Genomic DNA, 105,955 nt, shown 5'->3' on the forward strand with positions numbered 1-105,955 from the left:
TGCCACCTCCTCCTTAAAGATTTTCCTGCAGCTCTTAAGTCACATTCATAGCTCACAAATAATTATTCTCATGTGTTGTAGTTGTGACAAGATAGTTGGAATGTTCTACTCTTTTCTCTGAGTTTCATCTGTTAACAGGAGACCTAGGGACACTTACCTGCGACAGTCGGACAAGTACTTATAGATATCTTCAGTGCAAATCTGTAATTTCCAAAATACTAGTTCTTCAAGCATATGGTGAACCCAATCTAACTGCTTAAAAGAACACTTCTCAAATACTATCATATTATATTCATGTTTGTTTAAAAGATGAAAAATTGAGAGTACAGTGGGTGTCTGGGCATGGGTTTACCTATCTCACAAACCAAGGCATTAATTTCTTGATTTTAAAAAAAGGAAGCTATATTCACATTTCCAATTAATTATATCCTAAATATCTCCATGTACGTCCCATAAGCAGACATATTTTGTTTTCAACGCCTGTGAAACTGAACGTCCGAAGGGAATGATTACAGACATACTTGCGACCAAAACCCACAGGAAAAAATCAAAAGCACACTCCCAGTGCTGCTGCTTACTTGGGACGCCATTGGGCCTGAATTCACGCTTTTGGGAGCCTCAGTTCTCTCATCCGTACAATGGAGAGAACACGCGACAATATTTACTTCCCAGGAGTTGTGAAAGATTTTCTTTCCGACGAACTGCGGGCGGTTTGCCTCCTAGGACCGAAGGGAGGCGCTTCTCCTCCCGCGACACTTTTTGGTGCTCGAGGAGGGGCGACCAGTTCTTGGCCGGGTACGCTCGCCCTGGTAGGACGCCAGGCAAAGACAGCCTGGGCCGCAGGTTTGACGTGCAGCCTGAGTGCCGTCAGCAAGAGCGCGCCAAGTGTGTACACACCGTGCAAAACACGCTGAGCGTACGTGCAGCCGCGCGTGCGGGGTGGTGGGAGTGCGCTCCGATTGATAGCATAGTGAAGGTGCAGGGCGTACGATAGAAAAGCGACAGCTGACAAGGCCGAGGGAGACCGAGGCCCGGAGTGCGAGAGAGACCAGAGAGAGGCGGCGACGCGTCCTGCCGCCTGGCACCCAGGGCTGGCGCCCGTTGCGCCACTGGCCGACCGGCCCCTGCAGCGCCCCACGTGGCGGCCGGCGAGGTCGCAGTCAGTAGAGCCCATTTGCTCCGCCTCCGCGCCGCACGGCTGCCCTCCGCAGCTTCCCCGCCCGGCTCTCCCCCGACCCTCCTCCCTTCCCCCTCCCGGATCGCGATGGACGCGGCCTCCCCCCGCCGCCGCCTCCGGCAGCACCGCGCGGGCCTCTGAGCTGTAGGGCCGGAGGAGCCGCGTGCCGGGGACGGGACGTGCGCTGGCTGCCGCTGGTCTGGGGAACCTCTCGCTTCCCCGTCACCAGGTCCCCGCGGAGGAAGGGGAGGGACGAGGAGCGGCTTTTCCTGTGCCGCTTGCCCGGCTCGACCTGCGCGGCCTGCGGCTTCCTGGGAACTCTAGGGCCGCGGCCGGGCCTGGCTCTGCCCGCGGCCTGCTTGGAACTGGACCGGAGTGGTTTGAGAGGACAGGCCCGGGTAAGAGCTTGACGGAAGGGGAGGCGGGGACTCCCTGGGCGGTCGGAACGGCCCTGGTGCCGGGATGAGGGATGCCCGGCGGCGGGCTGGGAGCGAGACCCCGGCCCCTGGTAAGGTCGGCGGCACTGCTGTTGACTTACCCTCTTAGCCCCTTTGTTTCCCTGCCTTGGCTCTGCCCGGGGCGGGACCGGGCTTGTCCCAGCCGGAACCTACGGCAGCCCCCCCCCGCCCCCCGCCCCTTGTCCTTGAGAAGGTTTCGCCGCCCGGCGGGGCCAGGGACATCTCCCCGGGCCTCGGAGTTCCGGGCGCCGCTCCCGGGAGACCCATCGCCGAGCCCGCCTCGGTGGCCTCCTCTAGGGTAGAGAGGCTTGCTGCTCCTCCTCCAAAACTTCCCCCTCCTTTTCGACACAGGTAGCTAACTTAGCCGGGTTTGGTGCCAGGAAACCGGAGCGCGGTGCCTGCGCCTCTCGGCGCGGGGTCGAGTGGGCCCAGGGTGTTGGGTCACCCCTGCTGACGGCCGCCGTTGGGTGCCCACTGGAACCTGCCGCTGGATTTATACACCTGCACCTGGGTTGCAGGGGACCCAAAGCTGTCTCTCCTTCACGGCACTTACGAGCTTTTGTAATGACTTGCCTGTTGTGGTTGCTTTTCCTTTGCTGCTGTTGTTTTTAACCAACTGCCCATTCTATGGGACAGGGAAAGAGGACCATAGATTAGCCTATATTCTGATCCGTAATGTGTTAGTCCATTGTACTTACTTTTAGCATTTCTTTTAAAACTTTTAAAAACAGTTGCCAAAACAGCCAAAATTCCTAATCAAGTTTTTATTCCTAGATAGATCTTGTGTCTATCATTTGTATTTAGATATGGTAAGAATAGCAGTAAGTAAATCGAGACGTCGGCAGAATTTATGAAATTGGAGGTAATTTTAAAATAGAAACTTAATTTGGAGAGGGATTAGATCAAAATTCTTAGTCTCCTTAAAATACTGATTCTCATCCTTATCCGAAGATCAGTTTTGGGTCGAGGAGGGGGAAAGACGTTTGCTGGGGAAAAAAAAACAAACTCATAGTAAGGTGTTGTTTGCCTTTTGGCACAGACATTAGTGATAGCAGTACTGGGATAGGAAGCTTATTTAACTGTCTTTGACAAAGACGGCTCAGGTTTCCAGTTAAGCAGCAACCTAATCAGCTTATATTCTTGTTCAAAACTGGTTTTTATTTAGTGTGATATATGAAGTTAAACCGAGGAATAAGGAAAGTTGAAAAACTGCATTAAGCTCTCTATCCACACACACTTACGAGTCTTTTCTAATTCCAGGAGGACACCACGAAAATTTGGCTCTGGCCCATGTAAAAGAAAAAAAAAAATTTAAACCCACCCTGATCATTTCTGGACATTTAGAGGAATTTTTGCTTTTACTTTTTTAATTTAAGCAAAGAGCCTTTAAAAAAAAAAAGCAAAAACCATGGCAGATGTGGATCCAGATACATTGCTGGAATGGCTGCAGATGGGACAGGGAGATGAAAGGGACATGCAACTAATAGCCCTTGAACAGCTATGCATGCTGCTTTTGATGTCTGACAACGTGGATCGTTGTTTTGAAACGTAAGTACATCCCTTCATCATCTTCCTTTGGAGTTGCTGTAGTGACATCTACATGACATGTTTTCAGCCATTTCCTGGTTTTAGCTTCTGTAGAATTTTCTTCAGTGAGTTTTAAAACTATCTTTTAAAAAGTTTCTGCAGTTTTGCATTTGTATTTTTCTGAGAAATAAAAATTGGTAGGTGAACTAACTCCAGTAATGATAGTTATGACACAAATACATGTTTGTTGAATGAATAGGAATTAGTAGGGAATACTAATTTTAACCTTGTGTGTGATTGATCCATTTTCAGAATATTTTATGAACTGGGAAATACAAATACTTCTTTAAGGTTGGTTATTTCTGTATCAAAAAATTGACCTGAAATTAACAAAAGAATACAAACTATAATGAATATGTTTCCAGTTGCCCTTCATTGGTATTAATTCATGACACTATCTTTGTTAAAGCAAATGATTGGTTTGTAAATTTCGGTTTGGAGCGGGTATAAATTAGACCTTACCCATATAACATACTTTTTGGAATAGTAGAAGCAAACTTTGAGGTTTGTAGATTTTAAACAGTTTCATTCAGAGGTTATGTAGAATTTGCAAAAATGTAAAGGAACTAGATTGGTCATTAATGCCATGTGTTTCCACTTATATGCTTGCCTAATTAGATTAACTGTTTTGAATGCCAAACACACTGGATTTTTTGCTGTTTATTTTATATTTATATTTACAATTTTGAATTCCAATGATAAGTGAAAACTCAGATGCCTCTGTATTTGTTTTGATGCTATTTTGAAGTAATTGTTAGGAAATATTCCAGATGTTGACATAAAATTTGGTATAATCTTAATTTCTTTGAGTTGGGAATAAAGACTATAACTAAATTGACAAAAGTATTTTTAACCATCTTCATTTTTGAATGAGTAATTAAGGTGAATTAATAAATGAATTATTAATAATTCTTAGTTGTAAATCCCATTGAAATGGTATTATTACAGTAAAAATCCTTATGAACAAAGTTTCCAAATTACAGTTTGTTAGTGATCCATTTATTTCAGCTAGTTATTGTTATTGACAGACTTTCAGAACCTAATTTAGCTTGTCTGTTAATACTTATTTTGCAGTGTTTGTAGAAAAGTGAAATAGATTTTTGGGTATTCATAGATTTCATTAGAGGGTTTTCATTAACCTGAGAATTGCTTTTGGTATTTTAAAAATTAAGTCATACATACCAGTCAAATCAACTATGATATCTTTTATTAAATACTAGCATTTGGTAGAGGTATTTGTAATGACATTTTTACATAGTCTTATTAAAACAATTTTATAGGAGGAGTTCCCACTGTGGCTCAGTGGGTTAATGACCTGATGTTGTCTCTGTGAGGATATGGGTTCAATCCCTGGTCTTGAACAGTGGGCTAAAGATCCAGCATTGCTGCAGGCTGCAGTGTAGATCACAAATGCTGCTTGTATTTGGTGTTGCAGTGGCTCTGGTGTAGGCTGCAGCTATAGCTCCCATTGGACCTCTAGCCTCGGAACTTCCATATGCTGCAGGTGGGACTGTAAAAAAAAAAATTTTTTTAAGGAAAATTTTGAAATGGAGTTCCCATTGTGGCTCAGCAATAATGAACCCGACTAATATCCATTAGGACATTGTTCGATCCCTGGCCTCACTCGGTGGGTTAAGGATCCAGCATTGCCATGAGCTGTGGTGCAGGTCCTAGACATGGCTTGGATCCTGAGCTATGGCTGTGGTCTAGGCCAGCATTTGCAGCTCTGATTCGACTTCTAGCCTGGGAACTTCCATGTGCCGCAGGCACGGCCTTAAAAAGACAAAATAATAGTAATAATAAAAATAAAATGTAAAACTCAATTATGTAAAATCCTACCATCCTAACATAATTGTTACTCTTTTCATTTTCCCTTCTAGGCTTTATTAATATTTGGTATAATGTAGCTGAAATTAAAGTCAAGATGCAATTTATATTTTTTATTTACTAAGTATAGATACAAGAGATTTTCAAGTTGGACTGGTTAGCCCTATTTCATTTAACATACCATTAAGTTGTCTATCAAAAATAGACATTTGTGGAGTTCCTGTAGTGGCTCAGCAGGTTGCAAATCCAACTAGTATCCATGAGGACATAGGTTTGATCCCTGGCCCTGCTCCGTGGCTTAAGGATCTGGCATGTCCACAAGCTGTGGCATAGGCAGGCAGCTACAGCTCTGAAGTGACCCCTAGCCTGGGAACTTCCATATGCTGTGGATGTGGCCCTGAAAAGCAAAAAAAAAAAAAAAAAAAGACATTTGAGAGTTCCCTGGTGGTCTAGTGGATTAAGGATCAACTGTTGTCACTGCTGTAGCTTGGGTGACTGATGTGGCTTGGGTTCGATCCCTGGCCTGGGAACTTGTACATGCTGCAGGTATAGCCAAAAACAAACAAAAAAACGGCATTTGGTTAAATTTGAGACAGTCTTTTTAAACTTTAGTTCGCTTTCTTCATTCTATAGCCAGATTTTTATTGTCACAAGGAAAACTGTCTTTGGTTCCTTTAAACAGGAGATGCAGTGTGGTGAGATGTAAAGAATAGGTTGTGTGTCGTCAGAGACTTGGGTTCAGATTTTTGGTTTGGTACATGAAGTTTAGCCTTTGAGAGCTTTACTTTCTTCCTTTGTAAAATGACAGTAGTGTCATTTCTGGTGGGCTCCTTGTGAGGATTAAAGGGAAGAAAGTATGTGAAAAGTGTGTTGAGTCAAGTGGGCTACCCACCAATGGAATTATTAAATGTCTAATTTTGAATTTTATTTTGGGACTTCATTTCATTAAACTGACGGATTGGGAGAGCTTTTAAAAATTCTTTGAAAAAGTCAACAAGTAAGATGGACATGTGCATGTTTTAAATATTAGTGAAAATCTCTTATTTAACTCAATTTCATAAGATACTAGCAAGTAGTCCTTATTTATGTCAGATAATGCAAAGTCTGCCTATGTGTTCAGATAGGTTTTTGCCTGATTAGCTTGAATTAGTAGTTGTATGTGTGTTTATTTAGGAAAAGCAGATGGTGTGGTACAAAAAATGGCCTTTGGAATGGGATAGACTTGAGTTTAGGTTTTCGTGAAGATTAAATGTGATGATAATACATGTGAGATGCCTTTTCATTTAACCTAATACTTCACATAGCTCTTTATTTTTTGTGCCAGTTCTGACAGGCTTTTCGAGGTGAAGAAATACACACTTTCTGTGAAGTTCTGATACTTCTTATTAATGCCTGAACTTAAAGTAATGCTCTAGAAAGTAAAATTTAAGTTGAAGGTTAGTTTTTGCTTTCATCTGTGATATGTTGTTGAGTTGAACTTTTAATATGAGTTATACATTTAATATGAGTTAAATTTAATAAATTATAAATGAGTAGTTTTACATTCACATCAAAATAGATGATCGTTGTACGTATTCTTTTTTTTTTTTTTTCTTTTTTATGGCTACACCCACAGCATATGGAAGTTCCCAGGCCAGGGAGTGAATCTGAGCAGTAGCTGCGGCAACGCAGGATCCTTTAATCCACTGCACCAGGCCAGAGATCAAACCACACTTCCAATCCAAGCTGCTGCAGTTGGATTCTTGACCCACTGTGCCACGGTGGAAACGCCTGTATTCTTTTTTGTTTTTCTTAACTTTTTTTTCATTTTTTAAAGCTTAATCGATGTATAGTTGACTTACAGTGTTGCGATAATTTCTGCTATACAACAAAGTGATTCAATTATACATGAACACATATCCATTCATTTTCAGATTCTTTCCTTATGTAGATAATCACAGAATTCCTGTACATATTATTATTATTATTATTATTTTTGCCTTTTCTAGGGCAGCTCCCGAGGCATATGGAGGTTCCCAGGCTAGGGGTCTTGTAGCCACCAGCCTACACCAGAGCCACAGCAACGCAGTATCTGAGCCGCGTCTGTGACCTACACCACAGCTCATGGCAATGCCAGATCCTTAATCCACTGAGCAAGGCCAGGGATTGAACCCACAACCTCATGATTCCTAGTCGGGTTCGTTAACCACTGCACCAAGATGGAAACGCCTCTGTACATATTCTTATAAGTAGATAAATCCTGGGGAGTTGTAGATCCTGCTACTAAGTCTTCAAGTAATATAATTTGAAAGTTAGATTAGGAAGAATCCAAGATCTTTCCAGAAGATTAGAAAATGGAAGCTTAGAGGTAGTACTTTTAGGTACCCGAAGGCTGTTATTTAAAAAATAATCATTTTACTTAATTCTGAGGACACAAAAGGATATACAGTAAAATGTAAGTCTCTCCCCTCCTACCTCCTGGCTAACCAATTCTCCTCTCCAGAGGCAGGCACCATTAATAATTTTCTTAGTGTATCCTCCCAGAGAGAGCTATTGCAAGCGAGAATGCCTTCATCAAGTCTGGATTCCAGTATTGTTGAACATAGTAGTAAAAACCTCTTATTGTATATTTACAGAAAAAGATAAATTTGTACAGCAGTGATAAGGCTTTTAACCTTTTAAATTGTCTTCCTCCTTTTTATTGTTAGTTGTTAAGATAGGATGATGACCAAAAACAGATACAGTCTCTGCTTTTGTGGTGCTTGTAGTATAATAGAGAAGACAGATATTAAATGATTATAGAAATAGGAATTCCCGTCGTGGTGCAGCAGAACCATATCCAACTAGGAACCATGAGGTTGCAGGTTCGATCCCTGGCCTTGCTAAGTGGGTTAAGGATCAGGCGTTGCCGTGAGCTGTGGTATAGGTTGGCAGCTGTAGCTCCGATTTGACCCCTAGCCCGGGAACCGCCATATGCCGAGGAACAGCCCTAAAAAGCAAAAAAAAAAAAAAAAAAAGATTATAGGAATAAAATTGTGGTTACAAACTATGGTAAGTGCCATGAAGGAAAAGTTTAAAGTGCTGTGACAGCATGTAGCAGGGACATGACCTGGGCGTAGGGGTGGCTTCCTTTGAGGAAGTGGTTTTTTTCCTATAGATATGAAGGATAAGTAAGAGTTCATGGGATGAAGTATGAGGAGTTGGGATAGAAGGTTGTTCAAAGGGAATGCAGCCTGTGAGGAGTTGTGAAGAATTGTGAAGAAGTGGGGTGAGCATGACATGACTGAGGAACTTGGAGAAAGGTAGCATGCCTAGGGCAAGGGAAGGTTGCTGGAGAGCTATATTAAGGTAGTGGTAAGATTAGAGAGTCTTGTGTATGCTTTTGGTTTTATCTTCAAAGCAATGGGAAGGCCTTGAAATGCTGTAAAAGAGTGAGTGATGTGATTAAACTTGTCTTTTAAAAATATTACTTTACCTGCTCTATGGAGAATAGATGGGTGGTGAGGACAAAAAGATTGAATGCTTGTAGACTTAAATTTAGGAGGTAAAATAAAACGTGAGTGTTTGGATATGAGAGTGAGAAAGATACCATGGATGACTCGGGTTACAGTGTTACAGTGGATGATGATGCCATTCAGTAAGAGAGAATATTGGAAGAGGATTGTGTTTTGCAAGGCTGAGTTCATGAGTTTGGATTTGCTTGGATTCTCTTTTCTGCTTTGCACTTACTGTGTTATGTTGTTTTGATTGAAATGTGTGGAAAAAAATTATCCTCCATAGATGCAGTTCGAACCGGGAAGGGGAAGGGATATTGTAATGATTTTTTTTTATGTAATTATGGGTATACTTTTATATCAAATCCCAACTGGGCAAGGAGTAGTTTCTTAAGGGTTAGTTATAATGTGAATTCTGAAATCTTATTGGCGAACTTGTATTCTTACTACACTAAAATTTATTGGTCTCTCTGGTACTTTGAGAGACTTTGGGTTTTTTTTTTTTGTTTTTTTTTAACTCACATTTAAGTTTGAAAAATCATACACTGGTCATGTGAAATATAGTGTTCTACTGAGTTTTACTGATATTCCTACTCTTAACATATGTCATTCTACAATATCACAAACTCACATTTGTTAATATGACTACTGATCACATCAGAAAAGTCTTTAAATATTGGGATGTTGTCAAGCTCATGGTGGCAGAAACAAGTTTTCTTAAGTTGAAATTTTTCCTTAAGGGAGTTCCCATTGTGACTCAGCGGAAACTAATCCAACTAGTATCCATGAGGACACAGGTTCACTCCGTGGCCTTGCTCAGTGGGTTAAGGATCTGGTGTTGCTGTTGCTGTGGCCAGTGGCTTCAGCTCCGATGACCCCTAGCCTGGGAACCTCCATATGCTGCAGGTGTGGTCCTAAAAAGAATGAGAAGAAAAAAAAAGAAATTTTTGCTTAAAAGCTTGAATGTTATCATTGGCAACAAATACTGCGAGTTGTTTTCCTTGAAGTAGAAGGCTTAACTTGGTTAATTTTTGAGAAAATGTTTGCTAGATATCCAAGTGTGAGTAGCCACAGTTTGTCTGAAGTTCTTTCAAGTAAAAATGATGTTGCATGAAAAAAGTAGCTAGTTCAGCTCTTCAGCAGTTATACAAGTACTTTTCCTTGATACAACTATCATTCTTAAGTATGCAGAAGTGCTTTACGCTTACTTCCCATTTCCTTAAGTAGAGCATTAAAAAGATATGTATTCAAAAGTTGAGATTTTGTAAAATAAATATTTTTTTTGCCTCATCAAGGTTATTTTGTAGTGAAACTGGCTCCCCCCACCCCCATGCTAGAGCTTGGCAGGGAAGAATGTGATTACTGGTGATACAGTTTAGTGCTGATTCCTTGATTCATGCTAAAGCACCAGCAGTTTTATCCATCAATGCTTTTGCATCACAGTGCACATGTCAATACAGGGAAGAAAGAGATTCAAGAAGAGAAAGGACATTTGTGTTGAATACTGGTGAGAGGTCAAGAAGGGTGAAGACTAAAATGTGTCCTTCAGATTTAGCAGTGTTCTCAAGGACATTGATCATAGTGAGAGCTGGGTAGAGTGGTTTGATGGGCAGATTTGAATGGGTTGAAGAGTAACATGAAGAATTGGAGACGGAGTGTGGAAAGCTTTTTTTTGAAGTTAGATTGGAATGAGAGTGTGGGGCTTTTTATTTTAAAGGTCAAAGATTTAGGAGAGATAATGGATAATCCTTAGTGTAAGGATTCTGAGAAATTGAAAGAGAATTGGCTATTGTCAAGAGCAGTGCTTTTTATTTTTTATTTTGGCTGCGCCTGTGGCATGTTGAAGTTCCTGGGCCAGGGATCAAACCCATGCGAGCTGCTGCAGTGACAATGCTATATCCTTAACCAGCTGTGCCACAAGGGAACTCCAAGAGAGCAGTGCTTTTTAGACTTTAATGTGCGTGATGTGAATCATCTTTTAGTTTATGCTTTGTGTGCTTGCTGACCATGTCATTAAATCTTTGAATTCCTCAGAGCCTAATACTGTTTTGCTCATCTTTCTCTCCTGCCTTCAACACCTAGCATGAAGGTATTCAGTAGCTATTTGTTGAATGAATTACAGTCAAGTTTGTGTGTGTATTTTATTTATTTATTTATTTATTTAAGTCAAGCCCCTAGCATGTGAAAGTTCCTGGCCAGGGATCAAACCTGCACCACAGCAGCAACTCCACCTGCTGCAGTGACAATACCAGATCCTTAACCCTCTGAGCCACAAGAGAACTCCCAAGTTTGTGTATTTCAAATGGGAGGAAAGCAAGTCTACATATTAGAATTTGACTTACTCCTTTTTTTTTGAGGATGAAGACTGTAGTTTTTTAAAAAGCTGTTATGCCAGGAGTTATTTTTATTTTTATTTTTCTAGAAGTTATTTTTAGTTAAGCAGTATAAACTGCTAAGTCTGGAAGCAGGCACAAATGGAATAAAAGATAAAATGGATCAAAGAATTTTATTTATCTTCAGAATGTCAAATTTATTAATCTTTTACATTTAAATTTTTTAGTTTTTTTTTAGTAAAGTATGCTCAATTTAGAGTCTATACTCAGTAATACCACCACTACTGATAACTTGCTTTAGTTAATAAATTAAACTTCTTTATATTGTAAACCCTCTGAAATCTTGGACCAAGTCCAAATGATATAATCTGAAAAAAGCATATGGTAGTAATAGTATAGAGACTATTCCAGTTCCCAAGGGAAATTCTTGTAAACTTATGAAACTTGTTCTTGTTTTAAGTTACTTAATCTCTACTTCCATTAGGGAAGGATTCTTTTGTCATTGCAGGTAGCGTTTTGGAAACTGTTGCTTAAATTGGATTCATCCGAAGATCCTTTTTTTTTTTTGACTGGGGCATGTGGAAGTTCCTGGGCCAGCTGTCTGACCCAAGCCATAACAGTAACCTGAGTCATAGCAGTGACCATGCCTAGTTCCTAACCCCTAGGCCATCAGGGAACTCTTGAAGATTCTTCTTAATATCATTTGTGTGGTTGACTAGTCTCACAGTAGTTCTGTATAGACTGACTCTGTAAATTGGTATTATAGTAGAGTACTGGGTTTAATATATAAAAATAATTAATAACTGTAAAGTAAGAGGTAAATATTTTGCAAGTTTAAAATTTTTAATAGCTCTTTAATTGCAATGCATCTAAACTTTTGTAGATGTATTCTTTTAGCACTATTCAGGGAGGACTGTGTTTGTTAAATGTATGCTATTTATTTTCTCTTAAATTTATTTAAATTACATATGGATTTTGGTAAATGCATGGAGTTGTGTAACCACCACCATACTTGAAATTCAGAATAGTTCCCTCATCCCCCAAAATTACTGATGAGTTTTTTCTTTGAAGTTAAACCCTCTCCCAACTCCAGTGCCTGGCAGCCAGTGGTCTTTTATCTGTTGCTATAGTCGTGCCTTTTCTAGAATGTTATGTAAATAGAATCATTATACTTTATTTTTTTTCCCCATTTTTTTAAAGTTTTATTGAAGTATGGTTGATTTCAAATAGTGGGTAAGCTTTTGAGTCTAGCTTCTTGGAGCATATTACCTTTGAGAGTCATCTAGGTTGGTATGTGTATAATGGTATTGTCCTTTTAATTGCTAAGTAATATTTCATTTTATGGATATACTATAGATGATTTATTGATTCACCTCTTGAAAGACATTTGGGTTTTTCTAATTTTGATAATTATGACCAAAATTGCTATAAACATTAGCATGCAGATTTCTGTGTAAGTTTGAGTTTTTATTTCTTCAGAAATTCTTTAAATCTGACAAGATAGAGAAATTGACAAACTGATTTTAAAATTTATATGGAAGTGCAAAGTATCTAGGTTAGCCAAAACATAAAGTATAAGGTTGGAGGACTAATACTAATGTATTTCAGTTCTTATACAGCTACGGTAGTCAAACAGTGTAGTATTAGTATAAAGGTAAATGAATCAATGAAATGGAACAGAGACTGACTCACACATACCTGGACAATTTATTTCAGCAAAGATTCAACGACAGTCAGTGGGAAAAGGATTTTTTTTTATGCTGCTGGAACAATTGGCTGTCCATATGCAAAAAATAAAAATACCTTTATCCATTCCCCACACCATATACAAAAACATATTCAAAAGGAGTCATAGACCTAAACATAAAACCAAAAGCTATTAAACCTGTAGAAGAAAACATAGGAGAAATTCTTTGTGACTCTAGGTTAAGCATATATTTGTAAATAAACACCGAAAGCACAGTCTGTGAAATGATAAATCGATATATTTGACAATTTTTACCACTAATTCAGTTTCTGTAATAGAGAACTGCTCAGGTTACTCTTAAGTGAATTGTAGTAGTATGTCTTCCAAGGAGCTGGTCTATTTAATATATATTAAAATTCATGGACATTGTGTTGTTTTAGTATTTCTTTCTTTCTCTTTTTTTTTTTTGGCCACACTTGCGGCCTGCAGAAGTCCTGGGCCAGGGATTGAACCTGTGCCATAGCAGCGACCCAAAGCCACAACAGTGACAGCACCAGATCCTTAATCATTAGGCCACCAGGGAACTCCAAGATTAAGTTTTCTTGATGAATCGACCCTTCAGTCATTATGTAATGTTCCTCTTTATCTCTGGTAGTTTTTCCTGTTAAAATATACTTACTTTTGGAGTTCCCGTCGTGGCGCAGTGGTTAACGAATCCGACTAGGAACCATGAGGTTGCGGGTTCGGTCCCTGCCCTTGCTCAGTGGGTTAAGGATCCAGCGTTGCCGTGAGCTGTGGTGTAGGTCGCAGATGCGGCTTGGATCCTGCGTTACTGTGGCTCTGGCGTAGGCTGGTGGCTACAGCTCCGATTCAACCCCTAGCCTGGGAATCTCCATATGCCACGGGAGCAGCCCAAGAAATAGCAACAACAACAACAACAACAGACAAAAAAGACAAAAGACAAAAAAAAAATACTTACTTTCATAAATGTAGCCAACCAAGCTTTTCTTTTGATAGTGTTTTTTGGTGTATCTGTTTAACATTGTTTTATTTTAACAAGTATGTATCATTATATATAGTGTGGGTTTCTTGTAGACAGTGTATAGTGTATGGTTGGCCTGTGCTTTTTAATTCAACCTGACAATCTGTTTTTACTTGATGAGTTTAGACCATTTATATTTAATGTAATTTTTGGTGTATTTACATTATGTGTGTAACATTTTTATTATTTGTGGGTTTTTTTGCTCCATTTCTTTGTTTCCTCTTTCTTAACTTTTGAATTACTTGAATATTTTTGTAGCATTTCATTTTAATTTACCTATTTTTTGGGGGGGGCTCTGTCTCTTTTATTTCAGTGGTTGCTCTAGGGATTAATTTAGAGATAAGAAGCCTTACAACCATGTAGATCTCTTTAACCTCTTTTCCCTTTATGTTATAGTTGTCATATGTAGTTAGTTTGCATATGTTGAAAATCTCAAGATAGTGTTTTAATTTTTGTTTTCAACAGTTTAATAGGAGAAAAATAATCTATTTGCCCAGATTTTTTTTTTTTTTTTTTGTCTTTGGTCTTTTTAGGACCGCACCCGTGGCATATGGAGGCTCCCAGGCTAGGGGTCAAATTAGAGCTACAGCTGCCAGCCTGCACCATAGCCACAGGAATGCCAGACCTGAGCCATGTCTGTGACCTACACCACAGCTCACAGCAACACCAGGTCCTTAACCCACTGAGCGAGGCCAGGGATCAAACCTGCATCCTCATGGATCCCAGTTGGGTTTGTTAACCACTGAGCCACAACAGGAAGTCCTATTTACCAGATATTTATCATTTCTGTTGTTCTTCTTTCATTCCTGAAGTTCCATTTTTTCCTCTGGTATCATTTTCTTTCATCTTTAAGAATTTCCTTTAGCATTTCTTGTAGTAGAAGTCTGTTGGTAATGAATTTAGTTTTTCTTCATCTGAGAATGTCTGCCTTCATGCTGTGAAGAGATTTTTGCTGGATATAGAATTCTGGAGTACCAGTTCTTTTCAGTATTTTAAAGACGTTGTTCCACAGTCTTCTGGCCTTTATGGTTTCTGATAAGAAATCTGTATTCATTCTAACCTTTGTTTCTTTGTGTTGTTTTTTCTTCTTGCTGCTTTCAAGATTTTTTTTTTCTTTAAACTTTGATTTTTTGCAGTTTGTCTATGATTTGTCTGCATGACTGGCTTTGAATTTGTCTTATTTGAAGACAAATCTGTATATCTTTCACTAAATGTGGGAAATTTCTTCTTCAGATCTATTTTTTGTACCATTTTTCTTTATCCTTATGGAATTCCAGTAACATGAACGTTACTTTTTGATATGTTTCCTCAGATCCCTAAAATTTTGTTCCCTTTTTCCCCCAATTTTTTTTTTTTCTGTGTTCTTTGGATTGGATAATTTTCACGATCTGTCTTCAGGTTTAGTGACTCTTTATCTGTCATCGTCATTCTTTTTTTATTTTTTGGGTCTTTGTCTTTTTAGGACCGCACCCGTGGCGTATGGAGGTTCCCAGGCTAGGGGTCTTATTGGAGCTACAGCTGCCAGCCTACGCCACAGCCACAGCAACGTCGTGTCTGAGCCGAGTCTGTGACGTACACCACAGCTCTCGGCAATGCTGGATCCTTAACCCATGGAGCGAGGCCAGGGATAGAACCTGCAACCTCATGCTTCCTAGTGGGATTTGTTTCTGCTGCATGACGATGGGAACTCCTGTCATCTTCATTCTTTTGATTCCATTCAGTGAAATGTTCTTTTCTCCGAAAATTATATTTTTCATTTCTAAAATTTTCATTTGGTTCCTTTTCATACTTTCTATCTTTCTGTTGAAGACTTCTTTCTTTTTGTTTGTTGATTTTCCCGTGGTGTTGGAAGTGCCCATGTTAAGGGTCGAATCAGAGCTTCAGCTGTGCCACAACCACACCAACACCAGCTCACAGCAATGCCTGATCCTTAACCCACTGAGCAGGGCCAGGAATCGATTCCACATCTTCATGGATAGTAGTCAGGTTTGTTACCGCTAAGCTGCAATGGAAATTCCCAAAGACTTCTGTTTCTAGTCATTTCAAGATTGTTTACATTCAAGAATGTTCATGGAGTATAGTTATAATAGCTGATTTAGATAATTTTAACATCCAGGTTGTCTCAGGCTTCTATCTTTTGACTCTTTTTTTTTTTTTTCTTGAATTGGATAGATCAGATTGTATTGATTTTTTGTTTGTTTGTTTCAGGTTGTTTTGGATTTTATTCTAGGCATTTGGAATATTATATTGTGACACTTTGGGTTTTATAAACATCCCCTGAAGAATGCTCATTTTGTTTTCTTTTGCATGCAGTCAACCTGGCTAAATTTAGACTACCAGTTCTGTCTTGCTGTCTGTGGGTGGTGATTCCAATGTCAGATTTCAAAGCCTTTGCTATGGTGTTAGGTCTTTTCTGTGCATGTGTCATTCAGAATTTAGTCTGGGACTTGGGTGGTGGATTATTTCATAGTGTGCTTGTCAAAGCCTTTGCTGCTCTTCTTTATCTTTGTCCTCCATACGTGCAGTTTGGAGGTGAGTTCAGGAATTGTGTCAGGGGATATTATTTTCTAGCTTTCTTTTCTCCGAGATTTCCCTCACATCATTCAGCTACCAGATGCCCTTTTTATTAGTGTCCTAGCTGGAAAGCTGGGGATCTCTTGAAGTTTTAACCATACCTCTTAACCTTTCCCCACCACCCGCCCATCATTCAACCCCATTGTGCTGTCATGTACTTTCTGAAACTGGGGCTGCCTTCAATGTGAAAGTGGTAAGAGAGAAAAGAGAAAAAAATGACATGATTCCTTTCATGCTGTTTTGATTAGAGGGGCTTCTTTTATAAGTTCCAGTTCTCCCAGGTTCTTAGTTGCTCCTGCCACCTCCACTGCATAGTGCTTGTGTCTCTGAGAGTTTAGTCTGGGATTTTAACCTGGGGCTGGCCTTGGGGCAAGACCAGGAGGAGAAAAAACCCACGAATTTCTCCCTACACCTTCTGGCTCACAGAAGCCCATTTCTCAGTCCTCTCAGTGTATCTCCCTGCAACATGGTGTTTGGACTTGGCCTATCCAGGCTTTAAAGCTGGAAAAGAAAGGAGGAAAGGAAAAAAGCCCTTGAAACCCACTTTCATTACAGGTCATTAAGTTTTGACGTCCTTCCCCGATCCACTGTTGTTGTCTAGCTTATTCCAGTTGACAAATTTTAAATTTATTTTGGGGAATTAAAAAATATGCTTGTTTCAAAAATTTGGAAAAGGCAGAAAAGTCTAGCAAATGGAAATTATCTATAATTGTATCACCTAGAAATAAGCCATTTTAACTTTTTGCTCTTGTTTCTTCTCTGCATATTTTTACACAATAAACACCATAATGGATATAATTTTTTCCTTTTCTTTATGTGTTTGTATCTAAGTTATTAGTAAATAAACAACCTGCACAGTCTATCATATGCATTTGTCATATACTTAAACCCTTATTATTAGATACATAGATTATATAACAGCATTTTTGTACATACATTTTTGCCTAATGATATTTTTTTGAACTGCTGACTTCAAAATTACATTTAAGAGGAAATCAAAGTTTCCTTATCTGTTTGAATTAATAATATTTAATTATTTTTAGGAGTTCCCATCGTAGTGCAGCAGAGACAAATCCGACTAGGAATTGTCAGGTTGCGGGTTCGATCCCTGGCCTCGCTCAGTGGGTTAAGGATCCAGCGTTGCCGTGAGCTGTGGTGTAGGTCGAAGATGCGGCCTGGATTTGGCATTGCTGTGGCTCTGGCATAGGCTGGCAGCTGTAGCTCCTATTAGACCCCTAACCTAGAAACCTCTATATGCCGTGGGTGCAGCCGTAAAAAGCAAAATAAATAAATAAATAAATTATTTTTAGAAATCTAGCAAAATATGCCCATATATAATTACCTTCTCACAACTGATTTCAAAATAGAACTCCTGTGGGTTGGGGACCTTTTGGTTTTTGACTGTTTTGAACTTTAGAGTTGATTGCAGGAGAATCTGAAGATAACGTTGTAAGTTTTTTTTTCTTTGAAGGAATGAATGAGTAGGTTAGTGAATTTTTATTTTCAACTTTTAAGAAAAATTGGAAGTTTTGAGTTTATTTGTTTTGTTTTTTAGGGGTTTTTTGGCTGTGTCTGTGGCATGTGGAAGTTCCTAAGTCAGGGATCAGACCTGTGCCATAGCAGCGACCATGCTGGATCCTTAACCCATTGTGTCACACGAGAACTCCCCAGAATTGAAGTTTTAAAATGATGTTAATATATACCCAAGTTGATTTTTTTTTTGTATTTACCTTAAGTACATGTTCACAGAGAAATAAAATAAAGTCTGTATTAGAAATGCAGAAGTAAAATATGAATGTTGAATTTATTTTGGGACTTATGACTTTTGCTATTCTAGTGAGAGACTTTATATATCCTGAAGTATTTGTGTGTATGTGTGTACATATACAACTTTAGATTATTTTTTGTTTTTTTGGTGGAGGTTTGAATATTCTCTTTAATTTTTAAAGCTTATAAAATTCTTTCATAGCCAGCCAAATTTTATGGAGTAAAGTTTAAAAATATTTGTAAATTTAACAAAAATTTAAAGGTAGTACCATTTTTTTGTTGCCTAGGATAGGAGAGGTAGGTACTCTTAAATGCTCCCGATATGATTATACATTGGTATAGCCTCTTTAGAAGTCAGTTTGAGGAGTTCCCGTCGTGGCGCAGTGGTTAACGAATCCGACTAGGAACCATGAGGTTGCGGGTTCGCTCCCTGGCCTTGCTCAGTGGGTTAACAATCCGGCGTTGCCGTGCGCTGTGGTGTAGGTTGCAGATGCGGCTCGGATCCTGCGTTGCTGTGGCTCTGGCATAGGCCGGTGGCTACAGCTCCGATTCAACCCCTAGCCTGGGAACCTCCATATGCCTCGGGAGCGGCCCAAGAAATAGCAACAACAACAACAACAAAAAAAGACAAAAGACAAAAAAAAAGTCATTTTGAATCTGTCATACTAAAAATGTACACACAGAAATACTTCTGAGACTCTTTCCTTCATAAATACTGGTACACATGTACAAAGATATACTTCTAATATTGTTCATTGCAGAACTAATTCAAACGGTAAAAAACTGGAAATCATCTAAATGGTTAACAATCTTTGACTATTCATTATATTGGATATTATGTAGACTTTAGGAAGATTGAACTAGACCTCTTTCTGTTAATGTGGAAAGGCTGTCACAACATATTAAGGAAATGAGCAAATTATAGGATAGTATTTATAGTGTAATCCTACTTGTAAATAACAAAAGCTGCACTGGAATCATCTGATGACTTGTTCTCTCACATGCCCTTGAATACTAACTTTTAGTTGGATTTGTTAGTTAGAACCCCTACTGGCCTTGCAGTGTGGCTACTTTGGCTTCCTCACAGCCTGGTGGTTGTGTTCTAAGAGCAAGAATCCAGTAGAATTGGCTTAGCACAAGAAGTCACAAAGCAGTCACTTTCACTGTAGTCATAAACCTCCTGGGGAACATAGACCTCCTCAGTGGTAAGAGTATCAAGGTCACATTATGAAAAAGAATATATGGGGAGTTCCCGTCGTGGTGCAGTGGTTAACGAATCCAACTAGGAACCATGAGGTTGCGGGTTTGGTCCCTGCCCTTGCTCAGTGGGTTAACGATCCGGCGTTGCCGTGAGCTGTGGTGTAGGTTGCAGACGCGGCTCGGATCCCGCGTTGCTGTGGCTCTGGCATAGGCCGGGGGCTACAGCTCTGATTCGACCCCTAGCCTGGGAACCTCCATATGCCGCGGGAGCGGCCCAAGAAATAGCAAAAAAAAAAAAAAAGAATATATGAATACGTGGGTTGGGAGATAATATGGATATATCATTGGAAAGTGAAATCTGCCATGTCATACAATTCTTCTAGCCTCCATCCTTTGCATATACTGTTGTTCTTACTTAGAAGACAGGCGTTTCCTTGGCAAACTTACATGGTTTTTTGAGCATCTTTTATATGCTAAGCACTGTATTTTATATACTTTATTCCAAATCCTTGCAGTAACTCTTCATGGCAGAGAATTACTCAAACTGCCTTTTTTTGTGAGGTCTTCCTTTCCCCAAATCCCCTGAGTTGACCTTTGCCTCTCAGAATTTTTTTAAAAATGAAATATTGTTGATGTACAATATTACATAAGTTACAGGTGTACAACATAGTGATTCACAATTTTTATTTTTATTTTGCTTTTTAGGGCCATGCCCGTGGCATGTGGAAGTTCCCAGGTTAGGGCTCGAATTGGAGCTATAGCTGCCAGCCTATTCCACAGCCACAGCAACACTGGATCTGAGCCCCGTCTGCGACCTACATCACAGCTCATGGCAATGCCAGATCACTGACTCACTCAGCGAGGCTAGGGATCGAACCCACATCCTCATGGATACTAGTTGGATTCATTTCTGCTGCGCCACATGGGAACTCCTGATTCACAATTTTTAAAGATTATGCTCAGTTTATAGTTATTATAAGATACTGGCTATGTTCCCTGTGTTGTACAATATATCCTTGTAGCTTATTTATATTATACATTGTAGTTTGTACCTCTAATCCCCTATCCCTATCTTGCTCCTTCCCCTTCCTTCTCCCCACTGGTAACTGCTAGTTTGTTCTCTGTATCAGTGAGTCTGTTTCTTTTTTGTTATATTCACTAGTTTATTTTATTTTTTAGATTCTGCATATACATGATATCATACAGTATTTGCCTTTGTCTGACATATTTCACTTAGCACAATACTCTCCAAGTCCATTCTGTTATTATAGATGGCAAAATTTCATTCTTTTTTAAAATTTTTTAATTTTTTTATTACTCAAATGAATTTATCACATCTATAGTTGTATAATGATCATCACAGTCCAATTTCACAGGATTTCCATCCCACAACCCAAGCACATCCCCCACCCCCCAAACTGTCTCCTCCAGAGACCTTAAGTTTTTCTATGTCTGTGAGTCAGCGTCTGTTCTGCAAAGAAGTTCAGTCTGTCCTTTTTTCAGATTCCACATGTCAGTGAAAGCATTTGATGTTGGTGTCTCATTGTATGGCTGACTTCACTTAGTGTGATAATTTCTACGTCTATCCATGTTGCTAAAAATGCTGCTATTTCGTTCCTTTTAATGGCTGAGTAATATTCCATTGTGTATATGTGCCACATCTTCTTGATCCACTCCTCTGTCGATGGACATTTAGGTTGTTTCCATGTCTTGGCTATTGCAAATAGTGCTGCAATGAACATCGGAGTACATGTGTCTTTGCGAGTCATGGTTTTCTCTGGATAGATGCCCAGGATTCAAATGGTAGTTCTATTTTGAGTTTTCTGAGGCATCTCCATACTGTTTTCCACAGTGGTTGCACCAATTTACAATCCCACCAACAGGGTACTAGGGTTCCTTTTTCTCCACACCCTCTCCAGCACTTATTGTTTGTAGACTTTTGGATGATGGCCATTCTGGCTGGTGTAAGATGGTACCTCATAGTGGTTTTGATTTGCATTTCTCTAATGATGAGTGATGTTGAACATCTTTTCATGTGTTTTTTGGCCATCTGTATGTCTTCTTTGGAGAACTGTCTGTTTAGATCTTCTGCCCATTTTTTGATGGGGTTGTTTGTTTTTTTGGTATGGAGCTGTAGAAAGTGTTTATAAATTATGGAGAGTAATCCCTTGTCAGTTGATTCAAAATTTCATTCTTTTTAATGGCTGAGTAGTATTCGTGTGTGTACCCGTGTACACACACACATCATGTGTTCTTTATCTACTTTTCTGTTGATAGATATTAAGCAGTTGTAAATAGCTGCTGTGAACATTGGGGCATGAGCATGTATCTTTTCAAATTAGTGTTTTTGTTTTATTTGCATATATACTTAAGAGTGAAAATTGCTGGGTTACATGGTAGTGCTGTTCTTAGTTTTTTGAGAAACCTTTGTGCCGTTTTCCAAAGTGGCTGCACCAATTTACAGTCCCACCAACAGTGCACAAGGGTTCCCTTTTCTCCACACCCTGTCAGCATTTGTTATTTGCGTTCTTTTTGATGAGAGCCATTCTGACAGCGATATCTCATTGTGGTTTTGATTTGTGTTTCTCTGATGATTAATGATTTCAAGCATCCTGTCATGTGCCTGTTGGCCATATAATGTTCTCTTTGGAAAAATATCTGTTTAGGTCCTCTGCCCATTTTTCAATCAGGTTGTTTGGTTTTTCTTATGTTGTATGAGCTGTTTAGGTATTTTGCATATTACCCCCCCCCCAATTTTTAAAGAACATACTTCTTTCTTTCAGGTTTTTATTATAACACTTATATTTATTTTTACCTAATTGCATTATATTCATCTCTATTAAACTGAATTCTTTGAGACCAGGATTATTTTCTTAGTTCATCTATTAAATATTAATATTTCTTAGTTCATCTATAGGTAACAAGTACTGAACTTGGTATTTGTAGGAAACAGAAATAGATAAGGTATAGACCCTGCTATCAAGTACTCATGTTTTCATGGATGAGATAGGTAAATAGGAAAATATAATACAGTTTGACAGATGCTTTTCACTGAGTGCTCTGAAACCATCCAAGAGGACATAATTGAGAATGGGTGGTGATGGAGGTCTAAGGCAGGCTTCCTAGAGGAAGTGCTTTCTAACATGAGTTGTCTTAACATTTTTTAAATTTAATTTTTAAAGTTGCCTTTAAAAAGGAATACAAGTGAAAAGGAGGAGAAGGGGTAAAAGTAGTCTTGCAGAGGGGACATGTGCAAGGACATGAAAGTCTAGTAAGAAAGTCTAGTTAGGAAGCTGTTGTAGTAATCCAGGTAAATGATGAGGGTTGAACTTCAAGGGAAGGGACAGATAGTAAGCAGATTTAGGACGTAGACCCATCAAGATCATGTATTGAATTTTGTATATATGATCAAGAGTTTGGAAGAATTTTATTGTTTTTCTAGAGGACTGGCTCGACGGAAGTTAGAAAATAAATAGTATGGTTTTTGGTAGGGAAACTTTGTTTAGTTTTGGGCAGGTTTTATTTGATGATTCCTGAAACATCTCTAGGTATGACAGATGAATGGAGGAGGCAGTTAGGTCTGTAATTCTGAGATTTAGGAGGGTAGTTTAGGCTAGATTCTAGACTTGGCATTTTGCTTTCTCTGGGAAATGAGAGATAAAAGTGAATTCACTTTGTTGTCTTGTGGACGGTGTGAGTCAGGGGAAGGAGGTGGGTGACCTTATAGAGTCTGGCCTAGGGTGAAGGCATGTGTGTAGAGGGGTTGAGGCATATTAGTGAGGGATTGGGCACAGGGTAGTGGAGAAGCAGATCAGTAAGGCACCTGATGAAGTTCTTTTTGTTTGGTTTCACTTTATATGAGCAAAATGTTCTTAATTTTTTGTTATCATTCTTTCAATAAATACAACTTGGAATGCCTTCCTATATGCAGAGAACCCTGCTGGGTGCTGAATGAAATACATCTCTACTCCTGAGGATCTTACAAACCTTTGGGAGAGAGTTACAAAGGACAACAAAAAAATTTAAGATAAATATACGTTGTCGAAGTAAATTAAGACAAAAAACAGGAGTCCTATTTTGGGTACTTAGGAAAGGTAACCCTGAAGCTGACAAGAAGGATGACAAAGAACCAACCATGAAAAAAGTTGGGGGAAAAGTTATTTTAGTACTTTAAACAAGAGTTTGAAGTTAGCTTAGATTAAATGCATAAAAGATGTGGAGAAAAGTGGACAGATTTAGGGTATATTTTAGATTGGGAAATTGGTGGAATTTAACAAATGAATTAGATGTGTGATATGAGGAAAATAAAGGGGAAAACTCAGGTTGATTCTCAGGTTTTTGCCTTTCTGGATGACTGTGACATATAAAAAACGCAGTGGGAGTTCCCCCCGTCTTGGCAAAGTGGAAATGAATCCAACTAGGAACCATGAGGTTGCAGGTTCGATCCCTGGCCCTGCTCAGTGGGTTAAGGATCTGGCATTGCTGTGAGCTGTGGCATAGGCTGACAGCAACAGCTCTGATTCAGCCCCTAGCCTGGGAACCTCCGTATGCCGTGGGTGTGGCCCTAAGAAGACAAAAGACAAAAAAATAAAATAAAAAAGGCAGTGATTTGAGCATGGAGGCATATATCAGGTGTTTTGTTTTGAACATACTAATTTTAATGAAGATAGTGATAGTGAGTTAGTAGGTCTAGGGTAGAGATAACATTCTGTGTTTTCATGGTGTAGATAAGATTGATAGCTATGGTGTATGAGCAAAGGAAATTTATAACTGAGGCTAGAGTGGAAAACCAAGAGAGTCACTAAGCCAAGAGAAAGTTGGAGAAAAGGTGTGAAATAGTCATTTCTTACTATGGAAGAAATGTCGAAGAATTATTGGACATTGTGCTTATTTAATGTTAATCACAGATTTATAATGAATTTTCTTGATTATGTAAATTTCTTAGTTAATTTTTGTTGACATGGATTTAGATCTAGGGAAAGTTCTGATTGTGATTGTAGCCCAGGAAAAAGGCAAGGAACTTGATAGTCTTACTCACAGAAGCTGGTTGTGTACTTGCTGAATAACCATGAAGCTCAAGTTGAATTTAAACACTGAATTGGGGAGTTCTCATTGTGGCACAGTGGAAATGAATCCGACAAGTGTCTGTGAGGTTGCAGTTTCAATCCCTGGTCTCGCTTAGTGGTTGGGGATCTGTTGTTGCTGTGAGCTATGGTGTAGGTCGTAGATACAGCTTGGGGCTTACGTTGCTGTGGCCGTGGCATTGGCCAGCGGCTGTAGCTCTGTTTTGGCTCCTAGCCTGGGAACTTGCATGTGCCTTGGGTGTGGCCCTTAAAAAAAAGCAAATAAATTAAAAAAAATTAAACACTTAATTGAAGTATCTGTCAAAAGAGTTTCTTTGGGAATCGTGCTAAGAAATTCCCTAACCAGATGAAATGTTAGTTTCTTTCTTTTTTTTCTTTTTTTTTTTTTTGCTTTGTAGGGCTGCACCTGCGGCATATGGAGGTTCCCAGGCTAGGGGTCAAATGGGAGCTGCAGCTGCTGGCCTACACCACAGCCATAGCAATGCAGGATCTGAGCTGCGTCTGCAGCCTACACCACAGCTTACAGCCATGCCAGATCCTTAACCCACTGAGCGAGGCCAGGGATCAAACCTGCAACCTTGTGGTTCCTAGTTGGACTTGTTTCTGCTGCGCCACGACGGGAACTCCTTGAAATGTTAGTTTCTTAAATGTCTATATCATGGTGACTATATTAAAGCAGAATATCCAGGAGAGTATGTTAAGAAACAACACTTGTTAGTGATTTGTTTTAGTTACCATATGAACTTTCGGGTGATATAACTATTGTTCTTTCAACTCTTCTGTACTTTTCAGGATTCATTGGTTCATATTAACATTTTTCCTTACCTTTTTGCTCAGTTTATAGTTAGTTTGTATTATTGAGATTTTTGTAAATTGCTTTGGTTCTAAACTGAAAAATTAGTGAATATTCCTAGAATACCTTCTAATGATTGAAAAAGCAACTCAAGAGCTTTTTTCTGTCCAATAGCCAAAAATTTTTTCTGTCCAATAGCCAAAAGTTACAATAGAAGTTTTGTCTCCTACCCTTAAAAGGTTTACAAACCAAGTTTTCGTTATACTTGACATAAAATAAGCTCTTAAGTATGTAAAATGTTTTTATTTTTCTCTTAGACATGAAATTGATCATAGTTAAAAGCTGAGGAGAACCTGTGTTTAGAACTTTCTGTGTTTTATTTAAACTGGCCCTTTAGGCATACTTTCAGGAGACATGTCACATTTTAGGGAACATAGTTATTCCCCAAATAAGCAAGTATCACATTTCCCCATGAAATAAAGTTATACTAAATATTTCTTTTAATTTTTTTTTTTTGTCTTTTTGCCATTTCTTGGGCCGCTCCCGCGGCATATGGAGGTTCCCAGGCTAGGGGTTGAATCGGAGCTGTAGCCGCCGACCTACGCCAGAGCCACAGCAACGAGGGATCCGAGCCGTGTCTGCAACTTACACCACAGCTCACGGCAACGCTGGATCCTTAACCCACTGAGCAAAGGCAGGGACCGAACCCGCAACCTCATGGTTCCTAGTTGGATTCGTTAACCACTGCGCCACGACGGGAACTCTCTTTTAATTTTGTTTGTTTGTTTGTTTGACCATGCCCACGGCATAAAGAAGTTCCTGGGCTAGGGATTGAACCCATGCCACAGCTGTAACCAAAGCTACAGCGGTGACAACAGTGGATCCTTAACCCACTGAACCACAAGGGAACTCTGGTAGATCCATTCTTGTCGTTTGGTCTGAAGACCGTGAACTTCAACATTTTATTCTTTTTTCAAAAGCTACTGTTTTCTAAGGAAAAAACATTACTTTTTAAAACTATGCCTAAGTTCCTGTCGTGGCTTAGCGGTTAAAGAATCTGACTGGCATCCATGAGGACGCAGTTTCGATCCCTGGCCCCCCTCAGTGGGTTAAGGATCCGGCATTGCTGTGAGCTGTGGTGTAGGTCGCAGACATGGCTCAGATCTTGTTTGGCTGTGGCTGTGGCTGTGGCCAGCAGTCATGAGTCCATTTCGACCCCTAGCCTGGGAACCTTCATATGCCTTGGTGTGGCCCTAAAAAGCTAAAAAAAAAAGACTATGTTGTTTCTCCCCAGTCCTAACACTTTTATAGTCGTATCTCTTCATTTATTATCTGTGTCAATGTAGAGAGCAGCGAAAATGCTTTAAGATTCTAATATGGTAGTGAGTCTGATCTTACCCGAGAACTCTGACTATCTCCCAAACCTAGTCTCTTTTTTTTTTGCTTTTTAGGGCCACACCCACGGCATATGGAGGTTCCCAGGCAAGGGGTCGAATTGGAGCTACAGCTGCCGGCCTACGCCACAGCAATGCAGGGTCCGAGTGGCCTCTGTAAACTACACAACAGCTCATGGCAACGCCAGATCCTTAACCCATTGAGTGAGGCCAGGGATCAAACCCACAACCTCATGGTTCCTAGTCGGAGTTGTTTCCGCTGCATCACGATGGGAACTCCTCCCATAACCTAGTCTTAAAGCATTTCCTCCTCAGAAAAATTACAAGTGACTATGTGACCTAGGTTGCCAGTGATGCTGGTTAATAAAAACCACTTTTTTTTTTTCTTTTTACAGCTATACCTGCAGCATATGGAAGTTCCCAGGCTAGGAGGTTGAATTGGAGCTGTAGCTGCAGGCTATGCCACAGCCACAGCCATGCCAGATCTGAGCCACATCTGCAGCCTATGCAGATCCTTAACCCTTTGAGTGAGGCCAGGGATCAAACCCACATCCTCACAGACACTGTCTGTTTTCTAACCCATTCAGCCACAAAGGGAACTCCAAAAAACCACCTGTGTTTAATCAGTGACTGGTCAGTCATTGAATGCAAGAGGTCTTCTAAAATTTTTTTTTTTTTTTTAATCTTTTTAGTGCCACAGATGTGGCATTTGTAAGTTCCCAGGCTAGGAGTCGAATCTGAGCTATAGCTGCCGGCCTAAGCCACAGCCACAGAAATGCCAGATCCAAGCTGCGTCTGCGACCTACACCTCAGCTCCTGGCATTGCTGGATAATTAACCCACTGAGCAAGGCCAGGGATCAAACCTGCATCCTCATGGAAACTTGTCGGATTCCTTTCCACTGTGCCACAACGGGACCCCTAAAATCTTTAATAGTATTTATGCTGCTAGACCCCTTAAATGACATCATCCAACCCACTAAAGGACAGAGTTACTTTGATGTTTTTACAGATATTTTTAAAAAGCTACTAAATATATGGACACATTTAAAATTGGAGGAAAAACAGTTCCACTTAAACATTGAGAGTACAGTCAGCCCTGTGTATACGTGTATCCTCCATATCCACATAATTTAATATAAGGGACATAAGTATCTGCAAGTTTTGGTATCCCTGAAACCTTTCTTCCTTGGATAGTAAAGGATGACTCTAATGCCTTTTGTGTTACATGTAGCCAATTTAAAGTTTAGTCCATGCTGAGAAAATAAAATACTTGATGTCATAAAACTGAGATTTCTACTAAATGTGATTTATGGTCTTTTATAATTTAAGTGTTGAGAAAATATTGATTAAAAAGGCAAACTGTGCTTTGAATAAAACTCTTGTGCAGGTTTCTATAGAAGGCATTAGCTATTCATAGGAAAAAGGGGGTACTAAAGTTAATTAGTTTATTAATATGGTGCCAAGATACTGAGCTAAATGTTTAATGTATATAATTTCATTTAATCTTCATAGCATCCATATAAAGTAGGTATTGATTAGATAGATCTTTGCTTTACAAATGAGGAAACAGGATCATAAAGATTATATAGTTCTGTTCTGCGTTTTGCCTCGGTCTGTTAAACCCCAGATCATCTCTTGTTCGCATAATATATGAATTGAGCAATGTCCCTGCATTCAAGAACTCAGTGTAAAAAAGGAAATAAAGTGAAACATTGAACTCTGTGTATACTGTTTTTATGAGGCTTTAGGAACACAAAAGTACCTCTTAACCATTTGGGGAGGTTAGGAAAGGTTTTACAGAGTTGATGTATGAGCTGAGTATTGAATAGGGATTTTTTTTTTTAACGTGGTTTCAAGTTAATGCTGCTACTTTAGATTGTTTACAACTTGCTATTTTCAGCAACGATGAAATTAGCATATGAGTATTAATGGAAGCAAAAGCAGTGTGAAAAATATTACCTAATGCACATGTAGAGATGGTGTTGAGCATGATGTATTACAGTTGTTTGTTTGTTTTTTTTCTTTTTTGGCTGCATCTGCAGTATGTGGAAGTTCCTGGGCCAGGGATTGAATCCGAGCCGGAACTGTGGCCTATGCCAAGCTGCATCAATGCTGAATCCTTAATGCACTGGGCCAGCAGCAGGAACTCCTGTGTTATAGCTTTTATTATCTGTTTTTTTGGTTATTTTTTTTATCTTAAGAATTGAGTAATCCTAGCTGTAATATGGTTTCTTTTACTACAGATGTCCTCCTCGCACTTTCTTACCAGCCCTCTGCAAGATTTTTCTTGATGAAAGTGCTCCAGACAACGTGTTAGAGGTGACCGCCCGTGCCATAACATACTACCTGGACGTATCTGCAGAATGCACCCGAAGGATTGTTGGGGTGGATGGAGCTATAAAAGCACTTTGCAATCGTTTGGTTGTGGTTGAACTTAACAACAGAACAAGCAGAGACTTAGCTGAACAATGTGTGAAGGTAAGTCTTGATTATTTATTTGTCCATTTGAAGATCACTTAGAGAATGAAAAATGTATTTTGCAAAAATAATAATAATAATAATAATATTCTTTCCATCATCAGTCTTACTTAATTGAGAGTGACTGAGAACAGTGAAAGTCACAATCCTTGTGGTACCAAAGGGGATCCTATGTTGCTTGGGAAAAGAAATCTTATCTTTGAAGGAAAATTGATAATGCTCTTCTGTGTTGCCTCAGTGCTCTTTGGTTCCTGGGTAGCCATTAACACTATGAGATAGGTTATTTCTGTTCTTTTTAAAAAAAGAATTATTTTTTTATTTTACAATTTTTATTTGGTTATTTCTGTTCTTATCCAGAATGATTTTGTATGTATATTATAACAACAGCAACCATGACAACTAACTGACCACTAGCACCAGGCATTATTCTAAACACTTTACATACATCAATTCAGTTAGTCTTCATGACAACTCTGTATGAGGTAGGTGCTGCTGATATCATCACTTCTGCTTTATAGGTGAAAAAAGTTCAAGTATACCAAGATTAAGTAACTTGCTCTGGGTGTATAAGTAATTAGTGGGAGAGAGCCAAGATTCAAAGATTAGGAATTTGAAGATTGGGAAATCTGGTTCTAGGACCTATGAATTTAAATTTTTCGCTATACTCTTTAGAGTTAGCTGTTTTGTTTTATTCCTGATGGTACTAATTATAAACTGTATGTAATTGTAAAAGCATCAGAACTGGTCAATAGTTTATTGGAACTATTTGGTGAAAACATTTGGATTTTATATGATTCTCTTATGATTTCTATTTTATTCTTTTTATGATTCTTGCTGCTCTAGAGCAGCAATTTCAAACTTTTTGTTCCAGGATCCCTTTGCAAGTCTTTTTTTTTTTTTTTTTTGGTCTTTTTGCCTTTTCTAGGATTGCTCCTGCGGCATATGGAGGTTCCCAGGCTAGGGTCTAATCGGAGCTGTAGCCACCAGTCTACACCAGAGCCACAGCAGCTCGGGATCCGAGCTGCGTCTGCGACCTACATCACAGCTCATGGCAACACCGGATCTTTAACCCACTGAGCAAGACCAGGGACCGAACCCGCAACCTCATGCATGGTTCCTAGTCGGATTCGTTAACCACTGTGCCACAAAGGGAACTCCACAAGTCTTATATTATTGAGGATCCCCCCAAAAGCCTTTGTTTATGTTGGCTATAACTATTTATATTTACCATATTAGATATTAAAACAATTTAAAAATATTTATTCATTTTTAACTGACTGTGTGTTAACATACATTTTTAATGATAGTAACTATTTCTTGAACAAAGAGAAAATTAGTGAGAAGAGTAACGTTCTTTAGCATTTTTGCAAGTCTACTTTGAAATGTCTGGCTTAATAGAAAACAGCTGGATCCTCATATCTGCTTCTGCTGCTATATCACACTTCATTATAACTTTTGGAAAACTTTACCTTACACTCCTGAGAGAACAAGAAAGAAAAAAATAATTACTATTTTAGTATTATTTTGAAAAAAGTTTTAACTTCAGGGATCCCTGAAAATGTCTTCTGCATGCTTTGAGAGTTGTTTTTGTAGGTATTAACGTCTTGACTTTCTGCCTCTGTGTTATAGATTTATTTCTGTCTGTGTCTGGCCTCCGAGGAAGAGAGATTCGTTTTTCTGTTTAGAGCTTTTCCGCCTCTTAATCTCTTGATCACACCACTTCATTTTTCTTCCTGGACTGGGATTTTACTGTATTGCTTTTATTCACTGACCTGTATTTTCAGACTCCTTCTTGCCTCTGAACACTTTGCTCTCCCTTTCTGTTTCCTTTGCAGATTATTCTTACTTTAATTCATTCCTCAATGGTAGTGTTTCCTAAGGATCTGTTTTTACCTTCTTTTTTTTTTTTTTTTTTTTTTGGTCTTTTTGTCATTTCTTGGACCGCTCCCGTGGCTAGGGGTCCAATCAGAGCCGTAGCCATCAGCCTACGCCAGAGCCATAGCAACGCAAGATCCGAGCTGCGTCTGCAACCTACACCACAGCTCACTGCAACGCCGGACCCTTAACCCACTGAGCAAGGTCCGGGCTTGAACCCGCAACCTCATGGTTCCTAGGTGGATTCGTTAACCACTGTGCCACGACGGGAACTCCTGTTTTTACCTTCTTAAATCTTTATAAACTTGGCCTTAGACAGTCTCAACTATAAGCATTAGTACAGACATATGTGCACATGCACATGCACACCCTTTCACTCTTTATCTCTGGAGTTGACCTTTCTCTTGAGTTCTGGAACTCCACATTCAAAGGCCTATTGGAATATTTAACTGGATTCTGAATTCATTATCTTTCATTACAAGTAATTGCCTATCTTGATAAATGGCATCAATTTGTACAGTTTACAACAGAAAGCTCTGCTTTATCCTTTAGTTCCTTCTTTCCACTCCATGTGTATAATTAATGATCAAGTCCTTGTCTAGTTTATTTCATTCTGTTTGTCCTTGCTGTTAGTGCCTTAGTTAAGCCCTCATTGTTTCATGAATATTAATGCTTGATTTTTGCATTTGCTTCTACACTCTTCTTATACTTTGTTTCCTGCAGTTATTAACTAGAAATTTAATTATATTATTTCCTTGCTTGCTTAAAACAGATTTCTTGCTTACAGAATAAAGTCTAAATTTCTGGTATGCCTGTAAGACTTAGGGACCCTGTTAACTCTTTAGTTCTACCTGAAAACATCAATATAATTTAGAAAATAAAAGTTGACTTTTAATGTCTTATTAGTTGTAGAGTATGAGGATGATGAATAAATGTAATAGCTGGCATTTATTGATTTTTTTTAATTTAGATTTTATTTTATTTTGTCTTTTCTAGGGCTGCACGCGTGGCATATGGGGGTTTCCAGGCTAGGGGTCTAATCGGAGCTGGAGCCACTGGCCTACGCCAGAAACACAGCAATGCAGGATCCGAGCCGCAACTGCAACCTACACCACAGCTCACGGCACCTATGGATCCTTAGCCCACTGAGCAAAGCCAGGGATCAAACCCAAAACCTGATGGCTCCTAGTCGGATTCGTTAACCACTGAGCTACAATGGGAACTATTGATTTTTTTTTTTTTTTAATTTTATTTTTATTTATTTATTTTATTTTATTTTGCCTTTTGTCTTTTTAGGGCCGCACCTGCGGCATATAGAGGTTCCCAGGCTAGGGGTTTAATTGGAGCTGTAGCTGCTGGCCTATGCCAGAGCCACAGCAACGCCAGATCCCAGCTTCGTCTGAGACCTATACCACAGCTCACGGCAACGCCGGATCCTTATCCCAAGGTGAGGGATTGAACCTGCAACTTCGTGGTTCCTAGTCGGATTCGTTTCTGCTGTGCCATGACGGGAACTCCTGATTTTTTTTTAAATGTCTAGGACCTTTACAAACTTTCGCTAAATTACTTGTAGTTCTTAGATTGCCATGTAGTTCTTACTTTACCATCTATTCCTATACTGTCCAATATGGTAGCTATATGACTATTAAACACTTCAAATTAAGATGTGTTGTAAGTATAAAATGTATTTTGAAGACTTAATTTTATTCACTTTGAAGACAATACATAAAAGAATGTAAAATATATCAATTTTTATATTGATCACATGTCGAAATAATGACACCAAGGATATATCGGGCTAAATAAAATATATTAAAGTTAGTTTCTAATATTTCATTTCACTTTTTAATTTTTTTTAGTGAAAGTTTATTCTTTTTTTTTTTTGCTCTTTTTTTTAGGGCCACACTTTCGACATGTGAAAGTTCCCAGGCTAGTGGTCAAATTGGAACTACAGCTGCTGGCCTACACCACAGCCATAGCAATGCCAGATCCAAGCTGCATCTTCAGTCTACACCACAGCTCGCAGCACCACCAGATCCTTAACCCACTGAGCCAGACTAGGGATCGAACCCGCGTCCTTATGGAGTTCATTAACTGCTGACCCACTAAGGGAACTCCTGTGAAAGTTTATTCTTAAATGTACAACAGGCTCCACATCAACACTTCATTCTAGCAGTCAGTGGCACCATAATATGACAGGGAATCCCCATGTTTAAAAAAGTGTGGAATTAAGGATCACCATTGCCTCAGGTACCAGGAATAGCTTTTTGACACATTTCTTAATTCCACCTGTAGCCTTACCCACAGCCTTTCACCTCCCTGAGTTTGTTCTGATTCTCTTTCTATTTCTACTTGAATGTCTTATTTTCCTTGTCTCTCTCCTTGGCTGTCTTCTTGGGCTGATTCAGGGACTTCTTGCTACCTTCATAGCCAGACATGGCACCTGCCACCCCTTTCTCAGACCCTGCCCTTTCTTTTTAAAATATGGCTGCTAGTAAATTTGATAGATACATTATGTTTTCCACCATTCTAGAAAATTAAAATTGGACTTACTATATCCTTTGTTAATTTTGTTTTACTCTTGTAGGTGTTAGAACTGATATGCACTCGTGAGTCAGGAGCGGTCTTTGAGGCTGGTGGTTTGAATTGTGTGCTTACCTTCATTCGTGACAGTGGACACCTGGTTCATAAAGATACCTTGCACTCTGCCATGGCTGTGGTATCAAGACTCTGTGGCAAAATGGAACCTCAAGATTCTTCTTTAGAAATTTGTGTAGAATCTCTGTCTAGTTTATTAAAACATGAAGATCATCAGGTAAAATTAATCACCGTTGTATACTTTGTTTTCAGAAAGTGATTTTATAGTGTCTGTGAGTTATAACTCTGATATACAGTTGACCCTTGAAACAACATGGGGGTTAGAGATACTGACTTTCTACGCAGTTGAAAATCACCCCTATCTGGGGTTCTGCATCTATGGGTTCAACTCACTTTAGATCATATAATTCTGTAGTGCCAATTTAGTGGTGGGTAGGGGGGAATCCACATATAAATAAGCTGACACAGGGCAAACTCATGTTGTTCAAGGGTTAACCTTAGTGTAGTTTGAACTTTTTGCTTGATAAGACAGTGATAATTCAGTCTTCTCATTCTCTCATTTATATATCTATATAGTAGTCTTTTTTTTCTTTCGACAATGAAACATTTTAAATTTATAAAAGTGATATATGGTTATTCTTAAAATTCAGATACTTTAGAAATACATCATTTTTAAAACTGCACTTAAACCCACTGTAATTTGTTGGGTCAGCACAGTTTTGTTGACTTAAAAAGGTAGTTCTCATTGAAGTAAAATAACAGTATTTAAAATTTTATATGTGTAAACGTTTGTTGAATTAGCATACTTTAGAAAATAAAACTTGAGTTCCCTTGTGGTGCTGCATTGTTAATACAGCAGTTCAGGTTGCTGCTATGGCGAGAATTCTTTCTCTGGCCTGGGAACTTATGCATGCCACAGGCACAGCCAAAAAAAAATTTAAAAAACAACAACAACTTGACTTTTAATGCCTTTTTACCATTTTTTAAAAATTATTTTTATTTTTCCTTTTTTGACCACTCTGCAAATATGGAGTTCCTGGACCAGGCATCGTGTCTGAGCTGTAGTTGCGACCTAAACTGCAGCTGCAGCAATGCCAGATCCTTAACCCGCTGTGCTGGGCTGGCGATCAAACCTGCATCCCAGTGCTCCTAGGACACCGCCAATCCTGTTGTTCTTGAGTGGGAACTCCCCCTTTTACCACTTAGATTTTAATTATTTTTCAGTTGATATTCATAGATTATCTTGGCAAAGTTGTACATAATAATAGTTAATGTTTACTGAGCTCTTAATATTCATCTTAGTTCTTTACATATCTTTTCTGAGCTCAGATAATGAATTAGGTACTTTTACTGTTCCCATTTTGCAGGTAAGGAAACTGACCTTGAACAGTTAAGTGACATTATCAGGTTATATAGTTAGCAGAATGTGGAAGCCAGGATTCAAATCTGGAGAGATTGTGCACTTCGTTACAAGTGCCTTTTTAAAAGTCTCAGTATTGAAATAAACAGTACTGGTCCCTTTTAGGTGAATTTTATCCATATGTATGTTCTCTACATAATTAGGTTTCAGATGGAGCTCTGCGATGTTTTGCATCACTAGCTGACCGATTTACCCGTCGTGGTGTTGACCCAGCTCCGTTAGCCAAGCATGGATTAACTGAGGAATTGTTATCTCGAATGGCTGCTGCTGGTGGTACTGTATCAGGGCCATCATCTGCTTGCAAACCAGGTCGCAGCACCACGGGAGCGCCTTCCACGGCTGCAGACTCCAAATTGAGTAACCAGGTGTCAACAATTGTGAGCCTGCTCTCAACACTTTGTAGAGGCTCTCCGGTAGTAACACATGTAAGGGTGTTTTTGAATCTTAGATATTTAATCTTTCAGAGGAAGTGCTTTTGTATAATGTGTATATATTAAAATTTTTTTTCCCGTTCTTTTTTTAGGATCTCCTGAGGTCGGAGCTTCCAGATTCAATTGAAAGTGCATTGCAGGGTGACGAAAGATGTGTGCTTGATACCATGCGTTTGGTTGACCTTCTCTTGGTGCTATTATTTGAAGGACGAAAGGCTTTGCCAAAGTCTAGTGCTGGATCCACAGGCAGAATCCCAGGACTCCGGAGATTGGATAGTTCTGGGGAGCGCTCACATCGGCAGCTTATAGACTGTATTCGAAGTAAAGATACTGATGCACTTATAGATGCAATTGACACAGGAGGTTGGAAAATATTTTTTAAAATATAAAAAGAAAACTGTGAGATAAGCAATTTCTAAGTTTCTAGGTTTTGGACAGTTTTTTTAAGCAGTTGTGCCAGATGACATAATGGCCAACCTCTTCCATATCCTCTCCTCTCCCCATATATATAAATTATAAGTCTGGTGCATAAGCCTCCTAAGTAAATGCTTAGTGAATGAGTAAATAAAATTTACCTGTTTTATTGCCAGAAGTTCATGCCAATTCTAAGGTTAATAAGTGCAGATTGAATTCAGGGCTTTATTTATTAATTTTTTATTTTCTCAAGATTAATGGAAAGTGACACAAGTGAATTACTGTAATATATAGTAAATTTTTTAAGACTGCTTCAGGAAGTGATTAGCAAATATAAGGATGCTTCTGGGTCATCAGACTTTTGTTTTCTTTTGATTTCATGTGTGGTTTGGTTTCTTCTCCACAGTTATGCCTTGAAGCAAATAGTACTCTTGAGTTTTATTATATCTTTAGTTTTTTTCTTTCTTATTTTATGTTTATTTTTAAGGCTTATAGCTTGTGAAGCCTCAGTGGTTTAAAATTTTAAAATACTTTTTCTTAGCAGAATTTATATTTGCTGATTATTTGCTGCTTTATGGTTTATTAAATGTTTAAAATTGGCTCTATATTTATTGATTACTGATAACATTATTGAAATGGTTCCCACTTTAGAAAAGTTCTTTATTATTTTATTGGCTTTTAAAATTTTTATTAATTTTTTTCGTTCAAACTTCCAGCCTTTGAAGTAAATTTTATGGATGATGTGGGTCAGACTCTATTAAACTGGGCCTCTGCTTTTGGAACTCAGGAAATGGTAAGCTAGTAATTAAAAACTAATGTTTTAAATCAAAGATGGAAATATTAATAAGGCAGCTTTATGATTCTTCATCATTTTACAGGTAGAATTTCTTTGTGAAAGAGGTGCTGATGTTAACAGGGGTCAGAGGTCATCTTCTTTACATTATGCTGCATGTTTTGGAAGACCTCAAGTAGCAAAGGTAAAATCTAGATTTTTAAATTATTAATATTTAACATTTACATGTCTCCAAATTAAAATAATGTAAAGTTTATTCTGATAAGCCATGCTTCCACACTATCTCCATTGGCTTCATTTTCACTTGTCTACTTTAGGTAAGAGGTCTTTGTTTATCTTTTGTTTCTTAATATAAGTACAAGCAAAAATAAATATGTGTGTTTATTTTCTCCTTATATAAAATGTGACATATACACTGAGCTATAGCTTGCTTTTTTCATTTAATAATTCACATTGAAGGAGTTCCTTGTTGATGCAGTGGGTTAAGTATCCAGCATGGCCACTGCTGTGGCATGGATTTAGTTCCTGTCCTGGGAAATAAGTCAGACAGAGAAAGACAAATACTGTATGATTTCACTTAGGTGAAGAATGTAAAAAACAAAACAAAGGAACAACATAAAACAGAAACAGGGAAAAAAACTTTCCAAAGTTCCTTGCTAATCTGAGTCAAAGCTATTATGATTCTCCTATAAACGGAATATTTGCTATTTTGATAAACAGAAATAATAGTAACATGTATAAAGTTATTCATTACCAAGAGTAAAAAATTGGGAAAAAACAAGTTTTCAGCAACAGGTGACTGGCTGAATAAACTTGCAATATATTCGCATAGCTGGCGTAGGCCGGCAGCTATAGCTCCGATTGGACCCCTAGCCTGGGAACTTGCATATGCCATGGTTCTGGCCCTAAAATACAATAAACGAAAAAAAAAAATTGGTGAACAGTGTGAATTAATACTTAAGACCTAAATGTGGTATTTCATTCGAGAAGAATTGATTTAACTTGGTACTTGGCAATGTATAGGAAATGATGATGATTATCACACCACAAACTGAATACCAGTACCTCTGTTAAAGCAAAGAAATTGAGAGTTCCCACTGTGGCTCAGCAGTAACAGTCCTGACTAGTATCCATGAGGATGCAGATTTGATCCCTGTTCTCACTCAGTGGGTTAAGGATCTGGTGGTGTTGCTGTGAGCTGTGGTGTAGGTTGCAGATGCAGCTCTGATCCCGCATAGCTGTGGCTGTGGCTGTGGCAGGCAGCTGCAGCTCTGATTTGACTCCAGCCTGGGATTTCCATATGCTGCACGTTCAGACCTGAAAAGCAAGAAATTAATAAGTAAAGAAATTGGGAAGAGGAGTTTGATGAAGGAGATGACAGGTTCAGATGTGAAAACATTTAATTGGGAGGTTTTTTTTTTTTTTTAACCATAACAGACTATTTTATTTTATGTATTTATTTATTTTATTTTATTTTTGTCTTTTCCAGGGCCGCACCAGCAGCATATGGAGTTCCCAGGCTAGGGGTCCGATCGGAGCTGTAGCCACCAGCCTATTCCAGAGCCACAGCAACGCCAGATCCGAGCCGCGTCTGCAACCTACACCACAGCTCACGGCAACGCCAGATCCTTAACACACTGAGCGAGGCCAGGGATCGAACCCTAAACCTCATGGTTCCTAGTCGGACTCCTTTCCACTATGCCACGATGGGAACTCCAGTAAATCACTTTTAAGGTGGTATGTGCAGAGGCAGAGATTTCAGTTGATACCTCTTTGATTTAAATAATTCTGTTAAGTCTGCAATCTAAAGTATATGGGTACGATCTAAAGGTTGCCGAATTGGATGTTTAAGAAGTAAGGTGATAATTGTTCTATCTAAATTAATGCCTTTCTTTTCTAGACTCTCTTAAGGCATGGTGCAAACCCAGATCTGAGAGATGAAGATGGGAAAACTCCATTAGATAAAGCTCGGGAAAGGGGCCATAGTGAAGTAGTAGCTATTCTTCAGTCTCCAGGTGAGTGGTAATATCTTTCCTTTTAAGCCATCTGACATTACTTTTCAGCTTCTGTTCCATAGAAGTAGCTTTCTGTAGACATGCTAACATTATATAAACAAACAGATGTATATATATACCTTTACCTTTGATAAACTTTTAATAATGTACTGTTTTGTTCTTTGAGACTGTGGCTACATAATTCCAGAATGACCAAATTAAAAGTTTAAAGAGTGTAGGAGTGTCATAAAGAGTAGTTGGTTATTGTGTAGATTAAGTACATTGACCCAGTTTTTAAGTTTTCACAGAGTAGATGAATGCTGAGCCTATGTGAAATATATTTTGGAACCAGAGTTCCTGTCATGGCTCAGCAGTTAATGAACCCAACTAGTATCCATGAGGACGCGGGTTCAGTGGGTTGCGGGTCTGGTGTTGCTGTGAGCTATGGTATAGATCGCAGACGCAGCTTGGATCCCGTGTTGCTGTGGCTGTGGTATAGGGCGGCAGCTACAGCTCTGATTCTGCCCCTAGCCTGGGAACCGACTGCAGCCCTAAAAAGATAAACATGTGTGTGTGTGTGTGTGTGTGTGTGTTTGGAACCAAGTGAGGTATCCAAAATTATCTCAAGTTGTGATTCAGCTCATTGGAGGTACTAATAATCTTTATATTTTTACAGATACCTTTGGTAGATACAATGTCCTAATTTGTTTGATTATTCTTAATTAGGATAATTATAGTTAGGCACATTTTAATATTTTTTCATTGAAAGAAAAATTTTTCAAGAAAATGTTTTATTAAGCAATATCTGTCCCTAGGTGATTGGATGTGTCCAGTTAATAAAGGAGATGATAAGAAAAAGAAAGATACAAACAAAGATGAAGAAGAATGTAATGAGCCAAAAGGAGATCCAGAAATGGCACCCATATACTTGAAAAGGTTACTGCCAGTATTTGCACAAACATTTCAGCAAACGATGCTGCCTTCGATAAGGTAGTTATTCATACTACTTGTATTTACTAGTTAAATTATGTCAATTATATAGTTTTATTTATCTCCCTTTTCCAGAAGGATGTGAGGTTATTTTAATATCAAAAAGTTATGGTAAGAATAAGAATTAGATTGGAAATTAGATTGGAGAGCTAAATCTTTCCATCTGAAGATCTGACCAAAGAGAAGGAGTTTTGAAAGTCAAGAAAACTAGCCTAGCACCATTTTAGTGGCTCTCTGAATATCAACTCTAGGGAAATTTTTATAAGTACAACAAATATTTATTGAGCTTTATGGAGACCTTTTTGATAGAGTTAGTGTAAGCTGGCCACTGGAGGATTTACCCAAAGAATTAAGACTTGGCCCTTGATTATTGTACCCTTGTAAGCTAATGAGGAAGACATAATAATACAGAGTGGAAGTGATATATTAGACATATATTCTCTGGATATATTAACAACTAATTGGTTGGGTAAATTGGAGATTTTATGCAGAAATGAGATTTAAATTGGTGTTTCTAGGCAGACAGGTCAGTGATCCACAGAGTATGCAAAGGTATGGAGGTCATTTCATCCTGGTGCAGATCCTGGTGGCGCTCCCTCTACAGTGTCCAAAGTCTGCCATTTCTGTCCATCTGTTGCTAATAGTCTGGTCCAAGGTCTGTAATTTGACTATGACTGAAGTTGTCTCTAAACTAGTCTTTCTCTCCTGTCCCTCTATAGTCTGTGCCTACGTATTAGGCTGCATTAATTTTGTTTTGTTTTTTTAATAAGACACAGTCCATTTATTTAGGTTACCATTTGAGTTGTGAAGTGTAAGTACATTTTTAAAATTTGTTTATTTATTTATTTTTGTCTTTTTAGGGCCACACCTATGGCATATGGAGGTTCCCAGGCTAGGGGTCTAATTGGAGCTGTAGCCCCAGCTTACGCCAGCAATTCGGGATCCAAGCCACGTGTGCGACCTATACCACAGTTCACGGCAACACCGGATCCTTAACCCACTGAACAACGCCAGGGATTGACCCTGCAACCTCATGGTTCCTAGTCAGATTCGTTAACCACTGAGCCACGATGGGTACTCCTTTTTTTTTTTTTTTTTATTGAGGATAAAAGTTGGTTTGGCTACAGCTGGAAAGTGTATTTCTTTCTTTCTTATTTTTTTATTTATTAAAATAGAGTTAATTTACAATGTTGTACCAGTTTCTGCTGTATAACAAAGTCACCCAATCATACATATGTATACATTCTTTTTCTCATTATCTTCCATTATGGTCTTTCCTGAGAGACTGGATATAGTTCCCTGTGCTATACAGTAGGACCTCATTGCTTATCCATTCTAAATGTAATAGTTTATATATCTACAAACCCCAAACTCCCAGTCCATCCCACTCCCTTCCCCCTCCCCTTGTCAACCTCCAGTCTTTTCTCTGACCTCATTTAATGCTAATGTCTAACCCCTTGCCCATTAAAATTACACTATGCTAGCCTTCTTTCTACTTTTGGAGCATTCCATGTACATTCTTAGCTTGGGGCTTTTGCACTTCACTTTGTTGGAAACTTTCTGTCCCAGGTCTTGTTGTTTGTTTGTTTTTAGGGCTGCACCCATGGCATGTGGAAGTTCCCAGGCTGGCGGTTGAGTCGGAGCTGCAGTGCCAGCCTACACCACAGCCGCAGCAGTGCCAGACCAGATTCAAGCAGCCTCTGTGATCTACACAGCTTATGGCAACACTGGAAATCTGACCCACTGATCGAGGCCAGGGATAGAACCTGCATCCTAATGAATACTAGTCAGATTCGTTTCTGCTGTGCCACAGCAGGAACTCCTGTTCCCAGGTCTTTTGAGTGGTTGGTTGCTTCATATCATTCAAGTTTCAGTTCAAATGCTACATCCATTGACATTTATCTGCCTAATTTAAATTTATCCCAGAACACTTTTCACATCAATCTGATGTTTTATTGTATCCATAGCATTTACACTATCTGAAATCTTGCTCTTTGAATTTTTTGTTTGTTTTATTGTCTGTCTCGGCTCTAAAGCCTCATGAGAGCTGGCCTTTTGTGCTGCTATATTCCTCCAAAGACAAGGAGGTATAGAATAGGGCTTGATGTTTAGTAGATCCTCGTAGATACTTACTGAGTGATTTAATGAGTGTATTTTGTTTGCTGTTGCAGGTATTTTGGTATCTGTGGAATATAGAATATGTTTGTATAGCTCAGTGAGTAAGGTTAAAAGCTGTAGACAAGAGCTTTTATGACCTTTCCAGCCCTTTCTGGTCTAGATAATAAGTGTGACCTCTACCTCACAGTTAAAGAAGGATTTTTAAAGACTTGTGAGGAAATTTGTCACAGTCATATTTGTAATTTATAGAGATCACTTTGGCAGCCTGGTGGAGAAACGGACTGGAGGAGGGCAAGAATTAAAACAAACTACTTAAAGGTTAATTGCCAGTGTGAAATTCAGACAGATGCTGTGAGACAGGATTGGTGGGAACAAATTCAGGAGGTTCAGAGCTGGGTGTATAGGGACTGAGGATCACGAGTTAGATGTGAGGAATGAAGGAAAGGAAGGGGTGAAGAATGACTGCCACAATTTTGGCTGAGTGATTAAACATATGATTTTGGTTATTTTAAGTTAAGGAGATCTTTAGAACATGGAGTTTTTGTAGCATTCAGGTGCCTTAAATACCAATATTATTAGTAGATATTAAAGTGAAAGCAGTCTCCTTTAAATAGGAGAGAAATGTCCGTCAAATAATTCACTGTGAACATTGTTTTTCGTCTTTCCCAAACTGCTCTAGAGGAGTACATGTTAGTGGGACCACTTTTTTTTGTTCAATTTTTTTTTAAGCAAAAGATTGGAATCATATTTAGAAGTGAATGAGTTCAATTTTGAACAAGATAATTTTGTCTGAAAATTCTAGATGACTGGGTGTCATGCCAATTAAAGAGTCTTGAGATATTATATTTGGAGTTAAAATTGCTTCATGATAAGGCCATCAGTATGCTATCATATAACAGAGTTCCATTAATGGATAGTTATTTTCTATAATTCTTTTAAATATTCAAAGATTGTCAAAACACAATTTTAGTTACATCATATTTGGTGCTACATTTTTTCAGGTTATAGCTAGCTGACACCATTAATTGTGGTGAGTAAGATAGCACGTCTTGGTTGAGACCTTGGCCTCTGGTGTTAGCTCAGAGTGAGTCCAGATGCAAGTGTTGTCATTTGTAGACAGGTAGCCATGGACAGGGTACCTAACCTCTTTATCTTAATTCATTTCTGAGATGGAGATAATTATACTTAATTCTCTTTAGGAATGAGAATAAAAATTACATGTGTTGTCTTCAGTATAGGGTCTGATATTTCAGAGGTATTTGAAAAGGATAGTTTATTAAAAATATTTTATTATACATAAGTTAAAACATATTCCTGGTGTTGAGTAATAGTATAATGAACCCTATCACATAGTCTCAGTAAGTTTTAACACATATCCCTATCTTAATTCATTTATACTTCCCCAACTGTAATATTTTGAGGTAAATCCAAGACTCACCTAATTTTATCCATGGTTTTTTTGTTTTTTTTTTTAACTATGTATCCATAAAAAATAGGGGTTCTGTGGCATGGGGCATATAGCCAATGTTTTATAATAACTTTAAATGGGGTATAATCTATAAAGTTTTTTTTTTTTTGTCTTTGTCTTTTTAGGGCTGCACCTGCGGCATATGGAGGTTCCCAGGCTAGGGGCTGAATTGGAGCTACAGCTGGCAGCCTGCGCCACAGCCACAGCAACATGGGATCCAAGCTGTGTCTCACCGCACAGCTCACGGCAGTGCTGGACCCACTGAGTAAGGCCAGGTGTCGAACCCACATCCTCATGGATACTAGTCAGATTTGTTACTGGTGTGTGTGTATGTATGTGTATTCACATAAGTGTTCCTAGTTCATAATGGCCCAGCATGATGGTGACGGCCAGATTGGTGGACAACACAGAAACATCCTTTTGCTGTTTAGTTGAAATAAATCACAATATAAAACTATTATTATACATAAATACTGATTTTTCAACCAGTTGTAAAGAGCCGTTAACAAAAACTAGAAGGAATTAATCCTTTTAGGGCAGCTTGCACTCCATCTGCTCACTATTTTCTGTAATGTACTTGAATTTGTAATAAAATACAGTTTAAAATGAAAGAATACAGGAGTTCCCATTGTGGCTCAGTGAGTTAAAAGCCTGACATAGTGTCCATGAGGGTGTAGGTTTGATCTCTGCCCTCACTCAGTAGATTGAGGATCCAGTGTTGTCACAGTCTGGGCATAGGTTACAGATGCGGCTCTCATCCCTCATTTCTGCGGTTGTGGTGTAGGCTGGCAGCTACATCTCTTATTAGACCCCTAGCCCTAAGAACTTCCATATGCTGCACATGTAGCTGTAAAAAAAGAAAGAAAGAATTCATAGTGTTAGGAAATTCACCTAGAGAGAGTTAAGAAATACATAAAGACTACATACTATAGAAATACAGCTGTGTCAGATGCCTGTCTTGGATTTCATTAGCGATTTTTGCTTCTCCATCCTTCCTGAGAAGTCACCTCAAGGGCAGTGATATCTATAGCTTGGTGCCTAGACTAGTGTTAGATGCTCAGAAAGCATGTATTAAATGAATTATTGATTTCTGTGTAATAGACCAGTCTATTGTAATTTGAATTTGTTGACATATGTGTATTTTATTTTAAAAGGAAAAGTTGCTTACTATAAAATTAAGGTTAGTTCATGTGACTTTATTGAGTATCTCCTGTGTTCTAAGCAAAGTAGTGTATAATAGAAGGGAAAGGAGTCTTGTTAAAATGAAAATAATTAGGCTCATGGGATTACTAGGTTTTCTTGGCTCAGAAAATGAACATAAACTTAGCTGTTATTGTCTTAACTTTTTTTTTTTTTTTTTTGATCTTTTTAGGGCTGCACCTATGGCATATGGATGTTCCCAGGCTAGGGGTCGAATTGCAGCTGTCTGTGCCAGATCTGAGCCACGTTTGCAACCATGGAAATGCCAGATCCTTAACCCACCGAGTGAAGCCAGGGATCAAACCTGTGTCCTCATGGATACTAGTCAGGGTTGTTTCTGCTGAGCCACAACGGAAACTCTAAGTCTTTTGTATTTTTTATTAAGTGCATTTTTAACAATTTTTAAATTGGATATTTTCATTTTCATTAAAGTTGTATTTTGTTTTACTTTAGCTTCTTTTTTTTTGGTCTTTTGTCTTTCTAGGGCCACACCCGCATGCAGCATATGGAAGTTCCCAGCCTTAGGGGTCCAATCAGAGCTGTAGCTGCCATCCTACACTACAGCACTACGGCAATGTGGGATCTGAAGCACACCTGCCACCTACACCACAGTTCACGGCAACGCCGGATCCTTAACCCACTGAGTGAGACCAGGGATCTAACCTGCCTCCTTGTTGATACTAGTCGACTTTGTTAACCACTTAGCCATGACGGGAACTCCTACTTTAGCTTCTTATCGTAGCTTCCTAAAATTGTTTTTTGGTTTTTTGTTTTACTTTTCAAGGAAAGCAAGTCTTGCTCTTATTCGAAAAATGATTCATTTTTGTTCTGAAGCACTCTTAAAAGAAGTTTGTGATTCTGATGTTGGTCACAATTTGCCTACAGTACTAGTGGAGATCACTGCAACTGTTCTTGATCAAGAGGTCAGTTTTTTATCTTTCTTGAAACTCCTATAGCTTTATTCCCTTTAGATTGTAGTGAGTCAAATAAAATCACTTCTGTCCTGATTTTATCAAATCAGTTTGTCTGTGCAAATGATTGCATTTGTCTACTCCACAGAGCTAAACTTATTTTTTATCATTTTCCCTTCATTTCCTTTTTTTCCTTCTCCAGGATGATGATGATGGCCACTTGTTGGCTCTGCAGATCATAAGAGATTTAGTAGATAAAGGTGGTGATATATTTTTGGATCAGCTAGCCAGACTTGGTGTAATTAGCAAAGTGTCAACATTGGCAGGTCCTTCCTCTGATGATGAGAATGAAGAAGAATCAAAACCAGAAAAAGTAAGTGGTCTTAATTGCAGTGCTATTAGGAATACACTTTCTTTTGAAGAAGTCTAGTTCCAATTATAATAGGTTTTGAGAAAATAATGACAGTTTGGAGTATTACTGTAATTTTTAAAAATTCGATCACTTTTATTTTATAAAATATTATTGTTGTCCCAGAAGTCTCACTGTCCTCATTTCTTTTCATTCTTTTTCTTTTATCGTTCTGTATCAGTGATTTCCACCAGTCTGTCTTCCAGCTCACTTATTCATTCTTTTGCCTCATGTATTCTGCTATTGATTCCTTCTAGTGTATTTTTCATTTCGGTTATTGTATTCTTCATCTCTATTCTTTAAATCTTCTCACTCTTTGTTAAACATTTCTTGTATCTTTTGATCTGTGCCTCCATTCTTTTTCCAAGACCTTAATCATCTTTACTATCATTATGCTGAATTCTTTTTCAGGAAGATCGCCTATCTGCACTTCACTTAGTTACATCTTGTTCCTTCTTCTGGTACATATTTCTTTTCCATCTCCTTTTGTCTAACTTTATGTTTGTGGTGTCTGTACCTCAGGTTGCAGGAGTGTAGTTCCTCTTGATTTTAGCGTCTGCCCCTTGGTGGATGGGGTTGGCCCAGGTCCTGTGCAGGCTTCCTGGTAGGAGGGACTTGTTCCTGCTTACTGCTAGGTGGAGCTGGGTCTTGTCCCTCTGGTGGGAAGAGCCATGTCAAAGGGTATGTTTAGAGGCAGCTGTGGACTCAGGACAACTTTAGGCAGCCTGTCTGCTGATGGGTAGAGCTGTATTCCCACCTTGGTGGTTGATTGACCTTAGGCATCCCAGCACTAGAGCCTGCAGGCTCTTGGGTGGGGATAGGTCTTAGTGCCAAAATGGTGACCTGTAGAACTCATGCTGATGAATATTCCCTGGGGCCTCTGCCACCAGTGTCCTTGCCATCACAGTGAGCCACAGCTGACCCCCACCTCCTCAGGACACTCTACAAGATCCACAGGTAGGTCTAACTCAGGCTCTTATAAGTCACTGCTTTTCCGTGGGTCCCAGAGAACATGGAATCTTGTGTTTGCCCTCAAGACTGCAGTCTTTTTTACCCCAGTCCTATGGAGAGCTTTCACTCAAGTCCTGCTGGCCTTCAAAGCCAAGTACTCTAGAAGTTCCTCCTCCTGATAACAGACCCCCAGGCTGGGGAGCCTGACCTGGGGCTCAGAACTCTCACTTTTGTGGGAGGACCTTTGAGATACAATTATTTTCTAGTTTGTGAGTTGCTCACCTGGCAGCTATAGGATTTGATTATATCAGAAAGTGCCTTTCCTACTGTCTTGTTGTAGCTGCTTTTTTCTCTTTGGATGTAGAATATCTTTCTTGTTGGGCTCCAGTCTTTTTTGTTGATGGAAACGAAAAATTTTCCAGCAGTTAGTTGTGATTTTGGTGTTGCTGTGCAAGGAGGTGAGCTAGATCCTTCCACTCAGCCATCTTGTCTCCTACCCCCCTTTTCCTGCCACAGTGCTATGAGATTAGAAACCACTGAAAAAACTAAAAAACACAAACATGTGGAGGGTAAACAGTATCTTAATAAACAACCAGTGCATCACTGAGGGAGTCACAGAAGAAATAAAAAATATCTAGAGATGAATGAAAATAAAAACATGATAATCTAAAATCTATGGGACAGCAAAAGCAGTTCTTAGAGGGAAGTTCATAGCAATACAGTCTTACTTCAGGAAACAAGAAAAATGTCAAGTAGGCAACCTAACCTTACATCTGAAGAAACTAGAGAAAGAAGAACAAACAAAACCCAGTTAGTAGAAGGAAAGAAATCATAAAGATCAGAGCAGAAATAGGTGATATAGATACAAAGAAAACAATAGAAAAGATCAGTGGAACTAAAAGCTGGTTGTTTGAAAAGAGCCACAAAACTGATAAACCTTTAGCCAGACTCATCAAGAGAAAAAGGGAGAGGGCTCATATCAATAAAATTAGAAATGAAAAAGGAGAAGATACAGCAGACATCACAAAAATATAAAGGATCAAAAAATACTACTATAAGCAACTGTATGCCAATATAATGGGCAACCCAGAAGAAATGGGCAAATTTTTAGAAAGATATAAACATCCAAGACTGAAGAAAATGTGAACAGACCAATTACAAGAACTGAAATTGAAACTATGACTAAAAACCAAACAAACAAAAGTACAAGACCAGATGGCTTCACAGTTGAATTCTACCAAACATTTAGAGAAGAGTTTTAACACCTATTCTTCTGAAACTCTTCCAAAAAGTTGCAAGAGACAGGAACACTCCCAAACTCATTCCATTAAGCTACCATCACACTGATACCAAAATCAGACAAAGATATCACACACAAAAAAAATACAGACCAATATGCTGATGAACATAGGGGCAAATATCCGCAACAAAATACTAGCAAACCAAATCCAAAATACATTAAAAGAATCAGGATGAAATGGGCTTTATCCCAGGGATGCAAGGATTTTTCAGTATTGGCAAATATGAGTGCCATACACCACATTAACAAACCAAAGAATGAAAATGATAATGATCATCTCAACAGAAGCAGAAAAAGCTTTGGACAAAATTCAACATCCATTTATGATAAAAACTCTAGAAAGTGGGCATAGAGCAAACCTACCTCAACATAATAAAGGACATACATGACAAACACACAGCTAACATCACACAGAAATGAAAAGGATTTCTCCAAGATCAGGAGCAAGACAAGGATGCCCACTCTTACCACCTTTATTCTACATGGTTTTGGAAGTCCTAGCCATAGTAATTAGAAAAAAAAAAAAAAATCCAAAGAACCCAAATTGGAAAAGAAGTAAAACTGTCACTATTTGCATAGAACATGATACTGTATGTAGAAAATCCTAAAGATACTACCAGAAAACTACTAGAACTTATCAACGAATTTGATAAAGTTGCAGGATACAAAATAATTCACAAATCATTTGCATTTCTATACACTATCAATAAAAGATCAGAAAGAGAAATTAAGGAAACAATTCCATTTACCATTGCACCAAAAAGAATAAATTACTTAGGGATGAACTTACCCAAGGAGACAAAAGACCCATACTCTAAAAACTGTAAGATGCTGAAAAAGGAAATTGAACATAACACAGATAGAAAGATATACAATGTTCTTGGATTGGAAGATTCAGTATTGTCAAAATGGCTGTCCTTTCTAAGGAATTTGATAGCATTCAGTGCAATCCCTATCAAACTACCAATGGCATTTTTCACAGAAATAGAACAAAAAAATTTTCAATTTATACGGAAACAGAAACAACTCCAAATAGCCAAAGCAATCCTGAGAAAGAAAAATGGACCTGTAGGGAGTTCCTGTCATGGCGCAGCAGAAATGAATCTGACTAGAAACCATGAGGTTGCAGGTTCGATCCCTGGCCTTGCTCATTGGGTTAAGGATCTGGTGTTGCCATGAGTTGTGGTGTAGGTTGCAGACACAGCTTGGATCTGGAGTTGCTGTGGCTCTGGAGAGGTGGCAGCTGTAGCTCTGATTAGACCCCTAGCCTGGGAAACTCCATATGTGGTGGGTGCAGCCCTAAAATGACAAAAGACCAAAAAAAAAAAAAAAAAAAGGAAAAAGGAAAAAAAATAAAGGAAAACAGAGCTGTAGGAATAGGGTCCCTAACTATACTGTAAAGCTACAGTCATCAAAACTGTATAGCACTGGCACGAAAACAGAAATGTAGATCAGTGGAACAGGTTAGAAAGCCCAGAGATAAACCCATGTATCATCTATAGTCAACTAATTTGTAACAAAGGAGACAAGAATATATACAATAAATGGTGCTGAGAAAACTGGAAAGCTACATGTAAAAGAATGAAATTAGAACATTCTTTAACACCATGCACAAAAATAAACTCAAAATGGATTAAAGACCTAAATGTATGACCAGATACAACAAAACTAGTAGAAGAAGACATAGGCAGAACACTCTTTGACATAAAAACCAGTAGTATCTTTTTGGATCCACCTCCTAGAGTAGTGAAAATAAAAAAATAAACCAGTGGAACCTAATTCCATCCAAAAGCTAATTAAACGCTTTTGCACAGCAAAGGAGACCAGAAACAAAACAAAAAGCTCACAGAATGGGAGAAAATATTCATTGCAGCACTGTTAATAATGGCCAAGACATGGAAGCAACCTAAAATAAATATCCATTGACAGATGAATGGATAAAGAAGATGTGGCACATATATACAATGGAATACTACTCAGCCATAAAAGGAATGGAATAATTCCATTTGCAGTAACATGAATGCAAGTAGAGATTCTCATTCTAAATGAAGTCAGAGAAAGACAAAAATCATATGGTATCTCTCATATGTGGAATCTAAAAAAATTGATACAAATGAACTTATTTACAAAACAGAACCAGACTCCAAGATTTTGAAACCAAATTTATGATTACCAAAGGGAAAATGTGGGGGGAGGAATGTTTGGGGTTAACATATACACACTACAATATATAAAATAGATAACCAGTAAGGACCTACTGTATAGCACAAGGATCTCTATTCAATATTCTCCCAACAACCTAGATCAGAAAATAGTTTGAAAAAGAATGAATATGTTGGTATAATTGAATCACTTTACTGTATGCCTGAAACTAGCACAACATTGTAAACAACTATGCTGTAATATAAAATTATAAAGAACAAAAAACTATTGACAAAATTTAAAACTTGCAAAAAAGTTGTAAATAAAGAATATCAGAACATTCTCTATCCAAAATTGCTAATTATTGCAGGCTTGCCCCATTTACTTTTACTTACAAAGACGATGTGTATGTGGACAAATCTGAAATATACTACCTGTGGAATTCCTGTTGTGGTTCAGCAGTAAGGAACCCAACTAGTATCCATAAGGACATGGGTTCAATCCCTGGCCCTGATCAGTGGGTTAAAGATCCGGCATTGCTAGGAACTATGGTGTGGGTCACAGATGAGGCTCGAATCTAGTGTTGCTGTGGCTATGGTGTAGGCCAGTAGCTGCAGCTCCCATTTGACCCCTACCCTGGGAACATCGATATGCCACACCTGTGGCCCTAAAAAAAAAATAAATAAATAAATAAATAAAATATATTATTTAAGAGAACGTGCATACACAGAGCCCCTTTTTATACCTAAAATAACTCCAAAACCAGGATATTCTTTTATATAATCCTAGAGTAGTTATCTAAATGAGGAAATTCAGTATTTATAGAAAATTTGATTTTATCCAGAGACTGTATTCATATTTGCCATTGTTCCCAGGGAGACAAAAGACCTGTACCCCGTCCCTCCTTCCTAGCACAGGATCTAGTCCAGGAACACATTACTTTTGGTGTCATGTTTGTTCCATTTCTCAGTTTTTATTTTTCTCTGATAGCATTGGCATTTTTTGAAGACTATAGACCATTTAGTTTGGACAGTTACCCTCAGATTGTGTTTGTGTCATGTTTCTTCATGATTAGATCAGGGTTGTGTTTTTAGCAGGATGACAAGTGGAGGTGATGTTATTGGCTTACTCTGAAAAATGTGCCTTCCTGGAGGCACGTGATCTCTGTTCACCTGCTGATGATTTTATCTTGAATCAGTTTGTTGAGTTTGCCTTGTTACTTTTTTGTAAAGTTACTCTTTTTCCTTTTGTTAATAAGTAATTTGTGGGGAGATACTTTGAGACTATGCAAATATGCTCCTTCTCGTTAAATTTTTATGTACTAGTTTCAGTATCTATTGATAATTCTTACCTTAGATTGCATATTAAAAGTATACTCTGGAGTTTCTTTATGGCTCAGCAGTTAGAGAACCCTACTAGCATCCAAGAAGACGTAGGTTCAATCCCTGGCTGGCCTCACTTAGTGGGTTAAGGATCCGATTGCCATGAGCTGTTGTGTAGGTCACAGATGTGGCTACAATCCTGCGTTGCTGTGGCTCTGGGGTAAGCCATTAGCTAGAGTTCCGAGTGGACCCCCTAGCCTGGGAACCTCCAGATGTCATGAATGCGGCCCTAAAAAGACAAAAAAAAAAAAAAGACCAAAAAAGAAAATGTATTCATACTCTATCTGGGGAGTTCACTGGCCTGGGAATTTGTGTGTGCTGTGGGTGTGGCCAGAAAATAAAATAAATAAATAAAATATACCCCTTTTCTGTCTCTACCAATTGTCAGCAGTAATTTAGTCCTAACATTTAGTCAGTACTTCCTACGTATTAGTGACCGAGTAGTAATATTTTTGTAGGAATACCAGAGTATGGATTTTAATTGTAGAATCCTTTTTGTGTGTGTTTGTGTGTTTCTCAAGTTATTGGGGATTTAACAGAAAACAAAACAAGAGGTGATACCTGGGTTCATCACCCTAGAATTCTTGCATATGAGAAGTAGGTTACAGATCTCAGTAGTTTTTTTGTAGAAATTAACAAGCAAATTCTAAAAATTATATGAAAATAATAGGAACATAGATAGCCAAAAGGAACCTTGAAAAGGAGCAAAATTGAAGGACATAAATCAGCACATTTCTGGTCTTATAAAACTATAGTAATCAGAAAATGTGGTAGTGGTGTAAAATTAGACTAGTCACACTAGTCACCCATTCATATATGGTCAGTTGATTTTCAAACAAAATGCTAAGATAGTTCAGTCAGGAAAGGGATGCTCTCTTTTAAAAAATGATACTTGAACAAGTGAAAAATATGAAATCTTACCATTTACATTTATAAAATTTAATCAGAAATGAATCATGGACTGAAATGAATGGGCTAAAATTGTATGGTAAGGGTTCTAGAGGAAAAAGAATAAAATCTCAGTGACCTTGAGCATTTTAAAGGTTTCTTAAATAAGATATTAAAATATGTATTGTAGGATAACAAAAAAATCATTAAGTTGTCTTTGTTAAATGTTTGGGAGTTCCCTCTATGGTGCAGTGGGTTAAGAATCTGACTGCAGTGGCTTAGGTTGCTGTGGAGGTTCGAGTTTGATCCCCAGCTTCACATAGTAGGTTAAGGGATCCATTTTGTCACTATGGCTCAGATTCAGTCTCTGGAACTTCCATGTGCCACATGTGCAGCCATAAAATAAAATAAAATTTTTGCTATTCAAAATGTATTATTTAGAAAATGAAAAGATAAGCCAGAAAAATTTTTGAAGTTAAAATTTTATATTTTTATTTGACCTTTTTATTGTTATTATTTTTTGGCTGCACTCAGGGCATGTGGAAATTCCTGAGCCAAGGATCAAACCCATGCCACAACAGCAACCTGAGCTGCTTCAGTGACAAGGCCAGATCCTTAACCCACTACACCACAAGGGAACCCCTGGCTTTCATGTTTAATGGACATTTTTCGGTGCCCTCAAAGGACCCTTGGGAGTTAATGTCACGGCTCAACAGAAACGAATCCAATTAGTATCCATGAGAATGCAGGTTTGATCCCTGGCCTTGCTCAGTGGGTCAGGGATCTGGCGTTGCCATGAGTTGTAGTGAAGGTTGCAGATGCAGCTTAGATCTGGCATGGCTTTGGTTGTGGCCAGCATCTCTAGCTCCAGTTCGACCCCTATCCTGGGAACTGGAAACTTCCATATGTCAGAGGTGCGGCCCTAAAAAGTTTTAAAAAAAAAAAGGACTCGGAGTTCCTGTCATGGCTCAGTGGTTAACAAATCTGATTAGGAACCATGAGGTTGCGGGTTCGATCCCTGGCCTCACTCAGTGGGTTAGGGATCCGGCATTGCCGTGAGCTGTGGTGTAGGTTGCAGACACTGTTCGGATCCCGCATTGCTGTGGCTCTGGCGTAGGCCTGTGGCTACAGCTCCAATTAGACCCTTAGCCTGGGAACCTCCATATGCCGCAGGAGCAGCCCTAGAAAAGGCAAAAAGACAAAAAAAAAAAAAGGGGGGGGGGTGGGGACTCTTGGCTGATCATTTTCCACCTGAAGAGAGATTCCGTTATCATGTAAGGGGGGATGTCTCTACTGAGAGGTTTGCTTTTTTTTTTTTTTGTCTTTTTAGGGCTGCATCCACAGCATATGGAGGTTCCCAGGCTAGGGGTCGAATTGGAGCTGTAGTCTCCAGCCTTCACCAGAGCCACAGCAACTCCAGATCTGAGCCCTGTCTGCAACCTACCCCACAGCCCACGGCAGCGCCGGATCCTTAACCCACTGAGCAAGGGCAGGGACCGAACCACAACCTCATGGTTCCCAGTCGGATTTGTTAACCACTGAGCCATGATGGGAACTCCAGTTTGGCTTATTCTTAATTCCTTTGTATATAATGACTCTTTCTTCCTCTGTCTTTAAGACTTTGTAACTGATTTTTAGCAAGTTGACTTTGATGTACTTAACTGTGTTTGATGTGTGGGTGAAGGGGTGTACATTTGGGTTTCCACTCATGCTCAGGATTATGGAGCAAGCCCTGTGAGCTTACAGATCAAATATGGAACATTTTTGAACTACTAATATCAGGATTTTCCACTCCGGCTATTTGGAATGCAAATGTCTGACCACCTTGTGTGACCTCTGGGGATTGTTCAGCTTACAATTTTCAAATCATTCTTTACCCAGCCTTATGGAATGTCACCTGTACATGAGTGGTCTAGCTCAGTAGAGACGTTCTGGTGATGACTTTGCAGATTTCTGGGGATCTTTTTTGTTGACTCCCTGATCCTGAACTCATCTACCTCATATTCCATTTTCCTTAATCTCTTCAAACACAGATCTCCATTTCCTTAACTCATACTGCTCCTCTGTGTTCCTCTTCTTAACTCTCTCTGGGCCTAAGGGGCTTATTTGTTTCTTTTTTCTGGGGGATCATTCAGTCCTATGTTGCTAGTTGTCTAATATTTGAAAATATTTTGTCATATATTTTTTGTCTTTGTTTTAGTTTACAACGGATAGGCAAGTCTTGGTTCTTATTAATCTCTTGTGGTCTGGAAGACAGTACTTATGTTTAGAGAAATTTGCAACCCATATTTTATAATCTTATGTTAGTGTTGCCAGCTAACTACTACTTCAGAGAGAAAAAACATGTAAATGATATATATATATTTTTAATTTTTATTTATAAGCCTTTGTAAAGTTTAAAAATACTTTACCCACATGTGCGTGCATGCACATACATGCCAAGATCATATGCTAATGATGAATATTGTTAATATTTTTTATTTTTATTTATTTATTTTGTCTTTTTAGGGCCACATCAACAGCATATGGAGGTTTCCCAGCTAGGGGTCCATTTGGAGCTGTAGCCACCAGCCTACGCCACAGCCACTGCAACGCAGGATCCAAGGTAGGTCTGCAACTTACACCACAGCTCACAGCAATGCCGGACACTTAACCACTGAGTGAGGCCAGCCAGGGATTGAACCTGTGTCCTCTTGGATGCTAGTCGGGTTTGTTAACTGCTGAGCCATGGCGGGAACTCCAAATATTGTTAATATTTAAGTGTTATCAATAGAATAAAAAGTTTTAGGATGCCAGGCCAGGCAGATAGTGTTTTACAGTATTAAACATACAATCACTAATGTTTTTATGATTATAGGAATAATCCAGTATATTTGATTCACTTGTCTAAGGGTGGGGCAGTACAGTTTATTCTTAAAAAGCAGCTCTGGTGATTCTTTTGCACTGCTAGGTTTGGATACCTTTGATCTAGTGTAAACATGCATTTTTGACAAATAATCTATTTATGAATAATCTGTTAGGTCCAGAGATGTGGTGAGCTTATCAAGTGCTAGATAATTAGCTGATTGTGTTTCGACCTAATCCATTTGTCTTCTTTACCCTTAAATCTGAAAATGTTGTAACTTAGGTCATTATGCAAATTTCTTAACATTTTTAGGACTATGTAAGATTTCATTATAGATAATTTGTTGAATCAGAATATGTATTAACCTATAGGCAGCTAAATATTCAGGGTATTTTACTTATAAATTTGATTCATGGTCATGTTTTCTGTAAGTACGTATGAATATTTGGAATAGAAATAATTTTCCATGTTTCATTGAATAATTTTATACAATAGGAAGATGAACCACAGGAAGATGCTAAAGAATTGCAGCAGGGTAAACCATATCATTGGAGAGACTGGTCAATCATTAGGGGAAGGGACTGCTTATATATATGGAGTGATGCGGCAGCCTTGGAATTATCCAATGGAAGTAATGGATGGTTTAGATTTATCTTGGATGGAAAACTTGCCACCATGTATTCAAGTGGTAGTCCTGAAGGTGGATCAGATAGTTCAGGTAATATTTTGTTTTTATTAGAATATTTTACTAGTTTCTATAATTTCGATAATGTTTTTCTGATCATACCTCTGCTACTGTTGTCATAGAAATAGCACATCCTTCATAATCATATGGCCTTTTCTTTAATATCGACAGAAAAATGATTGTACCATGAAAACATTTCATGTCTTTTTTTGTGTTACACAAGAAACGGCATTGTATCTTCTTTTACTCTTTCTATCCTTTTAGGTAAAGATGCCTCTTTTCATATAATGATGAATTACACATGTGTGATGCTGTCCCAAATTACATCTTTTCCCCAAAGCCTTCTACTTTAAAAATTTATGGCTGGAGAATTGCTTTTATGCCTGAACCTAAATGTATCAGACTTATGAGAATATACTATGGAACGAAATTGTAAATCATTTTTTTTTTAGTAAAATTGATATTCCAGGAGGTAGTTTCATTTTAAAAACGTAATATTTGAAAGGATGAGGTTTTAAAGCAATCGTTTTGTTTTTATAGAAAGCAGAAGTGAATTCTTAGAGAAGCTACAAAGAGCTCGAGGCCAAGTAAAGCCTTCTACTTCAAGTCAGCCTATACTCTCAGCACCAGGACCTACTAAACTCACTGTAGGGAATTGGTCACTAACATGTTTGAAAGAAGGAGAAATTGCTATTCATAACTCAGATGGTCAGCAAGCAACAATATTGAAAGAAGATTTACCTGGTTTTGTGTTTGAGTCTAATAGAGGAACCAAACATTCATTTACTGCAGAAACTTCTCTGGGTAAGTATGTAGGCATGTAAGTTTAGCAGGTGAGAATAAATGAATATGCTGAATTGCAATAAAATATATTCTGTGAAATGACTTTTTTTTTTTTTTTTTTTAAGGTTCAGAGTTTGTGACTGGCTGGACTGGCAAAAGAGGCAGAAAACTAAAATCTAAGTTAGAAAAAACAAAGCAAAAGGTATATTTGTGGAATTTGCTGGGGTTTTTTGTCTTTTATACTAACAAGGTTTCAGTGGTAGATTGTAGACATTTCAAAAATTGAGCCATGGAATTCCTGCTGTGGTGCAGCAGATTAATGATCCAGCTTGTCTTTGTGGAGGTGCTGGTTCACTCCCTGGTGCCTGGCACTGTGGATTAAGGATCCAGCATTGCCACAGCTGTGGTGTGGGTCGCAGCTGTGGCTCGGACTCAGTCCCTGGCCTAGGAACTTCCATATACTGTGGGTGCAGCCCCCCCAAGAAAAGAAAAGAAAAAGCCAGTGTATTTCCATCTTTATTATATTGATTGATCTTGAATTTTTAAAATTTTTAATGGAAAACGAAATAATTTCATGGTTAGATTCTGTATTTTCTGGTGACATTTTAATTTTATCTGTAATACAAATGATATAAAATAGTTTTTGTGTTTTCATGAGTTTGGCCATGGAAATGGTAGTAATGGTTTTTATTTGGAGCAGTTTAGATTTGTATAAAATGTTGATGTGATCATTTCCAGCTGTTGATGTGCTAGGCCATCCCAAAGATATTTCCACATTTCCACAAGCTAGACCTTGGAAGGAAAATTGCTTCCTTGATGTCTCTATTTCTCTTTTTCTTTAATTTTTAAATATATATTATCTCTAGAATTAGATATATTATTTCATGATTGCTTCTGTGTTTAAAAAAAAAAAAAAAGTGAAGCCCGATATTCTTTCCAGTTCAGTATATCTTAAGGGCATTTGAGAAAGAAATATCTCAGTTGAATATAGCCATAGATGGTAAAAGGAATTCGAACTAAATACAGTTTTCATTTTTCTTGATAGTTGTGTTCTATAAAGTAGCCATGAATACTGAAGCATTGCTTCAAGCAGAAATACAGACTTAGGTTCCTGTGAGGCTCTGTTCATGTTTTAAAAGCTTTTGATGCACTGCACTTAATGACAAATGACTGCGAAAAGCACTACAAGTTTTTTTTTTTGGAGAATACTTTTTTTAATTACTCAACGAATTTTATTACTTTATAGTTGTACCATGATCATCACAACTGAATTTTATAGCATTTCCATCCCAAACCCTCAGTGCATCCCCCTACCCCCTAGCCTGTCTCATTTGGAAACCATAAATTTTAGCACCACAAGTATTGATTTGTGGATTATAAATGCATTTTACTGACTAGTTGATTTCACAGATGTGAAATTCTCAAACACTGAGGCTCAACTATAATTATTTATAAATCTACCATTCAGCTATCTCAGGAGTTTTTTGAAATAACTATTATGTTGTATTATGCAACCAAATCTAATATGTTGTATTACCCAACTAAATAACTAATATGTTGTATTACCCAAACAAAAGTTCACAGGGAACTGAACTTATACAATATAAAAGATTGGAAAACAAGGAGGACATAGTCTTTGTCTTATAATTTCATATGCTTAAAAAAATGATTATTGATTCAAATCTTTGGAATCAGTAGTAACTCAGTGAATCATGTGGCTATTCTTTTGCATATGGTAGCAGAACATAACAAAATTTACTAATCTTAGGTAAAAATAATTTTAACTGTTTTTGTTTTTTGTGTTTTTTTTAGTGCTGCATCCTCGGCATATGGAGGTTCCCAGGCTAGGGGTCTAATCAGAGCTACAGCTATTGGCCTATGCCACAGCCACAGCAATGCCAGATCCAAGCCATGTCTGTGACCTACACCACAGCTCACAGCAATGCTGGATCCTTAACCCACTGGATCAAACCAGGCTAGGGATCAAACCCGCTTCATGGTTTCTAGTTGGATTCGTTTCCGCTGTGCCATGATGGGAACTCCTAACTATTAGTTTTAACCTCAGTTTTTCTTTCTTTTTTTTTTTTTGTCTTTTTGCTATTTCTTGGGCTGCTCCCGTGGCATATGGAGGTTCCCAGGCTAGGGGTCGAATCGGAGCTGTAGCCGCCGGCCTACGCCAGAGCCACAGCAACTCGGGATCCGAGCCTCGTCTGCAACCTACACCACAGCTCACGGCAACGCTGGATCCTCAACCCACCGAGCAAGGGCAGGGACCGAACCCGCAACCTCATGGTTCCTAGTCAGATTTGTTAACCACTGCACCATGATAGGAACTCCTCAGTTTTTATTTCTTACCAGTGTTTATAAGAGAATAGTTTCTTCACTGTTGTCTAGTAGCCAGAACTTATTTTTTTAATTCTGAAAGCCATACTAAAATAGAATGGGGAGTTCCCTTCTTGGTGCAGTGGTTAACAAATCCAACTAGGAACCGTGAGGTTGCGGGTTTGGTCCCTGGCCTTGCTCGGTGGGTTGAGGATCTGGTGTTGCCGTGAGCTGTGGTGTAGGTTGCAGACGTGGCTCGGATCCCGCGTTGCTGTGGCTCTGGCATAGGCCGGCGGCTACAGCTCCAATTAGCCTGGGAACCTCCAATTAGACCCTTAGCCTGGGAACCTCCATATGCCGCAGGAGTGGCCCAAGAAATTGCAAAAAGACAAAAAAAAAATTAAAAAATTAAAAAAATAAAATAGGAAAGGTAATATTAATTCATTTAGGGAGTGAAATGTTTTATATCACATTAGAGCTATGCTAGGTTAATTTGTGTTTTATTTATTTATTTATTTTTTGGCTTTTCTAGGGCCACGCCCTCGGTACATGGAGGTTCCTAAGCTAGGTGTCTAATCAGATCCGTAGCCACTGGCCTTCACCAGAGCCACAGCAACGCGGGATCCAAGCCACGTCTGCAACCTACACCACAGCTCACGGCAACGCCAGATCCCCAACCCACTGAGCACAGCCAGGGACCGAACCTGCAACCTCATGGTTCCTAGTCCTTAATTCTAAAGATTACATATATATGTAAAAGGAAGATTTGGTAAAATTATTAATAGTTGAAAAAACATTCACATTTGCTCTTTTTCTTTTGGTAGGTACGAACCATGGCTCGAGATTTATATGATGACCACTTTAAAGCTGTTGAAAGCATGCCTCGTGGAGTAGTGGTAACACTCAGAAACATAGCAACTCAGTTAGAGTCATCTTGGGAACTTCATACAAATAGACAAGTATGTTTAGCCTCTAGATTTTATGACACAGTGATCTTGGTTTTGTTTTTCCCCTTTATCCTTTATATTCTGCGTATTGATTAGGGGGTCAGAAAATTTTTACCCAGGAGCTAAATTTTGTATGTTTTTGTGAAGAAAGAGGCTTTTACTTTGTTTTTTGTTTTTTAGCCCTCCCACAGCATATGGAGCTCCTAGGCCAAGAATCAGATCTGTGCCACAGTTGGGATCTTTGCTGCATCTGTGGCAATGTCGGATTCTTTAATCCACTTTACCAGGCCAGGGGTCAAATCTGTGTCTTGGTGCTGCTGAGATGTTTCTAATCCATTGTACCACAGTGGGAACTCCGGTTTTTACGTTTTTAAATGGTTGAAGACAAATTGAAAATAAGAATAATATTTCATGATCCCTGAAAATTATATGAATATATAATAAAAATTATATGAATATATAATGTCAGTGTCCATAAGTAGTTTTATTGCTCAGAGCCACACTCTTTTATTTACATATTGTTAGGAGTTCCCATCATGGCTCGGTGGAAATGAATCTGACTAGCATCCATGAAGACATGGGTTCGATCCCTGGCCTTGCTCAGTGGGTTAAGGATCCGGTGTTGCTGTGACCTGTGGTGTAGGTTGCAGATGTGGCTCAGATCCTGAATTGCTGTGTCTGTGGTATAGGCTGGCATCCGTAGCTCTGATTTGACCCTTAGACCCCTAGCCTGGGAAATCTCCATATGCTGAGGGTGTGACCCTAAAAAAAAAAAAAAGAAGAAGAAGAAGAAAGGTACAAAATTAGGAGTTTTGTACCTTCTGGCTCAGTGGATTAAGGATCCAATATGTCACTGCTATGGCTCTGGTTACAGCTATGGTGGGGGTTTGGTCCTTGGCCCGGGAACTGAAAAAAAAAAAAAAATTTTACTTAAATAGGTGCATGGCTTATAAAGTAAAAAAAAAATTACTGTTATCCCTTTACAAAGAGTTTGCCAACCCTGATATAGATAATTTGCATTAATAATTTGAATTTCTTAATCTTTTTTTTTCTTTTGTGTTTTCTAGGGCCACTTCCCATGGCATATGGGGTTCCCAGGCTAGGGGTCTAATCGGAGCTGTAGCCACCAGCCTACGCCAGAGCCACAGCAACACCAGATCAGAGCCGCGTCTGCAACCTATACCACAGCTCACGGCAATGCTGGATTCTTAATCCACTGAGCAGGGCCGGGGATCGAACCCGCAACCTCATGGTTCCTAACTGGATTCGTTAACCTCTGAACTATGACGGGAACTCTGGAATTTCTTAATCTTCTTTAATATCTATTAATGTATTTTCATAGTAATAGATGTTCTGATAAGTATATTAAGGTCTGTTTATTTTTTAATTGTCTGTAATTTTTTTCTTTTAGTGTATTGAGAGTGAGAACACTTGGAGAGATTTGATGAAGACAGCTTTAGAAAATCTAATTGTACTTTTGAAGGATGAAAACACAATTTCACCATATGAAATGTGCAGTAGTGGCTTGGTGCAAGCACTTCTTACTGTTTTAAACAATGTAAGTTTATGAAGTAGTACAGAACAAAGTGTATAATTAAAAAGGTGATGTGTGGTATACTTTTACCATAGTGATATTTACTTTTTTTTGTCCAGAAATATTAAAAACTGATTAGTGTTAACATTTATAATTTCTCCAGCCTTTCCTTTAAGTTGTATTATTAGTTTTGAACCACTTTAAATAACTGAGCTTGTTTAGAATTTTTAGTTACTCAATTATAATTCCAAGATTTGTTTGAACAAAAACATTTATTTGTGGAGTTCTCTGGTGGCTTAACGGGTTAAGAATTTGGCATTGTCTCTGCTGTGGTATGGGTTCGATCCCTGGTGCAGGAACTTCCACACTCTATGGGTGCAGTCAAAAAAATAAAACTAAACAAAACAAAAACACTTACTTGTAATAGCCTAATATTTAATATTATTCACTGTTCTGATTTCCTCATAACATAAAGTGGAGTTAGTTTATAGACCTTTTGAATACCTAAAATACATAGAATTAATTTATGAGCATTGACAATTTAGGGAGTTTATGTGAATATTTGATGATTTGCTACTAACCGTATATTTCTATTCAATTTAGTGTTAATATCTACATTTTAATATAAAATATTAAATTTTTTTAATATTTCAAAATTATATTGTTATAGCATCACTTTATATCACTTAGTGTTATCTATGAAATCATTATTTTGATATACCAGACATATTTTTTCTGATACTAATTACTGTAAATAATACTTTTAAAATGCAGAATGTTCACAAATAATTTGGAATTTCCTTGCATACCACTACACTTTGTGAAAGCAATGTAATTAACTTCTCCATTTTAACATTGTAGATGATAGCCATGGTCTACTAGTCATATGATAAAAAGAATTTTAATTGAAAGAAAAAAATGACTTCACATAGATTGTATTGATAATTTGTAATATAGTAATATTTATCTTTGCCACATGTAGTTTTGGACAAATTGCAATAACAGCCTTAAAATATTTTTTTTGGTGCTTTTTGGTTTTTTTAGAGCATGGATTTAGATATGAAACAAGATTGTAGTCAACTAGTAGAAAGAATAAATGTTTTTAAAACAGCCTTCAGTGAAAATGAAGATGATGAAAGGTAAATCTCCAAATTTCTTTTAATTTGATTTTTGCAGTACTTGCAAATTAATATACTTCCTTTAAAATAGAGTCTAGGAGTCGCGTGGCTCAGTGGGTTAAGGATCTGGCATTGTCACTGCTGTGGCTCTGGTTACAGCTCTGGCCCAGGTTCAATCCTTGGCCTAGGAACTTCCACATACTGTGGGCACAGACAAAAAATTAAAAAAGTGTTTTAATAGGGTCTAATATACTGTTAATACACAAAATAGGAAATTTTTTCTTCAATACAAAAGTAGCTTATAAATATATGGAAAAGGAAAGATTTTTTTACAGCATTTTCAATCTAATGGAATAAAACTAGGATTCCTTCTCTGCTATGAATGCAGCTGACCTTATTTTAAAGTAGATAATCTGTGATAAAATTGGAAATTTTAATTCTGATTAAATATTTGTTGATATTCATACCTTTTTAGATGTAATGATATGATTTTTTTAAGAATTTTTTTGTAGCAATACATACTTAAAGTATTTCTGGATAAGATATGATATTTGGTATTTTTTAAGACTATATGGAAAGGAGAGAAATGGGTGAGGACGTAGAGAGAAGTCATTTGGCCATTAGTAGGTAATTGTTGAAGCTGGGTTATGAGTTGCTGAAAGTGCATTCTACTGTTTTATTTATTTTCGAATGTGATTGAAATTTTAAAATAAAGAAGATTCAGTTAATTCCATTAATTTTAAATGAGTGCATATTACATTTGTGGTGTATGATAATTTATTTAAATATTATTGAAAAGTTAGCTATTTGCAAGTTATTACTAAAATAGTCTTGTCTCAGTGGCAACATCTTTCTACATAATTCTTTTAGTTCTTTTAAATTGTATTTCTTGGGAGTTACTGTCATGGAGCAGCGGAAACAATCCGATTAGGAACCATGAGGTTGTGGGTTCGATCCCTGGCCTCGCTCAGTGGGTTAAGGATCCCGTGTTGCTGTGGCTGTGGTGTAGGCCGGCGGCCGGCAGCTATAGCTCCGATTAGACCCCTACCTAGCCTGGGAACCTCCATGTGCCGCAGGTGTGGCTCTAAAAGGATAAAAAACCAAAAAAAAAAAAAAAATTGTGTTACTGAGTTATTGATGATTTTTTTTAAAGGTTCTTGATACAAATTATCACGCTGTTTTCCACAAATATTGTACAGTGTTGCCTTGCCAATAAATACTATCATTTTCTAAACTTGGCTGCTTTGTGTATTCTATATCAAATATTATGTAATAAAATTGTTTAAACTTTAAAAAATAAGTTACACATTAAAATATACATAGCTTTGAAGGCAACTGATGAAAGTTTCATAAGAAAAATGAAATATTTTATTCTTAAGTAAAAAATTCAGTTATGATATTACCTTTGCTTACTTAGATGTAGTCTAGTACAAAATTAAACTTCTCTTTGCATTAATAAAGAAAGTAATGACCTGTATGAGGTTGGTTATTGTAGTTTCTATATGACCTTTAGCATTAACTTATATAAAAGTTCTTAATTATTTTTATTCTTAGTCGACCAGCTGTTGCATTAATCCGAAAGTTAATAGCTGTGCTGGAATCTATTGAACGTCTACCTCTCCATTTGTATGATACACCAGGATCCACTTATAACCTGCAGGTAACCATGGAAAATGCAGTTGCTATTATTACTAAATGCATTTAAGAGTAGTGTTATATATGTTCCTTAAAAAAAAAAAAAAAAAATTTGTATTTTATTAAAATGATTGTGCTTAGTAAAGATTTTACCATTTATGCTGTTTGTTTTTTTTTTAATTATACAGATTCTTTATATATATATTATTTTCCATCATGTTCTATTGGATATAGTTCCCTATTCTTATAGTAGTGCTGTATTGCTTATCCATTCTATTTTTTATTATTGTTTTTTATTATTTTTTAATTTTTTTGTCTTTTTCTAGGGCCACACCTGTGGCAAATGGAGGTTCCTAGGCTAGGGGTCTAATTGGAGCTGTAGCTGCCGGCCTTTGCCAGAGACACAGCAACGCCAGATCCTTAACCCACTGAGCGAGGCCAGGGATTGAACCCGCAACCTCATGGTTCCTAGTTGGATTCGTTAACCACTGAGCTGCGACGAGAACTCCTTGCTTATCCATCCATTCTAAATGCAATAGTTTCTGTCTACTAACCCCAAACTCCCAGTCCATCCCACTTTTTTCCCTGCCCCCTTGGAAAGCACAACTCTATTCTCTGTCTGTGAGTCTGTTTCTGTTTTATAGATAGTTTCATTTGGGCCATATTTTAGATTCCACATTTGAGTGATATCATATGGTATTTGTCTTTATCTTTCTGACTTACTTCACTTAGAATGAGAATCTCTGGTTGTATCCATGTCGCTGTAAATGGCATTATTTCATTCCTTTTTATGACTGAGTGGTATTCCACTGTATATATGTACCACATCTTCTTAATCCATTCATCTGTCGATAGACATTTAGTTGTTTCCATGGCTTGGCAATTGTGAATAGTGCTGCAATTAACATATGGGTGCACGCACCTTTTTGAATTATAGTTTTGTCCAGATATATATCCAGGAATGGGATTGCTGGGTCATATGGTAGTTCCATTTTTAATTTTCTGAGGAATCTCCATACTGTTTTACATAGTGGTTGTATCAATTTACATTTTCACCAGTAGTGTAGGAGGGTTCCTTTTCTCCACACCCTCTCCAACATTTGTTATTTGTAGACTTTCTGATGATGGCCATGCTGACTGGTGTAAGGTGGTAGGTACCTCATTGTAGCTCTGATATGCATTTCTCTAGTGATGTTGAGCATCTTTTTATGTGCATACTGGCCATACGTATATCTTCTTTAGAGAAATGTCTGTTTAGGTCTTCTGCCCATTTTTTGATTGGGTTGTTTGCTTTTTTTTTGTTGAGTTTTATGAGTTATTTGTATATCTTGGAGATTTAGCCTTTATCAATTGCATGGTTTACAAGTATTTTCTCGATTCTGTGGTTTGTCTTTTCTCTTTTTTTTAATGGCTTCTTTTGCTGTGCAAAGCCTTGCAAGTTTGGTTAGGTACCGTTTGTTTATTTTTGTTTTTATTTCTATTGCTTTGGGAGACTGACCTAATAAAACATTTGTACAGTTTATGTCAGAGAATGTTTTGCATGTGTTCTCTTCTGTGAGTTTTATGATGTCATGTTTTATGTTTAACTCTTGAAGCCATTTCGAGTTTATTTTTGTGCGTGATGTGAGGGTATGTTCTAGTTTCATTGATTTACATGCAGCTGTTAGGTTCTGACAGCCCCTCTTGCTGAGGAGGCTGTCTTTTTCCCATTGATTGTTCTTTTTAATGACTCTTTTTTTTTTGTCTTTTGTCTTGTTGTTGCTATTTCTTGGGCCGCTCCCGCGGCATATGGAGGTTCCCAGGCTAGGGGTCTAATTGGAGCTGTAGCCACCAGCCTACGCCAGAGCCACAGCAACGCGGGATCCGAGCCGCGTCTGCAACCTACACCACAGCTCACGGCAACGCCGGATCGTTAACCCACTGAGCAAGGGCAGGGACCGAACCCGCAACCTCATGGTTCCTAGTCGGATTCGTTAACCACTGCGCCACGACGGGAACTCCTGTTCTTTTTAATGACTCTTGCATGTATTGGTATTTCAATATTTATTGTAAGTAGTACATCATATTTGGTAGATCATAAATGGATAAAGAATTTTCTCAGTTTAATAGCAGAAATGAGTCTTTTGTTCTAGAATTATGAGTTGTCCCTTTGTCTCAGAGTGTAATCTCAGCATGTGCAAAAATATGAAAATATATTAAGCACAATATTTTTCTGTATGTCATTGGTTAGAGCCAGGAGGCCTTTCTTAGCCTATTTCTATTGATGATGCTTTTGGGAATCTGTGATTATATATTTATATGTTTTATAAAAAGCCTTTTTTCTTGCTAAATGTTTTTTGGTTGATATTCTCATTCATTTGTTAAACTATTTTTTTATTAGCAGCTAGGAACCAGATATGAACAGATAAAACAAATATTCTTACTGCTAATATCCCCACTCAGATCTTTATCACATCCTCTATGGGTTACTTTAGTATTTTCTTTTCTTTTTTTTTCTTTTTTAGGGCTGCACTGGCAGTGTAGCACATGGAAGTTCCCAGGGTAGGGGTGGAATGGGAGCTGCAGCTGCCAGCCTATGCCATAGCCACAGCAACGCCAGATCCAAGCCACATCTGTGACCTACACCGCAGCTCATGGCAACGCTGGATCCTTAACCCACAGAGCGGATCCAGGGATCAAACCCACGTACGTCCTCATGGGTATTAGTCGGGTTCGTAACCCACTGAACCACAACGGGAACTCCTACTTTAGTATTTTCTAACAGATTCTTTGGCCTTGAATCTTTACTTTATCCAGCCCATCCTGCATTCCACTACATCAGATAGTTTCTTTTAAATGTACCCTTTAGGGAGTTCCCATTGTGGCCCAGCCTGTAAAGAACCTGACAATATCCATGAGAATGCAGGTTTGATTCCTGGCCTTGCTCTGTAGGTTAAGGATCTGGCATTGCCACAAACTATAGTGTAGGTTGCAGATGCGCCTCAGATCCCGTGTTGCTGCGGCTGTGGTATAGGCCTTCACTTGCAGCTGTAATTCAACCCCTAGCCTGGGAACTTCTGTATGCCACAAGTACAGCCCTAAAAAAGTTAAATAATAAATATAGCCTTTAATAAGTGACTAAGAAACTATATTTGCAAAAACAATGCCTACTCAAGGTAAAAAACTTGCCGTATCCCCAAGAATTTAGTGGTATTACCAAAGCCACTAGACTCCCAGAGTAGAAGCTGGTTCAGGGAGTTACGGTATACTTAGTTCACCTGACATGGTATATATATTAAACATGATGCAGAGGCACACTTTGTCCTTTACTTCAGACAGAATAAAATAGAAGAATAAGGGGATTTTTTGGTGTATCTTTTGTTTTTTCTTTTTTTCCTTTTTGGCTGCCCTGCGGCATATGGAGCTCCTAGGACAGGAATCAGATCTGAGCCACAATTGCAGCTGTGCCGCAGCTGTGGCAGTGCCAGATCCTTAACCCAGAAGTGCTGGGTCAGGTTTTAAACCCTTTGGCACTGCAGAGACACCACCAACCCCATTGTGCCACAGTGGTAATTCTGGTATATCCTTTTAAAGGTTTTATCCTTGGTAAGTGAATGGGGTAAAAAATAAATCTCGGCGTTCCCGTCGTGGCACAGCGGTTAACAAATCTGATTAGGAACCATGAGGTTGTGGGTTTGTTCCCTGGCCTTGCTCAGTCGGTTAAGGATCCGGCATTGCTGTGAGCTGTGGTGTAGGTTGCACATGCGGCTCGGATCCTGTGCTGCTGTGGCTCTGGCATAGGCTGGCATCTACAGCTCCGATTCGACCCCTAGCCTGGGAACCTCCATATGCTGCCGGAAAAAAAAAATAATAAAAATAAATAAATCTCAAAGACTAGAAATTCCCCTACTTATACAGTCCTAGGAAGACCAACATCTTTTCATATCTCATTTCAGGAGACTGTGCAAGGTACACAAAGACAGGAAGGCTAGAAATGTGCCATCAGGGTTATAGTCTAAAATGCATTAGTTTGTACTCTAAAATGCAACCCCAAAGTACATACAAACATTTAATTATGTGTCTCTAGGAATTAGTTATGATTCATTCAGAAATGAGTCTACCTAAAATTGTTCATTGCATACTTGTTCTGCTTACTAAAACATATTGAATTGAAAGCTATCTTTTTTCCTTTTTCTTTCCCTTTTTAAATTTATTTTTATTATAGTTGATTTAAAATGTTATAGTTTCAAGGGTATAGTAAAGTGACTCAACTATACAAATATGTATTTTTAAAGATTCTTTTCTCTTATAGATTATTATAATATAGCGTATAGTTCTCTGTGCTCTACAGTGGTTCTTATCTATTTTATATATAGTAGTATGTTTATGTTGATCCTTAAACATATAGTAATATGTTTAAGTTAACGCTTTCTCTTATTTTTTAAAACTTATTAGCCATAGATTATTTAATATAGTCTAGCTTTGAAAGCCTAAGTTAATTAGCTGCTTTTCATAACTTAAAAATTTGCAGGTTATCAGAGATGTAATATTTACATTAAGTGCTTTATAATAATTTTATTTAAACCATGTATATATATGAAGCGGTTAGAAAGTTTAAGTAGTTAACTTTTTCTTGAAAATATCACTCGTTCAGTAAACCTCTTTAAAAAAACATTTAATACAAAACATTGATCCTTTCTTTATTATTATACTTTTAAAATCTCAATTGTTGTGTTCATGTAACATTTCTTGCTTTTAAAATTCTAAGAAAGAAGCAAAGTGTTTTCTGAAGCATTTTGATTATCTCTTTGTAGATACTTACAAGAAGATTAAGATTTCGGTTGGAACGTGCACCTGGTGAAACTGCATTGATAGACAGAACTGGCAGGATGTTGAAGATGGAACCCTTAGCTACAGTTGAATCTTTAGAACAGTATCTCTTAAAAATGGTGAGCTTCTGGCAAGGTCGTGGTGAAATAAGTATTCTTTGCTGTGGTTTTAGCCCTTTAGGAAAGTGATTTGGGAAGTATGGATCCGGTGTTAACAGTAATACAGTTTGACTTAGGAATTCTGTATCAGAAAATAATCTTTATCCACGAGAGACGGTTTCTTCATAAAAATGTGTATTATAGCTATTTATAATACTAAAATAGTGGAAAAAACCCTTAAGGCCAACCAATAAAGGAATATTGAGTTGGTATTTATTTCCCTAACTTGAATGTTATATAGCTATTATAATGTATAAGACTGATAAGAGAAAAATGTTTTTGTGTAGTATGATCAAGGCTTTGTTTTATTCTAGCTATTGAAAGAATAAAGAAATACTCCATTAAAATAGTGGGGTGCTGTGTTTGTGGAAATTTCTAGAGTTTTTTCTTTTTCAAGTGCTCTTAAATGAGTACTGATTCTAAAATAATACGCATTAAAAGGACAGAAACAAAGTGGGCAGTGCATTTCAAAATATTTTTAAGGTGTCCTCCATGTTTTCTTTGGTTAGGTAGCAAAGCAGTGGTATGATTTCGACCGATCTTCATTTGTTTTTGTTCGAAAATTAAGAGAAGGCCAAAATTTTATATTTCGGCACCAGCATGATTTTGATGAAAATGGAATCGTTTACTGGATTGGGACAAATGCCAAGTAAGTCATTCTGTTTAATGTTGAGTGAAAACATTCATCTGGAAAAAGAATTCTAGGTAGTAGATTAAAATTATTAATCACTCCAAGTATCCTGCAGTCTTAGAAATTTTGGCTGTTAGGTTAAATTTAAGACCATCTAGGGAGTTCCCATCGTGGCTCAGTGGTTAACGAATCTGACTAGGAACCATGAGGTTGTGGGTTTGGTCCCTGCCCTTGCTTAGTGGGTTAACGGTCCAGCATTGCCGTGAGCTGTGGTGTAGGTTAGGCGCGGCTTGGATCCCGCGTTGCTGTGGCTCTGGTGTAGGCCGGTGGCTACAGCTCCAATTCGACCCCTAGCCTGGGAACCTCCATATGCTGTGGGAGCGGCCCAAGAAATAGCCAAAAAGACCAAAAAAAAAAAAAGACCATCTAAATTATTTTTTATGAAGAAAAAAATTGTTAAATGTAGAATTTTAAAAAATTAATATAATTTGATTTGGAAAAAAGCTAATATGAATCGATGCAGGTTTTTAAAAATAATGTAGGAGTTCCCATCATGGCTCAGTGGTTAATGAATCCGACTAGGAACCATGAGGTTGTGGGTTCGACCCCTGGCCTCGCTCAGTGGGTTAAGGATCTGACATTGCTGTGAGCTGTGGTGTAGGTCACAAATGTGGCTCGGATCCCTGTGTTGCTGTAGCTGTGGCATAGGTGATGGCTACAGCTCCAATTCAACCCCTAGCCTGGGAACCTCCACATGCCGTGGGTGCAGCCCTAGAAAAGACAAAAAGACAAAAAAATAAAAATAAATAAAATAAATAAAAATGAAGTAGTGTAGACTGTTAACACTGCTTAACAGTATTTTCTTTGTTTTGTGTAGAACTGCATATGAATGGGTAAATCCAGCTGCATATGGACTTGTAGTAGTAACATCATCAGAAGGAAGAAATCTACCTTATGGCCGCTTAGAAGACATATTAAGTCGTGATAATTCAGCTTTAAATTGTCATAGCAATGATGATAAGAATGCCTGGTTTGCCATAGATCTGGGTCTCTGGGTGATACCATCAGCATATACACTTCGTCATGCTCGTGGTTATGGAAGGTCTGCACTGAGAAATTGGGTTTTCCAGGTATCCAAAGATGGACAGAACTGGACTTCTTTATATACCCATGTTGATGACTGCAGTCTCAATGAACCAGGGTTAGTTGAGGAGTCTTTGTAAATTGGAAAACTCAGAAAAGAGTTTTATTTTTATCACTACATCCTCTTAAGAGTTCTGTTTTTTGTGAGATAGTGAACAGAATTTTCTTTCTAAAAATACCACTTGAGGAGTTCCCGTCATGGCTCAGCGGAAATGAATCTGACTAGCATCCATGAGGCCCCTCTCTGTGGGTTAAGGATCTGGCATTCAGACGTGGCTTGGATGTGGCTTTGCTGTGGTTGTGGGATAGGCCAACAGCTATAGTTCCAATTCATCCCCTTCCCTAGAAACCTCTATATGCCGTGGTGTGGCTCTAAAAAAACAAAAAAAAAAAGGAAAGAAAAATATCACTTGATACTCTAATTTAAAAACTTTGAAATACTTTATCAAAATATAGATTAAACACTAATAGAAACTGAGCCCATTTATTTAAAAGAGGTTGATACATAGTTATATCTGTGTATATATAGCACATTGATGAAAAAAAACTTGAATTAGAGCCATTTCCCCTGTGGCGCAGCAGGTTGAGGATCTGACATTGTCACTGTAGCAGCTTGGGTTGCTGCTGTGGTGCGGGTTTGATACCTGACCTGGGAACTTCCACATCCTGTGGGTGTGGCCAAAAAAAAAAAAGGAATTAGCTTTTTACTAAATTATGTATATTCATAATATATGTGAATGTTTGGCAAGTTAGCAGCGTCTATTACTGGTTATAGAATTAAGACTTTTTGTTTTTTTATTAATCTCTTTTCTTAAATTTTATGTATTGATCATATATGTTTTTTAAAGAAAGAATTTCAATGTAAAATTTCTAAAAGGTTTAGTTCTAATAAAGTTTGTGCATTGTGGCACATATTGAGGAGCATATAGAATGTGGAGTTAAATTATTTTCTGTATTTGATGTAGAATGGTAGGAGCTTCTTAACATTAGGATTAATAGGTAATATTTTCGGAGTTCCCTTCATGGCGCAGTGGTTAACGAATCCGACTAGGAACCATGAGGTTGCGGCTTCGATCCCAGGCCTCGCTCAGTGGGTTGACGATCTGGTGTTGTCGTGAGCTGTGGTGTAGGTTGCAGACGCGGCTCGGATCCTGCGTTGCTGTGGCTCTGGTGTAGGCCGGTGGCTACAGCTCCGATTCAACCCCTAGCCTGGGAATCTCCATATGCCGCGGAAGTGGCCCTAGAAAAGGCAAAAAGCCAAAAAAAAAAAAAGGTAATATTTTCAAGCTTAAAGTTAATATTTTAATCATTTAAAACTTTGCAAAAGGTTTTCAAAATCTTTCTCATCATAGATTTATACATAAAATTTCTTGTCTTCTTTAGATTTTATTTGTCAGATTGTTTAATGTTATGGGTTTAAATAGTATCCATTTAAACATTTCATTTTTAATTGATTTTCTCAACTACTGTTTTTCTCCTTTGGTTTCTTGATTTTTGTGTAACAAACTGTTGACTAAATATGAAGGTTTATTTTTCCATACAGTTTTCTTATGTATAAAAAATAGTTGCGACTTTAAATATCTTTTTCATGTGTTTTGGAACACTGCATAATATTTCCTTAATACATTCACAGGTCAACAGCCACCTGGCCTCTTGATCCACCAAAAGATGAGAAACAAGGGTGGCGACATGTGAGAATTAAACAGATGGGGAAGAATGCTAGTGGACAAACCCACTATCTCTCACTATCTGGATTTGAACTTTATGGCACTGTCAACGGAGTATGTGAAGATCAGCTAGGTAGGTAAAGAGAGGACAGTAGTTTTTTCTAACTTACTAAAACAATTTATAAAAGGTGATTTTGTTTATAGTTCTCTAATTTCTACCTACAGGAAAAGCAGCTAAGGAAGCAGAGGCTAATCTTAGAAGACAGAGACGTCTGGTACGCTCCCAGGTATTGAAGTACATGGTTCCAGGGGCTCGTGTAATCAGAGGCCTTGATTGGAAATGGCGTGATCAGGATGGCAGCCCACAGGGAGAAGGTACCATCACAGGAGAGCTGCACAATGGTGAGTAGGTGCTTAGCATTTGTACCTAGAGATCAAATATTGAAGTAAAATATTTTTCTTTTGTTATTTTGCAGTCATTTATAAATTGAATCATTGTCCCAGGACTATGTAGAAGAACTGATCTATTGATTTTATATTAAAAATGGGAAAATCATTTACATAGAGATAAGGAAAAATTTTAAATTCTTAGGTTTTGACGCAAAACTTATTGCTAATATTTTGAAGTATTTAATAAGCTGGTTTAATATGAATACCCTAAAGACACATTTTCTTATTTTGTGTTCTTTATTATTGTTTATTATTATTGTTTTTGTCATTTATAAGTTTCCATTTATTATCTTAATTTCCTATGCTTTTCTTTATCTTGTTAGCTTGACAGGAATCAGGAAAAAAATTTTTTTGTTCAATCATATGTCACATAGAGGAAAAAAGCATTAATTCAATGTTTCTCAGTAAAGTATAGAACAAAAATTATAGCCTTTTTATTTATTCATAGATTATAAGATATTTCACAGTATTTCTCAGCCTACTAGCTTTTCTTTGGGATATTAAATTTTTGTGTTTTGTAAGGATTATTGTTTAAAATCAAATTCATTTTTGATTGTTGATTGTATAGATTTTAAGGAAGTCTATATCTACTTAATTGCTGTTACCTCCCAAAAGCACCTATAATGGCTAGTTTTTTTCTTATAACTTAAATGGCTGTTATTAGTGGATTTTTTGCCTAATCAGTAGTGGATTCTTACAAATTTTGCCTAGCATTAAAAAAAAGAAGAATAAAATGTTCATATTCTCAATTTACACCAAATAGTGAAAGAGACATAATAAAAGTGACAGTGCTTAGGAGACTGACTAATATTTGATATCTTATATGTGTGATAAAGGCATTTATTTACTTAAACTCTTTGGTTTTACTACAGTTAAGATTCTGTTCCCTAAATTACCTTACTATTAAATACATTTCTGTACAGGTGTACCCTAATTGTAGGTCATTGTCTTCATAGCAAGTTTATTTACAGTGAGTGAACATGTATGTAGCTGCCAAAATTCATAAAAACCAACAGTATTTGAATAACAGTAGTTCCATTCAACTCAAAAATTTCCCCTAAATTGTTTTGACTTTTAAGTGTGTGAGCTAGTTACATATATGTGAGCACTGTCTGTTTTTCTTGGGCTGGAGTCAGGTAAAGCAACTGCATAGAAAAATTGGCATCGTAATTTTAGAATTTAGCATATAAGAAAGGCTTTTTGCTGTTCTGACAAATATAGAGAAGTCGCACCTTAAAAACCTTTATGTCATAGAGGGTTCTTAGCTTTCAAATACTTCAGCCAACCATTTCTAAAAATGGCTAGTTATGCTAATTACATCTTTTTATACTGAAGTTCAGAGTTTTGTATCTATACACTTATAGATGCACACTTTCTAGTTCCCCTTAGTGATCACTTTAAACACATTCTCAAGCATGATGTGAATGGACCACATTTTAAATTATTTTTCACATTATGTCGTCTCTTTCTAAAGAATCTTTATGTTGGTGGGAATATTAATTTTTTAATTTATTCCACAAATATGAGTGCCTCCTATGTAAAGGTACTTTGTTAGGTTTCAGATATACAGTGGTCAACAAAAATGTATGAGCCCAGACTTTCTGGATAAAACAGATAAACATACAGTTACAGATTTCGATAAGTGCAATGAAATAAGTTATCACTATATTTTGTGACCAATTAATACTATGAAATGTAATTTTTATTTGAGATTGGAATGTTTTGAACTTTTCCTTTTCTCATACTTTTCCATGTTGCAGAAGAGATAGTTAAATGTTGGTTCTTCAGAGCTTATTTCAGCATACAGAATAAATTGAGGCATTTGAAATCTCATCTAAACTAGATTATGTAGATTTGGGGCAGTCAGTTTCCTCTCAGACAACTTGTATGCAGATATTCCTTACAGGTAATTCAATATTATTTATACTGCTCTGAGCCTCATCGTAAACATATATGAACTTGGCATGTGTTTGTGCACACATGTGTGCGCATGGGAGTATGTGTGTGTATGGGTAAAGTACTTTTAAACTTTATAAAGACTTATACTTTTAAAAAATATATTTTTTATGTGTTCTTTTTTCCCTGAAGTAGTTAGCTTATAATACTAAAATAAGATTCTAAAATTTAAATTGATTTTCTTTCTAATTAGCTATTTATTATTTTTGGAAGTTAATTTTCATTTAAAAATAATAAGTATTATTTTCCAAGTAGAAGTAAACATAGACTGAATATCAATCATTATGCTTATTAGTTCTTTACGCATTCCTATCTTCATTGTATAGGTTCTATGTAATAAAAGAGCTTAGCATACTTGAAATTTTTTGGTATTATAATTTTCTTGCTTATTCATACTTATTAAACTTAATCATAAGAGAACCAAGTAACCACTTAACTTTGAGAACGCAACCGAAATGCTAACTTAGTGTTATTTGAGCTGGTGACCTAGAATTTCTACAGTGATATTATGAATATTTTGTCTATTATAGGATTTAGCCCAAACTTAGAAATTAATGGTTAAGCCAGCACTTTTTTCTGTAAAGAACATTTGAGCATGTAATCACATTTAGCAACTAAAAAACCTTTTGCTTAGATTTCGTCTCTACTTGCTGAAGTTGCAATATTTTACCATTTTTATCAGTGTTTTTACGGTTTTTATCAGTTCTTCCCCGTAAAAGCTATGCCGGTAGATGTAAACATGACCCTTACATTGTTTTTAAATATCACCAGAACACAGTTCAGAAATAAGAGAAATAAAAGGAAGGATTTAATTTTAGTTGGCAATCCTTAAATGATGAAAAATTCAGAGAAGTACAGCACTGATGAAAAACTGATCCCATGTTGTGGAGCTACTGTCTGACACGCTCCTATCTGCTTTCTGCTGGGTCTCACAAACTCCTGTCCCTTTCCAGGCTGGATTGATGTCACCTGGGATGCTGGTGGCTCAAACTCTTACCGTATGGGCGCAGAAGGAAAATTTGACCTCAAGCTTGCACCAGGGTACGACCCTGATACAGTGGCATCACCCAAACCTGTTTCATCCACTGTTTCAGGCACAACGCAATCATGGAGCAGCTTGGTGAAAAACAACTGTCCAGACAAGACATCTGCTGCTGCAGGCTCCTCAAGTAGAAAAGGAAGCAGCAGTTCTGTGTGTAGCGTGGCCAGTAGCAGCGACATCAGCTTGGGTTCGACCAAAACGGAACGGAGATCAGAAATTGTAATGGAACACAGTATAGTTTCAGGAGCTGATGTCCATGAACCAATTGTTGTTCTTTCATCTGCTGAAAACGTCCCTCAAACAGAAGTAGGGTCATCTTCCAGTGCAAGTACCAGCACCTTAACAGCGGAAACGGGAAGTGAAAATGCTGAAAGAAAGTTAGGCACTGATAGTTCTGTTCGTACTCCTGGGGAGTCTAGTGCAATATCCATGGGGATTGTTAGTGTTAGTTCTCCTGATGTTAGTTCAGTATCTGAGTTGACTAATAAAGAAGCAACTTCACAACGGCCCCTTAGCTCTTCAGCGAGTAACAGACTCTCAGTGAGTTCTTTGTTGGCTGCCGGGGCCCCTATGAGCTCTAGTGCAAGTGTACCTAACCTGTCCTCAAGAGAAACATCTAGCTTGGAGAGTTTTGTAAGGAGAGTGGCAAACATAGCACGGACTAATGCCACGAACAACATGAATCTAAGCCGAAGCAGCAGTGATAACAACACTAATACTTTGGGGAGGAATGTGATGAGCACAGCAAGTAAGTGAGCTTTTCCTTATGGAACCCAATGCTTTTTCCACTCCGAGGGATGCAAAGTAGGATTTCGTATTCAGTGGGTTTTGGGTGCAGTCTTTAACTAGATGATTAACCATTTTATATACAACTATGTCAAATTTAACACTTCGAGAATATGACATTAAGTTCTGTAGAATTGTGATATTCTGATCAGGTGTGATAAAGAACTTCTTATCCTAAATACTAAAATAGTAACACGTTTCTGTTTTTCACTCCTCTATGATAAATCGTTAAGTACTTGCAAGAGGAAATAGATGACTCTTAAACATCATCATAGTCAGTTGAAATCAGAGCATAATACTGGTATAACTTAGGTTCTGAATTGATTTTCGCTTTTGAAAGTTTTTTATTCTACTTTTAGCTCCCAGTGGGTCAAAGTGATTCCCTTGGAAAATATTATTGGGAATCATTTCATTGCCTGTTTTACATATTTAAAAAGCTAGGCTTAACATTTTGAAAAATACTGCTATAAAAACAAGAATTTTTAGTTGGATTTCAGTTGGGTTCCCAAAGTTGTTGCTTTTCAGCCTTTTGATAATTGGTGTTTCATGATCTCATTCTTTTTTCTAAATATGCAGCGTAGTCCTTCTAAGGTTTATACGGTCTTACCCATTTGTACTGATTTGCTTCATTTTTATTTTTAGCTTCTCCTCTTATGGGCGCTCAGAGTTTCCCTAATTTGACCACACCTGGTACTACATCAACAGTGACTATGTCAACGTCCAGTGTTACCAGTAGCAGCAATGTAGCTACAGCAACAACAGTTTTATCAGTTGGTCAGTCATTAAGTAATACTTTAACCACCAGCCTCACATCAACCTCCAGTGAGAGTGACACAGGTCAGGAAGCAGAATATTCCTTATATGGTAAGTTATACTTTAAAATATTGAGATATTTGTACAGTGATGCTTTTGTTACATTTTTCTGCTGGGTTTTTCATGTTTGATTAGAAAAGGATTACTGTCTTCTTTCAAATATGGCATATTCATGTATGTTGAAAAAACTCGCAAGGATATAAAGGACTATTAAGAAATTATCTTTTAGTAAATAGACATCTATGGACTTTTGTGTGGCATCCTTTTTTTGCCTTTTGTCACTAATGATATTTTATTAGGAGAACTATACCAACACATATTTAACACCTTTATAAGAGAAGAATAGAAGTGTGATAGATTAATAAACTTTTTAATGTGGTTATTCTTATACATTGTAATGTAGGAGGAAAAGCACTCCTCCTTTGTGTCTCCTATACTTTCAATACCCTCCTTGTAGAGTGCTTCATTTCTCACACCTCTGACCACTCAATGTATGTGAAGTTTTCCCACATCAACTGGGTATCTTAAAATTTAACTCAATTTGACCCTAACCTACCTACCTGCAGATAGTATCAGATCCTACAAGTCAAAGTGTCAGTTCCACAATACTGCCCACCCCTCACCTTCTTCCCTTTAGAAACTAATCACAAGTCCAGATTGTCATCTCTGCTTCTGACTGACTGGCTATAAATTGGAAGTTCCCACAAGCCCCTCCTTGGGTTGGATTAATTTGCTAAAGTGGCAAAACTCAGGAAAGCATTTTATTTACTGGGTTACCCGTTTATTGCAAAAAGGATGTAACCCAGGAGTTCCCTTGTGGCTCAGCAGGTTAAGGATCCAGCATTGTCACGGTTGCGGCTTGGGTTGCTGCTGGCTCCAGTTCGATCTCTGGTCTGGGAACTTCCATATGCCATGGTACAGCCAAAAAAAAGATATAACTCAGGAACAGCCAGATGGAAGAGATACATAGGGTGGAGTCTGGAAGGGTCCCAAGCACAGAACTCCTATTCCTCTGGAGTTCAGGGCCCCTCCTGGTCTGTCGGTATGTTTGTGTTCACCAAGAAGCTTTCTGAACCCCATCCTTTCAGTTTTTTGGAGGCTTTATGATTTAGACACCATTGATTAAATCATTAGCCATTGGTGACTCAATTTCCAGCTTTTCATCTCCCCAGAGGTCTGAGGGATGGGATGAAAGTTTCAACCCTCTTAATTGTGGTCGATTCCACTAACAACAACTAGGTGCATCTTTAGGGCTTTCTAAAAGTCTCCCTATTAAAATAAATCTAGTTATGAATAACAGAAAGCACTTCTATTGCTCCTGTCACTTAGGGAATTCCAAGAATTTTAGGAATTTAATGCCTAGAACAGAGATGAAGACCAAATTTATTTTCCTTATTATAAATTACAATATTACAATTATTATCAACGTCTTTTGGAAATTATTCTTTATTTGGATAAAATTTGAATTTTTAAAATTAATTTTTGTTTAGAAGGTTTTGTATTTATATTACTATGGCCTCCATGGTATGTAGTCAGAGATAAAACTGTTTGATTCAGTTAAAATATATGTTTCTAATCACCTTATTTTATCTTATTAGAAAGTAAAACTTTTTATGAAAGAAAATATAGAAGCAAATAAAAATCATCTAGTCCCTACCTCCCGGTGATAATCATTGTTGTCATTTGGTACATACCATTTGATGTGTATGTTCTGTCTCTTTTTTTTTTTTAAAAAAAACGTAAAAGATTTTTTCTTTTCCAGACAGCTCTTTTTTACTCAGTACATTTTGAAAATATTTGCACATTGTTCGATCAATTTCTGCAAAATGTGAAGTGACTGCCAGATATTCCTCTGTTTGACTGTATGATCATTATTTAATAAATTCTCCATTTTGAGTATTTAAGTTATAGATTTTCATTACCATCGACATTGCTATAAATGAGCATCCTTGAATTGTATCTTTGTGTATTTCCTTAGGGTAAACACCTAAAAGAGTAATTGTTGAATTTCCTACAAAAAAGGTTGTACTCTCATCATTTTTGTTTTGGGACACCTTTTATCACACATCCTTGATCTCATTGCCTGCTCTTTTTTCAAAATTACTTTCGTTAATTTCAAATTTAAGAAAATGTATATGGGGGTTACCGTCATAACGCAGCAGAAACAAATCTGATTAGGAACCATGAGATTGCAGGTTCGATCCCTGGCCTTGCTCAGTGGGTTAAGGATCTAGGGTTGCCGTGAGCTGTGGTATTGTAGGTCGCAGATGCAGCTCGGATCTGGCATTGCTGTGGCTCTGGTGTAGGCTGGCAGCTGTAGCTCCAATTAGACCCCTAGCCTGGTAACCTCCATATGCCACAGGTGTGGCCCTCAAAAGACAAAAAAAGGAAAATGTATATAAAGATGTATTTTTAGATACTGTTTTATGTATACATTGTTTTAGTGTGTTTTCTTTTTTCTGAAAATGTGCCTTCAGCCACATTCCAAGCCAGAATTGGATCTGATGTCCTATGGTTTTAGGAGAATCATTACATTTCTATTTCTGCTTTATCTGTTAAATATGTATGTAGCAAAATGATGATGATTGTTAAACCGAAGTATTGTAAATTCACTGAATAAGGTTTTCTACTTTATTTTTTTCTCATGGAGGCCCTCTGTTTCTCCCTGTTAATTTGTTAACTTTCAGCTTTAGTTCTAAATCATGTGAGTAATGTTGTGGGTATGCTAGTGGGAAAGACTGTTGAAGAATTAGGTTTCCTAGTTGCCTTTTTAAAATTATTCTTGGGTGATTAAAATTTCCCTTTTAGCATTTCTGAAACTAGAAGACTCTTTGAGGGAGTTGCTATTTGGAGGATCAGAATAACATCTGCTTTATAAAATAATTTCCATATGTGCAGACTTTTGCTGTGTTAAGTTTTGAGGGACATGATTTGATTCTATAATGTCAAATCTTTGAAATAAAGAGCTTTTTAAAATATTCTTACTCTCTAATAAAAAAGGGAAGAAGAAGTAAACAAACCTGACTTCAGTGAATTATAACATAAAGGAAATGGAATTTATAGATGTATCTTCTTTCTTTTAAAAATAAACCAAAAGTGGAATTGATTTATTTTGTGTACTACCACATCAGGTTCATGAGAACCACTACCTAAATTGCCAGATGGCATTTTATGTTAGGAGTAATATATTTCATCAGTTTTTTTTTTTCTTTTTAAGGCCGCAGCTGTGACATATGGAAGTTTCCAGGCTAATGGTCAAATCAGAGCTGTAGCTGCTGGCCTATGCCACAGCCACAGCAAAGTAGAATCTGAGCCACATCTGGAACACCTCACAGCAATACCGGATACTTAACCCACTGGGTGAGGCCAGGCATTGAACCTGCATCTTCATGGATACTAGTCGAGTTACCACCGAGCCACAGTGGGAACTGTATTTCATCAAGTTTAAGATGCCATTAATTGGAGTTCCCTTCGTGGCTCAATGTTGACGAATCCGACTAGGAACCATAAGGTTGCGGGTTCAGTGGGTTAAGGATCCAGCATTGCCGTGAGCTGTGGTGTAGGTCGCAGACACGGCTGGGATCCTGCGTTGCTGTGGCTGTGGTGTAGGCCTGCAGTGACAGCTCCGATTAGACCCCTAGCCTGGGAACCTCCATATGCCATGGGAGCGGCCCTAGAAAAGGCAAAAAGACCAAAAAAAAAAAAAAGCCATTAGTTTTAAGATTATTTTATGTCACTAATGAAAAAATCTTGCCAATTTGGTTATGACTTGCCATTGCTTTTGACACATTTTGATTTCAGAATATTATTAAAGTGTTAAAAAATGTGTACCTTAGCAACTAATTGAATATAGTGTCAGGCCTCTTCCTTCTACCAGCTTTTCCGTAAAAGGTATTGAATTTTTAGCCCTATTTGCATATTAAGAAATTCTATTTGGTTCAGAAATCTGCAAATCCAAGTTACTACCAAAGAGTTATAGATTGTTTTTTGGATGTTCTTTTGGAATGTAGAGTATATACTACTGTCTTTTTATCCATAGATTTTTTTTTTTCCTTCCAGACCCGGTAAAAGCTTCTGCTGTTATAGTCCCATTATTCCTCTTTTTGTTTTCAGTTTCTGTGGGAAACAGTTTCTTGGCATCTTTATTATGTAGGTCAATGTAAATTTGACCTAATCTTCACAGAAGGGTGAAGGGAAGAGATCTAAGGAGGGAAACAAAAAGGATTCAAGTTTATGGAGTTCCCGTCGTGGCTCGGTTAACGAATCCAACTAGGAACCATGAGGTTGTGGGTTCGATCCCTGGCCTTACTCAGTGGGTTAAGGATCTAGCGTTGCCGTGAGCTGTGGTGTAGGTTGCAGACGCGGCTCGGATCCTGCATTGCTGTGGCTCTGGTGTAGGCTGGTGGCTACAGCTCCAATTAGACCCCTAGTCTGGGAACCTCCATATGCCGCAGGAGCTGCCCAAGAAATGGCAAAAAGACCAAAAAAAAAAAAAAAAAAGATTCAAGTTTATTGAACTTTTTTATGAGCTAGATAATTTGGAAAATTTGAAAGATGGTATAGCTAATGTTATTTCATAGGAAATAGGCATTATTTTTAAATAGTCATTATCATTAAGTAATTTACCCGGTCACATAGCTAAACTCAGTTTCTCTGATCAACTTAATTCTGTTCTTTTTCCCTCATGAGATCTTTCTTAGTTTATATTTATGTATTTATTTGTTTATTTTTTAAATGTCCCTCTCCCCTATTAGCTGCAGGAGGGCTTAGACAATGTCTGCTTTGTTTACAACTATTTATAACTGATGCCTAACACAGTTCTTGGCACATAGAAGGTACTCGGCAGATACTTGTTGACAGAGCAAATGATTCCAAAGTGTTCTCTTTCCACCATGTTATGTTTCCTGTGACTTATACAGAGAATAATGATAGAATTGTTATTTTTTAACATACCCCTTATTGTTTGGCCTTTTATATTGTGATTTTGAATATACAGATTTAGTTTATGACCATCCTTTATCTTACATTGTTTTTTGTCATGCTTGTGACTATTTACCGTTGTTACTCATCCCATATGTGTGGTAGTAATAGAAGAATGGGGTCACTAAATGTGGCCTTTATACTGTCCTTTTTGAATTTTACCCTTGTATTATAAAAACAGTACACAAAGTTACTCTGTTATGCTTTGTTAATTGTGTTAAGAGGAAAATGTTGGTTTTGTTTTCTAGATTTCCTTGATAGCTGCCGTGCCAGTACTCTGTTAGCTGAGCTAGATGATGATGAGGACTTGCCAGAGCCAGATGAGGAAGATGATGAAAATGAAGATGACAATCAGGAGGACCAAGAATACGAGGAGGTTATGGTAGAGAGAGTCTCCCATTCTCTTAACTAAGATAGGATGATAGGATAATAATTGAAATGAAGAGAGGAAAAGCAAAGTCTAGATTAAATTTTGAAGCAGGAAAATATAAGTATGAAAAATTTGGTTAATTAAAAACACTTTTGAGAGTTCCCTGGTAGCATAGCAGGTTAAAGATCCAGCATTGTCACTACTGTGGCTCAGGTTGCTGCGGTGGAGTGAGTCTGATCCCTGGCCCCAGGTACTTCCATATGCTGTGGGTGCAACCCCCCACCCAAAGAAAAAGAAAGAAAAGCACTTTTAATCTGAGCATTTATCATATTTTTTGAAAGAAAATAATACATTGGTTATAGTTGAAAAACACTACAATGTCACATGCTAATGTTTTAACAAGTTTACAAATGTGAAAAACTGCACTAATCCTAAAAAATATGATTTTCGTGGTTCTTACACAATAGGTATACTTAGAATTTTTTGGTACCTATTATATTTTGCAAGCAGTATCTATGCGTTATCTCATCAGTCCTTCCTCAGACCTATGAGATAGAGGCATAAAAAACATAATTTGTCCTAACTAATCAGAGTTAAGTAGAAAAGTGGGACCCAAGCTTAGGCAGTATGATCTGGAACTCCCAGTGTTTAACCACTGTGATTATCTTCAAATTGAACTTTTACCTGAAAATGACTTTTATTTTCACTTCTTATATAATTTTTGTTTCCCTTCTTAAAAAATAACTAGATTAAGACTTCTTATAAGTTGAGTTTTAATGGGGTGGAGAACTCTAAATACTTTTAGTATATCAGAAAAAATGCAGAGTATTAGCATATTTCCTGTGAAGGTTAGTATATGATACCTGATGAATTTAAAATGTTCGATTTGGAGTTCGCATCATGGTGCATCAGAAACAAATCTGACTAGAAACCATGAGGTTGCGGTTCGATCCCTGGCCTTGCTCAGCGGGTTAAGGATCTGGCATTGCCGTGAGCTGTGGTGTAGTTCACAAATGCAGCTCAGATTCAGTGTTGCTGTGGCTGTGGTGTAGGCTGGCAGCTGTAGCTCCAATTAGACCCCTAGCCTGGGAACCCCCATATGCCGCAGGTGCGGCCCTAAAAAGCAATGAAATGAAATGAAATATAAAATAAAATAGTTCAATTTGTAGCTTTCTGGAAATGGCTAATCAATATGAAGTTTTCTAATGACAATTTTGGTAGTATGGGTTTATAGTTCAGGTCAAGGCTGAATATGGATATATGTGGGTCAAATAATTAGATATGTCCCTTTCTTATTTCAGATTTTGAGACGTCCATCTCTGCAGCGTCGAGCAGGCTCCCGCTCTGATGTGACACACCATGCTGTCACCTCACAGCTACCACAGGTCCCTGCTGGAGCAGGGAGCCGACCTATTGGGGAGCAGGTAGTATCTTCTCTACACTATTTTTTCTCTTTTCACAGCAAAGCACCAAGTAAAATACCTAGAAAAATTTATAGCAGGGGCAGAAGGGGATCAGGAAGCTACCAAATAAATAGAGTTAACAAAAAGAAATTTGCCTAACTGCTTGGGTATTCCAGATAGAGTTCATGATTGTTCTACTATAATGCCTTTAAGCGTTTCTTACTTGAAACTCCTTCATCTTGGCCGTTGGGTAGCAGTAAACATCTACTAAAATGGTTGATAGCCATTATCTAAGACTAGGTTTTCATAATAGTAGTAGAAGTAATAGAGGTATTATATTAGTCTGTTAGCTGACATTTATTTATCATTAATTACATGTTAGGCACTGTTTACATGTATTAACCAATTCAATCCTTTCAATAATCTTTGAAGTTATTATCAGTCCCTATTTTCAGATGAAGCAATTACTAAAGATCACACATAGAAACTTTGGATCCCAGATAAAAACCCAGACATTCTGGTTCCAGAGCTGTCAGATGTCAGTTTGATTAGTTATAAAAGTTAATTTCAATTAAGTGTTCAAAATATGAGGGCACTATGTGTGTGCATGTAAGTACATATATAATTATTGTTTAGGAATTATGACAGCACATTTACAATATTTACAATTCATTGATCTCTTTTTGTTTACACTAAAAGCAAAGGAGAGGAAAAAATGTTCCTTAAAAAAATTTTTATTACGGAAATTTTCCCACATGCTAGAGGTAGAGAGAATAGTTCTCTTTCTTAGTGAAACCCTAATAACCCACCATTTGGCTGAACAGATCAGCACTTTGTCAAATTTGTTTGAACTACTTGCTTCATAGTAATTTAAAGCAACTCCCAAGCAGTATATCTGTTTTGTATGTAATTCAGTATATAATGCAATTTACACTTTTTTTAGAAAGTTCACAGGAATTTGCAAAGATTGAAAGGTCCTATGTGCCCTTTGTCCAGTTTCTTTCATTGATTACATTTTACATACTTAGAATACAATAGCAAAACCAGGAAATTGACATTGGTACTGTTATGTGTGTGATTCTTTTCATTTTTATCACATGTATAAATGTGTATAAGCACCACTAAAGCCACTTACTTTTGATACACTTAAATCATTAATAGGAAGAAGAAGAGTATGAAACTAAAGGGGGACGCCGGAGAACATGGGATGATGATTATGTGCTAAAGCGGCAGTTTTCAGCTTTGGTTCCTGCTTTTGATCCTAGACCTGGTCGTACTAATGTACAGCAGACAACTGATTTAGAAATTCCGCCCCCAGGTATAATATTTTGGTGTTTGTGATTTAATTTTAATAGATATCAAGTCAAGTAGTACTGTATGGTTTTAAAAGTAATGTACTACTTGTATATGTAGGTTATAAGTAAAAGGTTTCAGGAAAAACTATAATCAGCCACAAATCCTTAAAAAAATGCAGATTTTTTTTTTTTTGGTCTTTTTAGGGCCATACCCGCAGCCTATGAATGTTCCTAGCCTAGGGGTCAAATCAGAGCTTCAGCTGCTGGCCTACACCACAGCTACAGCAATGTCAGATCCAAGCCTTGCCTACAACCTGCACCACAGCTCATGGCAAAACCGGATCCTTAACCCACTGAGCGAGGCCAGGGATCAAACCTGCTTGCACATGGATACTAGTCAGATTCATTTCTGCTGAGCCACGATGGGAACTCCTGCAGATTTTTTTAAAGGAACAAATAAAAGTATTTTAGTTTTTATTGAAGTATAGTTGATTGACAGTGTTTATTAGTTTCTGGTATACAGCAAAATGCTTCAATTATAATACATATATTTATATTCTTTTTCAGTCTTTTTCATTGTGATTTATTAAAGAATACTGAAAACTATTCCCATGTTGTACAGTAGGACCTTGTTATATTTTTTGTATAGTAGTTTATATCTGCTAAAACTACTGAAACTCCTAATTTATCCACTTTATCTGAAACTCCTAATTGATCTATCCCCCGCCCCCTTTCCTCTTTGGTAACCATAGGTTTATTTACTCTGTGAGTCTGTTTCTGTTTCATAAATAAGTTCATTTGTATCATACTTCAGATTCCCCATATAAGTGTTATCATACATTTTTTGTCTTCCTCTGAATTATTTCAGTTAGCGTGATAACCTCTAGAGCCATTTGCTGCAAATGGCATTATTTCATTTTTTTCTATAGGTTAATAGTTTTCCATTGTATATATGTACCACATCTTTTTTGGGGGGGAATTGAAAATTTTGAGCCATCTTTTTATGGTTGTTTTTCTAATAGAATGTATTATTATTAGTATTACTCAGTGCATTTTATAACATTTATAGTTGTACAGTGATCATCACAACCAAATTTTAGAGCGTTTCCATCCCAAACCCTCAGTGCATTCGCCCCACTCCCCAACCTGTCTCCTTTGGAAACCATAAGTTTTTCAAAGTCTGTGAGTCATTATCTGTTCTTCAGAGAAGTTCATTGTGTCCTTTTTTTAGATTCCACATGTAAGTGATAGCATTTGATGTTGGTGTTGCATTGTCTGACTGACTTCACTTAGCATGTACCACATCTTCTTTATCCATTCCTCTATCAGTGCACATTTAGGTTGCTTCCATGTCTTAGCTATTAAATTACAGTATTTTAAAAACATACTGTGTTTTCTACTTGTATAATGTTAAGCAAGGACTCACTTAAAGGTAGATACTTTACTTAAAGGGTCAGAACTGATAAGTATTACTCCTATTCAAATTTTACTTCGGAAAGCTATATGGAAGTTCCTGTTGTGGCTCATTGGGTTAAGAACCCAGCATAGTCTCTGTGAGGATACAGATTCGATCCCTGGCCTTGCTTTGTGAGTTAGGGATCTGGCATTGCCACAAGCTGCCACATAGGTCTCAGATGCAGCTCGGATTCAGTGTTGCTGTGGCTGTGGCGTAGGCCTGCAGCTGCAGCTCTGATTCAGCCCATAGTCCATATGCCGCAGGTAAAGTCATAAAAATAGAAAAGTGAAAAGCTATATAATGGTTTTAGTTATGGCCTCTGGAATCTGTCAGCCTGGGTGACACGCCCTTTCTTAGAACTGTATTTTGGGTGTGGTAGGTACACTAATGGCCTCCCCAAAGATATGTAGCTCCCAACCTCCAGAATCTGTCAATATTGTCACTATAAGGTAAGAAAAGATGTGGTTAAGAATCTTAAGATGGGGGCATTCCCATTGTGGCTTAGCAGGTTAAGAATCTGACTAGTATCCATGAGGATGTGGGTTCTATCCATGGCCTTGCGTAATGGGTTAAAGGATCCAGCATTTGCAGCATATGCTGAAGGTGTGGCCATGAAAAAGTGGAAAAAAAAAAGGAATCTTGTGATGGAAAAATTACCCGAGATTATGGTTGAACCCAGTGTAAATCATTAGTGCTCTCTTTAGACAGAGCAGGAGGGCCAGACTCAGAGAAGGAGGTTGACAAGAAGCAGCAGCAGCAGTTATCGGAATGATGAGGGGCCATGAGCCAAGGAATATGGGAATGCTCTGGATGCTATAAAAAGGCCAGGAAATGAATTCTTTCCTAGAGGCTCCAAAAGGAACAATGCCTTGCCAACCCATTTTAGATTTCTGGCCTCTAGAATTAAAAGTTAATACGTTTGTGTTGCTTTAAACCATTCAGTTTGTGGTAATTTGTTAGAAAAGCAATGGGAATCTATTACTGTGGGCAAATCCCCTAATCTGTGTAAGCCTCACTTTACACAGACCCCATCTCTTATATGGGAGAAATGATAGTCCTTGTTTGACAAGGTAATCGAAAGGATTAAGGTAAAATGTATAAAGCGCATCACATGGTACGTGATGTGTCTCAATGAATATCAGCTATTGTAATCAGTGTATTATTCTTAAAGAAGACTTAAATGTTAAGTGTGGATTGTACTTACTTGATAGATATCTATGTTAACATGAAAGTAAGTACACTTTGTGTTATAATGTGAGGTATGTAATATATAGTGGTGAGAATGGGTATGAATCAAGATGTCCCTAGGTCCCTTCAAAAAGGAAAACGTATTCTAGGGAGTATAAATAAGTACACATTTTTGATAGAGCTTTTTGGCAATACATTTTGTATTTTTATTACTACAAAATTTACTGCCACACTACTACAAAGAAGTTTTAGCTCTGCACCCAGATTTGTATGCATTGATGATTACAGAAGTATTTTCAAAATTTAGGCATGATCTTCATTATGACTAATAACAAGTATGGTTCAATTAAGGTACAAGGTGATGTCATGCAGTGAATAAAGTACTACCCTATAAGACTCGATATGAGGAAAAGATTCCTGAGATTTAAAAAAAAAAAGGCATTCCCGTTGTAGCTCAGTGGAAACGAATCTGACTAGCATCCATGAGGACACGGGTTCAATCTCTGGCCTTGCCAAGTGGCTTAAGGATCCAGCATTGCTGTGAGCTGTGGTGTAGGTCATAGATGTGGCTTGCATCTGGTGTTGCTGTGGCTATGGTATAGGCTGGTGGCTATAGCTCTGATTCAACCCCTAGCCTGGGAACCTCCATATGCCACAGGTGTGGCCCTAAAAAGACAAAAAAAAAAAAGAGTACATCACCAAAGACACCATGAACCTGATTGTATTTGTGTGTGTATTTGCCTCATAACACATTCACTCACTGTGAGCAAAAGGGTTGACAGATCTTTAAAGGAGTGTGTGGTTTTCTCTGGATGTAGGATTATGAATAATTTTAATATTCTTAATTATAAAATACAGTGTTGTAAAATACTCATACAGTTGGCCTGTCTTTCCTAATAAAAACAAGAGATTCTTATAATATGCATAAATTCTACTCTGGTACTCTGTCTTTTAAGTAACCTAGGTGTATTATTCTTATTTTAAAAAAACAAAAATGTTGAAACGTTGAGGCCAGTAGCTGACATGTTTAGCTGATATATGGCGGAAAAGTCTAGATTTCTTGTAACCTTGTCTCCTGGTGCAGTGTTCTTTCTGAACTGCTTTTTAGTGTAATTATTTTTCAAATCTTCCATGTTTTTAGGAACACCTCATTCAGAGCTCTTGGAAGAAGTTGAATGTACTCCATCACCTCGATTAGCCCTCACTTTGAAAGTAACAGGTCTTGGAACAACTCGTGAGGTTGAATTACCACTCACTAATTTCAGATCAACCATCTTTTACTATGTACAGAAACTGCTTCAGTTGTCCTGTAATGGCAATGTGAAATCAGATAAACTTAGGCGTATTTGGGAGCCAACATACACGTAAGAGATTTTAACTTAATATTTTAGTTAGATATTTTCATAATTTATGAGATAAGAATTATTACATTTCTATATTTTGTATTACAAGAACAGAAAAGATTTAGTTATACTTGTTTAAAGGAATAGACAGGAGCATTTTTGACTCCTGATGTAGGAAGATTAAGACTTCTAACTGGAAGGAACTTTAAAAATAACCTGGACTACTTCCTTCTGTAATAATCGCTGAACTCTGATTGGGATTGTGTGTAAAGTAGTAAATATTTTCATTTATTTACTTTGCAATCTGTTAGTTAAGCCTACTTCTCTTTGTTCATTCATTCATTCAACAAATAATTATCTATGACCTTGGGCAAATGTACTCAATATTTGAGGACCTCACTTTTCTAATTTGTAAAATGAGAGTGGTTGTGAGGAATCAATGAATTAATGTATGTAAAGTAGATTCAGTACTGTCTGGAATGTAAATGTGCTCAGTAAGTATTACCTATAATAACATATACTATGATTATATATATAATTGTAACATCATAGTCATCCTTGTATAACTTTTTTTTTTTTTGGTATAACTTTACTTTTGTTAGTTTTTTTTCTGATATTCTGTTAACACCATTGATAATCTTATATAATGTCCAATAAAGTAATCTGGAGCCTTTTGAGATAAAAAAGAACATCATCGTGACATTCTCCCCCTTTCATTTTTTATTGGCATGTAAAATTGATGACAGGAGACAGATGAATAAATAATGTTGATTGCTAAAAAAAACAAAGGAAAAGAAGAAACCAGTAACTGAGATATGTTAATTAGCCTGATTATGTAACCACTTCACAATGTCTTTGTATATCAAATCATCAAACTGTATACCTTAAATATATACAATTTTTAATTGTTGAACATACCCCAGTAAAAGTTTTTATTTAGTTAATTTATTTATTTTTGCTTTTTAGAGCCGCACCCCGTGGCATATGTAGGTTCCCAGGCTAGGGGTCTCATCGGAGCTACAGCTGCTGACCTACGCCACAGCCACAGCAACGTCAGGTCCAAGCCACGTGTGCAACCTACACCACAGCTCACAGCAACGCTGGATCCTTAACCTACTGAGTGAGGCCAGGGATTGAACCGGCAACCTCATAGATGCTAGTTGGATTCATTCCCACTGAAGCATGACGGGAACTCCAAAAGTTTTTAAAGAAAATAAAAATACCTTGACTATACCAAAAAAAAAATACCACATTGGGGCTGGTCTCTCAAGGATCTGGTTCTCCATCAAAATAAATTCAGCATTCCTTAAAGTTCAAAAAAATAAATACATAAAATATAATTTGATCTCAGTTGCCTAACATGAATGTAAGGACTCTTGTTCATTATTCTCATCCTTCTTTCCATCCAGAAACAGATATAGATATATCTCATTTTATTTTTACAACATATGAATTATAGTACAAGATATAGTATATTCATATATTTAAAAGTTCTAGGTTTGATTATGTTTTCTTTGCAACAGTGCTAAATGTATAAATCATAACTTTTTCATTAATATGATTTCTGCTACTTTTCCCTGTGTTTAACACATGAAAATTTTTTCTTATAAACTCCCATGAATTCAGTATTTAATGGGCTAATGAATGACCTTGTTCATATATTTTTTTAAGACTTAAAGCCTTATTGGAAATACTACAAATAATTTGATTTATGAATTAACTTGAATAATATCTTCATATTTAGAATTATGTACAGAGAAATGAAGGATTCTGACAAAGAAAAAGAAAATGGAAAAATGGTAAGTTAATTTTAGAAAATGGATCTTTTTCTTGGCTACTTAGTAATGGAATAGAAAAGCAAAGAAAAACTAACACCGTGTTTCAGTTGAACAATTGCGAGAGAGATCAACATGAGCTTCTTTATGTTAAATGCATGATCTTAAAGCTACATTATGTAATGCATGTGAAATAGCATAGACTTTATAATCAGGACAGACCAACATTTGGTTTTTGCAATTGTAGGGTTGTTGGTCTATAGAGCATGTGGAACAGTACCTTGGCACTGATGAATTACCAAAGAATGACTTGATAACCTACCTGCAGAAGAATGCAGACGCCGCTTTCCTGCGCCACTGGAAATTAACTGGCACTAATAAAAGTATTAGGAAAAACAGAAATTGTTCTCAGCTCATAGCTGCATATAAGGTATATATATTGGCATCAAAATACTATTTTAATTGGGAATGGCTTTATGCTTTGTAGCTTTTTAAATATTCTTAAGGAAGAGCAATTCATGGGGATGAATGAACTAAAAAAATGAAGTTGAATTAACATTGTTAATATACCAATGCTAAAATTTCACGTATGGTTTGTGGCATCAGATCTAAGTACATAGTTTTAACTGTGGCTTATAGTGGTTATATTTTATTTGACGATTTCATTGGTTTAGAACACATGGAGTTTTTGCTTGAGCGATACTGTTTTTATTTTAAAAAGAAGGCAGTTCTTTGAAAAATGCCAGCCTTTTCACATTAATACTAATAGAATGATACATTGTTTTTCTTAAAAATGATTAATGGCTAGTTTTCCTAATTGTTTCTATAGGACTTTTGTGAACATGGAACTAAGTCTGGGTTAAACCAGGGGGCCATTTCTACTCTTCAAAGTAGTGATATTCTTAACTTGACAAAAGAACAACCTCAGGCCAAAGCAGGCAATGGACAGAATTCTTGTGGAGTAGAAGACGTCCTTCAGCTTCTGCGTATTCTGTATATAGTTGCAAGTGACCCTTATTCAAGAATATCCCAAGAAGGTCTGTAAGAAGCCCTGTTTGATTTCTATGGCATTTTTAAAAGCAAATCAGTTTATATTTTTACTAATTTTATTACTTTTACAGAAGGTGATGAGCAGCCTCAGTTTACTTTTCCACCAGATGAATTCACTAGCAAAAAAATCACAACAAAAATTTTGCAGCAAATTGAGGTAATAAAACTAGACAGTTGAACTCTTCAATCTTTTGGACTTTGAAAGTATTCCCTCTGCTTTCTTTTATACCTCCCCCCATCTCTCCTATTAAGAACTGCTCCTTGGAGTTCCCGTCATGGCTCAGTGTTTATCGAATTTGACTAGGAACCACGGGGTTGCAGGTTCAATCCCTGACCTTGCTCAGTGGGTTAAGGATCTGGCGTTGCTGTGAGCTGTGGTGGGGGTTGCAGACTCGGCTCGGATCCCGCGTTGCTGTGGCTCTGGCGTAGGCCAGCGGCTACAGCTCCGATTCGACCCTTAGCCTGGGAACCTCCATATGCCATGGGAGCGGCCCAAGAAATGGCAAAAAGACCAAAAAACAAAAAACTGCTCCTTTATGTCTTTTAAAATAATTGTCTTAAGACATTGTTATTTGTGAATTTGCAGGAACCATTGGCATTGGCAAGTGGCGCTCTTCCAGACTGGTGTGAACAACTAACCAGCAAGTGTCCTTTTCTAATTCCATTTGAAACTAGGCAGCTTTACTTCACATGTACGGCGTTTGGTGCATCCAGGTAGGAAGTGTTCTTTTTATATTTATGAAATAAATGGTTCATTCTTTTCTTTCTTTTCTTTCTTTCTTTTTCTTTCTTTCCTTTCTTTCCTTTCTTTCCTTCCTTCCTTCCTTCCTTCCTTCCTTCCTTCCTGTCTGTCTGTCTGTCTGTCTGTCTTTCTTTCTTTCTTTCTTTCTTTCCTCTCTCTCTCTCTCCCTCCCTCTCCCTCCCTCCCTTCCTTCCTTCCTTCCTTCCATTTTTTTGCTTTTTACGGCCACACCTGTGGCATATGGCAGTTCCCAGGCTAGGAGGGATCGAATCAGAGCTACAGCTGCTGGTCTGTGCCAGAGCCATAGCATCGCGGGATCTGAGCGATGTCTGCAACCACAGCTCACAGCAACGCTGGATCCCCAACCCACTGAGCAAGGCCAAGGATCAAACCCGCATCCTCATGGATGCTAGTTGAATTTGTTTCTGCTGCCACCACAATGGCAACTCCCAGGAATAAATGTATTTTTTAATGTTTTATATAAACTCAAAATGTACTTTATATCAAGACTGATGGAGGGAATATATTGTTTTCTTATAAAGAGTTGTCAACATTTAGGAGTTCCCGTCGTGGCGCAGTGGTTAACGAATCTGACTAGGAACCATGAGGTTGCGGGTTCGGTCCCTGGCCTTGCTCAGTGGGTTGACGATCTGGCGTTGCCGTGAGCTGTGGTGTAAGTTGCAGACACGCCTCGGATCCCGCATTGCTGTGGCTCTGGCGTAGGCCGGTGGCTGCAGCTCCGATTGGACCCCTAGCCTGGGAACCTCCATATGCCGCAGGAGCGGCCCAAGAAATAGCAACAACAACAACAACAACAACAAAAAAAAGAGTTGTCAGCATTTAAACATTTTTTTGTTTCTGGTTGGATATATGCTCTTTTACAGTAGTGTAAGTACTGTGTTTTCCATCAGCTAGCATTTATTGTACAGTACTTCAGCAGCTTACATTAATTATTAGATGCTGAAATTCCTAAGAACACAAAATTTAACACTTGCAAGTAGCTTTGATAACATTGAAATATATCTTTTGACCATCATTTTTCTTTTACACCATCTAACATGCTACATATTTTACTTTTTATTTTTCTGTCTCCTTGACTAGATGAAAGTTTCAGGAGGGCAGGAATTTCTGGTAGTTTTGTTCACTGCTCTATTTTGTATAGCACATTGTAGGTGCTCAGTAAATATATATATATTTTTTATGTCGATAAATATTTGTTGAATTATTGAATATCCAGAGTACTTTCAAAGTAAATGTAAAAAAGTTATAGTTTAATATAATTTAAACGGAGCTGCCTGTTTCCCTGATATGTTACATTGTTGTACCATTTCATATCATTTACCAAGCATTTGTACACCTAGAACTATAGGCCTGTTGTGATAAATAGCATTATGATTTCTATTTTATAGACGAGGAAGTTGATTTTAAAAAGTACATAGCTGGAGTTCCCGTCGTGGCGCAGTGGTTAACGAATCTGACTAGGAACCATGAGGTTGCAGGTTCAATCCCTGGCTTTGCTCAGTGGGTTAAGGATCCAGCATTGCTGTGGTATAGGTCACAGATGTGGCTTGGATCCTGCGTTGCTGTGGCTCTGGCGTAGGCCGGTGGCTACAGCTCCAATTGGACCCCTAGCCTGGGAACCTCCATATGCTGAGGGTTTGGCCCTAGAAAAGACAAAAATACACATGAAAAAAAAAAAAAGTACGTAGCTGATTGGCCTGAGATTACCAAAAAATTGTAGCTCACATGAGAGTAGCTCTTTCATCTTCTTATTCTTAGTTCAAGATTCTTTGTCCCACCCTAGATGGGTTAGCTCTGCTTTGTTAAGAAGAAAATATTTCACAGTCACAGTACTCTTCATTGGTGGTTTTCAGTTTATATCACAGTAATAAAGCTAGCTTAACCATTTTTTACTTTTTCTGATTTAGGAAATGTTTGTTTACATTTTTATGTATTATGAATTTGTCTATATCTTTATGTGTCTGTGGAGTTGGACCACAGATCTTTATTTTGATCTGTTAATTGCTAAAATGAAGAAGGAAAATAGAGACTCAGTACTTTCTCTCTTTGTTTAAGGAAGATTATATTAAAAGAGGCTTATCCATTTCAACAAGAGAGGGGAGTTCCTGTTGTAGCTCAGAGGTAACAAACCTGACTAGTGTCCATGAGGACAGGGTTCAGTCCCTAGCCCCGTACAGTGGGCTAACTATCCAGCATTGCCGTGAGCTGTGTTGTAGGTTGAAGATGCAGCTCGGATCCCAAGTGGCTGTGGCTGTGGTGTAGACCAGCAGCTGCAGCTCTCATTGGACCCCTAGCCTGGGAACTTCCATATCCTGCATGTGCGGCCCTAAAAATAAAAAAAAAACAAAAAACAAAAGACTATATTTTAACAAGAGAGGAAGTAATAATTTATGCAATAAAAAGGGATCAGTATATTTGATAATCTGATAAAATACTATTTTTAAAACATTCTTAAATCTCTGAATTTTGTTGCTGGTTTAGTAGTACTTTCAACTATTGCTGTATGTATGCTACAGCTACATAGATTTTTTTTCTATTTCAGAGCAATTGTGTGGTTACAAAACCGACGTGAGGCCACTGTAGAAAGAACAAGGACCACAAGTAGTGTAAGACGAGATGATCCTGGAGAGTTTCGAGTTGGTCGCCTCAAGCATGAAAGAGTGAAAGTTCCACGTGGTGAATCACTGATGGAGTGGGCTGAGAATGTCATGCAGATACATGCAGATCGGAAATCAGTTCTTGAGGTATGTTTTCTTTTAGTGTGCACAAATGACAATTAGAGAAGCAGGCTGTGTCTTCTACTGCATAAAAACTGCATTAGATAGAAGTATAGAGGGGTTTCTCTGCCCTCTGTCCAAATGCCTTCTCCTTTGGCAGGACATCTATCAACTCACCTCCTCAGGGGTCAGGACCACGTGTCTTAATGAGCAGTAGAGAATATCTTCACTCTTGAAGTGGGAAAGAACTGGGTCTATTTGAAGGCCACCACTCATCAAGCCTCAACCAAATAATAGTACTTACAAAGAATTCTTTTTGATACTCCAGATTTAACCTTTATATTAAGCTGTGCTACTAGATGTCTGCCTTTTTGGAGCACACATGTGGGAATATTGTTTCACTTAAATTGTACTTGGTATTATATCATGAGTCTGTATTGAGATGCTGTCACAAATGGCAGTATGAAATTCAGTGTATTTACTATAGAGATGTTATTGTGGGCATTGTTTTTTTTGGGGGGGGGCATTGTTGATTATATCCTATATATGTGTTATTCCTTATATATGAGAAAAACGTCTTCTGGCACAGTTGTCAACCAGCTGGTTTATTTTTTGGATCATATACTTTCATAACAAATATGATAACATCTCTAGAAAATTTATAAGGCTTAGGGCTTTCACTTTAAAATTTTTTGGCCTTCATCTTACTTTTCCTACCCATATATTTCTGTAACCTAAATAATCCTCTATTATTATTATTATTTCTTCCATGCACTGTATGTTTTTGTAAGCTGCCTCAAATAATTTTTGGAATACATGGAATATGGATAAAAACCTTTGAAGTGATTGCCTAAAGTCAGCAATAGGTAGAAGATGGAGTTCCCATCGTGGCTCAGTGGTTAATGAATCTGACTAGGAACCATGAAGTTGTGGGTTTGATCCCTGGCTTTGCTCAGTGGGTTAAGGATCCGGCGTTGCTGTGAGCTGTGGCGTAGGTTGCAGACGCAGCTCGAATCTGGCATTGCTGTGGCTCTGGTGTAGGCAGGCCGGCTACAGTTCTGATTAGACCCCTAGCCTGGGAACCTCCATATGCTGTGGGTGTGACCCTAGAACAGACAAAAAAATAAATAGGTAGAAGAGTGTAGGATTTGGTGTCATGTAGACACACACACACACACACACACAGATCTCTATACCATCATTTCCTCAAGCAAATGATGTAACCTCTTTATATGAAATTTGGTTCCTTTGGTGTGAAAAGGAGATAAGTATTTTATAGGGTCGTGAGAACTAAATTGATGTATCAACATTGTTTTACCATGGTGTTTAAATATGGAATTGTGTACAGCAAATCAAATATCTCTTCTTAGAAAAACTAGATTAAAACTTCTATGTGGCTTGTACTGCTGCTATTTTTTTTTTTTTAAAGGTATATTACAGTAGGAGTGGATTTGGGGAAGCATGGGATCTTTTGAAAAAAAAAATATTTTTAAGCTTACTTTCCCTCAATTTATTTGTTCATGTTTAGGTTGAATTTTTAGGAGAAGAAGGAACTGGCTTGGGTCCCACATTAGAGTTTTATGCTCTGGTGGCAGCAGAATTCCAGAGAACTGACTTAGGAGCTTGGCTTTGTGATGATAATTTTCCAGATGATGAATCTCGTCATGTAAGATTTATTTTCCATTTTGTGATTTGATTTGCAGTTCTGCTTTTAGAAAGTTAAAAATAGGGAGCTCCCATCGTGGCTCAGTGGTTAACGAATTGGACTAGGAACCATGAGGTTTTGGCTTCTATCCCTGGTCTTGCTCAGTGGGTTAAGGATCCAGTGTTGCCGTGAGCTGTGGTGTAGGTTGCAGACTTGGCTAGGATCTGGGGTTGCTGTGGCTGTGACATAGGCCGGCAGCTGCAGCTCCCATTGGACCCCTAGCCTGGAACCTCCATGTGCCGTGGGCATGGCCCTAGAAAAGACAAAGACAAAAAAAGAAAGTTAAAAATAGGTTATGCTTTCAGAATGTAAGCATATGACTCTACTTTCATTATTGATTAATACTGATATTGTTGTTATTTTTGGGCACAGCGTGCAGTGGCTTCATGTGGGATCTCAGTTCCCAGAACAGGGATTGAACCTGGGCCGCAGCAGTGAAAGCCCTGAATCCTAATCACTAGACCACCAGGGAACTCCCTTATTAAAATGTTTTTAAAGGATAAAATTTAGTCAGGGAAACCTATTTTATAAAATGTATTTATAGATATTTCTGTATAGGTAAATTAAGATGTTTAATTGTTTATGAATCTTTTAATTTTATTTATACTTCTCCCTCTAAAAAATTAGGTTGATCTTGGAGGTGGATTGAAACCTCCTGGGTACTATGTGCAACGATCATGTGGATTGTTTACAGCTCCATTTCCACAAGATAGTGATGAGCTTGAAAGGATCACAAAACTCTTTCATTTCCTTGGAATTTTCTTGGCCAAATGCATTCAAGACAATAGACTTGTGGACTTACCTATTTCTAAACCTTTCTTTAAACTCATGTGTATGGGTGACATTAAAAGCAATATGAGCAAACTGATTTATGAGTCACGAGGTGATAGAGACTTACACTGTACTGAAAGTCAGTCTGAAGCCTCTACAGAAGAAGGACATGATTCACTCTCAGTAGGAAGCTTTGAAGAGGATTCAAAATCAGAGTTTATTCTAGATCCCCCCAAACCAAAACCCCCAGCTTGGTTTAATGGAATTTTAACTTGGGAAGACTTTGAACTAGTAAACCCCCACCGAGCCAGATTTCTGAAAGAAATTAAAGAGCTTGCTATCAAGAGGCGCCAGATTTTAAGCAACAAAGGTCTTTCTGAAGATGAGAAGAACACAAAATTACAAGAACTAGTGCTGAAGAATCCATCAGGTTCTGGGCCTCCACTTAGCATAGAGGACTTAGGGTAAGCTTTATGTAAATACATTATCCAGCCTAAGTTGTGAAGCTTTTGTTCCTTCGCTCTAATTTGTAATATATGAATATACAATGTCTGTTAAGAACAATAACATGCTACAGGAAATGCTGATTTTTGATTTGTTAATATTATAAACATAGTACCAGAATATAGTTTATTAATCATCAGGTATCTGAAAGATTATCTGATTTACCAAATGTGATAAGTGTATGTATCTTGTGTAAAAAGTCCAAGGCTAATAATATTTTGACAAACGCATTTATTTTTTAATTTTTTAAAATTTTATTTTCCCAATAGATTATTTTTTTTCCTACTGTACAGAATGGTGACCCAGTTACACATACATGCATACATTCTTTTTTCTCACATTATCATGCTCCATCATAAGTGACTAGACATAGTTATTTTGACATTTATTAGATAATGTATGTAGACTACTTGGAGAAGCTCAGAATAGTTTGCTTTGTATGTAAGCCTTATCCCCAGAGACAGCATTAACTAAATTCAGATGCTGCAGATCTTTTGATATAATTCTGTTAATTTATATACATGTCATTATTATACCCTGGCTATGTTTAGCGGTGATTTTGGATTGACTACAGTGCTTTGCTTTCTTTCTTTCCCTTCTTCATCCCTTGATGATAATATTGAAAAGTTATATTTGATAAGTTGTTATATATTCCAGGTTTGATTTGAGATGATAGTAACAACAGAGCATGAATAATTTTAAAGCAATAGTTTCTTTTTGCAAAAAAAAGCCAAAAAACCTTATAAATATGTTGCCACCATAATTAATTGCAAAAATCTTTAGTTCATTATTTTTGTGCCCTAAGGAGGAAATAAAACGTAGAAAAGTGAGGTTTCTTGCAGTCTTTGCAAAACTAGGTTTGGTAACCAAACGGTTTTTGTACATAGGCTTTTACATTTATCAAGACCCCATACTTAACATCTAAGCTGGTATAGTGATTTTGTTATTGTTGGGGATAGGGGAGGGGTTTATGGTTTTGACAGCAATGTTTTAAAAATTAAACACCCATAGCTGAATATTAATCTAATTCCTTTTTTGTCCTCCCAGTTTAAATTTCCAGTTTTGTCCTTCCTCAAGAATATATGGTTTTACAGCTGTGGATCTCAAGCCAAGTGGTGAAGATGAGGTACAAATTTTGCTTTTGTTGTATTTCTGAGTTCAGGAACATGCTCTTAATGGGCCAGTTGTATTAGGTACTACTGAAATATTTCTAGATATTAGTAATAATGTTGGCAAATTTTTCTTTTCAGATGGTAACAATGGATAATGCAGAAGAATATGTGGATTTGATGTTTGACTTTTGTATGCATACAGGTATTCAGAAACAGATGGAAGCCTTTAGAGGTAATTTTTAAGGCTCTTTGGCTTAATTCCTCTCCTTTTACTTTGAGACAGTTGAGATTAAGGTACTGCTATAGTTAAATATTACTAATCTCTAGATTTTGTCTTTGCAATAGTTAGGTGCTGCAGAGTACCCAGAATAGCTTGAAACATTCTCAAGCTGTAGCATACTCTCAGCTTGCTCCTCTTGAGTAATGAGGGACCCACTTGTGGCTTCCATTTGCTCATTTGTAAGTGGATGTAAGTTTGCATATTTTCCACATAACATGATGGGGATGAATCAAACCATGTTAGAACCTAATTCAGGTGAAGATTGAGATCAAATACACTGTTTTTTTGTTTTTGTTTTTCTTTTATGGCTTCATCCATGGCATATGTAAGTTACCAGGCCATGGGTTGAATCCAGGCTGCAATTGCAGCAATGCAGGATCTTGTACCTCACTTTGCCAGGCTGGGGATTGAACCCGTGCCTCCACAGCAACCTGAGCCACTGCATTCAGATTCTTAACCTCCATGCCACAGCAGGAACTCTAGACTGTTTATCATTTATTAGTTTTAAAAATGAGAACACAGCTTTGACTGGCTTATATGATACAAAGGATCTATTGGGAAATTATTAGAATTTGGCTACTGACCATAGTATCTTAATATTCTCTCTCTGTGTACATTAGTGATACTAAGCAAAGATTTTATCTTGTCCATTTAATTGAATATTTTGATTTGAAATTATAACTTAGAAACCGAATTATGTGTTTTGTCTTTTTTGTTTGTTTGCTGTGTGTAATGTAGATGGATTTAATAAAGTTTTTCCAATGGAGAAATTAAGTTCCTTCAGCCATGAAGAAGTCCAAATGATTCTTTGTGGAAACCAGTCGCCATCCTGGGCAGCAGAGGATATAATTAATTATACTGAACCTAAGTTGGGTTATACACGTGATAGGTATGTGTTAGTTATTTTCTAAGATCAACAAAATTTTTTAAGTCCCAAAATCAAATGGCAGGTAAATGACTCAGTGAATTATATTCATAAAATGAGAAAGCAGTTAAGTCTTATCATTACCAAAATGCATATTCATTGATAAGGATGAGTTCACACAAAAAGTCAACTTGAATCTCCACTGATGTTAAGATTCCTTTTCTCACTGTGTTTTAACTGTTCATTATTTTAAAAATTGGGTCAACTGTTGAGGGAGAGGGACGGACTGGGAGTTTGGGATTAGTAGATGCAAACTATTACATTTAGAATGGATAAACAACAAGGTCCTACTGTATAGCATGGGAAACCATATCCACACTTCCCAGATAGACCATAATGGAAAAGAATATAAAAAAGAATGTGTACATATATATGTGTGTGTATAACTGAGTCACTTTGCTATATAACAGAAATTGATATGACATTGTGAATCAACTATAATAAAAAAAGTTTTTTTGGAGTTCCTGCTGTTGCATGGGTTGGATCCAGCAGAGCGGGTTAAAGGATCCAGTATTGTCACAGCTGCAGCATGAGTTCAATCCCTGGCCTGGGAACTTCCATATACCTCAGGTGTGGCCATTGAGAAAAATTGGGGGAAGGCGGAGGGTTCCTGTAGTGGCTGAGCAGGTTAAGAACCCAACTAGTATCCATGAGGATTCGGGTTCGATCCGTGGTCCCACCCAGTGGGTTAAGGATCCAGCATTGCCGCAAGCTGCAGCATAGGTCACAGATGTGGAATGAATCTTGCATTGCTGTGGCTGTGGCTTAGGTCCAATGCCACCCCTAGCTTGGGAACTTCCATATGCTGCAGATACCACCCTAAAAAAAAGAAAAAGAAAAAATTTTATTTTACTTTTTTTTTTTTTTTGCTTTTTAAGGCCAAAACTGCAACATATAGAAGTTCCCAGGCCAGGGGTCAAATTGGAGCTGCAGCTGGCCTACACCACAGCCACAGCAATGCAGGATCTGAGCCACTTCTATGACCTACACCTACAAAAAATTGAGTCAATTGTAAACCCTAAGTCTTTATTGCTTTATGCAGAAATTCCAGGGCCGGGGATCAAAACCACACCATAGCAGTGACAACACTGGATCCTTAACCTGTTGAGCCACCAGGGAATTCCTTTATTGCTTTTATATTAACTTTTATTTTCAGATAATTTCAAACTTACAGAAAAGTTGAAGAATAAAGAATAACTGTATATCCTTCACCCAGATTCCCCACATTTAACATTTTGCTATATTCCTTTTACATTATCTCTATTTACACACACACATTTATTTATACATACTTTTTTTCTGATCCATTTGAGGATGTGTTCCATATATGATGTACCTTTACTCTGTCATACATAGTGTACATTCCAGAGAATATATTCTCCCACGTATCCACACCAGCAAATTTGTGATTCTATACTCTTAGCAAATCTGCAGTCCATATTCCAGCTTTGTTGATGATTCCAATGTCTTTAATAGCATTCACTTCACTCTCATTCTTGCCATATCAGGAAATTGTATTTAGTTGTAATGCTTTTAATCTGAAACAGCTCCTCAGATGTTTTTTCTTTTATGCCACCGATTTTTTTTTTTTTTTTAAGGGCCACATCCAAGGCATATGGAGGTTCCCAGGCTAGGGGTCAAATCGGAGCTGTAGCCGCCAGCCTGTGCCACAGCCACAGCCATGCCAGATCTGAGCCACGTCTCTGACCTACACAACAACTCATGGCAACCCTATATCCTTAATCCACTGAGTGAGGCCAGGGATCGAACCTGATGGATACTAGTCAGTTTCCATTTCCACTGAGCCACAATGAGAACTCATTATGCTACTGATATTTTTTAAGACTGTAGGCCCCATGTTAAGTTTCCAAATTAATGTAAATGAGAATGTATTATTTTAAAGTTAAATGGTATTTTTTATATAGCTTTTTCTTTTTTTCTTTGTCTTTTCGCCTTTTCTAGGATTGCACCCGTGGCATATGGAGGTTCCCAGGCTAGCGGTCTAATTGGAGCTGCAGCTGCCAGCCTGCGCCAGAGCCACAGCAACACCAGATCCAAGTCACGTCTGCGACCTACACCATAGCTCATGGCAGCAGCACCGGATCCTTAACCCATTGAGCAAGGGCAGGGATTGAACCCGAAACCTCATGGTTCCTAGTCGGATTCATTAACCACTGCGCCACAATGGGAACTCCTAGCTTTTTCTTTTAAGTAAACTTTTTATTGACGTATAAGAGAGAAGTACACTAATTACATGTATAGCCAGGAGAATTTTCACCAAATGGACATACCTGTTTAGTTGGTACCTAAATAAAGTGAGAAACAATTCCAGAGTCCCTTTCCCCATCTTATTCTTTTCTAGTCATTAAATCACTATTCCCATTGGATAATTTTGTTTTGGAATAGTTAATGAAACTGTGCAGTATGTATTCTCTGAGGTCTGTTTTTCTTTTAACTTAATTTTATAATTTTAAAATCCATCCATGTTGTGGCATACAGTGGTAGTTTATTTTACTGTGACAAAAATGGATTATTTCATATCCTTATTGCTAGTTTAGCCATGAAATATGCATTTGTATCTTGAGCTTTTCTGATTTGCCAGCTTTGTTGCATATTTGCTTCCTATACTTCAGTGTTTCAGCTCTTAGCATTTGTAAGATAGTCTTTGAAGGATTTTTAACTAGTTTGTATCAGCCCAATTCATACTTAACCCAAGAGTCTCTAGACAGTGTTATTCTTCTGACATGTATTCGCTGTTTTGAGTAATTGTCAGCTTACAATGTAGTGGTAGTGTTTTCCATTTAAATCAGCTATCAAATCAATACACTATATTTTTCTTCTTTTAGCCCTGGTTTCCTGAGGTTCGTGAGGGTTTTATGTGGCATGTCTTCAGATGAGAGGAAAGCATTCCTGCAGTTTACCACTGGTTGTTCAACTCTACCCCCAGGTGGACTAGCTAACTTGCATCCGAGGCTTACAGTTGTACGCAAGGTACAAACTCTAGCTAATGAGAAATCCAAATGGAATTTAGTTACTTAAGGATTGAAAGAAATGTGTATTTAAAATCATTGTCTTCTGTTATTTTCACTTCTCTTTCTGTAGGTTGATGCTACTGATGCAAGCTACCCATCAGTGAATACATGTGTGCATTATCTAAAGTTGCCAGAATATTCTTCGGAGGAGATCATGAGAGAGCGCCTGCTAGCTGCCACAATGGAGAAGGGCTTTCATCTCAATTGAGCTTTGAAGTGCAATGGGAGACATCAGAGACTTTTAAAATACTAGTGAAGCCTCTTGTGTTTGTGTGCAGAGAAGTATATGATCCTCCATGTAATGACACTTGCCTTTGTTTCCACCATTAAGGCTTTAAGAACATGTGGAATAAGTTCGTTAGCTGCTAATGACAAACAAATCCTTTAACTACCCAGCCAGCAAGTATATAGCACAGAACACTGTGTGTTGCTACAAGGGCTCATGTGACTGGAATAAGGTGGTCCTACTTGACTGTTCCAAAGAGCAGCTTCTCAGATCTTCAGTGTTCACTGGTAAATTTCTAACAGTGTATTTGTGTAAAGTTTGTCATTTCATACTTCATACACTACAGTTGCCATCACTGATCCCTGTTTTGCTGGCTTTTAAGCTACTTGGTCAAAAATCCTGCTTCCTTAAAACATAGAGAGTTAATGAGCATCTCAAGCTTTTTCTTTTCCTTTTTAATGATGCCTGCACTATCAGAGTATATCTAGTGTTCTCTCTTTTGTTTGGCATATAATCATGCACAACCTTTTTATTTCTTTGAGGTGGGAGTATATTTTTCTTTCCTAAATGCCATCCTATAAAGATCAAATTCTTAAGTGTGTTTGTGCAGTTCAAAAATAAAGATATATTAAGGGGAAAAAAAAAACACTGGTCTGGATGCAAGGCACACTTAAAGCAAGTTTTACTTTGGGTTGTATTTTCTTTGTATATTATAAACATTTATTTAACTTGTTGCAGTTTGAAGTAAAAAAATTTCCAAAATGTATGCTCAACAATAATCATTAAAATGTTTGCAGCGTACAAAACTGTGTCATGTGACTGTTTCACTGCAGCCATCAGACCTAAGAGCCTAACTTTATACTTTCCACTTTGAATCCTTGGGAGTTTAATTTTTTGAAATTACTACAGGAAGAAATATATTTTTCTATATAAATACACTTACTGAAACTGGAAAACTAGGAGAAATATACCTTCACATGCTTGTGATCCAACTCTTTTGTTCTGTCTTAAAAGTGTACTCAAGATAAAAATGGCCGAGTTATTTGCATTAACGTTTTTTAAGAACCAGATCTGCTGTTTACCATTGTATCTTCAGGAGTATGTAAGTCTAAGGTCCAAGAATGGTTTTCAAATGTTGTGTTAGTGTGAAAAGAAACCACTGGGATACTGCTATTTCCTCGTTTTGAAAAAGGGCCCGTTTCCATTTTCCATATTCCTGTGATTTATCATATCTATTTTTTTGGGGGGGGTCTTTTTTGGGGGCCGCACCCACAACATATGGAGGTTCCCAGGCTAGGGGTCTAATTGGAGCTGTAGCCGCTGGCTTACACCAGAGCCCCAGCAACGCCAGGTCCGAGCCGCATCTGCGAACTACACCACAGCTCACGGCAACGCTGGGTCCTTAACCCACTGAACAAGGCCAGGGATCAAACCTGCAACCTCATGGTTCCTAGTCAGATTCGTTTCCGATACGCCATGACGGGAACTCCGATTTATCATATCTATGCATTAAGGTAAAAGAAATGTCACTATGCATGATTTAGCCAAGTGGCTTTTTTAAGAGTAAAAAGCATTTT

General features: G+C 37.7%; 1 protein-coding gene across 5 annotated transcripts; it reads left to right on the forward strand.

The window, feature by feature from the left end:
- Window positions 1–1,227: 1,227 nt before the first annotated feature.
- HECTD1 (HECT domain E3 ubiquitin protein ligase 1) lies at window positions 1,228–105,179 on the forward strand. Of its 5 annotated transcripts, none has more exons than XM_047794463.1 (43): window positions 1,228–1,575; window positions 2,896–3,183; window positions 28,641–28,875; window positions 33,338–33,565; window positions 34,912–35,193; window positions 35,292–35,562; window positions 36,330–36,406; window positions 36,492–36,590; window positions 38,307–38,421; window positions 39,216–39,390; window positions 44,961–45,099; window positions 45,290–45,460; window positions 55,500–55,722; window positions 56,230–56,493; window positions 56,598–56,674; window positions 59,619–59,753; window positions 61,153–61,299; window positions 62,320–62,414; window positions 63,948–64,053; window positions 68,822–68,956; window positions 69,505–69,644; window positions 70,504–70,827; window positions 72,403–72,569; window positions 72,662–72,838; window positions 75,796–76,632; window positions 77,313–77,534; window positions 82,712–82,845; window positions 84,135–84,257; window positions 85,398–85,554; window positions 89,317–89,539; window positions 91,263–91,317; window positions 91,541–91,723; window positions 92,123–92,330; window positions 92,415–92,500; window positions 92,930–93,057; window positions 95,649–95,850; window positions 97,352–97,489; window positions 98,156–98,763; window positions 99,851–99,929; window positions 100,054–100,147; window positions 100,934–101,084; window positions 103,967–104,111; window positions 104,223–105,179. In XM_047794463.1, exons 2-43 carry the CDS (start codon window positions 3,044–3,046, stop codon window positions 104,358–104,360), a joined length of 7,833 nt encoding a protein of 2,610 aa, XP_047650419.1. In that variant the 5' UTR covers window positions 1,228–1,575; window positions 2,896–3,043; the 3' UTR covers window positions 104,361–105,179. The 5 variants fall into 5 exon arrangements, with proteins under 5 accessions (XP_047650419.1, XP_047650420.1, XP_047650423.1 ...); XM_047794464.1 differs by having other exon boundaries at window positions 82,712–82,839; XM_047794466.1 differs by having other exon boundaries at window positions 1,229–1,575; window positions 75,937–76,632.
- The last annotated feature ends 776 nt before the right edge of the window (window positions 105,180–105,955 follow it).

This window comes from Phacochoerus africanus, chromosome 9 (genome assembly GCF_016906955.1).
Source record: "Phacochoerus africanus isolate WHEZ1 chromosome 9, ROS_Pafr_v1, whole genome shotgun sequence".
NCBI lineage: Eukaryota > Metazoa > Chordata > Mammalia > Artiodactyla > Suidae > Phacochoerus > Phacochoerus africanus.

Excerpts from the sequence above, each read along its gene's own strand:
- HECTD1 (XM_047794463.1), top strand. The coding sequence starts at position 3,044 with ATGGCAGATGTGGATCCAGATACATTGCTGGAATGGCTGCAGATGGGA. Across the intron at positions 93,058-95,648 it reads ACGGCGTTTGGTGCATCCAG|AGCAATTGTGTGGTTACAAA; the intron begins GTAGGAAGTGTT and ends TTTCTATTTCAG. Across the intron at positions 100,148-100,933 it reads ACAGATGGAAGCCTTTAGAG|ATGGATTTAATAAAGTTTTT; the intron begins GTAATTTTTAAG and ends TGTGTAATGTAG.